Raw genomic sequence first — 144179 nt, 5'->3', positions numbered from 1 at the left:
TAGGAGTATACCCATCTGGTACAACAGATTTACAACAGCACATTTTATCACATGACTGTGGTTGTTTTGGGGTATACGCAAGTAGCAGAATTCCCACAACAAATGACCAGATAAGTCAGCTATACTAGCCTATGATAGGTCAAAGAGCGCCCTCATGGACACCGGCTCTTCCATAGCAACAAATCATATTCCACAGCCACAAAGTTCAAATTGGCTACAAAAATGTGCTTTTTGGTCTTAATTTGAGGTTAGGTGTAAGTCGAATCAAATCAAATTGTATTTGTCACATGCTTTGTAAACAACAGGTGTAGACTAACAGTGAAATGCTTACTCGTTACCTGGATCATCAAGGATCTCTCTGTACATCTTTCTATTGCTCCTGACTCCTAGTCCTTGCCACTGAAAAATATCCCCACAGCATGATGCTGCCACCACCATGCTTAACCGTAGAGATGGTGCCAGGTTTCCTCCAGACGTGACGCTTGGCATTCAGGCCAAATAGTTCAATCTTGGTTTCATCAGACCAGAGAATCTTGTTTCAACACAATCCTGTCTCGGGGGGAGCTCTACAGACAATTCCTTCGACCTCATGGCTTGGTTTTTGCTTTGACATGCACTGTCAACTGTGGGACCTTATATAGACAGGTGTGTGTGCCTTTCCAAATAATGTTCAATCAATTTAATTTACCACAGGTGGACTTCAATCATGTTGTAGAAACATCTCAAGGATGATCAATGGAAACAGAATGCACCAGAGCTCAATTTCGAGTCTCATAGCAAAGGGTCTGAATACTTATGTAATTAAGGTATCTGTTTTTATTTTTAATAAATTAGCAAAAATGTCTAAAAACCTCTTTTTGCTTTGTCATTATGGGGAATTGTGTGTAGATTCATAAGGAATAAAAATGTATCTAATCCATTCTAGAATACACTGTAAAGTAACAAAATGTGGAAAAGGTCAAGGGGCCTGAATTCTTTCCGAATGCACTGTATTACTATGCGTTCTCAAGTCTAGCTTTCCGACGCTCGCAAGCCGTTACTACCAGGATAGTTTATTTTACAAACATTCTGACAAACATTGTGCTTTGCCACATAATATGGATCTTGAAAGGGAATGTTATGCATTTTAAACTTTTTTTTTCAGTGGATGTAGGCGTTTTTGGCATGTCACCGGGTGTTATTCATCAACTTCCACAAGAAACAAAAGTCATAAAATAATCAAATATTTACAATCTCTTCATTATTTTATAGTCCGAGTAAAATTCTCTCTCATCAACTTTTTTGTGTGATTATTGTATTTATTATTTTATGTTATGTTATTTTATGTCCCTAGCTCATTCTTGGCCACTCAAACTCACAGAGCTATGGCTAATGTAGGCTCCAAATTTCCACCCTGTTAGGATTATGCTCAGGTTGGAAAATGCGCCCAGAAATGTTCTGTGCCTGAGCTTGTGCCTGATGTTGATCAGTATGTTTTTCAGAGTCAAACATGTCCCTTTTCCGATATAATACTTTAAAAAACAGATAGCAAAAGTTGTGATATCCAAAAGGCACTGCATCGTATGAGTGACCTGGCTATGGAAGCTACTGACGACAGGGGAAAATCAAATCAAAATTACGCAAATGTTCCAAATAGCCGTCTGTGAGTTCGGTAGGTTTCATATGAAATACAGCCTGTTTTCACAGTAGCCTAAAGAGAAAAATAGAACAGATTTAAAACTCGGAAAAGCATTCTTCCAACTGCGCATTAATTTACAACAAGTCAGTAAACCAATCGATCTCAAAAGCCGCAGTGAGTGACAGTTCTTTTATATCTTAACGTGACAGCGCTATCTTTTTACTACCATGCGCCCCACAAGGCAGTTGTAGTCCAAGACCAAACGTTGTATATTCCTTTCAGGATGTGATGTCCTCTCAAGAACTGCATTTACCATAATGGAGCCAACTGTTTTCAAGCTGTCCCCGGATGTGTGTTTGTGTTGTAGTAGCAGGCTTTAGTAGTACACTTTATTTCAATCACATCTCTCTGACAAATAGGCAGCATTGAAGAGATTGGGAGAAAATTGCATAGCCACTTTAGGTAAGCTTTAAAAAAAAAATATATGACAATGTATGTGCATTAATTGATCAATGTTGTTAATTTCTTACATGAAAGCAAAAGTATGACTTGCTGACTTGACAAATGCTTAATCATTTAGGCTCCAAATCAAATTGGTTTACTAAGCTTTAATTTCAAGCTACCATGGCAACATTTAGATAGGCCTATTGATAATACAAGCATAATATTAACTAAATGATAATCTTTTCAAATGTATGAGGTTATGTTCATTTTAAGGGGACGGTTCAGCCCAAGTTGGAGCATTTATCAATGAATCTAGGCTGTTATAGCCTATGCCATGTCATAATACGTTATAACTTTATCTTTTAGATCAATTATTTTTGTAAAAGTTTGTTTATTAATCCCGTAGGCTGTCTGAGGTGTAATCTACTTTTAAATGAAGCAAACATGTCAATTACCCAGTAATTACAGTGACAGGTTCAAATGCGTAGACAAAACAATAATGTACCATAACAATGTTGCATAATCTTTGGGTGATCACAGCAACATCATGACAACAACAAAAATCCTGTAGGCCTATATTCCATACTTCACTATCATCGTTGCTTGGCTGCTGGCTCAGATCTCTCACACTCTCTGTCCTGCTTGTTTTAGTATTTTCAGAAACGATTCTGGCATGGACAGTGAACGCTCATTTCACAACACTTGGAAATCTAATATTTGCTCCTGTCCATCAACTACACTCGAAGAGGTTTTGCCATTCATCAGAATGTTACCAAGAATAGCTTTAGGCCTTTGACCTCAATCCATGACATTGCAAAATATTATGCCACTGCCTGTAGGCTTCCAATTGGAGATAAAACACACCAGCTGATGTACATCTACCATCTCTACTTTTTATTGTATTTAAGATCAGCTTTAAACCATAAACTGGATTGATGGCTTTTAACCAGTGCAATGAAAGGGTCAATATGTAGGTAAGTAGGCTAAAGGCTATGGTATGCCTACATTCAAAGATTTCCAATCTGAATAGTAGCTTTCAACTAATATTGTAATTTAGGCATACTACAAGCATGTTACTTTTAAAGAATATAAAACTATGGAATAGTGTAAACCAAATACCCTTTAAAGCAGATCCCACAGTAGAAGTAAAATGGCAACATGGCTGTTTTTACTTCATCCATAGCTTGTTTTATGGCCTTAATCTCAAGCATACTCGTGGTGTTGTTTGTTATGAACATTGGGACATATGCGTGTCTGTTACAGTGAACACATCACATTCCTAAACTTGTACAGCTATCATTTTTCATCAGCTGTTCTCCACTGGACTGGAACACATTTCACATTTCCACGTCGTGTTTTCGTCTCTACAGAGCTCCTAATTGCCATGGAAAATCAGTCCAAGGTGGAATTTCGGAATGTGGGACAGATGTATTTTCCCCAAAGTAGAGTGGAGTGCCACTACAGCCTTACCTCTCATCATCACTGGACCAACAAGGACTGGATAGGCCTCTTCAAGGTGTAGTAACATTCACAACCTACCTTTCTTCCTGCAAATAGTACATTTCACTCCTCTTATAGGGATCACAAGATTTTCCTGTTTGACATTTTTTTTAAATAGCCAGAGTGATCACTATAAAGGTATTTTAACAGTATTAGTAGGATTTTGGAAAGATTACATTCCACATTTGTTTTTATCACTAAGCGTTTGTGCATTGTACTGTTTTGATGTTTCAAACAAACAAACACTTCCAAAAAATCACAAGGGTAGCCTATTATTGATATTAACAATATAGACAACTACTCATGTCTCACTCAGGCTGGCTGGTCATCAGTGAAAGAGTACACCACCTTTGCATGGGCACTCACTCCTGAGGGGTACACCGAAGGAAATAATGCCAACTGCTGTGTACATTTCCAAGGTAAGAATGCATCCATCATGTCAGATTAGCACAGGAATGAGAAGTACCTTTTAAGGCTGGGTTTACCAGCAAATTAGCATATTTTTGTTGTTGTCAACTAATCAAACCCCTTGATGTAGCATACAATTGACTTAAAATTGGCAAATATTATACTCAACACATTTGATCAGTTTTTGGGGAAGAAAATATGATAAACCAAACTGGAGAAGTGAAAAAAAAAACGGTACCCCCACTCCATATCTCCTCCCTCTCCACAGCCTCTTACCTGCCCCGCCCCAGTGCGGTGGAGTACCAGTTTGTCTATGTGGATCAGAGAGGCGAGGTGTGTGCCCGCAGTCGCCAGTTCACCTTCTGCATTTCCAGGCCTCTGGATGAGCTGGAGACATTGACAGAGGAGCGGGACGAGGATGAGGAGGGCGGAGAGGGGGACGGGGACGACCTGCTCCTGGTGGTGCCCAGAGCTCAACTCCTGCAGGTGGGGATGTATGGATGGACAATAGCTCAGTTTCACTTAACTTCTTTATAAATGTGTCATACTCATGTTATAATTTGTCCAACATGAGAACAGTTTGTGGGTATAATTAATGCAGACGAGCGCAGTCTATGTTAATCGTTTGGTTCCTTGAGGATACTCCGTACAAGTTGAGGGTTTAACAATTCCTGTTTTGATCATTTCCCTTTGAAAATAGTAGTTGCATGCGGGAGCGTGGCGCAGCAGTAGTGCTGAAATCTGTCAAGCACAAAGCCGATGTCGGCATGGGTTCGAATCCCACTTCAACTACCATGTTCCACCTGTTCTCACCTATCAATTCTGTGTCCCACTCCTACATTTCTACCTGTCTAAAAATAACCCAACATGTGAGGAGATTGGAGCTCACGGTCCCTTTTTAAAAAAAGAGAAAAAATGAAAATTGTTGCACTGCTTTCAAGCCTTCTTTCATGGACCCCTTGTTCTTCTCCCTTTCTCTCTCTCTCTCTCTTTCTCTTTCTCTTTCTCTTTCTCTGTTACGATCAGACTCGGCTGGATGAATGCCTTAGAGAACAGGCCGATTCAAAACAGGCCCGGGAGGAGGCAGAGAGGGAGAAGGAGAGAGAGGAAGAAAGGAGCAAAAGGGCGAAGGATGAGTGGGAGCGAGAGAGGGAGGGGATGAATGAGGAGATCTCTGAATTGAGGAACAACCTGAGACGGAGCTGCGACAGGATGGAGAAGGTGGAGGGGAAACAGAAGGTATAACAGTATATGTACACTGGCTAAATGGATGATAGATCAGCAGACAGTAACTGGTACAGTAGACACAGAGCTTAGAGTAAAATATTTCCTTATTCTCCAGAATTCTACATGTTGTAAATAAATGGATCTGGATTGTGTACAACTGCTTAAAAGCTTAAATATATCTTGTTTATATAGCCATAAACCCTTTCATCGCTATTCTTCTCTCCCCCCAACACTGGAAGGATATGCAGTCCTCTCAAGAAACCTTGTCTACTCTATTGGATGAGAAAGCTGAGTGCCTGCAGCGAATCAGAGGGCTGGAAGATGACATAATGGTTCTAATTCCGAGAGGGAAGGAGACAGAAGCTGAACTTGAAAGGTAACTAAGTATTTGTGAAAGAGAAGACTTTGACTCTGTCTTTCTTACTTTCTCTCGCTTTGAGACATTTTGTTTTGACCCACAGGATGAAGGAGAGAGTGAAAAAGATGTCCACTCAATTGAGGGATGAAGAACAGGAGAGAAATAATCTGCAGGTAACAATAGTGTGTAGTTTCCCTCTCGTGCAGTAATACAGCTAGTTCAAATCCCTACATAGCCTACTCAGCCCTGACGTTGGTACTTGTGGAATTGGGCCAGGACAGCAGATCTCTGGAGCCAGGCCAGATCTAACGACAGGTGTCAGCTCCTAGTACCCAGTGACCTGAACATTGGGTGTCAGCTCCTAGTACCCAGTGACCTGAACATTGGGTGTCAGCTCCTAGTACCCAGTGACCTGAACATTGGGTGTCAGCTCCTAGTACCCAGTGACCTGAACATTGGGTGTCAGCTGCTAGTACCCAGTGACCTGAACATTGGGTGTCAGCTCCTAGTACCCAGTGATCTGAACATTGGGTGTCAGCTCTAGTACCCAGTGACCTCAGCAATGGAAAGTAGATGATTAGCCATTTAACTTAACACAAGTTTATAGAAATCCACATAAAAACATACAAACATCTCCCCTTATCCCCCAGGTGGAGAACGGGGCTGTGCTGGCTGAGCTGAGGGCGATGCAAAAGCGTTTGGAGGCCAGCGAACGCGGGGCAGAAGGTCTGAGGCAGGAGCTGCGTGAGATGGGGGCTCAGCAGGGCCACAGCCACGCTGAGCTGCACCAAGCCAGGCTGCAGGCCGCCCAGCTCACCCTGCAGCAGTCTGAGGCTGACCTGGCCCTGAGAGAGGGACGCGCCCACTGGGCCCAGGAGAGAGAGGCCTTCCAACAAGCATCAGAGGTTAATGCAGTGGTTACTGGATAGGGTAGCACTACAATTCACAGCACAACCTCCAATACAAACATATACAGCACAAAGCAGAGGTGGGGGTAACCCCGTAATACAGAATTGGTGCAGCAGAACAGAGGGATAATGCAAGATCAAAAGCTGAGTAATTTGCTGATTCCTATTAGCCCAGTCCAGATTGACTGGCACCTGTTTTTTTTTACTCAAGGTTAATGCATAGCACTAAGATGAATTCAAACAGCCCCTTTCTGAGCCCTACTTCTGGATCCAGCTAAGTTTCCTACTCCATTGAGGATTATGGCGTAATAAGGCTCCAACTCGTCTCTGTTTCACAGATCCTGAGCATATGAGGCAACAGTGCTTAGCCTATGTGGATCAGACAACCACCTATTTCAGTTAGCATACAGCCAATCATTTCTGTATTTATGAATCTTGTGTATGTGTATCCTATTTTTTATCTATTGATCTGTCTTTCCTTGCTGTAGCTTGATAAAGAGAAGGTGCAGAAGTTAAGCCGTGAGATGCAGCGGAAGGAACAGTGGCTCCAAGAGGAGAGGATGGAGAGGCAGAAACTAGAAGTGGAGCTTGGAAAAGAGAAGGATTGCAACAGGGTAAATATAGTCAATTGTACTGCAATAGGTAGGCTGTATTTCATCATACACAAACACATAGACCATATACAACTATTGGTACACGAAAACATACATGTCTAAATATAACTGCCATCACCATCGTGTCACTAATCTGTGCCCTCATCGGACATTCAGATCAGATCGGATTTCGGGAAACTGTTTGCTGAACCCCAATAAAAAAACATCCGTGACTACTTTCACACAAACACAAACAGACAGACACAAATAGATATGCCAGCAGCCTGGCATCAACACCCATTCATCACACACTGCTCCCCACAGTGAGTCACACAAGGCTGTAAATCACACTTACCCCACCGGCCATCGCTTAACACACCAGTGCCCCCTGCAGGTGCTGCTGAGCGATGCCCGCAGGGAGGTGCAGGAACTGAAGGCCAGAATGAGAATGAACCAGAAGGAGAGAGAGCAGCAGAAGATGGAGAGACAGGCAAGGATCAGGCTATTTGCTGTTTATATCGGGTGTCTCTTCTTTATGTCTATATATTTAACTGCTGTTATGTGTGGCATCACTGATCAAAATAAGGTTGAAAAATACTTTTTAGTGATGGGTTTGGTTGAGTTAACCATGTTGTGGATGTTTCCATATCTGTGCTTGTCAAGCCCTGTAATGGTTGCTGTGTACACATTCAAATACACACAGGACCTGCTGGACTACATGCATCAGCTGGAGCAGAGACTGGAGGTGGCTACAGACAATAAGTGGAATGAAGTGGCTCTCTACTACTCAACCAGTGAGTGATACTAATACCATAGAGGCTAATGTACAGACCCAATGCCAGGCAAACACAGTGCCCATTCTAGTCATATACAGTATAGTACAGACGTCTTCCCATTCTTGGATGCTCATGACATCATATTTAAAAGACACCATGTCTTCCTTTGCAGCTGGTGGCGCTGACACTCCATCTCAGGATGAGACACCCTCTTCTGAGGATGAGATGCCTGCATCTCCCCTACCCTACCGGACACCCAGACTACACTACTGGAGCGACGCCCAGGAACGCTCCTCTCACCGTAGTGTGAAGTGTCTCCAGACTGAGACGGTAGGCCACCATATCACAGCCAATGTCAAACTAAATACCACCAAAACACAGAGAATACGTCATGGAAACAGCTAAATATAAGACTATAGCACATCCGAAACACAGAACAAGCATTTTAATATCAACAAAACATACTGACATCAAATCAGTTAAAATCACCATATCAATATCCCTGAAATCCTCACTGGAGTTGTTTTATTGTGTGTGTGTTTGTGTATGTGTGTGTGTTCTATCAATCTGGACTAAGGATGAGGAAGAGCAGAACAAGACCAGTAAGGGTGAAGACACACCACTGATTCTGCCAGACCTCACCAACCCCATGCTAAGGTGACTCTTCTGGCCTTCGTCCCAAACACTCCTCCATTTCCAACCAAACCAATATCTATGCTGACTGTACATACACAGTGCTGACTGCTGTTAAAACGACCCTGTTCCTTTCCTTTTCTTGTGTTATAATATTTAAAGCACTGCAGCAGTGCCAATGAATTAAAGAATAGCGGGAATAAGAGCATCTGTAAAAGGATAATGATTTTCCTCCCCAAAACTAATGTGAGTGTTATAGAGGTAATGCATCAGCTGGAGTAGACCAGTGGGAGTAGAGACACACAGGAAGGGCGGGAGGGGGAAATAAAGGGGCGGCAGGGTAGCCTAGTGGTTAGAGTGTTGCACTAGTAACCGAAAGGTTGCAAGTTCATATCCCTGAGCTGGGAAGGTACAAATCTGTCATTCTGCCCCTAAACAGGCAGTTAACCCACTGTTCCTAGGCCGTCATTGAAAATAAGAATTTGTTCTTAACTGACTTGCCTAGTTAAATAAAGGAAAAATAAATAAATAAAGACCAGTGCTGCCTGGAAGCAGTGTGGGGATGATCTGTCACTCAGTATTCACCACATCATCACTACTTTTTTGTCTCTCTGTCTCTCTCTCTCTCTCTAACCATTATAACTATTATGCCCTTTCCCTCTCTCTTTCATGCAAGCATCCATCCACAGAGCATCATCTAACTATTTCTCTCTTCTCTTCATCTTCCTCTTTCATAGTGAGTTTGCTGACTGCTCCCCCTTGTGGTAACAGCAATGAGGACAGAGGACAAGTTGCTTGATAGTTTACAATGTAGGCCCTATATTATTGTTGGCTACAGTCAGCCATGCAGACAAACTGTGCTGTAGAGATACAATATGTATACGATTATGAATCTGGCTTGGGATGTTGTGTGTGATGAGTGTGTTTTTTTAAAGACTGTATTGGTTGTGAGGTGAGTTACTCTACAAAAAATATTCTAACTAAAAAAACAATTTGGCACTTTTTCTCTTAGATTTCTTTGTTTGTTTACATTATATTAGTGGTTTGGTTGAGATTCAATGTTGGAAATTAAAAGATGTTTTGCATGAAAGGTGACTATTGTGCCATGTTCATATGAGCACAGTCTCAACTGATGTTTGCATAGAAATGGAACAATGGTTTATTAGGCCATAAAACTTAGCAGATGCTAGCTGTATACCTACATTTGAAATGAGAGGTTTCTTATTGAAAGCAATGTGTCTATTTGAAAATGTTACTATTTTTATCTAGGTATGCATTTTCTCTAGGTGCTATAACTAGTCCGATTTGTGAGTAGGCTTTAAAAATGTTTGTAGATTTGTAAAAGTGTTCACAGGAGTTATAGAATGAACAAGTTGTGTCTATTGGTTATGTGGTTTTCTTTTATTTAATGATTCATCCATTTAACTGTGAAGTTTAGTTTCTGAGTGCTTCACACGGTGTAGAGTCGTTTCTGTAATAAAACACTACCTGTTTATTGATTGATGCTTGTCTCCTGTGATTTTTATGAGGTACTGTTAAGACAAACCATTCATACACTTTATCACAGAATGGCTGGATGGAGCGGAGGATCCATCTGACTGTCTGCTCCTCTGCCTCTGATCCTCTTTGCCAATTTCTACTCTTCGTCTATTACTATTCTCCAAAACTCTGGAGGAAAAGAGCTCTGGAGGAAAAGAGCTCTGGAGGAAAATAGCTAATTATAAAATCAATGGTCTAATATAGCCTGCTCTGAGTCTGAAACACTGGAGAAATGAAGTCGCTCTGTGCCAAAACCCAAACAGTAGAGCTACCACCTCTTTGAGAATCATACCACCTCTCAACTATAGCATGGCATATCACACCACCTCTCAACTATAGCATGGCATATCACACCACCTCTCAACTATAGCATGGCATATCACACCACCTCTCAACTATAGCATGGCATATCACACCACCTCTCAACTATAGCATGGCATATCACACCACCTCTCAACTATAGCATGGCATATCACACCACCTCTCAACTATAGCATGGCATATCACACCATCTCTCAACTATAGCATGGCGTATCACACCACCTCTCAACTATAGCATGGCATATCACACCACTTCTCAACTATAGCATGGCATATCACACCATCTCTCAACTATAGCATGGCATATCACACCACTTCTCAACTATAGCATGGCATATCACACCACCTCTCAACTATAGCATGGCATATCACACCACCTCTCAACTATAGCATATCACACCACCTCTCAACTATAGCATGGCGTATCACACCACCTCTCAACTATAGCATGGCATATCACACCACCTCTCAACTATAGCATGGCATATCACACCACTTCTCAACTATAGCATGGCGTATCACACCACCTCTCAACTATAGCATGGCGTATCACACCACCTCTCAACTATAGCATGGCATATCACACCATCTCTCAACTATAGCATGCCGTATCACACCACCTCTCAACTATAGCATGGCATATCACACCACTTCTCAACTATAGCATGGCGTATCACACCACCTCTCAACTATAGCATGGCATATCACACCACTTCTCAACTATAGCATGGCGTATCACACCATCTCTCAACTATAGCATGGCATATCACACCACTTCTCAACTATAGCATGGCATATCACACCACCTCTCAACTATAGCATGGCATATCACACCACTTCTCAACTATAGCATGGCATATCACACCACCTCTCAACTATAGCATGGCATATCACACCACCTCTCAACTATAGCATATCACACCACCTCTCAACTATAGCATGGCGTATCACACCACCTCTCAACTATAGCATGGCATATCACACCACCTCTCAACTATAGCATGGCATATCACACCACCTCTCAACTATAGCATGGCATATCACACCACCTCTCAACTATAGCATGGCATATCACACCACCTCTCAACTATAGCATGGCGTATCACACCACCTCTCAACTATAGCATGGCATATCACACCACCTCTCAACTATAGCATGGCATATCACACCACCTCTCAACTATAGCATGGCATATCACACCACCTCTCAACTATAGCATGGCATATCACACCACCTCTCAACTATAGCATGGCATATCACACCACCTCTCAACTATAGCATGGCATATCACACCACCTCTCAACTATAGCATGGCATATCACACCACCTCTCAACTATAGCATGGCGTATCACACCACCTCTCAACTATAGCATGGCATATCACACCATCTCTCAACTATAGCATGGCGTATCACACCACCTCTCAACTATAGCATGGCATATCACACCACCTCTCAACTATAGCATGGCATATCACACCACCTCTCAACTATAGCATGGCGTATCACACCACCTCTCAACTATAGCATGGCGTATCACACCACCTCTCAACTATAGCATGGCATATCACACCAGCACTCTACAACAAGTCCATCCTTCCTTTCCTAATCTGTTCCTTTTCATTCACTCTCACTCTCGGTTTCTATTATGTTTGTCTATCTTAAGGTCCATCTGGGGGTCATGAAGATCCCTGGCTGCTATCTACTATAACGAGTCTACAAGGCTTTCCTGAGTGTCTCTTGATGATGTATGTTCCAAAATGCCTTCACTCCCTGATGTATCTGACAATACTGTTGTCATATTAATTTGCACCCAAGGGTAAGATGGGGAATTCCCCCCCCCCACACCCCTTTCTCTGCACAGTTTTATCTCCGATCAGTCATACTCCAGGCAGCCAAAGACAGATCAAATCTAAATAAAGACAGAAACGCATAAAAAGGGGGAATAAAATATACTGCTCAGCTGCCTTAAATCCTCCACCCCATCCTGCGTTCCCATGGAAACGTGCCTCAGCGCAGTGGAATATACGAGGTCGTTTAAAGCTTCCTTGTAAAACAGTGGATAAGGTATGGAACCTGTTTTAATCCTTGCACCACTTTATTGATCTCTGTTTAATGAAAGTTAATTATAGAAGTCGTTTAATTAGCAGTACTATCCCAATTTACTGCATTCTTCTCTCTCCCTATCACAAAACATTAACATGCTGACAAAACACATCCATCATTGAAGGGAGAAGTGTGTGCCTGCGCACGTGTAATGCATGCAAAGATTGTGCCAACTTTCAAGAGTAGAGTGAGCATCTTCGCAAAAACAAAGTAGTGCCTATCCCCCAATCTAACCAAATCAGCAGGTATTCAGTTCCTCTACACTAGAAAGCTAAATGAAGCATGGATGCACTGCCAATAGCTATTAGGCGAGATAAGGTCATACTGTGGTAAGGCCCAGGGTGTAAGGACAGACGCTGGGAGACGAGAAGCAAGTACAGGGAGTGAATATTTAATAAATAACCGACATGAAACATAACAAGGACAGCGTCTGGACAGGGGAAACAAAACTACATTAATGCTGACACAGGGATGAAACTGAGGAATAGACAGATATAGGGGAGGCAATAAATAAGTGATGGATTCCAGGTGAGTCCAATGAAGTGCTGATGCGTGTAACGATGGTGACAGGTGTGTGTAATGATGGCCCGCCGAGCGCCAGTGAGGAAGAGCAGGAGCAGGCATGACACAGGGTTGGTTATGTTATATAGGCCTAGGACTGCCACTGCAGATATGGTTATGGAGACATTAGGTGACATTACAAACTAAAATAGGTTAAGGTCTTAATCTAGAGGTCAAGAGAGAGAGCAAAAAAGAGAGCAACAACTTCACTTCCTGTCAACATAATTTAGTTGACTCCATTGCAGCAGCAATCTGCAAATGCACATTACTTTCTATGAGTCTGAGTCTGTCTGAATCCATAGTTACTTGAAGAATATTTATTTCAAAGTCATGTAATTCCTCATTGTCCCTGTTTGACTAATTGCACATGGGTGGAAGTGACTGGGCAAGATTAGCTATGAGCTGTCGAAGGTTTTCTAGTAGGTCAATTGTTTTTTTTCTTTCTCAGTATCATAGAGTTAATTTTGCAGTAAAACAAAGGTAGGCTATAGGTAGGCTTTTTCACAATGTAACTTAGATGCTAGCTAGGCTACTTACTAGCTCTCGAGAACCCAAAGGGGTATACCCACCCCATGAGTTCTCAACTGAAGGTATGGACTACAGCTGGATCAATGAACAATATTCAAATGATGTGGGTTTGGAAATGTTTGGAACTTAACTTTCATAAAAGCGATAAATAATCTTTCAAATACAAAATATACACATACTGTAAGCAGTTTAGCAAAGTTGCACCTAGTTGTTTTCACACACTGCCTGGGCTATGACACATCCTCTCACCTTGCACATTGGACCATTCCATTCCACATTTCTGGCTGGATTGCATGTGTTTCTGAAAATACAGCCAGGTGCAATTTTCTTAAACTGCGTACAGTAAGTGTATATTTTGTATTTAACTTCTTATTTTTGCTTATATGAAAGTTAAGTTCCAAATGTTTCCAAAACTGTAGAGAGTGTGAGGTGTACAGTATTAGCATTTAGACAGAGCATTTGGACAGCCTTGGGGCATTTCCAGCACAAGGACTAAAGTAATAGACCTACCTACTGGTAAACTGAAATTAACTGAAATAAACTGTTCAAACATTGAAATTAATTGAATTAATAACTGTAAAAGTCAAACATATCAAGAAATAGGGCAAACAGATCAAATTGTTACGACAACACAACTTCAAGCCTGCTTCAAGCCTCCTCACGAGACAGAAAGTGCACAAACCGTTAAGGTTGAGATTGGATTGATGCTAGTGAGTGGTAGTTGTGAAAGGCGGTCAAGATGGCGGAAGTGGATGCCAGGGTTGAATCGAGCAGAACATTGAGCGAAGCTGCTGAGGATGAACACTAGTGTTAAAGAGGAAATTATCTAAAATTGGAGTGAAAGAAAGGTCTTTGTGTATGTCGGATAAGGATTTGTTTGTTGTTGGGATGCTTTTGTTGATTTAGGATGCATATCCAGGAGACCCGTTTGCGGTGTCGAAGATGGTGAAGCATGCGCTGGTGGAATCTATCAAAGTGACCAGAAGTGGTCTTATTCTGATTAATTGTGCTTCTGAAGAACAGAGGAAGACTGCAGTGGGCCTCAAAAGAATCCATACAACAGAAGTATCATGCTTTGAACTTCAGAGTAGAGCGCCCGTTAAAGGAGTCATCACAGGGGTAACGATGGATGTTGACATTGAATACCTGAAGAGAATTCCAGGAGTGGTTGGTGCCCGGTGAAAAGGAGGAAAGTCTGTTGGTTATGTTGGTTCTGTAAGATTCACAGTAAGAGCTTTCACTCCCAAACCATTGCAGTGTAAACATTTTAAAGGATTTGGCAATGTTTTAGTGTGTGCAGGCGGACGGAGTATACTGAAAAACGATGTGTAGAAGGACAACGGTGTTGCAATTGAGTTGGGATCCCGAGTTCCTGGAGTGCCCTGTAAGGGTGAAGGAGCTGGAAGTCGCAAAAGTTAGAGTGGTCAATCGGAGGCAATTAAAAGAGCTAGTGAAGATATGGTAGTGGACATTACTGTAGCTGCGACTGAAACGTTTTTGTGACTTCAAGAGTTTACATCGGAAGACTTGCAAGGGGTGCTGGCGCCGGAAAACAGCCCGCCCTCCCAAGCTCCCCTTGAGCCAGCGGCTCAAAATAATGGCTGGAACGGAGCGAATGGAATGGCATCAAACACATGGAAACTGTGTTTGGTGTATTTGATACCAGTCCACCTATTCCACTCCAGCCATTACCACGAGCCCATCCTCCCCAATTAAGGTACCACCAACCTCCTGTGTCTTGAGCCTGTGTAGGGATCACATTGGTTCCATCTTTTTGGAATCCTGTTTCCATCCTGCACAGTAGGTGTTGGCATGCTGACTAAATTGTGCAAATGCTTGCATACCATAGAAGAAGAAGAAGACACACGTGTGCGTGAAGACACATTCTGGTCTTCAGGAGAAGAAGAAAAAAAGGTTGGGGACGGATCTTTTCTGCACTATTGTACAACTGAATGAATTCAACTGAAACAACAGATTTTAACCTCGTCAGCTCAGGGATTCAATCCAGCAACTTTTGGGGTACTGGCCCAGCTCTCTAACCACTAGGATACCATTACCAGTGGAAGCTTTGTAGCTAGATCAAACAAAGCCACTTTTCTGAGCTAATATTTAAATAAAATGTTTTAGGGTCCATACACAGATTGGCTACACAGTTACACATCCTTAGCATACAGGTATTTTTTATCCTCCACTACACAATAAGCAAGACAATAGTCAGCTACTACTATGTTACTTGCATTGGTAAATACCCTTACAAAAAAAGATTGCAGTGAGAGTGCAGTATACCTGTTGTTAGAGTGCAGTAAAACTGCAGAATATTACAAATACTGCATTCAAAATAACCGTTTTTTTACTGCAGTAATTTTGCAGTGTAACTGCAGTTAATCTGCAATTACTGAGTTCAAAATACCACAGTCTACTGCAGTTACGTCAGTAACTTTTTTTGTGTGGGTATCTTCTACCTCTTAAGTTAACGTTACATTACTACAATAAAGACCAATGACAAGTGTTTGACTTACAGTTGAAGTTGGAAGTTTACATAGATCTTAGCCAAATACATTTCAACTCAGTTTTTCCACAATTCCTGACATTTAATCATACAAAAAATTCCCTGTCTTAGGTCAGTTAGAATCACCACTTTATTTTAAGAATGTGAAATGTCAGAATAATAGTAGAGAGAATGATTTTTTCAGCTTTTATTTCTTTCATCACATTCCCAGTGGGTCAGAAGTTGACATACACTCAATTAATTAAATTGGTTAACTTGGGGCAAACGTTTCAGGTAGCCTTCCACAAGCTTCCCACAATAAGTTTTGGCCCATTCCTCCTGACAGAGCTGGTGTAACTGAGTCAGGTTTGTGGGCCTCCTTGCTCACACAGGCATTTTCAGTTCTGCCCATAAATTTTCTATAGGATTGAGGTCAGGGCTTTGTGATGGCCACTCCAATACCTTGACTTTGTTGTCCTTAAGCCATTTTGACACAACTTTGGAAGTATGCTTGGGGTCATTGTCCATTTGGAAGACCCATTTGCGACCAAGCTTTAACTTCCTGACTGATGTCTTGAGATGTTGCTTCAATATATCCACATAATTTTCCTGCCTCGTGATGCCATCTATTTTGTGAAGTGCACCAGTCCCTCCTGCAGCAAAGCACCCCCACAACATGATGCTGCCATCTTCGTGCTTCACGGTTGGTATGGTGTTCTTCGGCATGCAAGCCTCCCCCTTTTTCCTCCAAACATGACGATGTTGATTATGGACAAACAGGTCTATTTTTGTTTCATCAGACCAGAGGACATTTCTCCAAAGAGTATGATCTTTGTCCCCATGTGCATTTGCAAACCATAGTCTGGCATTTTAATTGGCGGTTTTGGAGCAGTGGCTTCTTCCTTGCTGAGTGGCCTTTCAGGTTATGTCGATATAGTACTCGTTTTATTGTGGATATAGATACTTTTGTACCTGTTTGCTCCAGCATTTTCACAAAGTCATTTGCTGTTGTTCTGGGATTGATTTGCACTTTTCACACCAAAGTACATTCATCTCTAGGAGAAAGAACACGTCTCCTTCCTGAGCAGTATGACATCTGCGTGGTCCCATGGTGTTTATACTTGCATACTATTGTTTGTACAGATGAACGTGGTAACTTCAGGCGTTTGGAAATTGCTCCCAAGGATGTATCAGACTTGTGGAGGTTTACAATTGTTTTCTGAGGTTTTGGCTGATTTCTTTTGATTTTCCCATGATGTCAAGCAAAGAGGCACTGAGTTTGAGTTTGAAGGTAGGCTTTGAAATACATCCACAGGTACACCTCATTGTCTCAGAATTATTTCAATTAGCCTATCAGAAGCTTCTAAAGCCATGACATAATTTTCTGGAATTTTCCAAGCTGTTGAAAACTTCTTATGGGCAGGTGGGATGGTAGTGTCCCACCTGGCAAACATCCAGTGAAATTGCAGAGCGCCAAATTCAAAATACAGAAATACTCATAATAAACATTAATAAAATATACAAGTGTTATTTAAACATCGGCTTAAAGATGAACTTCTTGTTAATCCAGCCGCTGTGTCAGATTTTAAAAAGGCTTTACGGTGAAAACATACCATGCAATTATCTGAGGACAGTGCCCCGCTTACAGAAGCGTACAAACATTTTCCAGCCAAGTAGAGGAGTCACAAAAGTCAGAAATAGCGATAAAATTAATTACTTACCTTTGATGATCTTCATATGGTTGCACTAACAAGACTCCCTGTTACACAATAATTGTTTGTTTTGTTCGATAAAGTCCCTCTTTATGTCCCAAAACTCAGTTTTGTTGGCACGTTTTGTTCAGTAATCCACTGGCTCCAGGGCGGTCAAAACATGCAGATGAATACATAGAAAATAGTACCTGTAAAGTTCATCAAAACATGTCAATCTGTGTTTATAATTAATCCTCAGCTTGTCTATTGTCTAAATAAATAAATAATATTTCAATCGGACAATAGCCTTTTCAAAAGAAAGGAAAAACAATGAACGGCGCGCTAACAGTCAGGCGCTCAATCCAGCTCTGCATACTTCCCCTGTCCACTGACCAAAAGGTATTTTTACTCATCGTTTTTCAAAATACAAGCCTGAAAGCATGTCTAAAGACTGTTGACATCTAGTGGAAGCCATAGGAGCTGCAATCAGGGCACTAACCCATAAAATAGTCAATAGGCATTCAATGGAAAACAAATTGCATCAAAAAAATCCCAGATCCTGGATGGAATTTCCTCAGGTTTTCGCCTGCCATATCAATTCTGTTATACTCACAGACATTATTTTAACAGTTTTAGAAACAGAGTGTTTTCTATCCAATACTACCATGCATATGCATATCCTAGCTTCTGGGCCTGAGTAACAGGCAGTTTACTTTGGGCACGTTTGTCATCCAAACTTCAAAATACTGCCCCCTACCCAAGACAGGTTAAGACATCCAGGGATTGCCATTGATTAGGCCTACATTAATAGATGTGTTTGTCTATTGTTGTGACTTAGATGAAGATCAGATCAAATGTTATGACCAATTTATGCAGAAGTCCAGGTAATTACAAAGGGTTCATATATATAAAGTTGGATTTGATTTGATTTAAATAAGGCTGAAACTGTCCTGGGAAAAACGGGATGGTCACCCTAACACACACAGTCAACTTACTAAGGTAGGCTACAAGGTGTATTACCATCAACTTCAAATAGGACTACCATTAGCCAGTGATGTAGTATTAACAAAAATAGATGGGTAAACTGATTGCTGATTGCAGTGAAAAAACTAACACTCCCTATACTTTCAGTGCATAGCAAAAATGTGTTTAGCATCCACTAGGCCTTAAGGCCTACACAACTGCTGGTCGCCTACCCTCTCATCCAAAGCTATTTTAAACACATACTCACATGCAGAATAGGTATCCTATATTCAATATAATACACAAGTTGAATCAAAACATGTTTCACAACCTAGTTCATGAGTTGTCCATAATTGATTAGTTCATGTTTTATCTTGACTGAACGTGTGACATAAAACACTACCTTTCCTTACGTTAATTACATTTATGACAGGGTTATTTGTCATTATTAAGCATTTAACAATTGAATTAGAACATTGAACATTTCAATGTTTTGGTGTGAAAACAGTTCCAATGGGCACACAGCCTATGCCATTGCAAAATCGAACCGAAAGAGTCAATTATAGGCATACTGTCATTGACATATACTTGTTGGATGGATTGGATGCGCATTGGTGTCTAGATGTAGGTGTCACGCTGGTATGAAGAATTTGGAGACAGGCGCAGGAATTCATAAAAGGGTTTTTAATACACCCCCAAAAAACATGCATACAAAACACTGGGATGTACCCAAACAAAAGAGCGAGGGTAAACCTTGTAGAATGACACGGGATGAGACCCGTAATACACAATGCACAAAACACTCCAACGGACATGGGAACAGAGGGCACATATATAACATCATAATCAAGGCGAAATGGGAACCAGGTGTGTGTAATCAGACAAGACTGTCCGGGGTTGATGATAATGAATCAAGTTCAGTGAAGCCTAGAAGGCCAGTGATGTCCACCTCCGGAACTGGTGAACAGAATTAGCAACATTACTGTGGAGATCCGTGACAGTAGGCTAGTTGTCTAGTATTATTGTTGACCATCATCAGCTGGTCCAGGAAAGAAAACAAATATTGATGGAAAATAATAAAGCTAAATAAATGGTCTGGTACTTTTGGCCACGGATGGCACGGAGAACACCAGTACCTGTGCGCACCTGGAAAACAAAGCAATGAGCCTCTAAACATCTGACTGACAAAAGCAAACAATGATAAATCAATGGATAAATCTAATGTATTGGAATAAAAGCATAGGCTATTTTTATCAAGACGCATAGCAAACAAATGGCGCAAATGAGGAAGTAGGCCTACAAAGCGTAAAGGAGTTCCGCAGAGGCCTTAATTCAGATAAATAAATGGTTTAAACATGACAGAGGTGGGGGTGTTCATTTCATTAGAATATTTTCATATTTACCACTTTAAAACATATATACCACTGCATTTTAAACAAATAGTAGAATGGTTCAATTATCATTATTTAGAGACTCCCCCCAAAGTTGGACTTTTGTTGAATTTATGGCAGCTAACGTCTCTTTCAGGGGAGATGAGCTTGCTCCCCGTAATTCGCACCATGGGCGCAACCAACAGACCGGGTGGCGAACTTGACTATGACTTATGGGCAGTGGGTTCCAAACAGAAATGACCAAAACATTTATACAAAAATGTTTTTTGGGGGAAATTATACCACCACCCAAAAGGCTACTTTGGAGACTGGAAGGGCAAAGGGTCCTCTGCACAGGTAGAGCCAGGGCCGATGGCAGAACAAATCAGTTGGACGGCTGATAGGAAGGGCAAAGGGTCCTCTGCACAGGTAGAGCCAGGGCCGATGGCAGAACAAATCAGTTGGACGGCTGATAGGAAGGGCAAAGGGTCCTCTGCACAGGTAGAGCCAGGGCCGATGGCAGAACAAATCAATTGGACGGCTGATAGGAAGGGCAAAGGGTCCTCTGCACAGGTAGAGCCAGGGCCGATGGCAGAACAAATCAGTTGGACGGCTGATAGGAAGGGCAAAGGGTCCTCTGCACAGGTAGAGCCAGGGCCGGTGGCAGAACAAATCAGTTGGACGGCTGATAGGAAGGGCAAAGGGTCCTCTGCACAGGTAGAGCCAGGGCCGATGGCAGAACAAATCAGTTGGACGGCTGATAGGAAGGGCAAAGGGTCCTCTGCACAGGTAGAGCCAGGGCCGATGGCAGAACAAATCAGTTGGACGGCTGATAGGAAGGGCAAAGGGTCCTCTGCACAGGTAGAGCCAGGGCCGATGGCAGAACAAATCAGTTGGACGGCTGATAGGTCGGCACGTGGACCTCCCATGTGTGCACACGCTTGCGTGTTTAATTTTTTAAAATAGATGTTATAGTAAAGTCCATAGGCCGGCTAATGAGTTTCAAGTTTGGGGAAGCTTGCAATTTATCCTACCATTTTTACCGATCTGCATGCCAGACGGTTATGATTCTTTTTATAAGCGCATTGTCGTGGAACAGTTACATTTCAATGATACCGTTTTCGGTTCTCAAAATCATTTTCACACTGTCATTCATAACATGTTTAATTAAAATGATACAAATCTAAAAGTTCAAATTAAACTAATGTGGGAGCACCAGCCTCTCTCTGCCAAATAGACACCTAAACCAGGTTTCCATCAAACCTTTTTATGCAAGTAAAGGACTTTTCGGATAAAAAAATGTAATGACAGGTCTGATGAAATAGAACATATGCATGGTGGGATCATTTTGTGTCAGTAAAATGAATTATGCAAGAAATGTTTTTATGCGTAAATATTAATATAATAACCATCATATCACACAATGAATGATATGTTGTGTGGTCCTCCCACTACAACTCGTCAGGAAAACAAGCAATTTATCAGGCAACAGATTAAATAAATTATGATGAACTTCACAGGGTGGTGAAAGTGCAAGGTGATGAGCTTGGTGCTCCTTTCCAATAAATATTCAGTCTTATTCTGGTGACATGATCATCGATCCTTGGCTACCGTTTGACAAATAAAAATAATCTCATCATGTGGACTATACCTGCACAGTGGCACTGTTGGCTAGAGCGCACGTGCAAATACCAGAGTAGACACACGCTATATAATGCCATTTTTTTGTTGTTAGAAATCAGTGGAGTTGAAAATGTCATGGAAACCCATTTAACTTGTACTTTTTTATTCGGTACATGGGAATTCAACTTCGATTTCTACTCATCTGACCAGGGCTCTTTCTGCAATTCTGACCCAAATTTTGAGGTATGCAAGAGGAAACGCCGGCGTTACAGAGGCAGGAAAAGGGAGGCCTGGTGAGATTAAGGTGAAGGGAAAACCGGCTACCTCTTCCCTTACTTCTTTTGATAATAAGATGGATGACCTCCGATCATAGATTTTGTACCTTCAGGACTCTCATAACTTCAATATTCTCGGCCTTTCTGAAACATGGTTTTTTGACAAGATACCCCCCATGGCTATCCAACTCAATGGATTCTCCATTCATCGAGCAGACAGGATTGTAGAGTCAGGGAAATCGAGAGGGGAGGGGTTTGCCTCTTCCTCAACAACAAATGGTGTGCTGAATCGGGTGCAGTGGTAGTCTCAACCCATTGTTCACCCGTCTTGGAATACCTGATGGTCAAATAAGGAACCTTCTACCTCCCAAGGGAGCTGTCAGCTGTTATCATGACTGTTGTATACATTCCACCTCAGGACAAGAAATATAACAAGCTGGCACTTAAACTGTACGAGGCTATAAACAAGCAGGAAAATGTACATGCAGAGGCTGCCTTTCTTCTCGCTGGCTATTTTAATTCTGCGCCATTAAGACACGCGATTCCCAACTTCCATCAATACGTCTCCTTCACCACTGGGGGTGAAAAGGTCCTAGACCACTGTTACTTTAACTACAAACAAGCATACAAGGCCCTCCCTCGTCCGCCATTCGGCAAATCAGATCATGACTTCATACACCTGCTTCCTGTTTACAAGCAGAAGCTCAAACAGGAAGTACCTGTGACTCTGTTTTGTTGAGAAATGGTCATCAGAATCAGAGATTATGCTACAGGACTGCTTTGCTAGTGCTGATTGGAATATGTTCCCGAGACTCCGCTTGATAACATTGACAAGCTCCGTCATCGGCTTCATAAGGAAATGCATCGGGGACGTTGTCCTTACAGTGAAGGTTCGCTGAGTCCCCAATCAAAAGCCCAGGATTAACACAGAGGTTGTTGCTAAACTAAAGGACAGTGCTACCACACACAGGGCTATCCCAGACAACCCTGAAGCTATGGCTGAGGACAGGAACAAGTACAAGAAATCCCACTGAAATCCCACTGAAAGTCGTCAAATAAGCAAAAGGACAATATAGGAATAAGGTGGAATCATACTACACAGGCTCTGACGCCCACTGTATGTGGGAAGAGCTACAGTCCATTACGGGTTAAAAAAGGAAGACCCAACCGTGGTCTGCCCATCTTGTTGTTGACGAGTTCTTCTTCCAGAAGAACTCAATGCATTTTATGCATGCTTTGACAATAACAAAACCGAACCGTGTGCCAGGGGCCACACTGACCCAGAGGACTGTGGGATTTCCCTATCTGAGGATGACGTGAGTAAGGTCTTTAATCAGGTCAGCAATAGCAAGGACGGTATTCCTTTGCACGTTCTCAGAGCATGAGCAGATCAGCTGGCAGGCAAATTCACAGTAATTTTCAACCTTTCCTTGTCCCGGTCTGTAATCCCCACGTCTTAAAATGACTACATTCCTGTTGCGAAGAACACTAAGGCATCATACAAAATTAATACCGCCCTGTAGCACTCACATCTGTAATCATGAAGTGCTTTGAAAATGCTGGTTATGGCACACATCAACTCCATCATCCCAGACACTCTTGACCCACTCCAATGTGCATACTTCCCCAACAGATCCATAGATGACGCAATCTCAATTACATGCCACACTGCCCTCACCCACCTAGATAAGAGAAATACCTATGTGAGAATGCTGTTAATTGACTATAGCTCAGCGTTCAACACCATTGCCCCCTCCAAGCTCATCACAAAGCTTAGGACCCTGGGACTGAACATATCCCTTTGAAACTGGAACCTGGACTTCCTGATGGGCCGACCCCAGATGGGCCATGCTAACCCTCAACATGGGGACTCCATAGATGTGTAGGCTTAGTCCTCTTCTGAACTCCTCTTTACCCGTTGCACGGTCACCATCATCAAGTTTGCTGATGACACGACGGTGGTAGGTCAGATCACCTGTGACAATGAGACAGCCTACAGGGAGGAGTTCAGTGACCTGGCAGTGTGATGCTGGGACAACAACCTCTCCCTCAACATCAGTAAGACCAAGGAGCTGATTGTGGACTACAGGAAACAAGGGGGTGGGGTTGGGGGGGGGGGGGGGGCTCCACTCACATGCATGGGCCCTCAAATCCTCAAAAGGTTCTACAGCTGCACCATTGAGAGCATCTTGACTGGCTTAATCACTGCTTGGTATGGCAACAGCACCTCCCTTGCATGGCGCTACAGAGGGTGGTGCGGACAGCCTAGTACATCACTGGGGCCGAGCTCCCTGCCATTCAGGACCTCTATATCAGGCGGAGTTAACCCTTGTATTTTACAAAAGAATGTTGCACTGTCTCTATGCACACTAACACACTCACGTACACTAACACTCCAACACACACACATAACATGCACATACATTTATACTTACTCCATACATGCACGCACACACTTACAATTAATCATCATTTATGCTGCTGCTACTCTGTTTATTATATATCCTGATGCCTAGTTACCTTACCTATATACATATCTACCTCTATCACTCCAGTATCCCTACACATTGTAAATATGGTATTGGAACTGACACTATATATAGTTTCTTACTTTCTTGTGATCTTTTTATTTCTTATTTTTATTTTCTTGTTTGTTTTTGTTCTACATTGTTATTTTTAGTGCTACATTGATATTGGTTACTGCATTGTTGGGTTTGGAGCTTAAAAGAAAGCTATTTCACTGTACTTGTGCACGTGACATCAAAACTTTAAACTTCTTTACTTTCAATAACATTCATCTCTCTATTCCGCCTGTCTGCATCCCTTTCTATCTGTCTTGACTTGTGCTATCGCTAGTGAAGTCCAACATTGTATCAAATCATCAACTGGGTCCAGCATGAAGCTGTTGCTAGCGAACTTGCAACATTGTATCAACTAATCTAGAGTTTTTTATGACATTTCCACTGGATATATGGGATCATCAGATCATGATATTTTGCTCTTTCACACCAAGGCTTGGTGATTATTGACGCTAGAAGAGTGTTGGAAAGATTTTTCAAATACTGTGAGGAACTACTATCACTCTCAATGGATGTTAAAAAAAACTGACTTTGTTGATTTACTGTGTGAGATGAAGATTACTGAGAAGCTCATCTTATTATTGGTGGATGTGGTGAGTTAAGATAGAAATCAGACATCCCCAGATGGGCACTGTCCTACATTTGCGTGCAGCAGGACAGGTAGGCCTACTTCTATGCATGCTCAGGCGCACACACCCCCTCAACGTTATCAGGACAGAGAAGCCAGACACATGCCCATTGTTCGCATGGAGTACGCCAAACAAAAGACAATGAAAAAATGTAACAAACTTGTAAATGATGGTTATGAAATAAACCAAAACTTGTTTCTCACAAGTGTAGCAGGTTGTGAACTCTGCAATGTTTCCACTTCGAGAATGTAATTAATACATACATTAACAGAAATTAATTTATCCAAATATCGGCAATTAATGGTACATTTACTAGGCCTACTGGTGACATATGCAATGGAAAATTGAACAAAATGAACAATCAAAGGGCAAATCAAAGAGTTGGCGGGAGACATCTGAGTGCATTCTGGAGAGTGACGTACCATGTCATCGCCAGACACCCCTCCCCTTCTTCTTGTCTCAACATTTTAAATGATACTCAAGACACATTATCTTCACACATATTGTATATACTTTTCACTGACAGACGCAATTCAATAATCAGGTAGGCCTATTGCCTTCTCAAATAGACACAGGCCTACACACTAGCAATTTTAAAGAATCTAATGATCCCCTGTGGCTAAGTCATGCTCTCTGGTAAAGTATTTTTAATGATTTTATTTAGACAGGAGTAGTTATATAATTTGTGCAAAATATAAATGTACTTTAGGGGAAGCCATCATCTGAACAGTGCAGTGGAGTGTATTCATGGGTGCCAAAAATGACCTGTGTTTCATAATTTTCCTTCAGTTCACAAGAGGCTGAATGTATTTCACCAGAGAAAACATCCAAGTGAGCAAAACAGTGCACCTCTGTCTCTGTATGTGTAGCCCATCTACAGTATCTGATGCTGTCTGGTCAATAAGAGTATGACATTGTTACCGCCAGTAGCATTGAATGCAAGGGAAGCCAGCGAGCATTTGGCCTGTCTTGATTAAAACTATAAAATAATAGCCAATCAGTGTTGAACTAAACTGATTGAGCTCAACTGTGAATGGTCCTGGCGCGCTAAGGGAAGCCAGTTTGATTTGGTTTCACACAAATCACATCACATCGAAAGCCAAACGTAATTGACAGAAAAAAAAGTTCTTGTTGCATCTCGTTGTGTCATTGTCCTGACCTCCGACGGCTAGCTATCAGCCCTTTCCCAAATTAGACATGGATGGATATAGGGTTTGGTACTTGTGGTTTTACTTATTTCTCCATTCTGGCGAATGATTATAACGTAAATTCTGATTCAACCATAAATTCATACATTGTGCCTCTGGCCTGAGAGGATGGAATTTCAATATGTAGCTACATGTAGTAGGCTAATGTTAACTAGCTGGCTAATCATTGCCCATGAAAGGAAAGCATGAAAGGAAAGCATTTTAGCCAGGTAGCCTAGGACAACAAAAACTAAAAGTGTGTCCATGACAGAGTAATTGACCGTTTCGGCAACATGAAAGAGAGGAGCATTGCATTGGTGTTCCTCTACAAATATGTTTTTTTCTACTTGCACTCACCACACACTCACTCACTCACTCACCACACACACACACACACACACACACACACACACACACACACACACACACACACACACACACACACACACACACACACACACACACACACACACACACACACACACACACACACACACACACACACACACACACACACACACACACACTGTAAGGACACTGGAGAAGAGAAGCAGGTACTGGGAGTCAACATTTAATTAGGAACAGACATGGAACAAGCCCACGAGTAACACAGACAGACGACAATCAATGCAGCAGCGGGGAACAGAGATGGGGAACAGAGATGGGGAACAGAGATGGGGAACAGAGATGGGGAACTGAGATGGGGAACAGAGATGGGGAACTGAGATGGGGAACAGAGATGGGGAACAGAGATGGGGAACAGAGATGGGGAACAGAGATGGGGAACTGAGATGGGGAACTGAGATGGGGAACAGAGATGGGGAACAGAGATGGGGAACTGAGATGGGGAACAGAGATGGGGAACAGAGATGGGGAACAGAGATGGGGAACTGAGATGGGGAACAGAGATGGGGAACAGAGATGGGGAACAGAGATGGGGAACAGAGATGGGGAACTGAGATGGGGAACAGAGATGGGGAACAGAGATGGGGAACAGAGATGGGGAACAGAGATGGGGAACTGAGATGGGGAACAGAGATGGGGAACAGAGATGGGGAACAGAGATGGGGAACTGAGATGGGGAACAGAGATGGGGAACTGACAAATATTGGGGAAGTAATAAACAGATGATTGAGTCCATGTGAGTCCAATAATACACTGATGCACGTGACGAGGAAAAGCAGGTGTGCATACTGATGGTGGCAGGAGTGCGTAATGCTGGGGAGCCTGGAGCCTTCGAGCTCCAGGGAGAGTGGGGGAGCGGAAGCAGACGTGACACACACAGGGAAATCAGAACCATGGACAGCCACATCATATTTACCTTACTTTGATTGGACTAAATTGTTTTTGGTATCTTTTAGTTGTCAGTGTATTAGACTAAGCATAGGTGATTTCCCCTCCCCCTCCCCCCCCTCCTCCCTCTCTGCAGATGACTTCGTCAACCATTTTGAAAAGAAGGTCGACGACATCCGATCCTCGTTTGCTAAGTCAAACGACACCGCTGGTTCTGCTCACACTGCCCTACCCTGTGCTCTGACCTCTTTCTCCCCTCTCTCTCCAGATGAAATCTCGCGTCTTGTGACGGCCGGCCGCCCAACAACCTGCCCGCTTGACCCTATCCCCTCCTCTCTTCTCCAGACCATTTCCGGAGACCTTCTCCCTTACCTCACCTCGCTCATCAACTCATCCCTGACCGCTGGCTACGTCCCTTCCGTCTTCAAGAGAGCGAGAGTTGCACCCCTTCTGAAAAAACCTACACTCGATCCCTCCGATGTCAACAACTACAGACCAGTATCCCTTCTTTCTTTTCTCTCCAAAACTCTTGAACGTGCCGTCCTTGGCCAGCTCTCCCGCTATCTCTCTCAGAATGACCTTCTTGATCCAAATCAGTCAGGTTTCAAGACTAGTCATTCAACTGAGACTGCTCTTCTCTGTATCACGGAGGCGCTCCGCACTGCTAAAGCTAACTCTCTCTCCTCTGCTCTCATCCTTCTAGACCTATCGGCTGCCTTCGATACTGTGAACCATCAGATCCTCCTCTCCACCCTCTCCGAGTTGGGCATCTCCGGCGCGGCCCACGCTTGGATTGCGTCCTACCTGACAGGTCGCTCCTACCAGGTGGCGTGGCGAGAATCCGTCTCCTCACCACGTGCTCTCACCACTGGTGTCCCCCAGGGCTCTGTTCTAGGCCCTTTCCTATTCTCGCTATACACCAAGTCACTTGGCTCTGTCATAACCTCACATGGTCTCTCCTATCATTGCTATGCAGACGACACACAATTAATCTTCTCCTTTCCCCCTTCTGATGACCAGGTGGCGAATCGCATCTCTGCATGTCTGGCAGACATATCAGTGTGGATGACGGATCACCACCTCAAGCTGAACCTCGGCAAGACGGAGCTGCTCTTCCTCCCGGGGAAGGACTGCCCGTTCCATGATCTCGCCATCACGGTTGACAACTCCACTGTGTCCTCCTCCCAGAGCGCTAAGAACCTTGGCGTGATCTTGGACAACACCCTGTCGTTCTCAACTAACATCAAGGCGGTGGCCCGTTCCTGTAGGTTCATGCTCTACAACATCCGCAGAGTACGACCCTGCCTCACACAGGAAGCGGCGCAGGTCCTAATCCAGGCACTTGTCATCTCCCGTCTGGATTACTGCAACTCGCTGTTGGCTGGGCTCGCTGCCTGTGCCATTAAACCCCTACAACTCATCCAGAACGCCGCAGCCCGTCTGGTGTTCAACCTTCCCAAGTTCTCTCACGTCACCCCGCTCCTCCGCTCTCTCCACTGGCTTCCAGTTGAAGCTCGCATCCGCTACAAGACCATGGTGCTTGCCTACGGAGCTGTGAGGGGAACGGCACCTCAGTACCTCCAGGCTCTGATCAGGCCCTACACCCAAACAAGGGCACTGCGTTCATCCACCTCTGGCCTGCTCGCCTCCCTACCACTGAGGAAGTACAGTTCCCGCTCAGCCCAGTCAAAACTGTTCGCTGCTCTGGCCCCCCAATGGTGGAACAAACTCCCTCACGACGCCAGGACAGCGGAGTCAATCACCACCTTCCGGAGACACCTGTAACCCCACCTCTTTAAGGAATACCTAGGATAGGATAAAGTAATCCTTCTCACCCCCTTAAAAGATTTAGATGCACTATTGTAAAGTGGCTGCTCCACTGGATGTCATAAGGTGAATGCACCAATTTGTAAGTCGCTCTGGATAAGAGCGTCTGCTAAATGACTTAAATGTAAATGTAAATGATGTTTAAATGTTGTAGTTGAAATGGTTCTAGAATAGTGGAGGCAGATCCTGTTTTCTTTGTGATTTGCGGTAATGCTCTGTGGTTCTAAATCAATAGAGTTTTAGTAGTCTGATTAAGATAAATGTGTATTTATTTAACTAGGCAAGTCATTGTAAATAAGAATTTGTTCTCCCCTAACCCAGACGACGCTGGGCCAATTGTGTGGAACTACGGAACTCCTGATAACAGCTGGTTGTGATACAGCCCAGGATCGAACCAGGGTCTGTAGTGACACCTCTAGCACTGAGATTCAGGGTCTTAGACTGCTGCGCTACTCAGAGCTTGCTAGCCTAACTTCCTTTATTGGGCAATGATGAGCCAGCTAGTTAACATTAGCCCATGCTGTAGGTCATGTAACAGTTTGTTACATGCAACATCTTTTTGTGGACTTCCCCGGACAGAGGTTGCTCTCCGATTTTGTGATGAAACCAATGTGTGGTTGAATTTATTCTGCCACAGTGTCTTCTTATTGTCTCAGCCCAGGCCTATATATATATTCATGGTGGCAAGGCATATTAACTAACAGGTTATAGAGCAAACAACGATTATCGCAACACATATTGTAGGATGTAATATGGCTTCCTTTTTCTGGCTTCCCTTCGCTAGTGATTTTACCCACTCACCGCTAATGGAACAGTGCACCCACCAACTTTGCTTTCCAATTCGCAAGAGGCTGAGATCTGTATATAATGACGATGGGAGAGCAGGCGACAAGCTTAGGTCTGCATATTATGGCCATAGAAATGCATTGGGCTTATACTGGTCAGATTCTGGCGAGTTTGAGCCCTCTCACTTCTCCTCTTCCTCTCTGCTGAAACTATCTCAAAGGAGAATCATCCAAGCAAGCGAAACAGGGTTCTACCTGGAACCAAAAAGGGTTCTCTTATGGGGACAGTCAAAGAACCCTTTAGGGCACTGGGTTCAAGCCCATGTAATAACAAATAAATGTGGCACATCCAACTCTGGTGTCTGCTGTCTACAGTATATTTCCATTATAGGACACATTTGGTACTTTTCACTTTCATCTATTTTCTATTTGACCTTTAAAGTAGTTTATTGGCCAGGCGAAACCGCAATCCATGGTTCAGATTTGTTTAAATAGCCACCGATAAATTCAGCTTATTTAGCCACTGATAAATACAAAAACATGGGTAATTGCATGGCCAATTCAACTCAATTACATATCCGAATAACCTTTTCATACTACAGTATCTCTCTGGCCTGTACAGTACGGTGCTGGCTCAGATATTTTCTTTCAACATTTTCCTTTCCAGCAAGGTTCCAGCAACTGTGGTGGATATGTAACCAGGCCAGAAGGAACATGCTAATGTTGCCCCATTCATTCCCAATAGAGTAGGAGTGGATTCAATTTACTATGGTAGAACTACATCACCCCCCAGTGTGTTTTGACCAGGTATGCATCTGTATTGATGCTAAAGACATGATCATACAGTACACATGTAACACAAATGAACACACACATATAAAAGATAAGTTTCTTTATAAAATCAAAATATTAACAACAGCATCCGAACGTACAAGAAATGACAACTGCCTTAATGACAAAAAAATGTTTTTTAAGGGACAACAAAGACAGGCGAAACAAAGCGTTGTTTTGAGAAACTTTGATAAGGGACAGCCAATATGGAACAACAGAAAAACAAACTATCAGTATATTTTATCTCACAAGAGCATACAAACACAAACTGGGGATTTCATGTTTTTACACAAACAGAAATACAAATCACAGACAGATTTTGAAATCCCTGAATTTAGAGTACAAAAAAATCATAATGTTTTTACAAATTCAATTGAAAAATTAAAGTTATATTATAGTTATGAACACCAACAAATAAGAAAAAAACGAAAATTAAGACAAGTATAGTACATTCTCAAAAGCAATTATTTTACTCATAAAATACCCAACAATCCTCAAGCATTAAAAAGATAGAGCTTATCGATAATACTACAAGATGTAAAATGGAACAAATATACAATAGCACACACATTTCAAATAATTGGCCTAATTGAAATTCTTCCTGAATGATAACACTGGTGTAATTGTTTTTCTTTGGTCAATCTATTTTCGGTTATCATTGCCAGCAAACAATCACTACTGCATATCAGCTGTCTTGAAAGCATTTTGTCCAAAATATATGCCCTATATTCTTCATATATATTGATCGTGCTTGCTAAATGCACAAACACCATGGTTCTTTGCTACATCCGTTTAGCTTCAAACAAAACATTGACTATATAACAAGGAAACAATGAACAAATACTTAAATCAGTACATGTCGGATAAAAATGGGCAAACAGGCCTGATAGAAACAGCACATTTGTCGGTAAACTGTCCAAATGTTGACAAAACAAAATATGCTAGACAAGGTGGAAGCGCGGTGGAAACGCCTTCATGACCAAATATTGATATATTAACTTTCATATCGAAGTCAACTTTGATTCATGCGATGATATTATGTGTTCATCCCACTACGACTCGGTAAAGCATGCAGTAAATAAATGATTGTGAACTTCACAGGGTGGTGAAAGTGCACGCTGATGAGTTTGATGCTCCTTTCCAATAAATATCGAGGGTCTTATTCTGGTGACATGATGATCGTCATGATGATTTGACAAATAAAAAGAATACCGCTTGTATCATGTAGGTAGCCTATACCCGCACTTTATCATGTGGGTAGCCTATACCCGCACTTTATCATGTGGGTAGCCTATACCCGCACTTTATCATGTAGGTAGCCTATACCCACACTTTATCATGTAGGTAGCCTATACCCACACTTTATCATGTAGGTAGCCTATACCCACACTTTATCATGTAGGTAGCCTATACCCGCACTTTATCATGTAGGTAGCCTATACCCGCACTTTATCATGTGGGTAGCCTATACCCGCACTTTATCATGTGGGTAGCCTATACCCGCACTTTATCATGTAGGTAGCCTATACCCACACTTTATCATGTGGGTAGCCTATACCCGCACTTTATCATGTAGGTAGCCTATACCCACACTTTATCATGTAGGTAGCCTATACCCGCACTTTATCATGTGGGTAGCCTATACCCGCACTTTATCATGTGGGTAGCCTATACCCGCACTTTATCATGTAGGTAGCCTATACCCACACTTTATCATGTGGGTAGCCTATACCCGCACTTTATCATGTAGGTAGCCTATACCCACACTTTATCATGTAGGTAGCCTATACCCGCACTTTATCATGTAGGTAGCCTATACCCGCACTTTATCATGTAGGTAGCCTATACCCGCACTTTATCATGTAGGTAGCCTATACCCGCACTTTATCATGTGGGTAGCCTATACCCGCACTTTATCATGTAGGTAGCCTATACCCGCACTTTATCATGTGGGTAGCCTATACCCGCACTTTATCATGTCAGGTAGCCTATACCCGCACTTTATCATGTAGGTAGCCTATACCCGCACTTTATCATGTAGGTCATGCACTTTATCAGGTAGCCTATACCCGCACTTTATCATGTGGGTAGCCTATACCCGCACTTTATCATGTAGGTAGCCTATACCCGCACTTTATCATGTGGGTAGCCTATACCCGCACTTTATCATGTAGGTAGCCTATACCCGCACTTTATCGTGTAGGTAGCCTATACCCGCACTTTATCATGTAGGTAGCCTATACCCGCACTTTATCATGTAGGTAGCCTATACCCGCACTTTATCGTGTAGGTAGCCTATACCCGCACTTTATCATGTAGGTAGCCTATACCCGCACTTTATCGTGTAGGTAGCCTATACCCGCACTTTATCATGTAGGTAGCCTATACCCGCACTTTATCATGTAGGTAGCCTATACCCGCACTTTATCATGTGGGTAGCCTATACCCACACTTTATCATGTAGGTAGCCTATACCCGCACTTTATCATGTGGGTAGCCTATACCCGCACTTTATCATGTAGGTAGCCTATACCCGCACTTTATCATGTGGGTAGCCTATACCCGCACTTTATCATGTAGGTAGCCTATACCCGCACTTTATCATGTGGGTAGCCTATACCCGCACTTTATCATGTAGGTAGCCTATACCCGCACTTTATCATGTAGGTAGCCTATACCCGCACTTTATCATGTAGGTAGCCTATACCCGCACTTTATCATGTAGGTAGCCTACACCCGCACTTTATCATGTAGGTAGCCTACACCCGCACTTTATCATGTAGGTAGCCTATACCCGCACTTTATCATGTAGGTAGCCTATACCCGCACTTTATCATGTAGGTAGCCTATACCCGCACTTTATCATGTAGGTAGCCTACACCCGCACTTTATCATGTAGGTAGCCTACACCCGCACTTTATCATGTAGGTAGCCTATACCCGCACTTTATCATGTAGGTAGCCTATACCGCACTTTATCATGTAGGTAGCCTATACCCGCACTTTATCATGTAGGTAGCCTACACCCGCACTTTATCATGTAGGTAGCCTATACCCGCACTTTATCATGTAGGTAGCCTATACCCGCACTTTATCATGTAGGTAGCCTATACCCGCACTTTATCATGTGGGTAGCCTATACCCGCACTTTATCATGTAGGAAGCCTATACCCGCACTTTATCATGTAGGTAGCCTACACCCGCACTTTATCATGTGGGTAGCCTATACCCACACTTTATCATGTAGGTAGCCTATACCCGCACTTTATCATGTAGGTAGCCTATACCCGCACTTTATCATGTAGGTAGCCTATACCCGCACTTTATCATGTAGGTAGCCTATACCCGCACTTCATCATGTAGGTAGCCTACACCCGCACTTTATCATGTAGGTAGCCTATACCCGCACTTTATCATGTAGGTAGCCTATACCCGCACTTTATCATGTGGGTAGCCTATACCCGCACTTTATCATGTAGGTAGCCTATACCCGCACTTTATCATGTAGGTAGCCTATACCCGCACTTTATCATGTAGGTAGCCTATACCCGCACTTTATCATGTAGGTAGCCTATACCCGCACTTTATCATGTAGGTAGCCTACACCCGCACTTTATCATGTAGGTAGCCTATACCCGCACTTTATCATGTAGGTAGCCTACACCCGCACTTTATCATGTAGGTAGCCTACACCCGCACTTTATCATGTAGGTAGCCTATACCCGCACTTTATCTGCGAGCTGTTGGCATTTCGCTACTCCTGCAATAACATCTGCTAAACAAGTATATGTGACAAATGTGACAAATAAAATTTGATTTGATAGGGCGCACGTGATGTATTGTTACGAAGCCATCAGTAGAGTTGAAAATGCGATGGAAACCCATTTACCATGTATTTCTGATTCGGTACATGGAAATGTATCTGCGCAAGTTATTTTTATGTGCGCACAGACTGTTATTTGCAAGTCAATTTGATGGAAACACATCTCTGGTTGGAAAATGTGCATATAGTTTTTATGCGGATTTTAGAATATTGACATGGAAATCTGTTGCCAATTGGATGGAAACTTAGCTAATGACAGGGTCCTCTGTAGCATTCTGAGGCCACACACGCACACACACCAACATAAATAGCCTACAAACACTAAATCTGTATTTTGTTTTAAAGCTATCAGATTTCTCACTAGAGTGGCTATGTGAACTGTGCTGCAGTGAGGGTTGAGGTTTATGCATCAGGGTGTGACTATATAGGCAAATTCTCCCCCTACTCCAAGAAGTCCTGGCTGAGTACTGAGTAGGTCTGTGCAGTGGCTGCTGACATGAAGGTGTAAATCACTCTTTCAGAATAACTAATGGTCTCAATGCACACTGGGGATTAACTCCAAATCCATTCCTTATCCTGGAAGTCTTACTCAGCCTGAGGTCCATGTTAATGCTTTACAACCACAGACTTTTACAAGTCCACACACTACTGTGCCTGTTGGCCATAGCTAAGAGACAACGGCACGGTGCCGACAGTGTGGAATCTGAATACACTGTAGATGTGGAGTTTGAGACATTATGAGCATAAATACCCTGCTCCTTTATTAAAGTCAGATTGTGCACAGTCATCATTGGGGCAAGAAGATATGTTTATAGAGGAACTGGGAGGAATATCTCACTTGTGGACTTTTTGATAATTAAATGCAGTCATTCTAAAAGAACTAACTTATCTAAATTTCAAATTAATCTGTAAAGCATAAAAGTAAAAAAACATAATTAAGAAAAATGACTGGAGTAATGAAATCAACCATACGGTTCTGTGAATGTTATTGGACAGAACTAGGGACTAAAAGTCCTAGAACCCAGTTCATGTATGTAGACAGTTTCCAAAATAGTATCTCATCTGTTCTATGGTAGAACAAGCATAAAACACTAAATTGTTACACAAGTAGCAAGAAATACACACAGAGAGACACATGTGGGTGCACACACACACCGACACACAAATACATCTACATACCGCAGACACATTCATTTCCTGATTCATGGCTTTGCATATAATTCCAATATTGCTTATTCATCTACGAGATCATCACTGTATGAGGGTGAGACTTCATTGACATCAATGATATGTGTAACTATGGCCTATACATGAGTTTTTGAATTGAATGAATGGACCTAAGACTGAACTGGTCCTGTGTTAGTGATCTAGTCCATGTATTCTGACTCATAACACTAGTAATTATGGCTTACTTTCAATGTGCTGTACTGTTATCAACACACTACCTCAGCCATGGCTTGGGGCTGGGAGCATAGCTGTGGGAAGATGATTGGAGGTGGAGGAGTGGTGATGATTTTTCAGGGGGTGCTACAGCACCCTCAGCATACCTACTTCCCGCATCTATGGCTGGGAGCAGACGGCTAGTTGCAGAATCACAGATACAGTTGAAGTCGGAAGTTAGGTTGGAGTCATTAAAACTAGTTTTTCAACCACTCCACAAATGTCTTGTTAACAAACTATAGTTCTGGCAAGTCGGTTAGGACATCTACTTTGTGCATGACACAAGTCATTTTTCCAACAATTGTTTACAGACAGATAATTCACTGTCACAATTCCAGTGGGTCAGAAGTTTACATACACTAAGTTGACTGTGCCTTAAACAGCATGAAAAATGTATGAAAATTATGTCATGGCTTCAGAAGCTTCTGATGGGCTAATTGACATGATTTCAGTCAATTGGAGGTGTACCTGTGGATATATTTCAAGGCCTACCTTCAAACTCAGTGCCTCTTTGTTTGACATCATCGGAAAATCAAAAGAAATATACCTCAGAAAAAAATTGTAGACCTCCATAAATCTGGTTTATCCTTGGGAACAATTTCCAAACGCCTGAAGGTACCACATTCATCTGTATAAACAATAGTACACAAGTATAAACACCATGGGACCACGCAGCCGTCATACTGCTCAGGAAGGAGACGCGTTCTGTCTCCTAGAGATGAACTTACTTTGGTGCGAAAAGTGCAAATGAATCCCAGAACAACAGCAAAGGACCTTATGAAGATGCTGGAGGAAACAGGTACAAAAGTATCTATATCCACAGTAAAACGAGTACTATATCGACATAACCTGAAAGGCCGCTCAGCAAGGAAGAAGCCACTGCTCCAAAACCGCAATAAAAAAGCGAGACTACGGTTTGCAAATGCACATGGGGACAAAGATCATACTCTTTGGAGAAATGTCCTCTGGTCTGATGAAACAAAAATGGAACTGTTTGGCCATAATGACCATCGTCATGTTTGGAGGACAAAGGGGGAGTCTTGCAAGCCAAAGAACACCATCCCAACCACGGAGGTGGCAGCATCATGTTGTGGGGGTGCTTTGCTGCAGGAGGGACGGGTGCACTTCACAAAATAGATGGCTACACGAGGAAGGAAAATTATGTGGATATATTGAAGCAACATCTCAAGACATCAGTCAGGAAGTTAAAGCTTGGTCGCAAATGGGTCTTCCAAATGGACAATGACCCCAAGCATCCTTCCAAAGTTGTGGCAAAATGGCTTGAGGACAACAAAGTCAAGGTATTGGAGTGGCCATCACAAAGCCCTGATGTCAATACTATAGAACATTTATGGGCAGAACTGAAAAAGCATGTGCGAGCAAGGAGTCCCACAAACCTGACTCAGTTACACCAGCTCTGTCAGGAGGAATGGGCCAAATTCACCCAACTTATTGTGGGAAACTTATGGAAGGCTACCCGAAACGTTTGACCCAAGTTAAACAATTTAATACTAATTGAGTGTATGTAAACTTCTGACCCACTTGGAATGTGATGAAAGAAATAAAAGTTGATATAAATCATACTCTCTACTATTATTCTGACATTTCACATTCTTAAAATAAAGTGATGATCCTAACTGACCTAAGAAAGGGAATTGTTACTTGGACTAAATGTCAGGAATTGTGAAAAACTGAGTTTAAATGTATTTGGCTAAGGTGTATGTAAACTTCCGACCTCAACTGTATGTACTGGATTCTGCGCACCCAGATATCTGATCCCCCTGGTAGACTGCATGGCATTCCACTGAGAACAAAGGGAAACTACATTAGTTCTCTCTCACATTCAGATCCCTGTAGAATGGCTTGTTGATGAGGAAAACGGGGAGAGTGGCGAACCGTCGGTGCTACCCCACAGTTCCTTGTTGTGATTGTCTTGAACATTCCCGCTGGTGAGTTTTTGTCCATCTCTAGAATCACCCCGAGTCAAAGCATTGGCATTAAATTGTATAAAATTGACCCTGCACACCTTTATAGACGTTAAAGGAGTGTGTTTGTGTGTTTAGTATATGTGTAGCTCACAACAATAGCTTGCAACGTGCCAGTCCATTGGTCAAATCCTTGTTTTTGTTTCTCATCGAGCAGAGATCTACAATAAGCTCTGTCCCAATGAGTGAAGTCACAAGCACAGACGATGTAAAGATCAGAAGAGAGTTGCCCGTTTGTAAATTGAGTTTTCAACTTACAAACTGAGAATCTATCGCTAGTTTGATATTGATATTGTCAAACATGGACATGACTGAAGCATAAACGAGACAACAATAAAAGATAAAAATGCATAGTAACACTCTTGAATATATGTTCAAATATGAATGTTATTTGGGGGAAAATCATACAATAGAAAAACATTAATGAAAAAAAAATGTAAAAAAACAATTCTCAAAAGGCATTTGTGGTGAATGGTTTTCACAATAAGAGTTTGGTTGTTGCAGTTGTCGTTTCGTCAATGCTCTTGCACTCCGAGTAAGCCCTTAAGGAAAGTGGGGGAGTGCATTTCATATGGTCCACCAATCAAAGCTGCTGCCATTCAGATTAGGATCTCCTTTGTTTCTCTTTGTGTGGAGACAGCATTGTAAAGTAGCATATGGTCAGTCTTATGGTTGGCACAGTGATCTCTCGTGGCACTTGTCCCAACTCTGAGATTTAGTGCTTGTTTTTCTCTCTCTTCTCTTCCAGACTACATGTTCCACCTGTTTTTATTTTATTTATTTAACCTTTATTTAACTTGGCAAGTCAGTTAAGAACAAATTCTTATTTACAATGGCGGCCTAGGAACAGTGGGTTAACTGCCTTGTTCAGGGGCAGAACGACAGATTTTTACCTTGTGAGCTCAGGGATTCGATCTAGCAACCTTTCGGTTACTGGCCGAACACTCTAACCACTAGGCTACCTGCCGCCCCAAGAAACTGTTCCTGTAGACAGTTCCTGAAACTTTTCCTGTAGACAGTTCCTGAAACTGATCCTGTAGACAGGGCCAGTTTCACCCTGGAGTGACAGAGTAGGTTCACAACATAGAGCCTTTACTTTACTGTCTATCTAGAGCAAAGGGGAAATTCATATATATATGTGTGTGTGTGTGTGTGTGTGTGTGTGTGTGTGTGTGTGTAGTTTAACAGGTGTAACAGCAGAGGTCTTGGAGTAAACAGGTGTAACAGCTAGGTCTTGGAGTAGACTCTTGTTATAGGTTGGGCTGCTCATGTGGGGAGATGACTTGGTGGGCTAGTAAGGATATGACAGGGAGTGTTGGTCTGTCTGAGGGTGGTGGAATAGGAGGTGAACAGAATGGGTCAGAGTGCATCACTATGTCACTCTCACTGGGATCTCCCAGTTGCCCCTTTCTGGGACACCGCTTCTGCCGCTGCAGCCTCCCCCCAGGGCTCCCCATCACTGTCCGCCCCCCTCTCCCTCTCCTCGTCCCCCCACTCGTCCTCCTCATCCTCATCTTCCTCCTCGAGGCTCTTCTCCTCCCTCTCTTTCTTGATGGCTTGGATGGCAGGGGGGGCGGAGGCGCTGTCCCCAGAGTCGCTGCTGTCCTCAAAAGCCTCGGGGTTCTCCAGCATCTCCCTGATCAGAGGAGGCATGGGGCCTGGGATCTCCATCTTCAGAGTGATGGCTCTCTCAGCACCTAGAGTACACAGAGAGACCCACGCATAAACATAAGTTTACATTCACATTGACACTTTAGCCATTTAGCCATCCAGAGTGACATACAATCAGTTATTCATTGTTAATTAATTGGGGTGCTATGTCTCTATCAATACTGATTGAATGCAGGAGTCTGAGGCTCTACTATATATGAATCTTGATCTATGTGTCAGTATTGTGTTAGTATAGCCTGTGTTATGAATAAAGATCTAAGCTGTGCTATATATCTGTACTGTGTACTACATCCTTATCTGTACTGACCCTTGGTGCTGATGCCCCTGAGGTCGGTGACCTTCATCAGCATGCGGGGGAACATGTGGGGCTTGTTGGGGCGTCTGCGGCGGGCGTAGATTTTCAGGGCCTCCAGGAGGGGTTCCTGTAGCTTGTCCACCTTCTGGGGCTCCTCCAGGTCCATACGATCTGAGGGAGAGAGCCAATCACACTGGGTCAGGAAGGGGGAGAGCCAATGATAGGTATAAAAAGAGTCAGCAGCCAATGACATAGGGTCAGGGAGAAGAAAAAAAAGGAACGCAAATAGAAGAGGCAAGAGTCTGCTAAGTGTATTGTACCTAGGATATTGAGCCAGGGCTCTAAATTCAGAATATTAATTGGTAGCACTAGTGCTCCCAACTTATACAAGTTAGGAGCACAACATTAAATGTATGAGCACCAATTGAGATATAGCCTATACTGGGCCTATATGTACTGTATTCTAGCTGCTTCTGATACTGTTCCCTAGAAACTAATAGTAAACCCTGTAAATAAATGTGTATTATAAAATACTAAAATGTTGATACAATTACCTGTCATTGAAATTACAAAGTCGTTTGTCGAATGTTAGGTTTCTAAAAGAGTAATTGTACTACTGAGATTACATCGAAAATTGTAGATGAAAGAGATTAGTCACTCATTCATTGCTATCATCATTGATCTCCTGAAGAAGCTATCCCTGTAACTTTCTTTCTGTGTCATCAACTGTTCAGATATGGCCTACTAGTTACCAGGTTATTAGCTAGCCAGCTAGGTAACAGGGCTGACAAAGTGTAAGCAAATGAATGTAAAATGCGAAGAAACAAGACGTTTTCGCTGTAGTAATGGTACAACCATGATGCTAATGAATATGTGTTCGCTTTTTTCTCTAGGGCACTCGGAAACAACGGTAGAGCGAAATCATTACAACAATTATCTAGGCGCATTGGTTCTCCCAAATAAAAATTCAAGGTCTCACAGCAAAATGTTTAGGAGCATATGCCACCAAAATGGTCACATATTATTATTGAGACATGTGCGTGCACACACAAACAGTAGTACCTCCACAGATCAAGCAGATGGCGCTGAGGAGGCCGGTTTCTGTGTCGTCCATCTCCAGAGGCAGCAGCTGGCCAGCAAAGGCAAACACCAGCTCTGTGAGAGGGCCAAAGCCTGCGTTGTGCATCTGGGTCCGGTTCAGGGTCAGCCCGTCGGAGAAGGTCATTGTGTCCTGCTCCGGAGTGTAGCGAGTGCAGATCCTCAGCATCTGAGAAGAGAGGATGGAGAGGTTAGGGGAATAAATGACAACAAAGATGATGAAAAGGGAGGGTGAGGAAGAGGGGGTGTGTAAATTGTAGGGAGTGGCAAAGGATTGAGGATAGTGACATGTTGATCGTGTGTTAAGGGAAAGAGGAGTATGGATAGAGCATTGTGAGGGAAAGAGAGAAGTAGATAGGTTGTAGTGTGGGAGAGAAGAGTGAAAATGTAGGGAGAGAGCAGTAAGGGAGAGAGGAGTACAGACAGAGTGGAGGTGGAGGGAGAGAGCAGTGAGGGAGAGAAGAGTACATACAGAGTGGAGGTGGAGGGAGAGAGCAGTGAGGGAGAGAGGAGTACAGACAGAGTGGAGGTGGAGGGAGAGAGCAGTAAGGGAGAGAGGAGTACAGACAGAGTGGAGGTGGAGGGAGAGAGCAGTGAGGGAGAGAGGAGTACAGACAGAGTGGAGGTGGAGGGAGAGAGCAGTGAGGGAGAGAGGAGTACAGACAGAGTGGAGGTGGAGGGAGAGAGCAGTGAGGGAGAGAGGAGTACAGACAGAGTGGAGGTGGAGGGAGAGAGGAGTACAGACAGAGTGGATGTGGAGGTTGAGAGCAGTGAGGGAGAGAGGAGTACAGACAGAGTGGAGGTGGAGGGAGAGAGCAGTGAGGGAGAGAGGAGTACAGACAGAGTGGAGGTGGAGGGAGAGAGCAGTGAGGGAGAGAGGAGTACAGACAGAGTGGAGGTGGAGGGAGAGAGCAGTGAGGGAGAGAGGAGTACAGACAGAGTGGAGGTGGAGGTTGAGAGCAGTGAGGGAGAGAGGAGTACAGACAGAGTGGAGGGAGAGAGCAGTGAGGGAGAGAGGAGTACAGACAGAGTGGAGGGAGAGAGCAGTGAGGGAGAGAGGAGTACAGACAGAGTGGAGGGAGAGAGCAGTGAGGGAGAGAGGAGTACAGACAGAGTGGAGGTGGAGGGAGAGAGCAGTAAGGGAGAGAGGAGTACAGACAGAGTGGAGGTGGAGGTTGCGAGCAGTGAGGGAGAGAGGAGTACAGACAGAGTGGAGGTGGAGGGAGAGAGGAGTACAGACAGAGTGGAGGTGGAGGGAGAGAGCAGTGAGGGAGAGAGGAGTACAGACAGAGTGGAGGTGGAGGGAGAGAGCAGTGAGGGAGAGAGGAGTACAGACAGAGTGGAGGTGGAGGTTGAGAGCAGTGAGGGAGAGAGGAGTACAGACAGGGTGGAGGGAGAGAGCAGTGAGGGAGAGAGGAGTACAGACAGAGTGGAGGTGGAGGGAGAGAGCAGTGAGGGAGAGAGGAGTACAGACAGAGTGGAGGTGGAGGGAGAGAGCAGTGAGGGAGAGAGGAGTACATACAGAGTGGAGGTGGAGGGAGAGAGCAGTGAGGGAGAGAGGAGTACAGACAGAGTGGAGGTGGAGGGAGAGAGCAGTGAAGGAGAGAGGAGTACAGACAGAGTGGAGGTGGAGGTTGAGAGCAGTGAGGGAGAGAGGAGTACAGACAGAGTGGAGGTGGAGGTTGAGAGCAGTGAGGAGAGAGGAGTACAGACAGAGTGGAGGTGGAGGGAGAGAGCAGTGAGGAGAGAGGAGTACAGACAGAGTGGAGGTGGAGGGAGAGAGCAGTGAGGGAGAGAGGAGTACAGACAGAGTGGAGGTGGAGGGAGAGAGCAGTGAGGAGTACAGACAGAGTGGAGGTGGAGGTTGAGAGCAGTGAGGGAGAGAGGAGTACAGACAGAGTGGAGGTGGAGGGAGAGAGCAGTGAGGGAGAGAGGAGTACAGACAGAGTGGAGGTGGAGGGAGAGAGCAGTGAGGGAGAGAGGAGTACAGACAGAGTGGAGGTGGAGGGAGAGAGCAGTGAGGGAGAGAGGAGTACAGACAGAGTGGAGGTGGAGGGAGAGAGCAGTGAGGGAGAGAGGAGTACAGACAGAGTGGAGGTGGAGGGAGAGAGCAGTGAGGGAGAGAGGAGTACAGACAGAGTGGAGGTGGAGGAGAGAGCAGTGAGGGAGAGAGGAGTACAGACAGAGTGGAGGTGGAGGGAGAGAGCAGTGAGGGAGAGAGGAGTACAGACAGAGTGGAGGTGGAGGGAGAGAGCAGTAAGGGAGAGAGGAGTACAGACAGAGTGGAGGTGGAGGTTGCGAGCAGTGAGGGAGAGAGGAGTACAGACAGAGTGGAGGTGGAGGGAGAGAGCAGTGAGGGAGAGAGGAGTACAGACAGAGTGGAGGTGGAGGGAGAGAGCAGTGAGGGAGAGAGGAGTACATACAGAGTGGAGGTGGAGGGAGAGAGCAGTGAGGGAGAGAGGAGTACAGACAGAGTGGAGGTGGAGGGAGAGAGCAGTGAGGGAGAGAGGAGTACAGACAGAGTGGAGGTGGAGGGAGAGAGCAGTGAGGGAGAGAGGAGTACAGACAGAGTGGAGGTGGAGGGAGAGAGCAGTGAGGGAGAGAGGAGTACAGACAGAGTGGAGGTGGAGGGAGAGAGCAGTGAGGGAGAGAGGAGTACAGACAGAGTGGAGGTGGAGGTTGAGAGCAGTGAGGGAGAGAGGAGTACAGACAGAGTGGAGGTGGAGGAGAGAGCAGTGAGGGGAGAGAGGAGTACAGACAGAGTGGAGGTGGAGGGAGACAGAGTGGAGTGGAGGGAGAGAGGAGTACAGACAGAGTGGAGGTGGAGGAGGGCAGAGAGGAGTACAGACAGAGTGGAGGAGGAGGTTGAGAGCAGTGAGGGGAGAGAGGAGTACAGACAGAGTGGAGGTGGAGGGAGAGAGCAGTGAGGGAGAGAGGAGTACAGACAGAGTGGAGGTGGAGGGAGAGCAGTGAGGGAGAGTACAGCAGTGGAGGTGGAGGGAGAGTGAGGGAGGAGTACAGACAGAGTGGAGGTGGAGGGAGAGAGCAGTGAGGAGAGAGGAGTACAGACAGAGTGGAGGTGGAGGGAGAGAGCAGTGAGGGAGAGAGGAGTACAGACAGAGTGGAGGTGGAGGGTGGAGAGAGAGCAGTGAGGGAGAGAGGAGTACAGACAGAGTGGAGGTGGAGGGAGAGAGCAGTGAGGGAGAGAGGAGTACAGACAGAGTGGAGGTGGAGGGAGAGAGCAGTGAGGGAGAGAGGAGTACAGACAGAGTGGAGGTGGAGGAGAGAGCAGTGAGGGGAGAGAGGAGTACAGACAGAGTGGAGGTGGAGGGAGAGAGCAGTGAGGGAGAGAGGAGTACAGACAGAGTGGAGGTGGAGGGAGAGAGCAGTGAGGGAGAGAGGAGTACAGACAGAGTGGAGGTGGAGGGAGAGAGCAGTGAGGGAGAGAGGAGTACAGACAGAGTGGAGGTGGAGGGAGAGAGCAGTGAGGGAGAGAGGAGTACAGACAGAGTGGAGGTGGAGGGAGAGAGCAGTGAGGGAGAGAGGAGTACAGACAGAGTGGAGGTGGAGGGAGAGAGCAGTGAGGGAGAGAGGAGTACAGACAGAGTGGAGGTGGAGGGAGAGAGCAGTGAGGGAGAGAGGAGTACAGACAGAGTGGAGGTGGAGGGAGAGAGCAGTGAGGGAGAGAGGAGTACAGACAGAGTGGAGGTGGAGGAGAGAGCAGTGAGGGAGAGAGGAGTACAGACAGAGTGGAGGTGGAGGAGAGAGCAGTGAGGGAGAGAGGAGTACAGACAGAGTGGAGGTGGAGGGAGAGAGCAGTGAGGGAGAGAGGAGTACAGACAGAGTGGAGGTGGAGGGAGAGAGCAGTGAGGGAGAGAGGAGTACAGACAGAGTGGAGGTGGAGGGAGAGAGCAGTGAGGGAGAGGAGTACAGACAGAGTGGAGGTGGAGGGAGAGAGCAGTGAGGGGAGAGAGGAGTACAGACAGAGTGGAGGTGGAGGGAGAGAGCAGTGAGGGAGAGAGGAGTGGAGGTGGAGACAGAGTGGAGGTGGAGGTGGAGAGAGCAGTGAGGGAGAGAGGAGTACAGACAGAGTGGAGGTGGAGGGAGAGAGCAGTGAGGGAGAGAGGAGTACAGACAGAGTGGAGGTGGAGGGAGAGAGCAGTGAGGGAGAGAGGAGTACAGACAGAGTGGAGGTGGAGGGAGAGAGCAGTGAGGGAGAGAGGAGTACAGACAGAGTGGAGGTGGAGGAGAGCAGGAGGAGAGCAGTGGAGGGGAGAGTGAGGAGAGAGTACAGACAGAGTGGAGGTGGAGGGAGAGAGCAGTGAGGGAGAGAGGAGTACAGACAGAGTGGAGGTGGAGGGAGAGAGCAGTGAGGGAGAGAGGAGTACAGACAGAGTGGAGGTGGAGGGGAGAGCAGTGAGGGAGAGAGGAGTACAGACAGAGTGGAGGTGGAGGGAGAGAGCAGTGAGGAGAGGAGTACAGACAGAGTGGAGGTGGAGGGAGAGAGCAGTGAGGGAGAGAGGAGTACAGACAGAGTGGAGGTGGAGGGAGAGAGCAGTGAGGGAGAGAGGAGTACAGACAGAGTGGAGGTGGAGGGAGAGAGCAGTGAGGGAGAGAGGAGTACAGACAGAGTGGAGGTGGAGGGAGAGAGCAGTGAGGGAGAGAGGAGTACAGACAGAGTGGAGGTGGAGGGAGGAGAGCAGTGAGGGAGAGAGGAGTACAGACAGAGTGGAGGTGGAGGGAGAGAGCAGTGAGGGAGAGAGGAGTACAGACAGAGTGGAGGTGGAGGGAGAGAGCAGTGAGGGAGAGAGGAGTACAGACAGAGTGGAGGTGGAGGAGAGAGCAGTAAGGGAGAGAGGAGTACAGACAGTGGAGGTGGAGGGAGGTGGAGAGAGATACAGCAGTGGAGGAGAGAGGAGTACAGACAGAGTGGAGGTGGAGGGAGAGAGCAGTGAGGGAGAGAGGAGTACAGACAGAGTGGAGGTGGAGGGAGAGAGCAGTGAGGGAGAGAGGAGTACAGACAGAGTGGAGGTGGAGGGAGAGAGCAGTGAGGGAGAGAGGAGTACAGACAGAGTGGAGGTGGAGGGAGAGAGCAGTGAGGGAGAGAGGAGTACAGACAGAGTGGAGGTGGAGGGAGAGAGCAGTGAGGAGAGAGGAGTACAGACAGAGTGGAGGTGGAGGGAGAGAGCAGTGAGGGAGAGAGGAGTACAGACAGAGTGGAGGTGGAGGAGAGAGCAGTGAGGGGAGAGGAGTACAGACAGAGTGGAGGTGGAGGTTGAGAGCAGTGAGGGAGAGAGGAGTACAGACAGAGTGGAGGTGGAGGAGAGAGCAGTGAGGGAGAGAGGGAGAGACAGACAGAGTGGAGGTGGAGGGAGAGAGCAGTGAGGAGAGAGGAGTACAGACAGAGTGGATGTGGAGGTTGAGAGCAGTGAGGGAGAGAGGAGTACAGACAGAGTGGAGGTGGAGGAGAGAGCAGTGAGGGAGAGAGGAGTACAGACAGAGTGGAGGTGGAGGGAGAGAGCAGTGAGGGAGAGAGGAGTACAGACAGAGTGGAGGTGGAGGGAGAGAGCAGTGAGGGAGAGAGGAGTACAGACAGAGTGGAGGTGGAGGAGAGAGCAGTGAGGGAGAGAGGAGTACAGACAGAGTGGAGGTGGAGGGAGAGAGCAGTGAGGGAGAGAGGAGTACAGACAGAGTGGAGGTGGAGGGAGAGAGCAGTGAGGGAGAGAGGAGTACAGACAGAGTGGAGGTGGAGGGAGAGAGCAGTGAGGGAGAGAGTGGAGGTGGAGGACAGAGAGTGAGGGAGTGGAGTACAGACAGAGTGGAGGTGGAGGGAGAGAGCAGACAGGGAGTGGACAGTGAGGTGGAGGGAGAGAGCAGTGAGGGAGAGAGGAGTACAGACAGAGTGGAGGTGGTGAGAGGTGAGGGAGAGAGGAGTACAGACAGAGGAGTGGAGGGAGAGAGCAGTGAGGAGAGACAGTACAGTGGAGGTGGAGGGAGAGAGCAGTGAGGGAGAGAGGAGTACAGACAGAGTGGAGGTGGAGGGAGAGAGCAGTGAGGGGAGAGGAGTACAGACAGAGTGGAGGTGGAGGGAGAGAGCAGTGAGGGAGAGAGGAGTACAGACAGAGTGGAGGTGGAGGGAGAGAGCAGTGAGGGAGAGAGGAGTACAGACAGAGTGGAGGTGGAGGGAGAGAGCAGTGAGGGAGAGAGGAGTACAGACAGAGTGGAGGTGGAGGGAGAGAGCAGTGAGGGAGAGAGGAGTACAGACAGAGTGGAGGTGGAGGGAGAGAGCAGTGAGGGAGAGAGGAGTACAGACAGAGTGGAGGTGGAGGAGAGAGAGGGAGAGAGGAGTACAGACAGAGTGGAGGTGGAGGTTGAGAGCAGTGAGGAGAGAGGAGTACAGACAGAGTGGAGGTGGAGGGAGAGAGCAGTGAGGGAGAGAGGAGTACAGACAGAGTGGAGGTGGAGGGAGAGAGCAGTGAGGGAGAGAGGAGTACAGACAGAGTGGAGGTGGAGGGAGAGAGCAGTGAGGGAGAGAGGAGTACAGACAGAGTGGAGGTGGAGGGAGAGAGCAGTGAGGGAGAGAGGAGTACAGACAGAGTGGAGGTGGAGGAGAGAGCAGTGAGGAGAGAGGAGTACAGACAGAGTGGAGGTGGAGGGAGAGAGCAGTGAGGGAGAGAGGAGTACAGACAGAGTGGAGGTGGAGGGGAGAGAGCAGTGAGGGAGAGAGGAGTACAGACAGAGTGGAGGTGGAGGGAGAGAGCAGTGAGGGAGAGAGGAGTACAGACAGAGTGGAGGTGGAGGGAGAGAGCAGTGAGGGAGAGAGGAGTACAGACAGAGTGGAGGTGGAGGGAGAGAGCAGTGAGGGAGAGAGGAGTACAGACAGAGTGGAGGTGGAGGGAGAGAGCAGTGAGGGAGAGAGGAGTACAGACAGAGTGGAGGTGGAGGGAGAGAGCAGTGAGGGAGAGAGGAGTACAGACAGAGTGGAGGTGGAGGAGAGAGCAGTGAGGGAGAGAGGAGTACAGACAGAGTGGAGGTGGAGGAGAGAGCAGTGAGGGAGAGAGGAGTACAGACAGAGTGGAGGTGGAGGGAGAGAGCAGTGAGGGAGAGAGGAGTACAGACAGAGTGGAGGTGGGGAGAGAGCAGGAGGGGAGAGGAGTACAGACAGAGTGGAGGTGGAGGGAGAGAGCAGTGAGGGAGAGACAGTACAGTGGAGGTGGAGGGAGAGAGCAGTGAGGGAGAGAGGAGTACAGACAGAGTGGAGGTGGAGGGAGAGAGCAGTGAGGAGAGAGGAGTACAGACAGAGTGGAGGTGGAGGGGAGAGCAGTGAGGGAGAGAGGAGTACAGACAGAGTGGAGGTGGAGGTTGAGAGCAGTGAGGGAGAGAGGAGTACAGACAGAGTGGAGGTGGAGGGAGAGAGCAGTGAGGGAGAGAGGAGTACAGACAGAGTGGAGGTGGAGGGAGAGAGCAGTGAGGGAGAGAGGAGTACAGACAGAGTGGAGGTGGAGGGAGAGAGCAGAGGGAGAGTACAGACAGGGTGGAGTGAGAGCAGTGAGGGGAGAGAGGAGTACAGACAGAGTGGAGGTGGAGGGAGAGAGCAGTGAGGAGAGAGGAGTACAGACAGAGTGGAGGTGGAGGGAGAGAGCAGTGAGGGAGAGAGGAGTACAGACAGAGTGGAGGAGTGGAGAGAGGCAGTGAGGGAGAGAGGAGTACAGTCAGAGTGGAGGTGGAGGGAGAGAGCAGTGAGGGAGAGAGGAGTACAGACAGAGTGGAGGTGGAGGTTGAGAGCAGTGAGGGAGAGAGGAGTACAGACAGAGTGGAGGTGGAGGGAGAGAGCAGTGAGGGAGAGAGGAGTACAGACAGAGTGGAGGTGGAGGGGCAGTGAGGGAGAGAGGAGTACAGACAGAGTGGAGGTGGAGGGGAGAGCAGTGAGGGAGAGAGGAGTACAGACAGAGTGGAGGTGGAGGGAGAGAGCAGTGAGGGAGAGAGGAGTACAGACAGAGTGGAGGTGGAGGGAGAGAGCAGTGAGGGAGAGAGGAGTACAGACAGAGTGGAGGTGGAGGGAGAGAGCAGTGAGGGAGAGAGGAGTACAGACAGAGTGGAGGTGGAGGGAGAGAGCAGTGAGGAGAGAGGAGTACAGACAGAGTGGAGGTGGAGGGAGAGAGCAGTGAGGGAGAGAGGAGTACAGACAGAGTGGAGGTGGAGGGAGAGAGCAGTGAGGGAGAGAGGAGTACAGACAGAGTGGAGGTGGAGGGAGAGAGCAGTGAGGGAGAGAGGAGTACAGACAGAGTGGAGGTGGAGGGAGAGAGCAGTGAGGGAGAGAGGAGTACAGACAGAGTGGAGGTGGAGGAGAGAGCAGTGAGGGAGAGAGGAGTACAGACAGAGTGGAGGTGGAGGGAGAGAGCAGTGAGGGAGAGAGGAGTACAGACAGAGTGGAGGTGGAGGAGAGAGCAGTGAGGGAGAGAGGAGTACAGACAGAGTGGAGGTGGAGGTTGAGAGCAGTGAGGAGAGAGGAGTACAGACAGAGTGGAGGTGGAGGGAGAGAGCAGTGAGGGAGAGAGGAGTACAGACAGAGTGGAGGTGGAGGGAGAGAGCAGTGAGGGAGAGAGAGAGTACAGACAGAGTGGAGGTGGAGGGAGAGAGCAGTGAGGGAGAGAGGAGTACAGACAGAGTGGAGGTGGAGGGAGAGAGCAGTGAGGGAGAGAGGAGTACAGACAGAGTGGAGGTGGAGGGAGAGAGCAGTGAGGGAGAGAGGAGTACAGACAGAGTGGAGGTGGAGGGAGAGAGCAGTGAGGGAGAGAGGAGTACAGACAGAGTGGAGGTGGAGGGAGAGAGCAGTAAGGGGAGAGGAGTACAGACAGAGTGGAGGGAGGTTGAGAGCAGTGAGGAGAGAGGAGTACAGACAGAGTGGAGGTGGAGGGAGAGAGCAGTGAGGGAGAGAGGAGTACAGACAGAGTGGAGGTGGAGGGAGAGAGCAGTGAGGGAGAGAGAGACATACAGAGTGGAGGTGGAGGGAGAGAGCAGTGAGGGAGAGAGGAGTACAGACAGAGTGGAGGTGGAGGGAGAGAGCAGTGAGGGAGAGAGGAGTACAGACAGAGTGGAGGTGGAGGGAGAGAGCAGTGAGGGAGAGAGGAGTACAGACAGAGTGGAGGTGGAGGAGAGAGCAGTGAGGGGAGAGAGGAGTACAGACAGAGTGGAGGTGGAGGTTGAGAGCAGTGAGGGAGAGAGGAGTACAGACAGAGTGGAGGTGGAGGGAGAGAGCAGAGGAGTACAGACAGAGTGGAGGTGGAGGGAGAGAGCAGTGAGGGAGAGAGGAGTACAGACAGAGTGGAGGTGGAGGGAGAGAGACAGTGGAGGGAGAGAGAGGAGTACAGACAGAGTGGAGGTGGAGAGAGCAGTGGGAGAGAGGAGTACAGACAGAGTGGAGGTGGAGGGAGAGAGCAGTGAGGGAGAGAGGAGTACAGACAGAGTGGAGGTGGAGGTTGAGAGCAGTGAGGGAGAGAGAGTACAGACAGAGTGGAGGTGGAGGGAGAGAGCAGTGAGGGAGAGAGGAGTACAGACAGAGTGGAGGTGGAGGGAGAGAGCAGTGAGGGAGAGAGAGTACAGACAGAGTGGAGGTGGAGGGTGAGAGCAGTGAGGGAGAGAGGAGTACAGACAGGTGGAGGGGAGAGCAGAGGGAGAGAGGAGTACAGACAGAGTGGAGGTGGAGGGAGAGAGCAGTGAGGGAGAGAGGAGTACAGACAGAGTGGAGGTGGAGGGAGAGAGCAGTGAGGGAGAGAGGAGTACATACAGAGTGGAGGTGGAGGGAGAGAGCAGTGAGGGAGAGAGGAGTACAGACAGAGTGGAGGTGGAGGGAGAGAGCAGTGAGGGAGAGAGGAGTACAGACAGAGTGGAGGTGGAGGTTGAGAGCAGTGAGGGAGAGAGGAGTACAGACAGAGTGGAGGTGGAGGTTGAGAGCAGTGAGGGAGAGAGGAGTACAGACAGAGTGGAGGTGGAGGGAGAGAGCAGTGAGGGAGAGAGGAGTACAGACAGAGTGGAGGTGGAGGAGAGAGCAGTGAGGGAGAGAGGAGTACATACAGAGTGGAGGTGGAGGGAGAGAGCAGTGAGGGAGAGAGGAGTACAGACAGAGTGGAGGTGGAGGGAGAGAGCAGTGAGGGAGAGAGGAGTACAGACAGAGTGGAGGTGGAGGTTGAGAGCAGTGAGGGAGAGAGGAGTACAGACAGAGTGGAGGTGGAGGGAGAGAGCAGTGAGGGAGAGAGGAGTACAGACAGAGTGGAGGTGGAGGGAGAGAGCAGTGAGGGAGAGAGGAGTACAGACAGAGTGGAGGTGAGGGAGGAGAGAGCAGTACAGAGTGGAGGGAGGGAGAGAGGAGTACAGACAGAGTGGAGGTGGAGGGAGAGCAGTGAGGGAGAGAGGAGTACAGACAGAGTGGAGGTGGAGGGAGAGAGCAGTGAGGGAGAGAGGAGTACAGACAGAGTGGAGGTGGAGGGAGAGAGCAGTGAGGGAGAGAGGAGTACAGACAGAGTGGAGGTGGAGGGAGAGAGAGCAGTGAGGGAGAGAGGAGTACAGACAGAGTGGAGGTGGAGGGAGAGAGCAGTGAGGGAGAGAGGAGTACAGACAGAGTGGAGGTGGAGGGGAGAGCAGTGAGGGAGAGAGGAGTACAGACAGAGTGGAGGTGGAGGGAGAGAGCAGTGAGGGAGAGAGGAGTACAGACAGAGTGGAGGTGGAGGGAGAGAGCAGTGAGGGAGAGAGGAGTACAGACAGAGTGGAGGTGGAGGAGAGAGCAGTGAGGGAGAGAGGAGTACAGACAGAGTGGAGGTGGAGGGAGAGAGCAGTGAGGGAGAGAGGAGTACAGACAGAGTGGAGGTGGAGGGAGAGAGCAGTGAGGGAGAGAGGAGTACAGACAGAGTGGAGGTGGAGGGAGAGAGCAGTGAGGGAGAGAGGAGTACAGACAGAGTGGAGGTGGAGGAGAGAGCAGTGAGGGAGAGAGGAGTACAGACAGAGTGGAGGTGGAGGGAGAGAGCAGTGAGGGAGAGAGGAGTACAGACAGAGTGGAGGTGGAGGGAGAGAGCAGTGAGGGAGAGAGGAGTACAGACAGAGTGGAGGTGGAGGGAGAGAGCAGTGAGGGAGAGAGGAGTACAGACAGAGTGGAGGTGGAGGGAGAGAGCAGTGAGGGAGAGAGGAGTACAGACAGAGTGGAGGTGGGGAGAGAGCAGTGAGGGAGAGAGGAGTACAGACAGAGTGGAGGTGGAGGAGAGAGCAGTGAGGAGAGAGGAGTACAGACAGAGTGGAGGTGGAGGAGAGAGCAGTGAGGGAGAGAGGAGTACAGACAGAGTGGAGGTGGAGGTTGAGAGAGCAGTGAGGGAGAGAGGAGTACAGACAGAGTGGAGGTGGAGGAGAGAGCAGTGAGGGAGAGAGGAGTACAGACAGAGTGGAGGTGGAGGGAGAGAGCAGAGGGAGAGAGGAGTACAGACAGAGTGGAGGTGGGAGAGCAGTGAGGGAGAGAGGAGTACAGACAGAGTGGAGGTGGAGGGAGAGAGCAGTGAGGGAGAGAGGAGTACAGACAGAGTGGAGGTGGAGGGAGAGAGCAGTGAGGGAGAGAGGAGTACAGACAGAGTGGAGGTGGAGGGAGAGAGCAGTGAGGGAGAGAGGAGTACAGACAGAGTGGAGGTGGAGGGAGAGAGCAGTGAGGAGAGAGGAGTACAGACAGAGTGGAGGTGGAGGGAGAGAGCAGTGAGGGAGAGAGGAGTACAGACAGAGTGGAGGTGGAGGGAGAGAGCAGTGAGGGGAGAGAGGAGTACAGACAGAGGGAGGTGGAGGAGAGAGCAGACAGAGTGGAGGTGGAGGGAGAGAGCAGTGAGGGAGAGAGGAGTACAGACAGAGTGGAGGTGGAGGAGAGAGCAGTGAGGAGAGAGGAGTACAGACAGAGTGGAGGTGGAGGGAGAGAGCAGTGAGGGGAGAGAGGAGTACAGACAGAGTGGAGGTGGAGGGAGAGAGCAGTGAGGGAGAGAGGAGTACAGACAGAGTGGAGGTGGAGGGAGGAGAGAGCAGTGAGGGAGAGAGGAGTACAGACAGAGTGGAGGTGGAGGGAGAGAGCAGTGAGGGAGAGAGGAGTACAGACAGAGTGGAGGTGGAGGAGAGAGCAGTGAGGGAGAGAGGAGTACAGACAGAGTGGAGGTGGAGGGAGAGAGCAGTGAGGGAGAGAGGAGTACAGACAGAGTGGAGGTGGAGGGAGAGAGCAGTGAGGGAGAGAGGAGTACAGACAGAGTGGAGGTGGAGGGAGAGCAGTGAGGGAGAGAGGAGTACAGACAGAGTACAGACAGAGGAGGAGGTGGAGGGAGAGAGCAGTGAGGGAGAGAGGAGTACAGACAGAGTGGAGGTGGAGGGAGAGAGCAGTGAGGGAGAGAGGAGTACAGACAGAGTGGAGGTGGAGGGAGAGAGCAGTGAGGGAGAGAGGAGTACAGACAGAGTGGAGGTGGAGGGAGAGAGCAGTGAGGGAGAGAGGAGTACAGACAGAGTGGAGGTGGAGGGAGAGAGCAGTGAGGGAGAGAGGAGTACAGACAGAGTGGAGGTGGAGGGAGAGAGCAGTGAGGGAGAGAGAGTACAGACAGAGTGGAGGTGGAGGTTGAGTACAGACAGAGTGGAGTGGAGGGAGAGGGAGAGAGGAGTACAGACAGAGTGGAGGTGGAGGGAGAGAGCAGTGAGGGAGAGAGGAGTACAGACAGAGTGGAGGTGGAGGGAGAGAGCAGTGAGGGAGAGAGGAGTACAGACAGAGTGGAGGTGGAGGGAGAGAGCAGTGAGGGAGAGAGGAGTACAGACAGAGTGGAGGTGGAGGAGAGAGCAGTGAGGGAGAGAGAGGAGTACAGACAGAGTGGAGGTGGAGGGAGAGAGCAGTGAGGGAGAGAGGAGTACAGACAGAGTGGAGGTGGAGGGAGAGAGCAGTGAGGGAGAGAGGAGTACAGACAGAGTGGAGGTGGAGGGAGAGAGCAGTGGAGGGAGAGAGGAGTACAGACAGAGTGGAGGTGGAGGGAGAGAGCAGTGAGGGAGAGAGAGAGTACAGACAGAGTGGAGGTGGAGGGAGAGAGCAGTGAGGGAGAGAGGAGTACAGACAGAGTGGAGGTGGAGGGAGAGAGCAGTGAGGGAGAGAGGAGTACAGACAGAGTGGAGGTGGAGGGAGAGAGCAGTGAGGGAGAGAGGAGTACAGACAGAGTGGAGGTGGAGGGAGAGAGGAGTACAGACAGAGTGGAGGTGGAGGGAGAGAGGAGTACAGACAGAGTGGAGGTGGAGGGGAGAGGAGAGCAGTGAGGGAGAGAGGAGTACAGACAGAGTGGAGGTGGAGGTTGAGAGCAGTGAGGGAGAGAGGAGTACAGACAGAGTGGAGGTGGAGGAGAGAGCAGTGAGGGAGAGAGGAGTACAGACAGAGTGGAGGGGGAGGGAGAGAGCAGTGAGGGAGAGAGGAGTACAGACAGAGTGGAGGTGGAGGGAGAGAGCAGTGAGGGAGAGAGGAGTACAGACAGAGTGGAGGTGGAGGGAGAGAGCAGTGAGGGAGAGAGGAGTACAGACAGAGTGGAGGTGGAGGGAGAGAGCAGTGAGGGAGAGAGGAGTACAGACAGAGTGGAGGTGGAGGGAGAGAGCAGTGAGGGAGAGAGGAGTACAGACAGAGTGGAGGTGGAGGGAGAGAGCAGTGAGGGAGAGAGGAGTACAGACAGAGTGGAGGTGGAGGGAGAGAGCAGTGAGGGAGAGAGGAGTACAGACAGAGTGGAGGTGGAGGGAGAGAGCAGTGAGGGAGAGAGGAGTACAGACAGAGTGGAGGTGGCAGTGGGAGAGAGGAGTACAGACAGAGTGGAGGTGGAGGAGAGAGCAGTGAGGGACAGAGTGGAGGTGGAGGGAGAGAGCAGTGAGGGAGAGAGGAGTACAGACAGAGTGGAGGTGGAGGAGAGAGCAGTGAGGGGAGAGGAGTACAGACAGAGTGGAGGTGGAGGGAGAGAGCAGAGGGAGAGAGGAGTACAGACAGAGTGGAGGTGGAGGGAGAGAGCAGTGAGGGAGAGAGGAGTACAGACAGAGTGGAGGTGGAGGGAGAGAGCAGTGAGGGAGAGAGGAGTACAGACAGAGTGGAGGTGGAGAGTGGAGGAGAGAGGAGTACAGACAGAGGGAGGTGGAGGGAGAGGGAGAGAGAGGAGTACAGACAGAGTGGAGGTGGAGGTTGAGAGCAGTGAGGAGAGAGGAGTACAGACAGAGTGGAGGTGGAGGGAGAGAGCAGTGAGGGAGAGAGGAGTACAGACAGAGTGGAGGTGGAGGGAGAGAGCAGTGAGGGAGAGAGGAGTACAGACAGAGTGGAGGTGGAGGAGAGAGCAGTGAGGGAGAGAGGAGTACAGACAGAGTGGAGGTGGAGGAGAGAGCAGTGAGGGAGAGAGGAGTACAGACAGAGTGGAGGTGGAGGGAGAGAGCAGTGAGGGAGAGAGGAGTACAGACAGAGTGGAGGTGGAGGGAGAGAGCAGTGAGGGAGAGAGGAGTACAGACAGAGTGGAGGTGGAGGGAGAGAGCAGTGAGGGAGAGAGGAGTACAGACAGAGTGGAGGTGGAGGGAGAGAGCAGTGAGGGAGAGAGGAGTACAGACAGAGTGGAGGTGGAGGGAGAGAGCAGTGAGGGAGAGAGGAGTACAGACAGAGTGGAGGTGGAGGGAGAGAGCAGTGAGGGAGAGAGGAGTACAGACAGAGTGGAGGTGGAGGGAGAGAGCAGTGAGGGAGAGAGGAGTACAGACAGAGTGGAGGTGGAGGGAGAGAGCAGTGAGGGAGAGAGGAGTACAGACAGAGTGGAGGTGGAGGGAGAGAGCAGTGAGGGAGAGAGGAGTACAGACAGAGTGGAGGTGGAGGAGAGAGCAGTGAGGGAGAGAGGAGTACAGACAGAGTGGAGGTGGAGGGAGAGAGCAGTGAGGGAGAGAGGAGTACAGACAGAGTGGAGGTGGAGGGAGAGAGCAGTGAGGGAGAGAGGAGTACAGACAGAGTGGAGGTGGAGGAGGAGTACAGACAGTGAGGGAGAGAGGAGTACAGACAGAGTGGAGGTGGAGGGAGAGAGCAGTGAGTGAGGGAGAGAGGAGTACAGACAGAGTGGAGGTGGAGGGAGAGAGCAGTGAGGGGAGAGAGGAGTACAGACAGAGTGGAGGTGGAGGGAGAGAGCAGTGAGGGAGAGAGGAGTACAGACAGAGTGGAGGTGGAGGGAGAGAGCAGTGAGGGAGAGAGGAGTACAGACAGAGTGGAGGTGGAGGGAGAGAGAGCAGTGAGGGAGAGGAGGAGTGAGGGAGAGAGGACAGACAGAGTGGAGGTGGAGGGAGAGAGCAGTGAGGGAGGTGGAGGAGAGGAGTACAGACAGAGTGGAGGTGGAGGGAGAGAGCAGTGAGGGAGAGAGGAGTACAGACAGAGTGGAGGTGGAGGGAGAGAGCAGTGAGGAGAGAGGAGTACAGACAGAGTGGAGGTGGAGGGAGAGAGCAGTGAGGGAGAGAGGAGTACAGACAGAGTGGAGGTGGAGGGAGAGAGCAGTGAGGGAGAGAGGAGTACAGACAGAGTGGAGGTGGAGGGAGAGAGCAGTGAGGAGAGAGGAGTACAGACAGAGTGGAGGTGGAGGGAGAGAGCAGTGAGGAGAGAGGAGTACAGACAGAGTGGAGGTGGAGGAGAGAGCAGTGAGGGAGAGAGGAGTACAGACAGAGTGGAGGTGGAGGGAGAGAGCAGTGAGGAGAGAGGAGTACAGACAGAGTGGAGGTGGAGGGAGAGAGCAGTGAGGAGAGAGGAGTACAGACAGAGTGGAGGTGGAGGAGAGAGCAGTGAGGGAGAGAGGAGTACAGACAGAGTGGAGGTGGAGGAGAGAGCAGTGAGAGAGAGAGTACAGACAGAGTGGAGGTGAGTGAGGGAGAGAGGAGTACAGACAGAGTGGAGGTGGAGGGAGAGAGCAGTGAGGGAGAGAGGAGTACAGACAGAGTGGAGGTGGAGGGAGAGAGCAGTGAGGAGAGAGAGAGACAGAGTACAGACAGAGTGGAGGTGGAGGGAGAGAGCAGTGAGGGAGAGAGGAGGAGTACAGACAGAGTGGAGGTGGAGGGAGAGAGCAGTGAGGGAGAGAGGAGTACAGACAGAGTGGAGGTGGAGGGAGAGAGCAGTGAGGGAGAGAGGAGTACAGACAGAGTGGAGGTGGAGGGAGAGAGCAGTGAGGGAGAGAGGAGTACAGACAGAGTGGAGGTGGAGGGAGAGAGCAGTGAGGGAGAGAGGAGTACAGACAGAGTGGAGGTGGAGGGAGAGAGCAGTGAGGGAGAGAGGAGTACAGACAGAGTGGAGGTGGAGGGAGAGAGCAGTGAGGGAGAGAGGAGTACAGACAGAGTGGAGGTGGAGGGAGAGAGCAGTGAGGGAGAGAGGAGTACAGACAGAGTGGAGGTGGAGGAGAGAGCAGTGAGGGAGAGAGGAGTACAGACAGAGTGGAGGTGGAGGAGAGAGACAGTGGGGAGAGAGGAGTACAGACAGAGTGGAGGTGGAGGTTGAGAGCAGTGAGGGAGAGAGGAGTACAGACAGAGTGGAGGTGGAGGGAGAGAGCAGTGAGGGAGAGAGGAGACACAGACAGAGTGGAGGTGGAGGGAGAGAGGAGTACAGACAGAGTGGAGGTGGAGAGAGGAGTACAGACAGAGTACAGACAGAGTGGAGGTGGAGGGAGAGAGCAGTGAGGGAGAGAGGAGTACAGACAGAGTGGAGGTGGAGGGAGAGAGCAGTGAGGAGAGAGGAGTACAGACAGAGTGGAGGTGGAGGGAGAGAGCAGTGAGGGAGAGAGGAGTACAGACAGAGTGGAGGTGGAGGTTGAGAGCAGTGAGGGAGAGAGGAGTACAGACAGAGTGGAGGTGGAGGGAGAGAGCAGTGAGGGAGAGAGGAGTACAGACAGAGTGGAGGTGGAGGGAGAGAGCAGTGAGGGAGAGAGGAGTACAGACAGAGTGGAGGTGGAGGGAGAGAGCAGTGAGGGAGAGAGGAGTACAGACAGAGTGGAGGTGGAGGAGAGAGCAGTGAGGGAGAGAGGAGTACAGACAGAGTGGAGGTGGAGGGAGAGAGCAGTGAGGGAGGTGGAGAGGCAGTACAGACAGAGTGGAGGTGGAGGGAGAGAGCAGTGAGGGAGAGAGGAGTACAGACAGAGTGGAGGTGGAGGGAGAGAGCAGTGAGGGAGAGAGGAGTACAGACAGAGTGGAGGTGGAGGGAGGAGAGAGCAGAGTGGAGGTGAGGGAGGGAGAGAGGAGTACAGACAGAGTGGAGGTGGAGAGCAGTGAGGGAGGAGGAGTACAGACAGAGTGGAGGTGGAGCAGTAGCAGGGAGAGAGGAGTACAGACAGAGTGGAGGTGGAGGTTGAGAGCAGTGAGGGAGAGAGGAGTACAGACAGAGTGGAGGTGGAGGGAGAGAGCAGTGAGGGAGAGAGGAGTACAGACAGAGTGGAGGTGGAGGGAGAGAGCAGTGAGGGAGAGAGGAGTACAGACAGAGTAGAGGTGGAGGGAGAGAGCAGTAAGGGAGAGAGGAGTACAGACAGAGTGGAGGTGGAGGGAGAGAGCAGTGAGGGAGAGAGGAGTACAGACAGAGTGGAGGTGGAGGGAGAGAGCAGTAAGGGAGAGTACAGACAGAGTGGAGGTGGAGGGAGAGAGCAGTGAGGGAGAGAGGAGTACAGACAGAGTGGAGGTGGAGGGAGAGAGCAGTGAGGGAGAGAGGAGTACAGACAGAGTGGAGGTGGAGGGAGAGAGCAGTGAGGGAGAGAGGAGTACAGACAGAGTGGAGGTGGAGGGAGAGAGCAGTGAGGGAGAGAGGAGTACAGACAGAGTGGAGGTGGAGGTTGAGAGCAGTGAGGGAGAGAGGAGTACAGACAGAGTGGAGGTGGAGGGAGAGAGCAGTGAGGGAGAGAGGAGTACAGACAGAGTGGAGGTGGAGGGAGAGAGCAGTGAGGGAGAGAGGAGTACAGACAGAGTGGAGGTGGAGGTTGAGAGCAGTGAGGGAGAGAGGAGTACAGACAGAGTGGAGGTGGAGGGAGAGAGCAGTGAGGGAGAGAGGAGTACAGACAGAGTGGAGGTGGAGGGAGAGAGCAGTGAGGGAGAGAGGAGTACAGACAGAGTGGAGGTGGAGGGAGAGAGCAGTAAGGGAGAGAGGAGTACAGACAGAGTGGAGGTGGAGGTTGAGAGCAGTGAGGGAGAGAGGAGTACAGACAGAGTGGAGGTGGAGGGAGAGAGCAGTGAGGGAGAGAGGAGTACAGACAGAGTGGAGGTGGAGGGAGAGAGCAGTGAGGGAGAGAGGAGTACAGACAGAGTGGAGGTGGAGGGAGAGAGCAGTGAGGGAGAGAGGAGTACAGACAGAGTGGAGGTGGAGGGAGAGAGCAGTGAGGGAGAGAGGAGTACAGACAGAGTGGAGGTGGAGGGAGAGAGGTGTTCAGGTACCAGTATATCCAGACAGGCTGATTTGAGGAGAGTGATCTGGTCAGCGATGGTGAGGGTGGTGAAGCCTGGCAGGCGCTTGGCAAACTCCACTATCTTGATGATGCACTTGGTGGAGAGTTCACTGAACTTATCCCACAGCCCCAGATCCAACTGTACACGGTGGTCTGCACTGGAGTTCTGGAATAGGAGAGAGGGGGCTAAGGTGTGTGTGTGTGTGTGTGTGTGTGTGTGTGTGTGTGTGTGTGTGTGTGTGTGTGTGTGTGTGTGTGTGTGTGTGTGTGTGTGTTTGACTCACTGTAGTGTATTTGCCCAGCTGGACAAGTGAGGGAAAGGTATCTTTGTGGGCCTTGCTGACTTTGTTGACTAGCTCCTCCAGTTCTCCACTGAGCTCATAGCTCTCCAGCAACACCACCTCCTCCTTCACATCCTTCTTCTTCTTGTTCCTGTCATTACGCACCGCTGCATGACAGAGAAGAAGAAGGAGCAACGATAAGTGGTGGTGCTTATAATATCCATTTATAGGGGTGATTTCAGTGTAAACCCTAGCTATCCCACACGTACAGACAAAAACTGTAGTGAGATCCCTTTACAAATTCTTTGCCACCCAATCACTCACAACCTCTCTGTATTCAAGCAGTCTCTGATCTCCTCACACCTTTACATTTGAGCACAACTTACCCAGCAGGCAAACTGGACAAAACGGGTTGTAACGGCATCCCTCTGATGCACTGTTACTCACCTTCTTTGGACATGCCAACCTCAAAGCACTTTTGCAGCCGGCAGTACTGACAGCGATTACGGGTCACCTTGTTGATCTGACAGTTCTTGTCTCGGTGGCAGGTATACACCATGTTCTTCTGAATACTGCGCCGGAAGAATCCCTGAGAGAGTGAAGAGAGAGAGAGACCGAGGGAGAGAGACAGAGAAATACCAACAGACCAAGAGAGAGTAAAAGAGAGAGAAATAAGGCATTAAAACATCCTTAATGGTCACAAGACCATATCTCTGGAGCATAGATGGAATATGTCTCACTACATGGCCACAGGAGGTTATTTCAGCCCATGCCCTGAGATAAAGATTAGACCAGAGGACCTCCATCCTTACCAGTCACCCAATCCTTGATGCTGAAAAGCATCCCCGTAGCATGTTGCTGCCGCCACCATGCTTGATGGTAGTGATGGTGTTAGACGGGTGATGAGCCTTGTTTTCTCCAGACATAACATTTTGCATTCAGGCCAAAGAGTTCCATTTTGGTCTCAGACCACAGAATCTTTTGCTTCATGCTCTCAGAGTCTTTCACTTGCCTATTTGCCAGGCGTGCTGTTGTGTGCTTTTTTCTCAGGAATGGCTTCCGTCTGGCCCCTCTCCCATAAGCCTAGATTGGTGAAGTGCTTTAGAGAAATGTCCTTCTGGCAGGTTCTCCCATCTCAGCCAATGAACTCTGTCGTTCTGTCAGAGTGCTCATTGGGTTATTGGTCACCTCCCTGACCAAGGTTCTTACATTTACATTACATTTAAGTCATTTAGCAGACGCTCTTATCCAGAGCGTATTCTTCTTACCCGGTTATTCAGTTTGGTCAAACGGCCAACTCTAGGCAGAGTCTGGGTAGTTCCATATTTAAAAAAATGTCCAATGATGGAGACCACTGTTCTCTTTGAAACTTTCAACACTTTAGAAATAGTTGTATACCCTTCCCCAGATATATGCCTCATCATAATTATCGCTGCGATCCAGTTCCTTGGACTTCATGGTATAGTTTCTACTCTGACATGCACATCTTCTTCCTTAAAGTTTTATGACAGACTACAACTGTTTGTGTATTGCTACCACCTACTGTGCGGGGTCTTCTTCTTTGATATTATTGCCGCCCGCAAACAAATACTGTAGCTGCATGCCGCCACCTACTGTTTTGGCTGTATATCAGCCCAAATAATTAACAAAATAAACAATACAAAACTCAATGTACTCCAGATTCAACTGCCAACGCACATCCCTACAGGCTCTGGGGTCTGAGAAGGAAGGGCATCTTCAGACAGTATTCTTTGCAATGTTTTGGCAGAGAAGTCCTGGAAACCCCAAAAACCTTTCAGCCACATATACTATTATGTTCAGTTTCTTCTTTTGTTTGTTTGTGCAGTACAATAAACCACATCTCTGATAAACACCATGAACCCTACCTTCTTCACAATCAGCATATCAGTTTCCCTCAACTGTTGAACAACACTCTGAATCTCCACAGTCTGCGGAGCCATATCTTCAGCTCCCCCCGCTCATTCAACTATTTCATGTGCCTTCGTGTAGGAGACCTGCTGTATAGACCTGACCCTTACCACTTCATACTCCTTTACCCTAACCGGGCTCTCCGGGGAATTGGGAACATGGTTGCATCACAATTACAACATCGTAGAGCCTCAGATTCTTCCACAACATTCCTTTGGCACACACTTGATACAAAACAACGGCTTGGACACAGAAGCTCTCACTGCACATATCCCAACTTCGCATGAAGGGAGATACTCTTCGTCAAACATCAATAATACCGACAGGCTTTCTTCTTTTCCCCATTCACTACACACTACACCATTCAGCCGGCGTGCTCCAACTACTCCTGTATGCCACTCGTGAAGTCGACACCTTTTAACGGTGCTCTGCTACAAAAATCTAAACTCTCCACTTCATAACTCGGTAGTTTGTTGATCCTTAATGCCTTTTCCTTCTGCTCTTGTGACACACAAGAAATCAAAACAAAAACACTTCTGGTCCCTCTGACCGATTCCACCTTGATACTTCAAACGGATCTCCCAAAAATCAATTGTTAGTGAACCTTACTCCAACCAAAAACCTATACTCATTAACAACTTTCACCCTTTTTATTCAATTTTCCTTTATCACTGTCTTCCACTCTTCAGCCAAACTGCAAGGATTCACTCTCTCCACCAATGTCACTCCCACTGAGCCAGAATCATTCTTCACATCCTTGGAACGAGGCCCGAACTCGGCAGTCCTCACCGTGGGTACTTCTTCCACAGTCCCGTCAGGTTCCATCTCCGAGCTACTATCGCATGTATCCCTCTTTTTACACGTCACCAATCTTCCTCAACTCAACTCATTCTTGGCTGTCGTCACTACACATGCCACTGCAATTGATTCACCCTCACTCTTGTCACGTTCAATTTCCTTTTCTAGCTCTTCCAGAAGTTCTGTGCAATCCTCCAATTCATATTCACTCAGGACATATTTCACTTTTCTTCTGTTTCCCTTGTCTGCCATCTTCTCCTTCAGCAAGTCTTCCAGAAGGTTTGTACAATCCCCCACTCCATATTTATTCATAATACGTCCCAGGTTCTTCCTTTTGCCCTTGTCCACCATCTTCTTGAACCCATGCCCCTGGCAACCTCAGCTAGCGCTTCCTCATCTCGCCAATGCCACTCCTGTTCATCTGCGTTCCTGACATGCACTGTCAACTGTGGGACCTTATATAGCCAGGTGTGTTTCTTTCTAAATCATGTCCAAACATTTGAATTGACCACAGGTGGACTCCAATCAAGTTGTAGCGACGTTTCAAGGGTGATCAAAGGAAATTGGATGCACCTGAGCTCAATTTGGAGTGTCATAGGAAAGGGATGTGAATACTTATCTAAATGAGACATTTATATATTTCATTTTCAATACATTTGCAAAAATGTCAAAAAATGGTTTTAACCATAGGGTAGTTGTGTAGATGGGTCAGAGAGAGAGAAAATTAATTCAGACTGTAACACAACAAAATATGGCGGGGTATGAATACTATGAATACTTTGTGAAGGCATTTATGACTGGGTATATTGTGTCTCTCTGTTTTGATGTGTCTCACCTTGCAACCCTCACAGGAGCTGACCCCGTAGTGGTAGCCAGAGGACTTGTCCTGGCACACGAAACAGGGCTTGTAAATGCGGGGAGGAGGGGGTGGAGAGGGTGAACTGGGCACCATCTCCTCAGAGCTGGTGCTCTGGGTCTCCACTGCTGCTCAGAGAGAGAGAGAGAAGAGAGAGCAAGAGCGAGAGCGAGAGCGAGAGAGAGAGAGAGAGAGAGAGAGAGAGAGAGCGAGAGAGCGAGAGAGAGAGAGAGAGAGAGAGAGCGAGAAGAGAGAGAGAGAGAGAGAGAGAAAAGGGGGGCAAAGAAGTCATAGACATTATCTTACTGCACATTTCAGTACTGAAGCTAATAGGTACACTTCATGTCAGAGGATGAACATGAACATATTTCTTTCTTCCTGATGGGGGGAGAGGGAAAGAGACACAATTAGCTGATGGACAGATGGCTACACTGATAAAATCGTTATCGGCAGATGAGATTTGATTGGTGTCTCCACTACTGGGTGGAGGGGGTGGAGCCCCACCCCAGACTGTCTGACTGACTGTCAGCTAAATGGTGTGTGTGGCTGTCTTTTTTATTTGAATGCCAGCTCAACCCGAAATACTTATATACCTATAGCCACATTTGAACAAACAGACTGAAGGTAATCTCGTGATGGCACCGCGTTCTTAGGAAACTATGCAGTATTTTTGTTTTTTTATGCATTAATTCTTACACTGTTACCCCAAGAAATCTTAAGTCTTATTACATAGAGCTGGGAAGAACCATTGGATATAAGAGCAATGTCAACCAACATTACGACCAGGAATACGACTTTCCCAAAGCGGATCCTCTGTTTGGACCACCACCCAGGACAATGGATCGGATCCCAGCCGGCGACCCAAAACAACGGCGCCGCAGACTCAGACGGAGTTGTCTTCTGGTCAGGCTCTGTAGACGGGCACATTGCGCACCGCTCTTGAGCATACTACTCGCCAATGTCCAGTCTCTTGACAACAAGGTAGACGGAATTCAAGCAAGGGTTGCCTTCTAGAGAGACATCAGAGATTGTAACATTCTCTGTTTCGGAAACATGGCTCACTCCGGATATGTTATCAGAGTCGGTACAGCCACCCGGGTTCTTCACGCATGGCGCCAACAGAAAAAAACCATCTCTCAGGTAAGAAGAAGGGCGGGGGTGTATGCCTTATGATTAACGAGTCATGGTGTGATCATAACAGCATACAGGAACTCAAGTCCTTTTGTTCACCTGACTTTGAATTCCTTACAATCAAATGCTGACCGCATTATCTACCAAGAGAATTCTCTTCGACTATAATCACAGCCGTGTATATCCCCCCCAAGCAGACACCTTGACGGCCCTGAAAGAACTTCATTGGACTCTACGTAAACTGGAAACCACATATCCTGATGCTGCATTTATTGTAGCAAGGCTAATCTGAAAACAAGGCTTCCTAAATTTGATCAGCATATCAAATGCGCGACCCGGGCTGGCGAAATTCTTGATCATTGCTACTCTAACTTCGCATACAAAGCCCTCCCTCGCCCTCCTTTCAGCAAATCTGACCATGACTCCATTTTGCTCCCAGCCTATAGACAGAAACTAAAACAGGAAATGCCCGTGCTCAGGTCTGTTCAACGTTGGTCCGACGAATCTGATTCCACGCTTCAAGATTGCCTCGGTCATGTGAACTGGGATATGTTCCGGATAGCATCCGACAACAACATTGATGTTACGCTGATTCGGTGAGTGAGTTTATTAGCAAGTGCATCGGTGGAGTTGTACCCACGGTGACTATTAAAACCTTCCCCAACCAGAAACCGTGGATTGATGGCAGCATTCGCGCCAAACTGAAAGCGCTGCTTTTAATCATGGCAAGGCGACCGGAAACATGACCAAATACAAACAGTGTAGCTATTCCCTCTGTAAGGCAATCAAACAAGCTAAGCGTCAGTATAGAGACAAAGTAGAGTCGCAATTGAACGGCTCAGACACGAGACATATGTGGCAGGGTCTACAGCCAATCATGGAGTACAAACAGAAAACCAGCCCCGTCGTGGACACCGACGTCTTGCTCCCAGACAAACTAAACAACTTATTTGCTCTCTTTGAGGACAATACAGTGCCACTGACACGGCCGGACACCAAAACCTGCGGGCTCTCCTTCACCGCAGCCAACGTGAGTAAAACATTTAAATGTGTTAACCCTCGCAAGGCTGCAGGCCCAGACGGCATCCCCAGCCTCAGAGCATGCGCAGACCATGAATCCCTATCCCAGTCGGCTGTTCCCACATGCTTCAAGAGGGCCACCATTGTTTCTGTACCCAAGAAAGCTAAGGTAACTGAGCTAAATGACTATCGCCCCATAGCACTCACTTCCGTCATCACGAAGTGCTTTGAGAGACTAGTCAAGGATCATATCACCTCCACCCTACCTGACACACTAGACCCACTCCAATTTGCTTACCATCCCAATAGGTCCACAGACGACGCAATCGCAATCACACTGCACACTGCCCTAACCCATCTTGACAAGAGGAATACCTATGTAAAAATGCTGTTCATCAATTACAGCTCAGCATTTAACACCATAGTACCCTCCAAACTCGTCATTCAGCTCGAGACCCTGGGTCTCGACCCCGCCCTGTGCAACTGGGTCCTGGACATTCTGACGGGCCGCCCCCAGGTGATGAGGGTGGCAAACAACATCTCCACCCCGCTGATCCGCAACACTGGGGCCCCACAAGGGTGCGTTTTCAGCCCTCTCCTGTACTCCCTGTTCACTCATGACTGCGTGGCCATGCACGCCTCCAACTCAATCATCAAGTTTGCAGACAACACTACAGTGGTAGGCTTGATTACCAACAATGATGAGACGGCCTACAGGGAAGAGGTGAGGGCCCTCAGAGTGTGGTGTCAGGAAAATAACCTCACACTCAACATCAGCAAAACAAAGGAGATGATCGTGGACTTCAGGAAACAGCAGAGGGCGCACCCCCCTATCCACATCGACGGAACAGTAGTGGAGAAGGTGGAAAGTTTTATGTTCCTCGGCGTACACATCACGGACAAACTGAAATGGTCCACCCACACAGAGAGCATGGTGGAGAAGGCGCAACAGCGCCTCTTCAACCTCAGGAGGCTAAATAAATTTGGCTTGTCACCAAAAACACTCACAAACTTTTACAGATGCACAATCGAGAGCATCTCCGCCTGGTACGGCAACTGCTCCGCCCACAACCATAAGGCTCTCCAGAGTGTAGTGAGGTCTACAAAACGCATCACCGGGGGCAAACTACCTGCCCTCCAGGACACCTACACCACCTGATGTCACAGGAAGGACAAAAAGATCATCAAGGACAACAACCACCGAGCCACTGCCTGTTCACCCCACTATCATCCAGAAGGAGAGGTCAGTACAGGTGCATCAAAGCTGGGACTGAGCTTCTATCTCAAGGCCATCAGACTGTTAAACAGCCATCACTAACATTGAGTGGCTGCTGCCAACATACTGACTCAAATCTCTAGCCTCTTTAATAATAAAAAATTGGATGTAATAAATGTATCAGTAGTCACTTTAAACAATGCCACTTTATATAATGTTTACATACCCTACATTACTCATCTCATATGTATATACTGTACTCTATACCATCTACTGCATCCTGCCTATGCCGTTCGGCCATCGCTCATCCATATATTTATATGTACATATTCTTATTAATTCCTTTACACTTGTGTGTATAAGGTAGTTGTTGTGGAATTGTTAGATTACTTGTTAGATATTACTGTACGGTCGGAACTAGAAGCACAAGCATTTCGCTACACTTGCATTAACATCTGCTAACCATGTGTATGTGACCAATAAAATGTGATTTAATTTGAATTGTTTATGAGACTCTGCTGTCTCCCTCTGTCCCTCCCTTCTGTGTTGCAGGGGGAAAATGCACCACAATATAATATCATTTGCTTTGCGAAAGGCAAAGTCATTCAACTGCTACCAGCAAAATAAACAACGTAAAATACACACACACAGACAAACATTTTTATACACAAAGACAACATGACACCGATGGACCCCAGATGAGCGAAACCTTTGTCCATGTCTGGAAAAAATGTGTTTTTTCACCTTTTTCATCAGACTATTTCAAGTCTTTGCACAATCTAGCTACTAAATATAACTTCAAATGCACTGGGTTTTTTCCTGACTTCACAGACAAAACACATCAGCATACATTTGCATAGATATACACACACACATACATTTATAAATGGTCAAAAAGCTCATATATCCATACATTTATCCACATTCACTGACCAAGCCCCCAAACCAATCCTCTCTAACATGCCTTTCAACTTTCACCTTCAGTCACCCCAACTTCACCTCCCCATGCCCATCCCCGAAACCCCCTGTTTTCTCTTGTTTCTTGGCCCTAAATTCCTCAGCGCAGGCTGGCCAGGGTTTAATAGAGGCCCAGGCTCATAAGCTGACCTATAAAGACTGTGTCTGGGCTGGGAAGGAGGCCCCCGACCAGGCCGACAACCTCTTTATTGGGATCCAGTCACCTTGGATAGCCATTCACACCAACAGCTGAACTCTTGCATCCCTGCCCCTTATTATTATTTTTTTTTTAATACAAAAATGGAGCTGCCACCTTGAATGGATAGAACAGCGCTGTCCCAAATGGGGTCCTCTACACCCCCCTAACCCTCCCCCTCGACCCCCTTCCAGCCCCCTCTCTCACACTGGGGCCTGCGTTTAACAAGTGGCAAGACTTCAAAAAGAGGAGAAAAGGGAATGATCTAATAAAAGAAGAGGAGACAAATGAAGAGAGAAAAAGAGAGGGTGAAATATATGGGAGTTAAGAGGACAGAGGGCTCCCAGTAGGTAGAGAGGTGGAATAAAACTCTGACCCTTTAGCTTTGACCTTGCTTGTAAGACCACCACTACCACTACCATTAGTTCTAACTACCAACAGCCTAAAAGTATACTACCACCACTACCATTAGTTCTAACTACCAACAGCCTAACAGTATACTACCACCACTACCATTAGTTCTAACTACCAACAGCCTAAAAGTATACTACCACCACTACCATTAGTTCTAACTACCAACAGCCTAACAGTATACTACCACCACTACCATTAGTTCCAACTACCAACAGCCTAACAGTATACTACCACCACTACCATTAGTTCCAACTACCAGTAGCCTAACAGTCTACTACCACCACAACCAATACCATTAATACTAGCTACCAACAGCCTAACAGTATACTACCACCACTACCATTAGCACCAGCTACCAGTAGCCTAACAGTATACTACCACCGCTACCATTAGTTCTAACTACCAACAGCCTAACAGTATACTACCACCACTACCATTAGTTCTAACTACCAACAGCCTAACAGTATACTACCACCACTACCATTAGCACCAGCTACCAGTAGCCTAACAGTCTACTACCACCACAACCAATACCATTAATACTAGCTACCAACAGCCTAACAGTATACTACCACCACTACCATTAGCACCAGCTACCAGTAGCCTATCAGTATACTACCACCACTACCATTAGCACCAGCTACCAGTAGCCTAACAGTATACTACCACCACTACCATTAGTTCTAACTACCAACAGCCTAACAGTATACTACCACCACTACCATTAGCACCAGCTACCAGTAGCCTAACAGTCTACTACCACCACGACTAATACCATTAATACTAGCTACCAACAGCCTAACAGTATACTACCACCACTACCATTAGCACCAGCTACCAGTAGCCTAACAGTATACTACCACCACTACCATTAGCACCAGCTACCAGTAGCCTAACAGTATACTACCACCACTACCATTAGCACCAGCTACCAGTAGCCTAACAGTATACTACCACCACTACCATTAGCACCAGCTACCAACAGCCTAACAGTATACTACCACCACTACCATTATCACCAGCTACCAGTAGCCTAACAGTATACTACCACCACTACCATTAGCACCAGCTACCAGTAGCCTAACAGTCTACTACCACCATGACCAATACAATTAGTACTAGCTACCAATATCCTTTATCATGACTCACAGTTCCATTCCATTACACATAAGAGTCATTGGATGGAACTGTCTTCTTTGGGGGGAGTTTTGTAAGAACCATGACACTCGGTCTGAACATTAACACGCATTGCTTGAGGTACGGTTTTGGAAGCATAAGGACCTTATCTTTCATATCGGCAAGAAATAATAATAATTTTAAAAATGTTCAATTTAAACACACCTTTATGGGGTTAGGGTTCCATCATGGCCATATTAACATGTTATAGATGGAGGATTACCTGTTCTAATTAGCCATATGCTTCCCCAAACACCTCTGTAAATGGAAGACATGTTGTCACTGAAAAATACTGTTGGCTGCAGCTGTGTTAAAACCAGTCAAAACAGTGTTCAGTAAGTGTGTATTTTGCATTCATGAAATTATTTTGATGTGATGTGAAAGTAGAGGGATTTATGTTTTTAGAACCGTATCACAACTGAGAATCGATTCATGTTTAGATGGAGTATTTGGCTGTTTTGGCTTCTAGAGCCAATGCCCCCTTTAAACAGAACCTGTAAGGTCATTGGACTAAGGAGTAAAGTTTGGCTCCTTTAGTCCAATACCAATTTTTTTATTGTCACATACACTGCAGTGAAATATGTTGTTTCACAGGGTCAGACATAGCATTTAGACGCCACCGGAGCAAATTACGGTGCTTTGCTGAAGCACGTCAACCAACTTTTCACCTTGTCGGCTCAGATATTTGAAAGAGCAACCTTTCGGTTACTGGCCCAACAGTCTAACCACTAGGCTACCTGCCACCCAATACCATTAGTACTAGTTTTTCAAGCCGATTTAAGTCAAAACTGTAACTAGGCCACTCAGGGACATTCAATGTCTTCTAGGTAAGCAACTCCAGTGTATATTTGGCCTTTTAGGTTATTGTCCTGCTGAAAGGTGAATTTGTCTCCCAGTGTCTGCTGGAAAGCTGACTTAAAGAGATTTTCTTCTAGGATTTTGCCTCTGCTTATCTCTATTCTGTTTCTTTTTATCCCCAAAAAAGACCTAGTCCTTGCCGATGACAAGCATACCCATAACATGATGCAACCACCACCATGCTTAAAAATATGAAGAGTGGTACTCAGTGATGTGTTATGTTGGATTTGCCCCAAACATAATATTTTGTATTCAGGACATAAATGTAATTTCTTTTTTTGCAGTTTTACTTTAGTGCTTTATTGCAAACCAGATGCATGTTTTGAAATATCCTTCTCATCACACTGTCAGCTAGGTTCGTATGCTAATTAATTACTTAAAAATGTGATTTTCTGTATTTTTGTTTTAGATTCCGTCTCTCACAGTTGAAGTGTACCTATGATAAAAATTACAGACCTCTACATGCTTTGTAAGTAGGAAAACCTGCAAAATCGGCAGTTTATCAAATACTTGTTCTCCCCACTGTATGTGCTTTCTTGAGCAGGGGGACCTTTCGGGCGCTGCAGGATTTCAGTCCTTCACGGTGTAGTGTGTTATTGTTTTCTTGGTGATTATGGTCCCAGCTGCCTTGAGATCATTGACAAGATCCTCCCGTGTAGTTCTGGGCTGATTCCTCACCGTTCTCATGATCATTGCAACTCCACAAGGTGAGATCTTGCATGGAGCCCCAGGCCCGAGGGAGATTGACAGTTCTTTTGTGTTTCTTCCACTAGCGAATAATCGCACCAACTGTTGTCACCTTCTCACCAAGCTGCTTGGCGATGGTCTTGTAGCTCATTCCAGCCTTGTGTAGGTTACAATCTTGTCCTGACATCCTTGGAGAGGTCTTTGGTGGAGAGTTTGGAATCTGATTGATTGACTGCTTCTGTGGACAGGTGTCTTTTTTATAGGTAACAAACTGAGATTAGGAGCACTCCCTTTAAGAGTGTGCTCCTAATCTCAGCTCGTTACCTGTATAAAAGACACCTGGGAGGCAGAAATCTTTCTGATTGAGAGGGGGTCAAATACTTATTTCCCTCATTAAAATGCAAATCAATTTATAACATTTTTGACATGCGTTTTTCTGGATTTTTTTGTTGTTATTCTGTCTCTCACTGTTCAAATAAACCTACCATTAAAATTATAGACGGATAATTTCTTTGTCAATGGGCAACGTACAAAATCAGCAGTGGATCAAATACTTTTTTCCTTCACTGTATGTAACTGTTTTAAAGTCCCTGAGCGGAAGGACGCATGTATCTTTTTAGTGACTGGTTGTATTGATACACTATCCAATGTGTAATTAATAACTTCACCATACCTTACAGAGGTAGTCATTCAAAAATCATGTTAAACACTACTATTGCACCCAGAGTGAGTCCATGCAACTTATTATGTGACTTGTTAAGCACATTTTTACTCCTGAACTTCTTTAGGCTTGCCATAACAAAGGGGTTGAATACCTATTGACTCAAGACATTTCAGTTTTGAATTTTTAATTAATTTGTCAAAATTTAAAAAAAGATAATTCCACTTTGAAGTTATTGTGTGTAGGCCAGTGACACAAAATATCAATTGAAAACATTTTTATTCAGGCTGTAACACAAATCAATGTATAAGTCAAGGGGTGTGAATACTTTTTGAAGGCACTGTATGTACATATTATGTACATTGAAATGCAGAGAAAGAGAGAAGATCCTAGATCCACCTGACTGGAAGAGAGAGCCTCAGCCTGAAAAAACGCTGCTCTCTCCTTTTCCATTCCCCCCGATGTCCGTGACCCTACGGAAATGTAATTAGCATATAAAAAAAAAATCCTAATAAAATTACGTCTGTTAAAGTTAAACATATCTGCTTTTTTTGCATTGGGTGGGTCTTAATCCACCGCATCCACCAATGTCGCACTTCTGCATCTGCGGTAAAAGGTGGTGAACTAGAGCGGTGTTTGTCAGACTACAAGACATCCCGAAACTCGGTCTTCTCACAAAATCGTCTGTAGTGTCCGAATGGGTTGGTTGCTACAACAGCCAAATTGTGAAGGAGCTTTAGTTAAGACCGTATGCTAACTTTTCATCCATATGTCATATACATTGCCCTATTGGGACTGTGAAGCATTTTTTCTTATTTTGGCTCTATACTCAAATTGTTTTATTTGAACTCAAACAATGACTATAAGGTTAAAACCTCTACGGGAGCGGTGTCCCTCCCGCGGGACAGTTGAGGTAACGTAGGCTAATTTTGATTAGCATGAGGTTGTAAGTAACAAGAACATTTCCCAGGACATAGACATATCTGATATGGGCAGAAAGGTTAAATTCTTGTTAATCTAACTGCACTGTCCAATTTACAGTAGCTATTACAGTGAAATAATACCATGCTGTTGTTGGAGGAGAGTGCACACTTATGAATTTGAAAATGTATTAATAAACCAGTTAGGCACATTTGGGCAGTCTTGATACAACACTTAGAACAGAAATACAATGGTTCATTGAATCAGTCTAAAATGTTGCACATACACTGCTGCTATCTAGTGGCCAAAATCTAAATGGTGCCTAGATTCCTAAGTCATATATTGGCCTTTCTCTTGCATTTCAAAGATGATAAAGTGTTATATTCTCCTACATTAATTTCACATTTCCACAAACTTCAAAGTGTTTCCTTTCAAATGGTATCAAGAATATGCATATCCTTGCTTCAGGCCCTGAGCTACAGGCAGTTAGATTTGGGTATGTCATTTTAGGCGAAAATTGAAAAAGGGTCCGATCCTGTGCAGACTATCAACTTATATTTGAGGGTTTTCTCACCCATATCGGGTGAACTGTTTACAAATTACAGCACCTTTTGTACATAGTCCACCCATTTTAGGACATCAAAAGTATTAGGATGAATTCACTTATGTGCATTAAAGTAGTAAAAAGTTCATTATTTTTTCCCATATTCATAGCACGCAAATGCATCCAAATTTGTTGGATACATTTGCTGTTTGTTTTGGTTGTGTTTCAGATTATTTTGTGCACAATAGAAACGAATGGTAAATAATGTATTGTGTCATTTTTGAGTCACTTTTATTGTAAATAAGAATAGAATATGTTTCTAGACACTTCTACATTCATGTGGATTCTACATTAATGTGGACCATGATTACGGATAATCCGAAATAAATCTTTAATAATGATGATTGAGACAGCTAACACAGACAAATATCATACCCCCAAGACATGCTAAACAATAAAAGGGGAGGTTAGCATTTCTGGGGAGGGGGTATGATATTTGTGAGTCTGTAACGGTTTACCTGATATGGATGAAAATACCTTCAAATTAAAGCTGACAGTTTGCACTAAATACAAACTTTTGCATTAAAATAAATCACTGTCCCAATAATTATGGTGGTTACTGCATGTCATATGGATCTTACAGGTGAGAAATATCCAGCATACGCACAGTCTTGTTTCACTAAACTTGCGGTGAGGGGACACATTGATTCCTATTCAAAGTCCTATTTTCCTTAACCCCTAACCCTTACCTTTGCCCTAACCTTAACCCCAACCCTAACTCCTAACCTTAACCCTTAACCTTTAAACCCTAATCCTAATTGTAACCCTAATATAATTCTAACACTAACCCCCCTAGAAATAGCCTTCTGGTCCCCAAAAGTAAAATTAAACATGTTCACACACACACACACACACACACACACACACACACACACACACACACACACACACACACAGTGTGTTAAATGTATGCCATGATAAAGGGATCCTTTCATTTTCTGTCTTCAGCGTGGTTGTGTGGGCGACAGTGTGACGCATCGCCTGAGGGGCAGCTCAGACGTCTCAGGGTTGGGCTTCAGCCAGAATAGGGCGCTGACAGACCCTCTCAAAGGGATGTTACTATGGAGTATCTACACAAGTCTATATATCTTAAAGTGGCCTTGTGATTTTGTTTACGTTTGCCTTCCCTTGTATTTTTCTCTAATAGTCCTTAAAAGAGGCACATTTTGGATCATCAACAAAATAGTTTTAGGGGCAATAGTTTTTCCTAACCCAGTGATCTGACCAGGAAAAAACTAATGTCCTAGTTATACCATGGCAATACGCAATAGTAGTTTTCCCTGGTCAGGTCTGATGACGTTATGTAGTTCTCGAATTAAACAATAAGGCCTAAGGGGGTGTGGTATATGGCCAATATACCATGGCTAAGGGCTGTTCTTAGGCAATTATCAGTACAAACTGGTTGGTTCGAGCCCTGAATGCTGATTGGCTGACAGCTGGTGTAAATCAGACCGTATACCATGGGGATGACAAAACATGTATTTATACTGCTCTAATTACGTTGGTAACCAGTTTATAATAGCAATAAGGTACCTCGGGGATTTGTGGTATACAGAAATCTCTAGATAATGCCATTGTGTATTTAAGCAATAATGCTTGAGGGAGTGTGGCATATGGTTAATATACCATGGCTAAGGCCTGCATCCAGGCACTCCGCATTGCGTCGTGCATAAGAACAGCCCTTAGCCGTAGTATATTGGCCATATACCACACTCCCTCAGGCATTATTGCTTAAATACACAATGGCATATTCTAGAGATTTCTGTTGTGGCAACATTATGGAATCTCAGTACATGACTGTAGGCGCTCAGTTTTAAATTGGCCATGCTCCAATCTATGGTGCTATCAGGTCTCTAAAGACTCATTTGGTTTGCAAATTCACATTTTACATAACTTCTCGCCTCACAAAATGTTCAGGAATGTGCTGTGGAATGTGTGTGTGTTTGTGAATGTGTGTGAGTGTGGGTTGGCTTCAACATAGGAACATGTTGAAATGTGTGTAATGGTTTTCAGTGTTACTTTCAGTGTGAAACAGAGGAACAACAACAACACACACACACACACACACACACACACACACACACACACACACACACACACCACCTAAGCCTGATCTGAAGGAGAAAATGGAGACTACATTAACAGTCATCCCATTCAGTACATACCAATAAACAGGAAAAAAAATCCCATGTGTGTCTTCAAACCCATATCCTCTACCATTACCACTCACTCTTTGAACTGAGCATGCTGTGGGCAGTATGAATGTCTGAAATTATTTAATGGGTGGTTGTAGGTCTATTTGTACAGATAACCTATAGGAAAAAGATAGGCCTGAACCCCAGGAGAGGATATGCTGATTGTGTATATGTGTGTGCGGGGAGATTACATTTCTGTCAAATGTGGAACAGTGGCACTTCCTTTCATCAGCCATTATTAAGTTTAATACCTGCAACCCCCCCCCCCCCCTCCCCTCCTTCCTCACCTCCTTTCCCCTGCCTGGCCTGTCCCATATCCCCCACTCCCTACCTCTCTCCCTCCTCCTGCCTTCCTGCCCTGTTGGGAGGAAGAGTGCTTCCTGTCATTGGGAGCCTCTTTGAAAGGAAAGGCTGTGATAAAACCAGGCTACTGTCAAGGAGATGGCTCCATAAAAACAGAAACACCAAACACAGAGGAAAGAGGGGGTCACACACAAACACACAAGTGCACACCAATGCATGCACACACACAATCCGGGAGGAATTATCACACCCTTACTAGAATGACACAGCGATGTGGGCTCCCGAGTGGCACAGCGGTCTAAGGCACTGCATCTCAGTGCACTACAGTCCCTGGATTGAATTCAGGGTGTATTACATCTGGCCCTGATTGGGAGTTCCATATGGCGTTGCACAATTGGCCCAGCGTCGTCTGGATTTGGCCGGTGTCAGCAGTCATTGTAAATAAGAATTTGTTCTTAACTGACTTTCCTAGTTAAATAAATAAAATAGAGCACACACACACACTGACAGATAACGTGGAGTTTAATGCAGCAAGTTCACCTACCAAGGATGAGTTTGTGCAATCATCCCACTCAGAAAGCCCTAATTAATGTCTTACTATTGTATATGTTAACTCTATAAATACAACTGTGCAGAATCTGATGCAGTGTTTTTAATGTAATATTTACTCCCATATGTTTTTCTCCTAACAGAGACAGGAAGGCAGGGCTTCTCTGTGTGGGTGGTGGGGGGGTAATAGCAATTACCTGTGGTTAATATCCTCTTGGCTTCATAGTTACATGATGGCGGTTTTCGATAGGCTACCTCTTGTCCAGCACATGCAATGTGGAAGATTGATGTGTGAGGGATTGCCCCTCTCATTCAGCGGTCTGCAAACAAGGCTGCCTTTCTTCTTTACAACACCTCATCAAGCGACCTTTTTATTTCGCTTTTTTTTTTGATGAAACAGAGTCAACGTATCCCCTCATCTCCACTACTCTCGAACTAGCCCTAGTATCAGCACAGCACTTTCCTGTCAGATGACCAACACCATTCTTCAAACAGCCACGCTTTCCTAAACCCACCTTGACAACCAACAACACTAAGACACACACACACACACACACATACACTACCGAATTCCCAAATGTTCCCATTGTTTCCTAACATCCAACCATTGAAGTCAATGTGTTGTGGCCATGGATGGGAAAGACTTAAGACACAACAAGGAGTGGAATTAAAGAGTTTGAGACAAGATGGAACAAGATGGAACAAGACTAGGTGGAACAGACTATTCACTTCAATGGGTGACGCAGTGCTGCCTGGCTTCTGCCTCATGCTAACTGGTTCTCAATAACTTTCCCAAGATAATGCCATTACTTTGAAGATTGTTTGAGCTATATGAAATTGGCAAACAATTTGTCATTACTTTCAAAGTGGTTCAGTCATCGCAATTACTAAATCACTCATCTGACTGAGCGAGGTTCGAGTATCCAAATAACCTAGCTACGAAACCCACAAGTCATTTCAGCTCACTTGCATCCATGACAACTACTTTGTGTTTGCATTTTAAGAGTGAAATGCTCAATCAGTATATCAACGTATCAGTCTCTCAAAATCAATACATTTTGTGTGGTCGGCTGGTATAGCACATCAGAATAAAATCCAGCTAGTAACTCGAGTGCAATTCAAACATACACTACTACACTACTACTAGGCTTCACTACTACTACTACACATAGACATAATCAAGTTCGTGGAGAGTGACGGGGTGTAACATGGAGTCCTTCTCCACTGGCCCTGGCCCAGTGGCACTATGTGAAGGCCAGCCTAAAGGCGTCCCAGGACAATGTGTAGGACCCATAGGAGTGGACGCATCATGGGACGGACAGCCCATAGTATTTACTGTGTTCCCTTGCCCACTGAAGTCAGGCTATAAAATGCCATTAACGAATTCCATCACCGGCCTGTGAAATCTGTGCAGGCACACAGAGGGATGGCCGTCTAAGCGCTGGGACAGACACACGAAGCACACACACGCAAACACACACGCACACACACACGCACACGCACACACGCACACACACACACTGGGTGTATTCTCTCTCATTCTCCCTCTCAACCCACTCAGCTACCATCTACCTCACAAATAGTATTTCCCTCTGTCTCCCTATCCTTGTCTTAGACAGATTCAATCAAACTGGCCCTAGTATGTTTGTGTATTTTTTTACTTTACAAACTGCTGCCTTTGTGCATACAGGAAATGTATTATGAAAACTAAAACATACACCTGTGAGGAGTGTAAAAGTATTTGGCATTTTTTATTTGACCATGAAAAGTGTGTTTATGCTTTACTAAATATTGCAATGTAGGTTTGATTCTCCCTGTCCATTGAAATATGCTCACCTTGCAGTTCATCTTCAACCATATTGTTTCATCCTGAAGCCATAGCACTTTAGTCAAACTACGTTGAACAAAAACATCAATGCAACTTGTAAAGTGTTGGTCCCATGTTTCATAAGCTGAAATAAAAGATCCCCAAAATTGTTCGTACACACAAAAAGCTTATTTCTTTCAAATGTTGTGAAAAAATGTGTTTACATCTCTCTTAGTGAGAATTTTTCCTTTATCAAAATAATCCATCCACCTGACAGGTGTGGCATATCAAGAAGTTGATTAAACAGCGTGATCATTACACAGGTGCACCTTGTGCTGGGGGGACAATAAAAGGCCACAAAAATGTGCTGTTTTGTCACACAACACAACGCCACAGATGTCTAAAGTTTTTAGGGAGCATGCAGTTGGCATGCTGACTGCAGGAATGTCCACCAGAGCTGTTATCCGAGAATTCAATGTTCATTTCTCTACCATAAACCGCCTCCAACGTCGTTTTAGAGAATTTGGCAGTACGTCCAGCCAGCCTCACAACCACATACCACGTGTATATCGTTGTGTGGGTGAGCGGTTTGCTTTTGTCAACGTTGTGAACAGAGTGCCCCATGGTGGCAGTGGGGTTATGGTATAGACAAGCATAAGCTACAGACAACAACACATTTTATCGATGGCAATTTGAGATGCACAGAGATACCGTGACAAGATCCTGTGGCCCATAGTCACGCTGCATGATATAAATGGTGGCATTTTTTAAAGGTATCTGAGACCAACAGACGCATATTTGTATTCCTAGTCATGTGAAATTCATAGATTAGGGTCTGAATTGATTTATATTGACTGATTTTCTAAAATAAACTGTAACTCAATAACATCTCTGAAATTGTTGCATGTTCCATGTTGTAACCCTATTTCACCTGACCTTCCTAACATACAGTAGCTATGATGTGGCTACATGACCATCAAGGCGGTTTTGTATAAGACATCAAGGGGAGAGAGCGGAGAATCAGAGAGAGTCAGGGGTATACTCCTAGAGAAGACATGCTGGTGTATTCTCTGCTGAAAGGATGAAACCCCCCGAGTACAGAAGAAGTGATGGAATTATATGGGGTAAATGTTCATCCCTGATCAAACCCCCTTCACTTCTCTTTCATCCCTCTCTTCTCACTGGCCCGTCACCGCAGGCAGTTTCATCTCTTAATTGAGCCTTTTGTAATTATAATTGAATAATTAAAGGCCTTCATTAAAGGCGAACACATTATGTTTAACAATTCTGACAAGACAAAGACCCGACTGTATGCATGATTCAGTGAGATGAACACACACACAGCAGCAAACTCATAAGCACTCAAAATAATGCTATGTAACAGTGTTGCTTCAGTGTAAGTTTTGTATCCGCCCCTCTCCTCGCCCCAACCTGGGCCGAATCAGGGACCCTCTGAACACATTAACAACTGCCTCCCACAAAGCACCGTAACCCATCGCTGCACAAAAACTGTGGCCCTTGCAGAGCAAGGGAAACAAATTGCTTAAAGGTCTCAGAGCGATCGATGTCACCTATTTAAACGCTACTAGCGTGCACCACTACCTAGCAAGCCACCGCCTCTTTCTCCGCAGCACCCAGTGATACTGGTCAACAGCATCAATGTAACAACATTACTTCCGTCCCTCTCCTCACCCCAACCTGGGCTTGAACAAGGGACCCTCTGAACACATCGACAACAGTCACCCTCGAATCATCGTTACCTATCACTCCACAAAAGTCACGGCCCTTGCAGAGCAAGGGAAACAACTATTTCAAGGACTCAGAGAGAGTGACGTGACTTACTAGCACGCACCGCTAGCAATCCATTTCACACCAGTTACACTTGTTTGGTGTTGCTTTCCTCATTGTACAGTACAGTGCCTACTTTATACTCAGTAGTGTTTAAAATTATCCCTTTCTCTTTATTTTTTAGGAAGCCCACTATTGTGCAACGAGGGACACACAAGCACGCGCGCACGCACGCACGCACGCACGCACGCACGCACACACACACACACACACACACACACACACACACACACACACACACACACACACAGGTCCTGACTTTGGCCTGTCTGTGCTCTCTCCATAACCTCTGACATTTAAACAAAGGGAGGCAGAGAGGTCTTGAACTCTCACATTAAAACAACAAAAAACAGGAAAGATAGCCACACACAGACACAGACACACATACACACAGATGCACACAACCCCCCCCACACACACACACCCCAGGGCCCCCTGAATGCCTATCCCAGATTATGAGAATTTAGAGAAGTAACATGATCAAGTTCCACACTGTGACAGAGACTCTATTCCAATCTACCCCCTGGATGGATCCTCCACACACAGGTTGGCTGTGTTGATACTAGTGCTGATACTTTGTGCTCTCCTGTAGGCCAAACATTCTATTCTGCTGGTGTCATATGAGAAAGACCTACAGCCTTCCGAATATTTACGTTATCAAATTGGTGTTTGGCAAGGTGAGGATGAGTCATAGCTAGCTCATCCATCTGAAAGAGAAACAATGAGGGCTAACCGGTGTGAATATAGTGGGGGAATTACACCTCTTCGCCAGTTATTGGGAACAGAGGATTGAAACAGAACACCGGTCTAAAGAAGAACACTCAATGCTCTAGCTCTCTCTCTCTTCTCTCTCCACCGCCAGGGCCATCCACACACAACTCCACACCTATCAAAGGACATTTTTGTAGTCTATATCCTGTGTTTTCATTCTCACTCTTTCTCAAACTCCCTAACAACTGATAGTATTTTGTGAAGAGAACCAACTGCTGTAGACTACAATAAGAGACAATTAGTTTATAAACAGAACTTAATTCGTTCAAGGTGTTCGTGGAAAAATAGATCTTGTTCTCTTCAACTGAAAAGTGTTGTGATGGCCACTATGCACATTTGCACAAACATACATGTAATTACTCTGTAATAAGGACACTATAGGACCTAACGTGTTACCAAAGGAATGCCCATAGTTTCGATGTTGAAATATAGGCTAATTGTATAGTAAGTAGTAAGTAAGTAGTATATTGTTGTTCTGTCCCTTCAGATGTTGGCAATTGTATTAAGCAAGTTGAGACCGGCTGTGGCCTTGTTCACCTTGACAGATAATCCGTCTTCATTTAAGGGAAACACTGTGGGGCTGACAGCGCCTGAAACGCCAGTGTCTTCACGATTAAAGAAGATATATAGGTCTTTCACCTGGAAGACCTGAAACTAACCAGCACACAGTGTAGCCTACTGCCATGAATTTGAACTCACCTTTATTAAACCAAAACAAAAGGTGCTAAGGGGTAGAGCCTTGCATAAAAGTCTGTAGGCCAACTGGATAAAATTGATAAATATAACACCTTTAATCATTTTCCCTGTCTTTTCACGCAGCCTGGTCTCATAGACTAAATGTAACATAGTAAATGTAAATCCGGGGCACTCAAATGAGTAAATAGTGGGGTACGCCATACAGGTAAAACATGAGCCTATCATAATAATTAAAACATCAAGAAAAGTGTAGGCTATTACACCACTTTTTTTTATCATTACTGCATATCAGAGGCATAGCCGTGGGAAGTAGGGGTCAGAGGGTGATGCAGCACCCCCTGAAAAATCTGTAACATATTATACAAATTGCAATTCGGATTTAAAAAAAGAATTGCAACATATTATATGGAATAGATGATTGATATCCACAAATGAATACATACCATATGAAATGTAACATATCATACTAATTGGAGTGTCCCCGATTTACATTTGCTACAGTATATTACGTCTAGGTTGGAACGTATTATTTTAGCTCAATGACAAGGCCCCCTCATCTTTCATATTCAAATGAGCATGCCAGAAACTACATGTGTCCAGAGACAGAGTATTATCATATGAAATACAGTGGTGAGGGTAAATAGGCTACATAACAATAACAACTCCAGTTCATTTCTCACACCCATTCTCTTTCACTCCATCTCACTCAAACAGGCATTAAACAGGCTCCCGAGTGGCACAGCGGTCTAATGCACTGCATCTCAGTGCTAGAGGCGTCACTACAGCCTGGTTCGAATTCAGGCTGTATCACAACCGGCTGTGATTGGGAGTTCCATAGGGCGGCGCACTATTGTTCTGGGTTTGGCTGGTGTAGACTGTCATTGTAAATAAGAATTTGTTCTTAACTGACTTGCTTAGTTAAATGAAAACATTTAAACAATGCTGTGTGTTAGCTAAGGGCAAAGCCTCCAGAAAGAGAGAGGGCCCTGTTGTACTCCAAGGCCTGGGCAAAGCCTCCAGAAAGAGAGAGGGCCCTGTTGTACTCCAAGGCCTGGGCAAGCCTCCAGAAAGAGAGAGGGCCCTGTTGTACTCCAAGGCCTGGGCAAAGCCTCCAGAAAGAGAGAGGGCCCTGTTGTACTCCAAGGCCTGGGCAAAGCCTCCAGAAAGAGAGAGGGCCCTGTTGTACTCCAAGGCCTGGGCAAAGCCTCCAGAAAGAGAGAGGGCCCTGTTGTACTCCAAGGCCTGGGTAAAGCCTCCAGAAAGAGAGTGTGCCCTGTTGTACTCCAAGGCCTGGGTAAAGCCTCCAGAAAGAGAGGGCCCTGTTGTACACCAAGGCCTGGGTAAAGCCCCCAGAAAGAGAGGGCCCTGTTTGTACTCCAAGGCCTGGGCAAAGCCTCCAGAAAGAGAGGGCCCTGTTGTACTCCAAGGCCTGGGTAAAGCCTCCAGAAAGAGAGAGGGCCCTGTTGTACTCCAAGGCCTGGGTAAAGCCCCCAGAAAGAGAGGGCCCTGTTGTACTCCAAGGCCTGGGTGGTAAAGCCTCCAGAAAGAGAGAGGGCCCTGTTGTACTCCAAGGCCTGGGCAAAGCCTCCAGAAAGAGAGAGGGCCCTGTTGTACTCCAAGGCCTGGGTAAAGCCTCCAGAAAGAGAGTGTGCCCAAGGCCTCAGTTGTTGCTGGGTCAAGCCGTACTGTCCTACTTATTCATGCATTTATTCATTTTTCATTAACAGTTTTGCCCTCAAATGAACCTTTAAGTTAGATAATTATGTTTTTATGTTGTTATTCGCATTGCATCAGATCCCTTTAAAGGATCAATTTTCATCTTGACTTTGGTTGTTAGTTTCCTAACACCTCACAAGGTCAAGGGGCCCATATTGTGAGAGAGAGCTAAATCCTTCATCTGAAGTCATTCAGAAAGAAAACAAACATGATGATGAATAAATACACAGTCACACACACACACACGCTAAGTACATAAACAAACAAACTGGAGGGTGAGAATGGGCACAGAGAATCCAATGGAATCTGGCTCTTCCTGTGGAGAGAGCTCTATGATAACAACACCAGCACTCTGATAAGGACACACATACAAACACACATACTCTCTCTCTCTCTCTCTCTCTCTCTCACACACACACACACACACACACACACACACACACACACACACACACACACACACACACACACACACACACACACACACACACACACACACACACACACACACACTGAGATAGTCGCTCTTCCGGATGATTACAATAACACCACCAGTCTAATGAGGAGTGTAAAAATCCTGGCTCTGCACAAACACACACAAACACAACATGAGTCAAGAGAGGAGACAGAGCAAACACGTCACTTACACTGAACACTGGCCATTCCAGCCCAGGCAAAGGGGTCCAGACCAGGGAAGAAGGGGGTGGCCTTGCCCAACATGCAAGCCCCCTGAGTGGATACGTCAAAGAGCGGCCGGGGGGCAAGAGCCTCCATACAGTCAAACATGCTCCTCGCTCTATCTCCACACACACTATAGTTTGACAAGCAACCACAACAGTCTTTCTTGGCTGTGGTTGTTCAGCTGAGCTCAGCTAGCAGTGACGTCTCAAAGGAATTTCCACACAGAACAAAACAAGAGCAGCTCAGAGAAGGACTGGCTCTCCAGGCTTGTGGTTGTTGTCGGTTCCACTCTGATAAAGTCCTCGACTGCCCTCTCTCTCTCTCTCTCTCTCTCTCTCTCTCTCTCTCTCTCTCTCCCCCTCTCTCTCTCTCCCCCCCCCCTCTCTCTTTTGCTCCCTACCACTCCCTCTCTCTCTCTCTCTCTCTCTCTCTCACTCTGTGTGTGTGTATGTTGGTCTTAGAGTTGAACAGCTTTCTTTCTTTGGTTCTGGTCTTCACTTGAGCTTTTCTCTCGAGCTCCAGACTGCTTCCCTCTCTCTCACACTCAGTCGTCAGTCTCTCGAGCCCTCTCTCCCCTCTGAGTGTCTCTCCTTCGCGGCTGTAACTGATCCAAACACCCCTTTCTCCTCAGCTCTCTGAGCCTCTCACACACAGCCAGTGACACTGTGGAGTGAACCAACTGCCTGTTCTCTCAGCAGAGACAGGGGAGAAAGAGAAGGGAGGAGGGGGGAGGGACCTAGAGAGCCGGGGGCGGCCTCTCAGAGTCAGGTTGGTCACAAACTTTCTCTTGCTCCTATTTTCACTGTCAGCTTTCCCGCCCTCTTTTCTCTTCTCTTCATATTTCATATTTGACAAATGAAAACAAACACTATGCCTCCTTTTGGGGCGGCAGGGTAGCCTAGTGGTTAGAGCGTTGGACTAGTAAAATAAAGGTAAAAAAAAAAAATATATATATTTCTCTTTCTCTCAGCCCCCCTCCTTTCACTCCTTTCTCAAATGAAAATCATCCCCCCTCCTCAATCAATCCATCAATCAAATGTATTTATAAAGCCCTTTTTACATCAGCAGATGTCACAAAGTGCTTTACAGAAACCCAACCTAATACCCCAAACAGCAAGAAACACAGATGTAGAAGCACGGTGGCTAGGAAAACTCCCTAGAAAGGCAGGAACCTAGGAAGAAACCTAGAGAGGAACCAGGTTCTGAGGGGTGTCCAGTCCTCTTCTGGCTGTGCCGGGTGGAGATTATAAGAATACGTGGCCATTTAAGGCCAGATTGTTCTTCAAGATGTTCAAACGTTCATAGATGACCAGCAGGGTCAAATAATCACAGTGGTTGTAGAGGGTGCAACACATCAGTACCTCAGGAGTAAATGTCAACAGCTTTTTCAAAAAATGTTGAGAGGAATGTGAGATTCGATATAAGCCGATATTTTTTTACATTTTCCAGGTCAAGGTTTGGCTTTTTCAAGATATGCTTTATTACTGCCACTTTTAGTGAGTTTGGTACACATCCGGTGGATAGAGAGCTGTTTATTATGTTCAACAAAGGAGGGCCAAGCACAGGAAGTAGCTCTTTTAGTAGTTTAGTTGGAATAGGGTCCAGTATGCAGCTTGATGGTTTAGATGCCATGACTATTTTCATGAATGTGTCAAGAGATTTAAAAAAAATGTGAGTGTCTCCATTGATCCAAGGTCCTGGCAGTGTTGTGCAGACTCAGGACAACTGAGCTTTGGAGAAATAAGCAGATTAAAAGCGGAGTCCGTCATTTGCTTTCTAATGATCATGATCTTTTCATTGAATAAGTTAATGAATTTATCACAGCTGAGGTGAAGGTTATTCTCTTTTATTGAATACTGCTTTTTAGTTAGCTTTGCCACATTACATTTTTTTAAATGTTGGATTGTTCTTATTCTCCTCAATTAGGTTGGAAAAATAGGATGACCGAGCAGCGGTGAGGGCTCTTCGATATTGCACAGTAATGTCTTTCCAAGCTAGTAGGGAAGACTTCCAGTTTGGAGGAGCACCATTTACGTTCCAATTTTCTGGAAGCTTCCTTCAGGGGTCGGGTATTTCTGTATACTAGGGAGCAAATTTCTTGTGACAAATGTTTTTTGTTTTTAGGGGTGCGACTGCATCTAGGGTATTATGCAAGGTTAAATTACATTTGTTGCGATTGCAAACGTAATAAAATGGTGGTCCGATAGTCCAGGATTATGAGGAAAAACATTTTAATCCACAATATTTATTCCATGGGACAAAACTAGATCCAGAGTATGACTGTGGCAATGAGCAGGTCCGGAGACATGTTGGACAAAACCCACTGAGTCGATGATGGCTCCGAAAGCCTTTTGGAGTTGGTCTGTGGACTTTTCCATGTGAATTAAAAAAATATATATATATTTTTTAAAATATTTTTATTATCTGCCATGACTACAAGTTCTGATAGGAACTCAGGGAACTCAGTGAGGAATGCTGTATAAGGCCCAGGAGGCCTGTAAGCAGGAGCTATAAAAAATGATTGAGTTGGCTACATAGATTTCATGACTTCTTTTTTGTAAATTGAAATTTGCTGTCATAAATGTTAGCAACACCTCCGCCTTTGCGGGATGCGCGGGGGGATATGGTCACTAGTGTAACCAGGAGGAGAGGCCTCATTTAACACCGTAATTCATCATGCTTGAGCCATGTTTCAGTCAGGCCAATCACATCAAGATTATGATCAGTGATTAGTTCATTGACTATGACTGCCTTGGAAGTGAGGGATCTAACATTTTAAGTAACCCTGTTTTGAGATGTGAGATATCACAATCTCTTTTAATAATGACAGGAATGGAGGAGGTCTTTATTCCAGTGAGATTGCTAAGGCGAACACCACCATGTTTTGTTTTGCCCAACCTAGATCGAGGCAGAGACACGGTGGCAGACTCCACTAAGCTGCCTGGCCTGCACCCTACCTCATTGTGGAGCTAGAGGAGTTAGAGCCCTGTCTATGTTCATAGGTAAGATGAGAGCACCACTCCAGCTAGGATGGAGTCCATCACTCCTCAACAGGCCAGGCTTGGTCCTGTTTGTGGGTGAGTCCCAGAAAGAGGGCCAATTATCTACAAATTCTATCTTTTGGGAGGGGCAGAAAACAGTTTCCAACCAGCGATTGAGTTGTGAGACTGCTGTAGAGCTCATCACTCCCCCTAATTGGGAGGGGGCCAGAGACAATTACTCGATGCCGACACATTCTAGCTGATTTACACATGGAAGCTATGTTGCACTTGGTGACCTCTGACTGTTTCATCCTAACATCGCTAGTGCCGACGTGGATAACAATATCCCTAAACTATCTACACTCTGCAGTTTTAGCCTTAGCCAGCACCATCTTCAGATTAGCCTTTATGTCGGTAGCCCTGCCCGCTGGTAAACAGTGTATGATCGCTGAATGATTCTTTTTAAGTCTAATATTGCGGGTAATGGAGTCGCCAATGACTAGGGTTTTCAATTTGTCCGAGCTAATTGTGGGAGGCTTCGGGGGCTCAGACCTGAGAAGGCTCGACCTCTGACTCCGACTCGTTGCTTAATAGGGAGAACCGGTTTCTGTCGGCTGAATGAGCGACACAGGTAGAACATGCCAACAGCTATTCTTTCCAGAAGCCTAGAGAAAATAGTCAGATTGCAGGGACTGTATGGGGGAGTTTATATTACCATCTGTACTTACTGGTGGCACAGACTCTGGTTCATCCTTTCCTACACTTAAATTGCCCTTGACTAACGATTGCATCTGAAGCTGGGCTTGCAACACGGCTATCCTCCCCATAAGGCGATAGTTCTGCTGTATATTATGAGTACAGCGACTGCAATTACAGTAGTTGGCATAGTGTTAATGTTACTACTTTTCTTTTTTCGGCTGGTGAAGGTCCTGTAGAACAATGTCTAGATAAAGGGGTGAAAAAGTTGAATGAAAAAAGTTGAGCGAGGACAAAAACTAAAATGTTCGTAAATGTATTAAAGGTAAAAACTGAAAAGTTTGGCAGATAGCCAAGTAGTAACAAACAGCACAACAGCACAGAGACTAGTCCGGAAGTTGAGACCCACACAGACTTGAGGCTCCCTGTTCCCAAACATCACTTCATAGTGTTCCAAAGGGATGGCACATGCACTGAGTCAAAACACAATGTTAAGAGAAGAGTGCCATCTTATTGTAAATTAATGCTGAGACTGAGTGTACCACACTTAGCTTGCATTAAGTGACAGATGGATCATTTCTGATGGTCACTGCATGTAGGGTGAAGGCACCACAGAGACTTCAGATGACATTGCCGTGGGGAGGAAACCACACACACACACAGTTCAACCTGATGACCCAGAGAGGGGGTTTAATGAATTACACAGTATTGTGCAACTTTCCCAAGTAAGTGGATTATGCAACAACTGCCCATGATGACCATAGCCTGACTGTCATTTTAAGGTGGCAATCTGATATTTACTCCTAATTTCTATATCATAGGGGCGGCAGGGTAGCCTAGTGGTTAGAGTGTTGGACTAGTGAACGAAAGGTTGCAAGTTCATATCCCCGAGCTGACAAGGTACAAGTCTGTCTTTCTGCCCCTGAACAGGCAGTTATAACCCACTGTTCCTAGGCCATCATTGAAACTAAGAATTTGTTCTTAACTGACTTGCCTAGTTAAAATAAAATCATGCTTTTCCTTTGTTCTCTGGTTGACTATCATAAATGTTCCCATCTCATCTCATCTCTCCCCTCTATTTCACACACACATAGTAGTCATTAACAGACACTCTTATCCAGAGTGACTTACAGGAGCAATTAGGGTTAAGTGCCTTGCTCAAGGGCACATTAACAGATTTTTCATCGTCAGCTCTTGGATTTGAACCAGTGATTGTTCAGTTACTAGACCAACACTCTTAACCGCTAGGCTGCACACACACAGTCTCGTTCTCCCTTACCTCTCTCTTTGTTTTCGCCTCACTCTCTCATTCTACCCTCCTTAATTATGTCCTGCTTTTATTGGAATGAGTCTCAGGTCTCGTTATTGCTGCCCATACTAGTACACACTGTGTCGTTCACTTTTCCTCTCTGATTACCAACTTCAAACACAACAAAGGGTTTGACCAAACACATCAAAAAGCACAGCAGCAACGTAGACTAAACTGCTACTGACAAGGTTTCAGCCATTGACCCAAGTAGTGGCTGACCTGTGATGTGTTAAAGAGAGGGAAAGTCATTTTAACTGATACAGAAGTTATTTCATAACATGAGAGGAGCATGTTCCATAAATCAACACAAGCATGTTGTCAGCTGTGTGTACAGTACGTTCACCTGTCACCTATAATTCTCCCTCCCTGCCTCTCTCCTGCTCTACCTCCCCCTCTTCCCCTCTCTCTCCCCTCCTCTTCTCTCTCTGTCTTTCTCTCTCTCTCCTGTGGGTTTGTGTTTTCACCTCTCGGACTCTCTCTTTCCACTTCATCTGGCTTGTGTTGTTTTATAATTACATTTATTCAAATCAATTCAGTTCAGCGAACCGCCCAGCCCTGGGGTTATTGGCTACTTCAGCCCCATTAAAACCACACTTTCCCCCGCAAGCCAACTTAACTCTGGTGCTGTGACTTTGGATACTTCATACGCTCTCTATATGGTCAACTCCACCCCCATCCCTTCTCCCTTCCCTTCCCTCGTTCAAGAGAGATGAACTCTTGAAGAAACCCCCAGTGGGGAACTAACTCCCCCCTCCAGACTTATCCTGCCGTTCTCCTCCCTCCCTCCCTGGTTTCTGTTGTTTCCCTGGCTCACTTTTCGTCCGATCTCTTTGTTTTTACATTTCTTTTTTCATTATCCGATTAGATTTAGCCTTAGTGTATTATCACAGGTTTACTGTCAATATCCTCACCACTCGGTTTATGTACTGTTGCATTTTTCTCTCTATTATTCTTACTCCCTTACTCCTCTCTTTTTCTCTACAGTCCCTCATTTATCTCACTATGGAACAATAGTAAAACTTCCAAGGAAAAAGTCCTTATTTACGTGATGCTACGGCCTCTTTTTGCCTTTTTAGCTTTGCTTGGTTCATGTAAGCTTTCCCCTCTATGTCCCCCTCAAAACCTTTCTCTCTCCCAGTCGCAACATTTTTACCTGTCTTTCAACACGCAGGACACACACACACACACGCACGCGCGCACACACACACACACACACACACACACACACACACACACACACACACACACACACACACACACACACACACACACACAAGGGAGCGTAGCTGCAGAATCTCAGCCTGGTCTGTTCTCTCCACACCTTGAGACAATTACAGCCCCCCCTACCCCCTCAATAATCCCTCCCCTACAGCCCCCAAGCCCAGGACCGAGGAAAAAGAGACAAAAACTAAAGAGGGAATGCAGACAGGAAAAGGGTGGCCCATTCCCGCTCGGTTTCTTTCGTTCTGTTTCTTTCGCTCTTTTTCTCTCTCTCCAACAATTTTTTTAACACACACACACACACACACACACACACACACACACACACACACACACACACACACACACACACACACACACACACACACACACACACACACACACACACACACATATTCACATTCCAGCTCTTCACAGTATCTGGTTTCTCAGCTATTCATCCTGTTGTCATTTCTGACACAAACACACACAGGCCAGAACAATGGTCTTTCTCAGTCTCTCATAACACCAGCACTAACAGCCTGGGCACAAGTCACAATGTGTTCATCAATAAGGCTGCAGTCACAATTATGGTCACAATTACGGGACTATAGAACTATTGTCTGCATTTTGTGTGGCATTTGCTTGTGTTGGAATGCATAGCCTTCAGTTCCTTTGAGAGCAGGCTGGCAGTGGTGTGTGTGTGTGTTTGGACATGCTGAAACTGAACGCATGTGATGACAAAGACACATAACACCACACAAGCCCTCCCCTACACACACACACATACACGCACACACACCCAAGTCGAGGCCCGACACTGAAACATTGCTGAGGACAATGTGTGACTAGCTCAAAATGGGTGTATATTGTGTTGTGAGAATAGAACAGGCCTAAAGCAGTTGCTCATCAGTTCAAGCCTGTGTATCAGACTGTGGATCGTTCTAAAGTTAAAAAACTTATAGTAATCTTGACATTGGAGCAAGAAATAACAGTCAGAGGATGATGGACAAAGCCAGGAAGAGCTTTGGATCAGGAAGAGATCAGCAAAAGCGTGCATTAGTGCAAATTAGATAGCTTATTCCCCACCCTCTTCTTCAGACTGCAAGCACTCACTGAACTCCATTGGACCACCTCGCTCTCAAGACCAGACCAATTTTCATTGGTTGAGGTTTGTGTCAATCTCTTGTCAAGGGATCCTTTATCTGCATCTGTCATCATGCAGATTTGCCCACGCTCCCCGTGCGGCCCCTCTGTACATTTGTTTTGATTTTGTGCCTGACTCAAGTTTCTCTTCTAAACAACTACATTTAAAAACGAATACAAATAACAATCAGTGTTTTCTTCAGAGAGAATGGACTCATTCTCTGATTTCGGTGTATTCCCTCCTGTTATTTTGAAGTAGCCTGTGTTCTGTAGTTGCCTCTTGCCATGGCGCCAAGAGTAAGTTTAGGCAGAAAGATCTGTAAATATTGTACTTTTGTTTGAACTTTTTTTTTGGCACCAATGTTTTGTTGTTGTTGATAAAACACTTTTATTAAGGGTTTAGTGACCTGCTGGTGGTTTCATAGTAACAGCGTCACCAGCCGAATTCTAATCGAGCTGGCACCAGTTGTGAAACTGGACTGTGTTGGCCTTGGATTCCCTTGTCCAAGCTTTAATTTGAGAATTCCATTCTAGCCAACCTTAATTTGGCCCTAATTTTAAGTGCTAGTGGAAGCGGGGCTTAAAAGCTCCAGAAAAGACCACCACACCTCGACAGTCTCGAACAGTCCCCTACAAGGCGAGCCTCTACCATTCCCTCACACTGCAGTCCACATCCTTCCAGGAACCGGGATAGGTGGAACAAAAAGCTGGTGATGTGAAGGCATCATTCAAATACCATTAGCTGGTTCCTGGAGCAAATCTAACTAACTAGCTTGTTAGCTAGCCAAGCCAAATAAACTGACTTGCCATCATTATGCCTGCAACTCCATGGTTTGCCACCAGATATTTCAGATCAACCCTTATTAATTTACCAAACCCCCCCAAAAAAAGTTTCTTGAAAAATTTAATTAAAAACAAATATGTACAATGTTTACAGAGCTCTCTGCCTATGCAAACTCATGGCGTCATGGCAACCATGGAACCATGTTTCACTTGGCTACCAGTTCCTGATCATTGGAGGAGTCGTCTGAAGCGTGAGAGAAATGATAGAGGAAAGAGGAATACAGCAGTACTGAGTCAGAGGGCTTGTAGTGAGGACGACTGGCTACTATTCTGAACTCTGCTACACAGGGTGGAAGAGGAGAAGTCCATAGGCTGTAAGACTCCGGCTGGATCCCAGACTTTCCCTCTACAAGATCATCAGTAGACTCCATCACCATCATCTACCCTCCTCCAGTGTTGTAGACTACCACTCAGCCTCAAGACCACATATTGACGATTTGACACAATTACTACCATGGTCTTGAATTGGACTCACATTTTTCTGGTCTCGGTCTCGACTTGGTCTTGGACCCCTCGCCTCTCTCCCAGTCTTGGTCTTGACTTGGACTCAATTTGCTCTGGTCTTTGTCTTCAATCGGTCTCACTTTAGGTGGTCTCGAACGCAACATTTTTCAACCAGAATTTAATCAACTGACTTAGATTATGCAATCATCTTTCTCCATAGACACAGTCCATCCTTCTCTTGAGCACTATCACACACACACACACACACACACACACACACACACACACACACACACACACACACACACACACACACACACACACACACACACACACACACACACACACACACACACACACACACACACACACACTCACACACACACAGGCACACACACACACACACACACACACAAACAGGCCTCTGCTGGTTGAAGGCTGGGACCAGACCCAAAATTCCAAATCCGATTTTATATTTAAAAAACAAATTAGACACAATATGTTGTTTGTCCTGGGTCCCTTTCAGTACTAAAGTAACCTTTACTTTTGGGCCATCCTAGTGGTTTCTTTCCATCAAAATGTGGCATTCATTTGAAACGTTTCGTCTCATCGCTGACCGCTTCCGACCAGACCGCCTATAAGAGGCAAAATTCCTCCAAGATCAGCAAGCTTATATGACAGCAGAACTTGTGTGTGCGTCTGTGTGTGTGTCTGTATATATGTGTGTGTGTCGGTGTATGTGTATGTATGTGTATGTGTATTTGTGTGTTGGTATTTATGTAATTGTACCCTTCCACATCCACAAGTGGGAGCAGAGAGTGCTGTAGGTCTATGTGATATTTGGTCAAACAACCATGTTATTGATAATAATTGCTCTTCTCTGTGAGAAACATAGCGTTTTGCGATTTTAGGCTCATAAAAGTGATAATTTCTTAACCTTTACACAAACAACATATTTCAGATAACATATGTTTTCACTCTTGAATGCCATATTATTGAAGGGCTTAGTAATGCAATATAGTTTTATTGACTTCTCTTGAGGATGCATCAAATCTGCATTTAGCTCAATTTCTCCACACTGTCGACAGGACAGTAGTGGAGAGCGTAGTAAGTTTTAAGTTCCTCTGCGTACACATCACGGACAAACTGAATTGATCCACCCACACAGACAGCGTGGTGAAGAAGGCGCAGCAGCGCCTCTTCAACCTCAGGAGGCTGAAGAAATTCGGCTTGTCACCAAAAGCACTCACAAACTTTTACAGATACACAATCGAGAGCATCCTGTCGGGCTGTATCACCGCCTGGTACGGCAACTGCTCCGCCCACAACCGTAAGGCTCTCCAGAGGGTAGTGAGGTCTGCACAATGCATCACCGGGGGCAAACTACCTGCCCTACAGGACACCTACACCACCCGATGTCACAGGAAGGCCATAAAGATCACCAAGGACAACAACCACCCGAGCCACTGCCTGTTCACCCCGCTATCATCCAGAAGGCGAGGTCAGTACAGGTGCATCAAAGCTGGGACCGAGAGACTGAAAAACAGCTTCTATCTCAAGGCCATCAGACTGTTAAACAGCCACTACTAACATTGAGTGGCTGCTGCCAACACACTGACTCAACTCCAGCCACTTTAACAATGGAAAAATGTATGTAAAAAATGTATCACTAGTCACTTTAAACAATGCCACTTAATATAATGTTTACATACCCTACATTACTCATCTCATATGTATATACTGTACTCAATATAATCTACTGCATCTTGTCTATGCCGTTCTGTACCATCACTCATTCATATATTTTCATGTACATATTCTTCATCCCTTTACACTTGTGTGTATAAGGTAGTTGTTGTGAAATTGTTAGGTTAGATTACTCGTTGGTTATTACTGCATTGTCGGAACTAGAAGCACATAATTTCGCTACACTCGCATTAACATCTGCTAACCATGTGTATGTGACAAATAAAATTTGATTTGATTTTGACATTTGAAGTACAGTATAGTACACCTACAGGTGCACTGCATATGAGCTGTTTGGAAAGGACTATGCTGGTTGTAAAACTTAACAGGCTTTTCATTTGTGAACTAAATGATTCTGTCAGATTGTCAGGCCAGATAAAGTTGTGGGTTCGGATTCAAGTCTGTTTATGTTTAAGTCACATACCATTGATCCATATTCAAGACAAAGAGATACTGTGCAAAAACTGGTTGAATCAATGTTGTTTCCATGTCATTTAAACACCAAAATTCTATAATGACGTGGAAAACGGATTGGATTTGCAAAAAGTCATCAATGTAAGGTCATTTCAGATTTTTTTTCACCCAACGTTTAACCTAAATCCATTGACATGGTGTTGATTTCACGTTGAATTCACATTAGTTGACAACAACCAAATGATAATCAAAACTAGACATTGAACTGACGTCCGTGCCCAGTGGGATTTCTTAGACAAAAAGCGAGACAAGATGGGAAAACATTCTGTAGTTGAACAAAGTTTCAAAGGAAAGACAACATATATAAGTTAGACTAGTCCAAAATGTTCAAGGTAATGACAATTTAGAAAAAAAAATCTGGCTCAGCAAAAATAAGTCTATTCATAGCTTCCAAGTGGACACTAAACTAAAATATGCATATTTTCTGAGGATACATAGCACAAATACCAAATGTCTTAATGCCGTATTCTGACTGAATGCTAAACCAACACCCAAATATTTGGCTGTTTAGGCCAGTGGTTCTCAAACCTCTCCTCCGGAACCCCCAGAAGATTAACAATTTTGTTGGAGACCTGAACTAGTTCACCTGATTCATGTAGTCAATGACTTGTTGATTAGTTGACATGTTGAATCAGGTGAGGTACCTCTAGAATAGATCAAATACATGGTACTTCTGATGTTCCCCGAGGAGAGGTTTGAGAACCACTGGTTTAGGCAGCCAGGGCTAACTTGACCCCACTGTCAAACCAAAATATCCAGCCAACCATGTTTGAGTCCTGTCAGGGACAATTGTAGCATTCTAGCAAACTTTTCCCTAAACCCTTATTCCAAATTCAACCTAATTCACCTCACCTGCTACGTAAATTCACCTAACCTTCGTCATTTTAGTTCCCCTAACATTTGTCATTAATTCCCCCAACTGCAAACGTAAATTCTCCCTGTAATTCTCCTTTGTTGTTACAGCGCAACAACCATGATTGGTTAAGTAATTCAATGGTATGGGGGTTTTAAGGTTAGTTTTGTCAACAATAACTATGAGGAAAATTATTTGTCAACAACCTATTTTTCCTGACTAAAACTATGACAATATCGAGATGAGAGAATTTATTTTACAAATTCATTGTTGACCTCTGCCTACCCTGACCCTGAGCATGCCTGCCATCGGGTACCGTTGCCCTTCCTCTGGTTTACTGACCCCTGCCTGCCTTAACCTGTCTATTGCCTGCCCCGTTGGAATATTAACCTCTCTTGGGTAGGGGGCAGTATTTTAACATCCGGATGAAAAGCATGCCCAAAATAAACTGCCTGTTACTCAGGCCCAGAAGCTAGGATATGCATATAATTGCTAGATTTGGATAGAAAACACTCTAAAGTTTCTAAAACTGTTAAACTGTCTGTGAGTATAACAGAACTGATTTGGCAGGTGAAACCCTGAGGACAAACTATCCAGGGGAAAAACAATTGAGGTCATAGGATTTTCCAATAGTTTTCTATGGGATACCCTTATTATTAGGAACCTGGTTGCAGTTCCTATGGCTTCCAGTAGATGTCAATAGTCTTTAGAAATTGTTCAATGTTTTTATTTTGAGAAATTAAGAAGTAGTCCCATTCATTGTAAGGGAATACCCCCCTGAAATGAACAAAAATGAATGGGATCTTATTGGCACCGTACGAAACATATACACAATATACAATACCAGTCAAATGGACGTCATTTCATTCAAAACTGATTGCAAATGCCATATGGCAAATGCCAAGTGTCACACAGCAAAAAAATCAATAGATGGCGAGCGCGGTCCACCGTAAATTTTCATATTGCAAATGTAATACCAGTCAAGACCCAAGGGTCAAATTTTGAAAATGTAAAAATTATTTCAAAATCTTATCACCCCCTTAAAAAAGTACTTTCTTGGACGTTTTTTTCGAAATTCTTTAGATTTTTTTTGTTGTCAATTACACATGTATATGAACTGTATGAACATACTTTTGTCATATTTTATTCTCATAATTTTTTCAATTGTCCATAAGGCATATGTTTTGCAATATGATTTCATAGGAAGTCAAAAGTCCAAGTCAAAATTCAGTAAACCATTGCCAAATGCCATAACAAATGTCCAAATGCAATATGAAAGTATCGAAAGTGCCAAATCAGGATGTTGTGTCCATTTGCCATATATGATCATAGGAAGTCGGTTTCCAAACCCAAAAGTCAGTGAACCATGTCCAAATGGCATTTATACTGCCCAAATGATATATAGCACTATGTTAAGCCATGAATCAATTTAGATGGTCTATTTGTCATGTATGATAAGGGAGAAGTGGGACTCTGTTGTTTTTTTTTATTAAAAAATGTCCAAAATGACCAGGGTTGCCCCCTATTGGATGGGCAACGGGTGTGCGGTGCTCCATACCCAACTGTAGAACCCTTGCACCCCCCTAAAGGCATTAAAACAACTTTTTAAAATATGCTCCTGGTAACCCATTCCAATCACCAGGCGCACGGTTGTCCATTTGCAATATGTTTCAATGGGCATTTACCATCACGAATTTGACTTGCTCAAAAATACTGCAGAAATGCAAAATTGACTGGCCCGATGAACTCGGGATGGCTGGGCAGCGATTCTGGTTCCTCCATTGCTCGTTGGTGTTGATTTCAGAATGTCAATTTGGTGATGGTCTATCACTGTTTAAACATATTGCAAATGGACAAAAGTCAGCCAGCAAGTCACCGTCCATCAGTCAATTAAATATCATTCTGACACCCAACTGATACAAACTGACACCACACCCACTTTTTCCAACTCGTTTAGAAGCCAACTATCACATATTTCAGAGCAGGCCCAAAATTCACAGTGCCTTCTGTGTAAACCATAATAAAAACATAAAACACGTAGTTACGTTCTAGCTGCGGGTCCATTTCTGACGTTATGTGTAGGCCTATCTGAGGCGACCCCGAATTCCGAGTTTTGGCTCAATAGGTCATTTGGAGCCCGAACAGTGACCTTAATTGGTGCTGAAAATCCATATTTTCCTGGCATTGCTACGGGATCCTTGAATGAGCTATCGGACAGAAACGTTAGGGTCCATCTCTATGGGCCAAGGCGGTTTCAATGCACCTAGTCTTGAGACTCTGGGATATTTCTAAATGTCGTCATTTTCATGATGTCAAAATGAATGGAAGTTATTGCAAATGTACGAGGCTGTTTCTCAGTCTGAGAACCTTCTAGAGCCACATAACTCACCGTGAACTATCGACTTAAGCTCTAGAACAGGTTTCTAAAGTTTCAGAGCTGCTCTAGGTCTGACGGTTCGTTGATAGTTTGAACAAAGATAACTATTGCAGGCTCTGTGTTTCTGTAAGCCCCCCACTGTCACTCCATCCTTGCTGTGTGTGTGTGTGTGTGTGTGTGTGTGTGTGTGTGTGTGTGTGTGTGTGTGTGTGTGTGTGTGTGTGTGTGTGTGTGTGTGTGTGTATGTGTGTGTGTGTGTGTGTGTGTGGGAGCTTTTCTTCGAAATCTGATGGGAGAAATGACTGATTTACAGTTCATGAGGGTTGCCTAATCACACATTTGAAGTTTTGGAAAGATCTGACTTTTTTATCCCTTCGAAACAGCTCCTATGACCTCAATTTAAGGCACTTCCGGTTGATACAGGAAGCTAAGAGTAAACACATATCCTCATTGGGGTAGGCATTTACAGAATCCTGAGTTTAAAGTTTTTACGTTAAGAACTGACTGATTTACACAGGGTTGAATGCAGTGTTAATCACAAACTGCAGATTGGGTTTATCAAAACACCTTTAGGGTGGAATTAACCACTTCCGGTTGCTCCAGGAAGCTTAGAATCAACACAGGTAGACCTCACAGTGGCCTGAAGGATAGTCATCGAAGACATGTTCATAAGGCATTCATAACCAACATAAGATCCAGGTTCAATTTAGGGGAGCAGGCAATGTATTCATATGGGGAGAGAAGTCATTGTAAAATGTTAGATGTAAACACCCTGTTTTCACTGTTAAGGGTTAATGCCACACAGTCAAGGTTAGGCTTGCACAGATCGGGAGGACCTCAGGAATGTTCCTCAGGTTGAAATGTGCTTCTAACCCTAACGGTTCCCCTGCTGTCACTCAAAAGCACCTGAAATTTAGGGCCAGGCTTCATTATGGGCCTACTTTTTTTCACGGTCGCTGTGCTCAGACCGAGCGAGCTACGGACAAGCAGGTCATTTCATTGAACTCGGCACAGCCTAGAGATTATGGTAATGCCATAGCAGGCTCTGTGTGTCTTTAAGCCCCGCACTGTGTCACTCCATCCTTGCTGTGTGTGTGTGTGTGTGTGTGTGTGTGTGTGTGTGTGTGTGTGTGTGTGTGTGTGTGTGTGTGTGTGTGTGTGTGTGTGTGTGTGTGTGTGTGTGTGTGAGAGAGCTTTTCTTTGACATTTGTTGGGGGAAATGAATGAATTACAGTTCATGAGGGTTGTCTAATCACACACAAGTTTTGAAAAGATCTGACCTTTTTAACCCTTCAAAACAGCCTCTTTGACCCCAATGCACTTCCGGTTGACACAGGAAGCTGAAAGTGAACACATATCCTCCTTGGGGTAGGCTCTAACAAAGTATTTTGAGGTTAAAGTCTTTACGTTAAGAACTGACTGATTTACAGAGGGTTGAAGGAGTGTTTGTGATTTCAGAAAATCCCCAAAAATCCCAGAAATCTCACAGAGCTCCAAAACCCGCCTTAACGGATTCATCTGAACATGCCGCAACTGGATATGTAACCTTTTTGGGAAAAAAACAACATTTCTTTGAACATAAATTGTACATTTGACGTTTTCTCTTAAATTACGATAGATAAATGTCTCGTTCTTCTTTTCCTGACACCGCAGGTTCATGTACTTTGACGTGAAGCAGGTCAAATTAGCGCTCTATTTTTGTTTTTGACCTTTAATCCCAGAAAAATGGCCAAACCTCTTGAAACTAGGGGGCACTGTTTTCATTTTTGGAAAAATAACGTTCCCAAAGTAAACAGGCTATTTTTTCAGGACAAGATGCTAGAATATGCATATAATTGACAGATTAGGATAGAAAATACTCTAAAGTTTCCAAACCTGTAAAAATATTGCCTGTGAGTATAACAGAACTGATATTGCAGGCGAAAGCCTGAGAAAAATCCAATCCGGAAGTGCCCCAGGTTTTGAAAGCGCTGCGTTCCAATGAGTCCCTATTCCGCTGTGAATGTGCCATCAACGAGCTTACACTTTCTACGTATTCCCCAAGGTGTCTACAACATTGTGACGTAGTCTTACGCATTTCTGTTGAAGAATAGCCGTAGGCGGCCACATTGCGTAAGTGGTTACATGGTGGCTCCGAGAGAGATTCTCACGTAAAATACAGAGCCATTACTCCAATCGGTCCTAGTTAAAAACTAATTGTCCCGGATATATTATCGAATAGATATTAGAAAAACACCTTGAGGATTGATTCTAAACAACATTTGCCATGTTTCTGTCGATATTATGGAGCTAATTTGGAATACTGCAATTTCCGGTCGATTTCTCAGCCAAAAGTGAAGAACAAACGGAGCTATTTCGCCTACAAAAATAAGATTTTGGGAAAAAATTAACTTGGCTATCTACCTGGGAGTCTCGTGAGTGAAAAAATCCGAAGTTCATCAAATGTAAATGATTTAATTTGATTGCTTTTCTGATTTGTGACAAGGTTTCCTGCTGCTAGCAAGGCATAATGCTATGCTAGGCTATCGATAAACTTACACAAAAGCTTGTCTAGCTTTGGCTGTAAAACATATTTTGAAAATCTGAGATGACAGGGTGATTAACAAAAGGCTAAGCTGTGTCTCAATATATTTTATTTGTGATTTTCATGAATAGGAATATTTTCTAGGGATATTTATGTCCGTTGCGTTATGCTAATTAGTGTCAGGCGATGATTACGCTCCCGGATCCGGGATGGGGAGTCACAAGAAGTGATCTTAATATCATACTAAATGGAGTGTCACAGATTTTCATACAGAATAATAAAAATTGCCCTGAGACCACATTAAAATATCTGACTACAGTCTTTGTATTTTTCTAGGGCTGTAAGTTCAAAAACTATTTTACCAACATAACCCTTACTGAAAAAAATAAGCAGCCAGGACTTCCTCTTGACTATAGAGCTGTGACACCAGCCCAGGGCTCTGGAGCAGTGGAGTGTGACCAAAGCTAGGTTTATTGTCTCTTATGGTGACTGAGTGGACTGTATTTTTCTCTCCCTCTCGCTCTCTATCATTCCCTCCTCCTCTATTTCACTCTTTCTCCATTTCTCTGTACCTCTCTCGCTCTCTCTCTGTCTCCCTATCTCTTCTCTGCCTATCCCCCCCGCTCTCAATTTTCAACTCTCTTTCTCTCTGTGAGGGGTAGAGCCAAGATGTTATCAGGTATTAAATTGTGCTAATAGACTCCCTACCGTTTGGACTGAAGACTCCAGATAATGGCAGAGATCAACAGATAACAGCCACTGTGACCAGATTAGTTGATCATCTCCCTGGTAGCTCACACAAAAGCACACACAAACGTACACACAAAAGCACATACACTATATGCTGAGAGCTATCTCTCTGAATGACACTGTGCTCAACAGGTATTTCTTAACATGATACCAGCATAGCAGATATGGGAGACTGCACCAACTTGTCTGTCTATACGTGTGTGTGTGTGTGTGTGTGTGTGTGTGTGTGTGTGTGCGTACCCCTGTCATTCAGTGTCTGTGTGTGTGTGCATCTGTTACTGTTCTCATCTATCAGTGTGTGCATCTGTCAGTGGGTGCTTGCATGCATGTGTGTGTGTGCACGTCTATTAGTGTCTGTGTGTGTGAGTGTGCGTTCTCCAGACAGGATGTGTTATCAGATTCCACCCCGGCCCTGGCTCAGCCAGAGGGATTAGTGGGGAGTCTTCTCTACTGCGCTCTACCTCTTCCTCAAATCCCTAGAGGATTAACTGAGTATAGGGAGGGAGGGAGGGAGGGAGGGAGGGAGGGAGGGAGGGAGGGGTGATTGACATGCAAAAGCCTGGCAAGGAGAACAGACAAGATTGGACATGGAGGACAGAGAGAGCAGAGTGGGAACCAGGATTTTTTGTTTTACAGTTTTATCACCACTACACTGAAGTGGAGGGTTGGCTACTGTATTACTGCTGTCACATAGGATTGATGATATTTAGCCTGTAAAAAAAAGGGCAATATTTAGATGACCCCCTTACAAACAGGCCCATTTTTTGCCACATTCTTACCTGCATACACTGCATACGGCATGCTGGGGACAGTTGTAGTTGTGGTTTGCAAATGTGGGTGGGTGTCAATTTTAATAAATCTATTGAGAATTTACATCATAAATAAAGGCAGGTCCTAAGAAACAATATAACACAATTTTAACCACTCCACAAATGTCTTGTTAACAAACTATAGTTTTGGCAAGTCGAATAAGACATCTACTGTGTGCATGACACAATACATTTTTCCAACAATTGTTTACAGACAGATTATTTCACTTACAATTCACTGTATCACAATCCCAGTGGGTCAGAAGTTTACACACACTAAGTTGACTGTGCCTTTAAACAGCTTGGAAAATTCCAGAAAATGATGTCATGGCTTTAGAAGCTTCTGATAGGCTAATTGACATAATTTGAGTCAATTGGAGTACCTGTGGATGTATTTCAAGGCCTACCTTCAAACTCAGTGCCTCTTTGCTTGACATCATGGGACAATCAAAATAAATCAGCCAAGACCTCAGAAAAACGCCTGAAGGTACCACGTTCATCTGTACAAACAATAGTACGCAAGTATAAAAACCACGGGACCACGCAGCCATCATACTGCTCAGGAAGGAGATGCGTTCTGTCTGTTCTGAGATTAATGTACTTTGGTGCGAAAAGTGCAAATCAATCCCAGAACAACAGCAAAGGAACTTGTGACGATGCTGGAGGAAACAGGTTCAAAAGTATCTATATCCACAGTAAAACGAGTCCTATATTGACATAACCTGAAATGCCGCTCAGCAAGGAAGAAGCCACTGCTCCAAAACCGCCATAAAAAAGCCAGACTACGGTTTGCAACTGCACATGGGGACAAAGATCATACTTTTTGGATAAATGTCCTCTGGTCTGATGAAACAAAAATAGAACTGTTTGGCCATAATGACCATCATTATGTTTGGAGGGAAAAGGGGGACGTTTGCAAGCCGAAGAACACCATCCCAATCGTGAAGCACTGGGGTAGCTGCATGATGTTGTGGGGGTGCTTTGCTGCAGGAGGGACTGGTGCACTTCACAAAATAGATGGCATCATGAGGGAGGAAAATTATGTGGATATATTGAAGCAACATCCCAAGACATCAGTCAGGAAGTTAAAACTTGGTCGCAAATGGGTCTTCCAAATGGACAATGACCCCAAGCATACTTCCAGAATTGTGGCAAAATGGCTTAAGGACAACACAGTCAATGTATTGGAGTGGCCATCACAAAGCCCTGACCTCAATCACATAGAAGATTTGTGGGCAGAACTGAAAAAGCGTATGCGAGCAAGGAGGCCTACAAACCTGACTCTGTTACACCAGCTCTGTCAGGAGGAATGGGCCAAAATGCACCCAACTTATTGTGGGAAGCTTGTGGAAGGCTACCCGAAATGTTTAACCCAAGTTAAACAATTTAAAGGCAATGCTACCAAATACTAATTGAGTGTATGTAACCTGCTAAATCCAATTTAAATTATTAAATTATACTGATATTTCACATTCTTAAAATAAAGTTGTGAAAAACAGAGTTAAATGTATTTGGCTAAGGTGTATGTAAACTTCCGACTTCAACTGTATATTTTATAGTAAGAATATAATGGAATTTAACAGAATAAATCACAACACATTTTTCACACACACATATTGTGTCACCGGGAATGTGTGGAACCGCTGTCATGTAAAATCTGATACTTAGAGCCCAAGCCCATGCTTTTTTAAAATTAACGTTTAATCTATGTTTAGGGAGCAGGTGTAGGCTCTTACCTTCATCATGATACAGATAGAAAATAATAGCAATCCTGTTTTCAAAAGTATGTGATTCTCATTCATATTTCACAACCTCCGCTGGCTTTTGGAGTTGCCTTTAGGCTACATTATTGTGTGCTAAATGTTTCTGATCAGTGATTGATGAGCAAATTAATACAGTATATGCGCTATATCAACTCCACTTATTTGCCCAGCCAGAAACCAAGTAACCAAATAGCCTATACAGACAGAGATTCTGTGAAACAAAATCACAAAAAAATATTGCAGTTCAGTAACCAAAGTTGACTGTGGTATTTTGGATGCAGTAATTGCAAAATAACTGCAGTGTACTGCACTGTAACTGCAGTTACACTGAAAACTTACTGCATTGAAACAAACTGTGTTATTCTGTACGCAGTATTTCAATCCAATGTATTTCTAAAGCCCTTCTTACATCAGCTGGTGTCACAAAGTGCTGTACAGAAACCCAGCCTAAAACCCCAAACAGCAAGCAATGCATGTGTAGAAGCATGGTTAGAGTTCAGCATACTGTGGTTATACTGCACTCTAACTACAGTTATATTAGTCTATTACAGTTATACTGCACTCTGACTGCAATCTTTTTTCATAACCTCAACTTAGCTAATGTTTTCCCAGCCTAATTGTAGCCTAACCAATATCCAAATGATGATATTTATTGATTCATCAAGACGAGTCCCCACGCCTGTCTCAAAGCAGCGCGATGGCGCTGTCCCAATCAAAACGGTGCTGTCCCAATCAAAACGGTGCTGTCCCAATCAAAACGGTGCTGTCTCAATCAAAACAGTGCTGTCTCAATCAAAACGGTGCTGTCCCAATCAAAACGGTGCTGTCTCAATCAAAACGGTGCTGTCCCAATCAAAACGGTGCTTTCCCAATCAAAACGGTGCTGTCCCAATCAAAACGGTGCTGTCCCAATCAAAACGGTGCTGTCCCAATCAAAACGGTGCTGTCCCAATCAAAATGGTGACAAGCCGCCTCAACATTATGGCTGCGTTTCATATTAAGCAGTAATCAGCACTTTACTGAAATTATTATTTTATTTATTAGAAATTTAGCAGGATTAAATCTCTTAAATTCTAATTTTCAAGTATCCAAATAAAGACAAACAAACAACACTTAGTAAATAGAATAATATAGCAGCTACTGTCTAATAATAATAACAATGAAATAATAATAATAACAAAAACACCAGAAAAAAGGTGTAATTGTGGACTTGGGTAGAACGTTGTTTTTGATATTTATGTTTTAAGATTTTCCCAAATATTAACCCTTACCTTAACCATTCAGAGTTAATACCTTACCTTAAGAATTCAGCGTAAATGCGTAAACTTAACCTTGAAACTATACATAGAAGTAACCAAACACATATGGAACAACTTAGAAATTTGACGTTTGAGAAACATGGATGAACTTCTAATTCTGATAGGAGGTTGGGAGAGCTTGTTGCTACCCTTAGAATTTGTAATTGCTGCTGTTGTCGAAAGGAGCAGTGTGAGTCTTGTCAAGTTAGATGTTCCTTAATACAGTATATAAGCTACAGGGAAATTTAAGTTGATACATTAAAAAAATAATTTGGTACCAATGCAGTTGTCTTCTGTTTGGGAGTGACAGCCAATTTACTGTTTCAGACATTATTCAATTGTGTGTCTTCTAATGGCATCCAAGAATGAATGTGAAAGATTGTTATAAATTACATATACTTCATAAGGAAGGTCTTTGTTGTGTTTTGATAGATTATGTCACTGTAGTCTAGGATAGGATCCCAGCAGTTGGGTTATTAAGGTCTTTACAATGGATACAGTAAAAAAATCTTACATCATCTGCATAGTAATCAAAGCTTATAGTTAATTGTTTTTCTAATATAATCAATATGCTTTCCAAAAGATAATACAGAATGTACCTTCAAACCCAGATATTTCAAACAATCAACACTTTCAAACACCTGCATGAATTTTGAAATAGTCAGCTGTGAAGTTTTTTCTTTGCCGTGTACCACACATTTACATTACATTTAAGTCATTTAGCAGACGTTCTTATCCAGAGCGACTTACAAATTGGAGACTGCCTAGTATATAGGTCCTGGATGGCAGGAAGCTTGGCCCCAGTGATGTACTGTCTGTACGCATTACCCTCTGTTGCCATACCAGGCGATGATGCAACCTGTTAGAATGCTCTCAATGGTGCAGCTTTTTGAGAATCTGAGGACCCATGTCAAATAATTTCAGTCTCCTGAGGGGGAAAAGGAATTGTCGTGCCCTTTTCACAACTTCCTTGGTGTGTTTGGACCATGATAGTTTGTTGGTGATATGGACACCAAGGAACTTGAAACTCTCGACCCGCTCCACTACAGCCCCCTCGATGTGAATGGGGCGTGTTCGGTCCTCCTTCTTGTAGTGCACGATAATCTCCTTTGTCTTGCTTACGTCGAGGGAGAGGTTGTTCTTGTCAATGCAAGTTAATCAATTAGTAATTGCACAATGGCTGTTATTTTGTTGTGAAATATGTTGCCAGATATTTACTGAGATTTTAATGTAAGAATAGGCCATCAGGACTACTGTGGAGCATTTTGCTATTGTGTTGCAGTATGAATGGCTGTGGCTGATATGGGGGCCATCTACTGTCAACAACACTGGCCCCCATTCCTGCAGACAGCAACCTGGTAAGACGTTTTAGCCAAAGGACTGGTAATATCATTCATTTATGTATCAAATTATATCTACAATGGAAACATATTTTTTTTTTATAGGCCTGATATCAATCGTAAGTATGGAGAGGAGTGACAAAACCTTCTTGCAATGGGATGGGCAGAGATGGGCTTGCCTTCCAAGGAATCAAATCATGGAATTCAAGTGTTGTGCATAGGACCTGTTTTTTATACTGTATTAAAATAATCTGCAGGAGTAATAGTCTGTGTCTGTGTGCATGCGTGCGTGTGCGTGCATCATGTGCGAGCATGTGTGTGGTCCTTGATGTATACGTGTGTGGATGGTGCATGAATCATGAGTGTGTGTGTGTGTGTGACAAAAAACGTGACTAACTTTTGTTCTCCATAATATTCTTTAAAGCATTTCAGGAAATCTTCATTGTCTTTGACTCTTGAGTCAAACCAGATGGTTATGTGCAGCAATGATCATCTACAGTATATTCTATCGATTTATTGTTCATCTGTAAGGGGGGTGCGTGCTGGTGGCAGGGAAGTCAGGCGCAGGAGATCAAACTTGGTATAAACGGAGCAGTTTAATAAGTGCTCAAACACTCAGAAAACCAAAATATACTAAATAATACAAGTGGGTACAAAACCCGTCGCACACCAGAACATATCTTGCACATAGCTTACAAACAAACAATCACCGACAAGGACATGATGGGGAACAGAGGGTTAAATACACAACATGTAATTGATGGGATTGGAACCAGGTGTGATACAAGACAGGACAAAACCAAAGGAAAATGAAAAGAGGATCAGCGATGGCTAGAAAGTCGGTGACTTCGACCGCCGAACGCCGCCCGAACAAGGAGAGGGACTAACTTCGGCGGAAGTCGTGACATCATCAATCATTTGTTTGTTGAAATTTTATCACCTTATGTTTCGTCAGTAATCAGTTTGTTGTAATTTTATCACCTTAGCTTAAATCAATAAATAGTTCACAGTTATTATATCACCTTAGGGTTAATAAATAATCCATTAGTGAAATCGTGGAGGGGACTGAAAAACGTCTAGCTGGAGCTCGCCTGAGAAATTGGCTTCTGAGCCCTCACCTGCTATGTACTTAATGCTGATTCTGACTTGGGTTCTGACCCTCTGCAAGGCAGATGCTTCTTCTTTCAGGGTTTTTATTTCCTTTCCCTTTTCACCATCACAAATTAGGCACACACACTTTGGTTCTTTACAATGGATATTGATAGGAATGACTTCCGCTCTGTGGTTATTCCGATGCACGCACAACATTCCAGAGTATTCCTAATAATGTCCACTATAATAAGTCCTCAGAAAAACATGCTTTTTCTCTTTCCGGAAAGCGATAACACTCTGACCTGAGTGGGCGGGTGCAGTGTCCAGATCCACATTTCCAAGCACTCTGATTGGTTGGGAATGGCAGGGCAATGATGGGTGAGTGTCAACTAAAGCCCTGTTGTCACTTAAAATTGGGGATAGATTTGAGCTCGCTCTAAAGAAATTCTCAAATAGTATGATATATGACTTTGTTGGATTTAATACCAAATTATTTGGTAGAAACAATTTTTGTAAAGTGTTAAAATTATCTTGGATAGTTGCTTATATCAGAAAAGAAGGTGGGCCAATACTGAGCCTTGAGGTACACCTCTACTGAGTTCCAGGTTGTGATTTTTAATTTTTTTAACTAGGCAAGTCAGTTAAGAACAAATTCTTATTTTCAATGACAGCCTAGGAACAACTACCTTGTTCAGGGGCAGAACAACAGATTTTTACCTTGTCAGCTCACAGATTTGATCTTGCAACCTTTTGGTTACTAGTCCAACGCTCTAACCACTAGGCTACCTGCCACCCTTCTGTTAGTGAAACCAATGTTTTTAAGATTTCCTAGTAAGATAAAAGGATCCACTAAATCAAATGCTTTGATAAATCAATAAAATGATTACTAGGTTGTTTGGTGGAAATAAAGGTTTTGGCTTTGATACCGAAACCTTCGGATATAAAGAAAAGATGGAAAAAAGTTGGCGGGATGACAAAGTTGGCGGTATGACAAAGTTGGCGGGAAAACATCTTGGTAATGAAATGGATATATCATTTTGGATGTATGTTTATGCTCAATGGCCTGATCATTGTAAGCATTAATGTAGTACGATTCAATAGTTATATTGTATAGTTAGGTAGTTTTTCCTGACCCTCCAACCTCACCAAGAAATACTGGGTACAATTATGAAATGTAATTAACTTAACTCAATAGTTTCAAGTTCTACTAGTTGGTATTGAAGTACTGTCAACAATGATGCGTGGTCAACTAACTCAAATGTTAATCAGGACAGAATACCCAAACTTTTAAGCTTTAAACTCAGCTTTAAACTCAGCTTTAAACAGTTCAAGGCATTTGGTTTTCTCAAACCATTTGAGTTAAAGGGACCATTGCCATTTACTCTAAAACGTAGTCCTTAACTTTGTCCAGTAAAACGTTGTAGTAGTGTTACATTTTTCTTTGTTCTCTCCAGCAGCATCCATCTGTCATTGATCTGAGTTCCTCTCCAAGCCTCAATCCTGCAGTATTGATGCCTATGTGTTTCATGTGGTTAGAGTCAGAGCCAGGGCACTTATAACAGAGCAGGCAGTGACATATTTCTACTGCTCATACTCACACAGCTCTATGTCTCTAAATGTCTGCTGGACAAAACAGGGGCAAGGAAATGACTGTATATTGGGACTGCTGGATGTGTGTGTGTCAGACTCTCTCTCATGTTTTAATTTGATTCACCTCTGTGTGCAGTGCCATGTTATAAAGGGGCCGTTGTTCTGCCTTCTGGTACTCCAGACCAGAGAGGCCAGGCTGGCCCCGGGCCTGTACCCTGCCAACCCACCGCCCGCCCGCACCCCGCCACCCGCCTGCTTTACCACATGGAACCCTGCTTTCCTGGAAGGGCCACTTTTCTACACTTATAGTTACACTCCCTCTCTTTCTCTCTGGCTTTACTGTTTTTCTCTCTCTACTTGTCCTTCTCTTTCTTTAGGGTAATGATCACAGAGTAATGCCATATGCTGAACCCCAACAAAGAATTCTCTGTCTATGTCCGTTTTTGTATCTTTCTTTTGGCATCCCTCTTCTATATTTCTTTCACAAAGAAAAGTGAAGGGAGGGGAATTAGCTTTTTACACTTTTTAATGCCTATGGTACACTCCTAAAACCATCCCAACCCAAGATTAAGAGTTGTAACTGAGTAACATATCACAAATGGATGTATTTTTGAGTATGTTAATGTGGTGTGTATACATTATGTCTTGAAGATGGAGAGATTAAAAGTAGAATTGAAAATGAAACATGAGTAACAGTACTTACACAATGCAGCCATTTCTTTCGGAAGGTCTGCCCCAAAACGTCCAAAGAGGCTGCTATTGGCCAGAAGGTCGAAAGGTGAGTGGCTCCTCATGGAGTTGAAGGCGAAGGGGTAAACGGCAGGTGAAAAGCCAGTCATGTGACTCACCTGCCGTTCCCTGTTGGTTGCCATGGCCTTGAGAGGATAATTTAGGTCCAGGATAGTTCCGGTCCCTTGTCACTTTTAGGCAGTCTTACTGGAGCTGGTCCTGGGGGCCTGGAGAGGAAAGGGATAAGGAGGGGTGATGAGATGAGGTGGGACCCACAGACGAGACACCAAGCCTGTGCAACGCTGCCTCAGGTCCAGGCTCTCTGGAGGGAGAGATGAGAATAGGAGGTTAGTTCCAATGCCTGTCTGTTAATCGCACACAGTTTTAAGTAGTCTACACAGCCACCTACAGACATAGGATCTTAATTTGATCACTCTTTTTTGCTGGGAATTTTCCTGCACTGCAGGAAACTCAAACTTGTAGTTTATTTGAGCTATTAAAAGACTTCTAAAGTTTTTTATTTCCACTTTGCAATTTAAGACTTGATTTGCCCCCCAATTTTTTTTATCAACCCCTTCAAAAAATTCCCATGAATTATAATCCACATAATAATTTACATTTCCTGTTGCTGCAGGATTATTTTCTTGCAGTAGCAAACTGGCTCAATTTAAGATTTTAAGGGGCAACAGGTAGCCGAGCGGTTAAGAGCGTTGGTCCAGTAACCGAAAGGGCCAGTAGCCTAAATTGAATCCCCAAGTTGACTAGGTGAAAGCTCTGTCGATGTGCCCTTGAGCAAAGCACCTAACCCTAATTGCTCCTGTAAATCACTCTGGAAAGGAGTGTCTGCTAAATTACAAACATTTTAAATGTACAAATACCGGTCAAAAGTTTTAGAACACAAACTCATTTAAGGGTTTTTCTTTATTTGTATTCTCTACATTGTAGAATAATAGTGAAGAAATCAAAACTATGAAATAACACATATGGAATAATTTAGTAACCAAAAAAGTGTTAAACAAATCAAAATATATTTGATATTAGAGATTCTTCAAATAGCCACCCTTTGCCTTGATGACAGCTTTAAACACTCTTGGCATTTGCTCAACCAGCTTCATGAGGTAGTCACCTGGAATGCATTTAAATTAACATGTGTGCATTGTTAAAAGTTAATTGGTGGAATTTCTTTCCATTTCCATTTGAGCCAATCAGTTGTGTTGTGACAAGCATAGGTGGGTATACAGAAGATAGCCCTATTTAATAAAAGACCAAGTCCATATTATCTCAATAACAGCTCAAATAAGCAAAGAGAAACGACAGTCCATCATTACTTTAAGACATGAAGGTCAGTCAATCCAGAAAATTTCAAGAACTTTAAAAGTTTCTTCAAGTGCAGTCACAAAAACCATCAAGCGCTATGATGAAACTGGCTCTCAAGAGGACCGCCACAGGAATGGAAGACCCAGAGTTACCTCTGCTGCAGAGAATAAGTTCATTAGAGTTACCAGCCTCAGAAATTGCAGAACAAATAAATGCTTCACAGAGTTCAAGTAACAGACACATCTCAACATCAACTGTTCAGAGGAGACTGTGTGAATAAGGCCTTCATGGTCGAATTGCTGCAAATAAACCACTACTAAATGACACCAATAATAAGAAGCGACTTGCTTGGGCCAAGAAACATGAGCAATGGACATTAGACCGGTGGAAATCTGTCCTTTGGTCTGCAGTCCAAATTTGAGATTTTTGGTTCCAACCGTCGTGTCTTTGTGAGACGTGGTGTGGGTGAATGGATGATCTCCGCATGTGTATTTCCCACCGCAAGTCATGGAGGAGGAGGTGTGATGTGTGGGGGTGCTTTGCTGGTGACACTGTCTGTGATTTATTCAGAATTCAGGGCACATTTAACCAGCATGGCTTCCACAGCATTCTGCATACGCTATCCCATCTGGTTTGGGCTTAGTGGGACTATAATTTGTTTTTCAACAGGACAATGACCAAACACACCTCTAGGCTGTGTAATGGCTATTTGACCAAGAAGAAGAGTGATGGAGTGCTGCATCAGATGACCTGGCCTCCACAATCCCACAATCCCCTGACCTCAATTGAGATGGTTTTGGATGAGTCAGACCGCAGAGTGAAGGAAAAGCAGCCAACAAGTGCTCAGCATATGTGGGAACTCCTTCAAGACTGTTGGAAAAGCATTCCAAGTGAAGCTGGTTGAGAGAATGCCAAGAGTGTGCAAAGCTGTCATCAAGGCAAAGGGTGGCTACTTTAAAGAATCTCAAATCTCAAATATATTTTTAACACATTTTTGGTTACTACATGATTCCATGTGTTATTTCCTAGTTTTGATGTCTTCACTATTATTCAACAAAGTATAAAATAGTAAAAATAAAGAAAAACCCTTGAATGAGTAGGTGTATTAAAACTTTGACCGGTAGTACAGTTTGTATACTGCATGGAGTGTCACAATCGAAATGCATCAATGCAAATATGATCAAATGAAAAGTCTGTTACAAACATAGAGGGATGGCATCGTTCATGGAGAAACTAACTGACACAAAATATGTTTTGAAAGTTAAAGGAGAAGAAAAAGAGAAGGAATGAAGGAAAAAGGGGAAAGAATATAAATTGGTGAGGTTATGATGAAGACAGTGGTGGCCAGAGAATGAGTACAAAAGAGGCAGTTCCAGGGAAAATAAGAACAAACTAGGTCTGAGAGGATGAGACAGAGAAGAGAGAAGTCTAATTTCTGTATTTTTTTGAAAGTGCAAAATAATGCAATGCCATAAATCAGCCCACTTCACCATGAAGAGTCTCTGTGTTCTCTCTGCCAGAGTCTCTATGGCCCCTCTGCCCAGGGAACTGTGCTCAACACATGGGCACACTTAACGCATTACAACATGCATGCTTTCCCCCCTCTTCTAAGGCCAATCTTCATGAGACTCCAAGGCACGTGATTCTGTAAAGTCTGGATATTTCCATGTTGAGGTCATGTGGTCAGGAAAAAAATGTTGGTTTTGATTGACAAAGATGCAGGGCCTTAAACATGTGCTGTCTTGCCTCTTCTAAATAATTTCATCAATCTATCATTCCCTCTCCCGACCTCTCTCCCTCTCCCTATCTCTCTCTCTGCCCCCCCTCTGTTTCTTTCTCTCTCTCTCTCTCTCTCTCTCTCTCTCTCTCTCTCTCTCTCTCTCTCTCTCTCTCTCTCTCTCTCTCTCTCTCTCTCTCTCTCTCTCTCTCTCGCTCGTTCTGTCCCACCCCCCACAGAGTGATGTGATAAGTGGGGTCACATTCTCTCTGGTGGAGCTGTGGTAAACACACAGGAGCCAAAGAACGCAATGTTTTTTGGGGCCTGATACAACTTATGAATCAGAGGTAGGGGAGATGGAGGGAGAGAGAAAGAGGGAGAGAACGATAGAGGAGGAGCTGGAGAGGGAGAGGGAGAGGGAGAGAGGGGGGGGTGAGAAGGAGAGGGAGAAAGAGGGATGAGAGAGAAAGAGAGGGAAGGCTGAGGAACTTACAGTACCCTCTCAAACCAGGGGAAAAAATGTCCATGTATTAACGTGTACAGTGGAAAACACACACTCACGTACACTCGCTCTGCAGTGACCTGTTCCACACACTGGGGGGCACCACAGGGGCAGTAGCATGGCATACCGTGCAAGCAAGCGCACACACTCATACACAAAAAGACCATAACACAACAAACACAGAAAACACACACATGACCACAAACACATACTCCTAATCCTTCTCTTCTTCCCTCCCCCTCTCTGTCTGTCTTTCTCTCAGCCTCTCTCCCTCGTTCACAGAGCTAGTTAATTACAGCCTACTGCAGCGGGCTGCCTCAGACCACCGCTAATTTAAAGTTCCATTCCAGTAAACTGTTCCACATGTGGGGCCAGGCTGGCTGGCCAACCCAGCCACGTTACAGGAAGGATACACACACATGCACACACACAGACACACACAGTCACACACAGACATACAGCTTTATATTCGTGAAATTACTGGACTTTTTGCAGAGTAAATATGTTTGACCATTAGAAATACTATTTTCCCTAAAACCTACCCCTACCCCTAACCTTAACCTTAACCTTAACCTTAACCTTAGCCTTAACCTTAACTGTAACCGTAACCTTAACCTCAAAACCCTAAACCTAACCCTTAAGTTTAAAATTGCATTTGAACAAATTCAGGACATGAAAAAAGTCCTGATTTTACAAAAAAGTTATTGTTTTCCTGATAAGGTAAAAAAGAAAAAAAAAGCACGCAGACACGCGCACACACGCACGCACGCACGCACGCACGCACGCACGCACGCACGCACGCACGCACACACACACACACACACACACACACACACACACACACACACACACACACACACACACACTAGTTCATATATCATATCATACCAATGCCTAGTATATAATACGTAGAGCCCTGAGTTTTACTTAGTCAGCTCACAACCACCTACACCATGCAGGTATTCTTACCCTTCAACCCAATACATTCAATCCACTAAATCTAACCAGTGGATAACTCTACACCCCCTATCCATACCCGGACCCATCTATCATTACCACAGCTGTCAAAGATACCTTCTCTCTCTTCCATCTCTTCTTCCTGTTTCTATGCCCCCCTTCTCCAACCACCTCTTCCTCCATCTCTAAACCTCCCTCTCTCAACCATTACCAATCAGTCCACGCACTACACCCCCCTCCCTTTCCACATCGCTCATCTGCCAGGGTTTTAATCTGGTTCTCATTGTTCTCTTTGTTCCATCAGGTCTGCCATTAGGCCTAGCTCTGACCCGGCAGTTTACGGGATGTTATGGTTTTCTTCTTTTGTTTGCTTTTGTCTTGTTGTGTTCTGTTCTGAATAACCAACCCCGTAACTCATTATTCAGCAATCACACACATGCATGCACACGCAAACGAAAGCATGAACTCTGTTTTTCAAGCCATAATTCTTCTTATTGAAATGTTGGATGTTCAGGGGTTTCGATTCTCTGTAAGAGCCAATGTGGTCTCTGTCCTACAAATGTTTTTACTGAGAGGGAAAAAGGCGTTTAGACTCCAGAGACAAGAATCTCTTATATGTCAGAAGTATGATAGGATGGTATGAACGTGAATAGACTGATGTCCAAATGAAGGTAAGTGGTTCAAAGACCACATCCCTTGAGACACACATACATACTCCTGCACACACACACATACATGGATCCTAAGCATCCTTATGGGGAAGTGTTTGGTGGGAACCAGGGTCAGTCTGAGGCTTCAGTATGGAGGAGAGATAAAGTTCATACGGGACGTGTCGAACCACTTCCCATAGACTTAGTCACACAATTCACACAATAAGAACCACGTTTCTCTCTAGTACAACGAAAGAAAGAGAAAAAGAAGGAAAGAAAGAAAAGCAGGGAAGCAAAAAAAGTGAAAAGTGAAAGAAGATGGAAAAGAGAAGGAAAGAGAAAATGAAAGCATTTGTTTCAGGCATCTGGAGCCTTTCCTCCATTCGTAGGAGGTGAGTAGTGTTTCATAAATTACTCCCACATTGAGAGCTGGATCAATAAGAAAAAGAGAGGACTGTGATGAAGAAAGAGGGAGGGAGGACAGATGGGGTAGTGGAATAGCAGACATCAAAATAAAGAATCAGTTTTATTTCCTCCAATAAACCCACAACATAATGCGACTCCAAGCCAGGACATTTTTATTTTGCTCTAATGAGTCACGCCATCCTGGGCATCCTTTCTCTCCTTCTTCATCTCTCTCTCTCTCTCTCTCTCTCTCTCTCTCTCTCTCTCTTTTCATCCATCTCTGTCCCTGCCTCCAGGGGATACACAGTGTACCTGTGCGTCTCAATGCTGCCTTTATGAGGCAGGGCTAGGTTGGGTCAGACTGGGCTGTCTGGCCCTGCTGTCTGTGTGTGGAGGGGGTTAAGTTAAGGTGGGCTGTCTCAGTGATCTCATCCCCCACCATCTCCCCAAGTCCCGACCTGATTCAACCTGCCACTGCCTGAGCCACCCCTCTTCTCTCACACACACACACACACACACACACACACACACACACACACACACACACACACACACACACACACACACACACACACACACACACACACACACACACACACACACACACACACACACACACACACGCCAGAGGGGCACCTCTTTCCTAATGGTGAGGAATTTAAAGCAGATATGGTGTGTGTGTGTGTGTGTGTTGCGGGGCATTCCATTCCTTCATCTCTTTTCCACCAAGGCCTTTAACTGAGGGGCACACCTCAACACACACAAAACAAACACAAACGTCTTGCCTCTTCTCACTGGCTTTCCCGTGAAAATGTTTATTTTTTTTACATTATTTGACTAAGGGTCTATAACTGTAAAACGCATTCATATAATGTTACTTTAATGATTGAATGACTGTAATGGTTTGTTATAGCCTCGACCTGCCACTGTATATATAACCATTGACCATTGGATGTGTTTAAAATCAAACTTCTAATTTTCTTTACAAATAAAGCAATCAATATAAGCCCGTTTAAAAAGTGGACCAGAAATAAAAGCATCCTGAAGTGTTTCCAACTGCATCCGCCTCTCTGGGGCTAAGTACTACTGTACTGTGGAAACAGTGTTTCCAACTGCATCCGCCTCTCTGGGGCTAAGTACTACTGTACTGTGGAAACAGTGTTTCCAACTGCATCCGCCTCTCTGGGGCTAAGTACTACTGTACTGTGGAAACAGTGTTTCCAACTGCATCCGCCTCTCTGGGGCTAAGTACTACTGTACTGTGGAAACAGTGTTTCCAACTGCATCCGCCTCTCTGGGGCTAAGTACTACTGTACTGTGGAAACAGTGTTTTCCAACTGCATCCGCCTCTCTGGGGCTAAGTACTACTGTACTGTGGAAACAGTGTTTCCAACTGCATCCGCCTCTCTGGGGCTAAGTACTACTGTACTGTGGAAACAGTGTTTTCCAACCGAGCTAAACCCACACAACAGCTTGTTTCTGAGGCGAAGCGTACACTTCACTGGGTGATTTTTAAGTATCCAGCTTTCATGTGGTCAATGCAACATGCTGAGTAATATGGAGGGGTGGTTTAATATGCCTCTAATTACTGACTTAAACATGCACACACGCGCCCGCACCCGCGCACACACACACACACACATACACACACACACCAGGCCATTACTGAGGTGGGATGTGGAGAGCTTTAATCAAACTAATAAAAACTGAGCTGTGTGACCCCATGGCTAGACGACTTTAGTATCACTTTGATAAGTACACTCTTTATTACTTATTAAATCATTTCTCTGCCTGCCAGACATTTCACCTACTGGCTTCAGGTTTTCACCTCTGTTCCATGTGTACAGTTAAACAAAGTTTCATTCACTTTCATTCAGAGAGAAACTCATGCAGCTCAACTATTCAACATTTTGTCCATAAATGTTCTATAGAACAACACGGTTACGATCTAATACATTTTCCCAACTGGTATTAGAACTGATTTGAATTTAATTTGTCCAAACTGCCAGGTAATACAGATTACCAGCGGTGGGTTTAGGTAACATGGGCAGCCGCCCAGGGTGGCATCTTGCTCGCACAAAGAAATTCCTAATGGTGACATTTGCGCGATCGGTTTTCTATCGCTCATTGACACGTCACGTCAATGATATCATGTCACCGTGTGGGACTGTGGGTCAATTAACTTTGTCGGAGTGGGTGCCCTGATTCTAGTTTGTGAGCTAGGCAGGCTACTGCCGGGGAAGGTCTCCCACTCAGAAGTACGAGATGGGGCTGGGGTAGGTTGACCTCAGGTCTCCCCACTGGAAGCCTGAGGAAGGGGGAGCTGAAGGGGGGGTTGGCCCAGTGAGCCGTTCAAGGTAGAAACGCCACTGCAAAAGACAAAAACGTATATAACTGTGTGTGTGTGTGTGTGTGTGTGTGTGTGCGCGTGTCTGTGTGTGTGTGTGTGTGTGTGTGTTTTCTCTCTATGCAGAACAGAAGTGTTGTCTTTTGTAGCTGAGTTAGCACAGGGTCAAATGGTCCACTTGACTCAGACAGCCTGAAGCAGCAGAGTCTGGCTGGAGCTGGAGCTGGATGAACCAAAACACCTGCTTTTACAACTACTACCACTCTTTGTAATGTATGTGACACCTGGACTCCACCAGAAATATAAATGACCATGTATTATGAGTGAGAATGGGTGGAAAAACATGACTTCAACAGGGATAATTGGCTAGTAAAATATGAAACATACATTAAGGTGTTCTTGCAAGTATTTAACACAAACCAACCAGGAGGTGGTAGGTTCACAACTCACACTCCAAAATACACACTCTGGGAAGTTTCACACACACACACACACACACACACACACACACACACACACACACACACACACACACACACACAGACACACAGACACACACACAGACACAGACACAGACACAGACACAGACACCGACACACAGGGTAAATCACCCATGAACAATACACAATTCAATTATAGATTCTCTCTTTCCCAGACAAATAAAAGGCCATAATATAGGAGTTATGATATGCATATATTTGTAATCATAAGGAATCAGAATATAGCTGGTTCTCTAAAACACATGCTACTCTCGGTATCGTAACACCAACATTGTGGTCAAGGTTTGTGAACAATAACTTTAATTTATGAAAGCTATTATGTCGTGAGATTAGCTGTAACAAAAAAATTGCATAACTATGCATAGAAATGTCCTTTATTACCGAGATTTGGATACCATTTACGACCAAGATTGTAAGTAAAAAATGACTCCCTTTTAACGACTTAACTTATTTGAGGAAAACTAGACTTTTGTAGTAACAAATGAAATGTTTCACTTCATGTGAACGTTTTTTTTAAAACATTTTGTTGTGGAAAGTTTTCCCTCATAATCCGTCATCATGGTCGTTTAGTTTCTATCTATTTAACCATTCTGTATGAATGCTCAGCACAGCTCCTCTCTCCTCTAGCCACAGTCATTTTACTGCATCTCTCACTGTCAAACGGACAGATGGTAAAGGAGCAACATGGGGTTTTGTTTAAGTAGCAGTAACTGCTTTGCCTATGGAAATTGGAATGTGGTTTAAAAAACAGGCCTATAAAGTTTTTCTATACTCTCTTCTATACCTTCCACTGCAAACACTGATTTAGCCAACGTCATATCAAAATAACATAGTAAATTGTAGATTTTGTAATACCACTGTTACTCTTACAATAACTGTCACAACCTTTACAATCTCTTACAAACCATTTCATAAATAATGGTAATTACAGATACATCAACATATTGTTACTCTCCTAATGGTAACTACAGATACATCAACATATTGTTACTCTCCTAATGGTAACTACAGATACATCAACATATTGTTACTCTCCTAATGGTAACTACAGATACATCAACATATTGTTACTCTCCTAATGGTAACTACAGATATATCAACATATTGTTACTCTCCTAATGGTAACTACAGATACATCAACAATATTCTTACCCTCCTAATGGTAACTACAGATACATCAACATATTGTTACTCTCCTAATGGTAACTACAGATACATAAACATATTGTTACTCTCCTAATGGTAACTACAGACACATCAACAATATTCTTACTCTCCTAATGGTACCTACATATACATCAACATATTGTTACTCTCCTAATGGTAACTACAGATACATCAACATATTGTTACTCTCCTAATGGTAACTACAGATACATAAACATATTGTTACTCTCCTAATGGTAACTACAGATACATCAACAATATTCTTACTCTCCTAATGGTAACTACATATACATCAACATATTGTTACTCTCCTAATGGTAACTACAGATACATAAACATATTGTTACTCTCCTAATGGTAACTACAGATACATCAACAATATTCTTACTCTCCTAATGGTAACTACAGATACATCAACATATTCTTACTCTCCTAATGGTAACTACAGATACATCAACATATTGTTACTCTCCTAATGGTAACTACAGATACATCAACATATTGTTACTCTCCTAATGGTAACTACAGATACATCAACATATTGTTACTCTCCTAATGGTAACTACAGATACATCAACATATTGTTACTCTCCTAATGGTAACTACAGATACATCAACATATTGTTACTCTCCTAATGGTAACTACAGATACATCAACATATTGTTACTCTCCTATTGGTAACTATAGATACATCAACATATTGTTACTCTCCTAATGGTAACTACAGATACATCAACATATTGTTACTCTCCTAATGGTAACTACAGATATATCAACATATTGTTACTCTCCTAATGGTAACTACAGATACATCAACAATATTCTTACCCTCCTAATGGTAACTACAGATACATCAACATATTGTTACTCTCCTAATGGTAACTACAGATACATAAACATATTGTTACTCTCCTAATGGTAACTACAGATACATCAACAATATTCTTACCCTCCTAATGGTAACTACAGATACATCAACATATTGTTACTCTCCTAATGGTAACTACAGATACATAAACATATTGTTACTCTCCTAATGGTAACTACAGATACATCAACAATATTCTTACTCTCCTAATGGTAACTACATATACATCAACATATTGTTACTCTCCTAATGGTAACTACAGATACATAAACATATTGTTACTCTCCTAATGGTAACTACAGATACATCAACAATATTCTTACTCTCCTAATGGTAACTACAGATACATCAACATATTGTTACTCTCCTAATGGTAACTACAGATACATCAACATATTGTTACTCTCCTAATGGTAACTACAGATACATCAACATATTGTTACTCTCCTAATGGTAACTACAGATACATCAACATATTGTTACTCTCCTAATGGTAACTACAGATACATCAACATATTGGTACTCTCCTAATGGTAACTACAGATACATAAACATATTGTTACTCTCCTAATGGTAACTACAGATACATCAACATATTGTTACTCTACTAATGGTAACTACAGATAGATCAACATATTGGTACTCTCTTAATGGTAACTACAGATACATCAACATATTGTTACTCTCCTAATAGTAACTACAGATACATCAACATTAGTATTACTCTCCTAATGGTAACTACAGATACATCAAGATATTGTTACTCTCCTAATGGTAACTACAGATACATCAAGATATTGTTACTCTCCTAATGGTAACTACAGATACATCAACATATTGTTACTCTCCTAATGGTAACTACAGATACATCAACATATTGTTACTCTCCTAATAGTAACTACAGATACATCAACATATTGTTACTCTCCTAATGGTAACTACAGATACATCAACATATTGTTACTCTCCTAATGGTAACTACAGATACATCAACATATTGTTACTCTCCTAATGGTAACTACAGATACATCAACATATTGTTACTCTCCTAAAGGTAACTACAGATACATCAACCTATTGTTACCCTCCTAATGGTAACTACAGATACATCAACAATATTCTTACCCTCCTAATGGTAACTACAGATACATCAACATATTGTTAATCTACTAATGGTAACTACAGATACATCAACATATTGTTACTCTCCTAATGGTAACTACAGATACATCAACATATTGTTACTCTCCTAATGGTAACTACAGATACATCAACATATTGTTACTCTCCTAATGGTAACTACAGATACATCAACATATTGTTACCCTCCTAATGGTAACTACAGATACATCAACATATTCTTACTCTCCTAATGGTAACTACAGATACATCAACAATATTCTTACCCTCCTAATGGTAACTACAGATACATCAACATATTGTTACTCTCCTAATGGTAACTACAGATACATCAACATATTGTTACTCTACTAATGGTAACTACAGATACATCAACATATTGTTACTCTCCTAATGGTAACTACAGATACATCAACATATTGTTACTCTCCTAATGGTAACTACAGATACATCAACATATTGTTACCCTCCTAATGGTAACTACAGATACATCAACAATATTCTTACTCTCCTAATGGTAACTACAGATACATCAACAATATTCTTACTCCCCTAATGGTAACTACAGATACTTCAACATATTGTTACCCTCCTAATGGTAACTACAGATACATCAACATATTCTTACTCTCCTAATGGTAACTACAGATACATCAACAATATTCTTACTCTCCTAATGGTAACTACAGATACATCAACAATATTCTTACTCTCCTAATGGTAACTACAGATACATCAACAATATTGTTACTCTCCTAATGGTAACTACAGATACATCAACATATTGTTACTCTCCTAATGGTAACTACAGATACATCAACATATTGTTACTCTCCTAATGGTAACTACAGATACATCAACATATTGTTTCCCTCCTAATGGTAACTACAGATACATCAACATATTGTTACTCTCCTAATGGTAACTACAGATACATCAACATATTGGTACTCTCCTAATGGTAACTACAGATACATCAACATATTGTTACTCTCCTAGTGGTAACTACAGATACATCAACATATTGTTACTCTCCTAATGGTAACTACAGATACATCAACATATTGTTACTCTCCTAATGGTAACTACAGATACATCAACATATTGTTACCCTCCTAATGGTAACTACAGATACATCAACATATTCTTACTCTCCTAATGGTAACTACAGATACATCAACAATATTCTTACTTTCCTAATGGTAACTACAGATACATCAACATATTGGTACTCTCCTAATGGTAACTACAGATACATCAACATATTGTTACTCTCCTAATGGTAACTACAGATACATCAACATATTGTTACTCTCCTAATGGTAACTACAGATACATCAACATATTGTTACTCTCCTAATGGTAACTACAGATACATCAACAATATTCTTACTCTCCTAATGGTAACTACAGATACATCAACAATATTCTTACCCTCCTAATGGTAACTACAGATACATCAACATATTGTTACTCTCCTAATGGTAACTACAGATACATCAACATATTGTTACTCTCCTAATGGTAACTACAGATACATCAACATATTGTTACTCTCCTAATGGTAACTACAGATACATCAACATATTATTACTCTCCTAATGGTAACTACAGATACATCAACATATTGTTACCCTCCTAATGGTAACTACAGATACATCAACATATTGTTACTCTCCTAATGGTAACTACAGATACATCAGCAATATTCTTACTCTCCTAATGGTAACTACAGATACATCAACAATATTCTTACTCTCCTAATGGTAACTACAGATACATCAACATATTGTTACTCTCCTAATGGTAACTACAGATACATCAACATATTCTTACCCTCCTAATGGTAACTACAGATACATCAACATATTGTTACTCTACTAATGGTAACTACAGATACATCAACATATTGTTACTCTCCTAATGGTAACTACAGATACATCAACATATTGTTACTCTCCTAATGGTAACTACAGATACATCAACATATTGTTACCCTCCTAATGGTAACTACAGATACATCAACAATATTCTTACTCTCCTAATGGTAACTACAGATACATCAACAATATTCTTACTCCCCTAATGGTAACTACAGATACATCAACATATTGTTACCCTCCTAATGGTAACTACAGATACATCAACATATTCTTACTCTCCTAATGGTAACTACAGATACATCAACAATATTCTTACTCTCCTAATGGTAACTACAGATACATCAACAATATTCTTACTCTCCTAATGGTAACTACAGATACATCAACAATATTGTTACTCTCCTAATGGTAACTACAGATACATCAACATATTGTTACTCTCCTAATGGTAACTACAGATACATCAACATATTGTTACTCTCCTAATGGTAACTACAGATACATCAACATATTGTTTCCCTCCTAATGGTAACTACAGATACATCAACATATTGTTACTCTCCTAATGGTAACTACAGATACATCAACATATTGGTACTCTCCTAATGGTAACTACAGATACATCAACATATTGTTACTCTCCTAGTGGTAACTACAGATACATCAACATATTGTTACTCTCCTAATGGTAACTACAGATACATCAACATATTGTTACTCTCCTAATGGTAACTACAGATACATCAACATATTGTTACCCTCCTAATGGTAACTACAGATACATCAACATATTCTTACTCTCCTAATGGTAACTACAGATACATCAACAATATTCTTACTTTCCTAATGGTAACTACAGATACATCAACATATTGGTACTCTCCTAATGGTAACTACAGATACATCAACATATTGTTACTCTCCTAATGGTAACTACAGATACATCAACATATTGTTACTCTCCTAATGGTAACTACAGATACATCAACATATTGTTACTCTCCTAATGGTAACTACAGATACATCAACAATATTCTTACTCTCCTAATGGTAACTACAGATACATCAACAATATTCTTACCCTCCTAATGGTAACTACAGATACATCAACATATTGTTACTCTCCTAATGGTAACTACAGATACATCAACATATTGTTACTCTCCTAATGGTAACTACAGATACATCAACATATTGTTACTCTCCTAATGGTAACTACAGATACATCAACATATTATTACTCTCCTAATGGTAACTACAGATACATCAACATATTGTTACCCTCCTAATGGTAACTACAGATACATCAACATATTGTTACTCTCCTAATGGTAACTACAGATACATCAGCAATATTCTTACTCTCCTAATGGTAACTACAGATACATCAACAATATTCTTACTCTCCTAATGGTAACTACAGATACATCAACATATTGTTACTCTCCTAATGGTAACTACAGATACATCAACATATTCTTACCCTCCTAATGGTAACTACAGATACATCAACATATTGTTACTCTCCTAATGGTAACTACAGATACATCAATATATTGTTACTCTACTAATGGTAACTACAGATACATCAACAATATTCTTACTCTCCTAATGGTAACTACAGATACATCAACATATTGTTACTCTCCTAATGGTAACTACAGATACATCAACATATTGTTACTCTCCTAATGGTAACTACAGATACATCAACATATTGTTACTCTCCTAATGGTAACTACAGATACATCAACATATTGTTACTCTCCTAATGGTAACTACAGATACATCAACATATTCTTACCCTCCTAATGGTAACTACAGATACATCAACATATTCTTACCCTCCTAATGGTAACTACAGATACATCAACATATTCTTACTCTCCTAATGGTAACTACAGATACATCAACAATATTCTTACCCTCCTAATGGTAACTACAGATACATCAACAATATTCTTACCCTCCTAATGGTAACTACAGATACATCAACATTATTTTTACTCTCCTAATGGTAACTACAGATACATCAACATTATTCTCACTCTCCTAATGGTAACTACAGATACATCAACACTATTCTTACTCTCCTAATGGTAACTACAGATACATCAGCAATATTCTTACTTTCCTAATGGTAACTACAGATACATCAACATATTGGTACTCTCCTAATGGTAACTACAGATACATCAACATATTGTTACTCTCCTAATGGTAACTACAGATACATCAACATATTGTTACTCTCCTAATGGTAACTACAGATACATCAACATATTGTTACCCTCCTAATGGTAACTACAGATACATCAACATATTGTTACCCTCCTAATGGTAACTACAGATACATCAACAATATTCTTACCCTCCTAATGGTAATCATAATAGTGACTGCAGCACTAATGATGGTAATGATGATAATAAAGATGTTTAAATCAAACGCACAATGGTGCCGTTATGTGGAGTCCACCCCCTCTGGTTGACTCTGGGGTTGCCAGGTCGCGACTTAGGTCACCCCATGTCACTCCGGGCTAGGGATAGGGGTCAGGGGTCATGCCTAATTGAGGCATTTGGTAAGCACCTTTTAGCTCTGCTCAAGTGGGTTTGTGTCTGTCTACACTAGGGCTTGGCGTTACCACCTCTCTTCACCCTCTCTCTACCGCTCTCTCTCTTCTCACTCTCGAGGTTGAGGGTTGCGTTCCACAACAGAGGGAGGACTAGAGGTGACTTGCTGTGTTTAAAGGACTAGTTGATGTTGATCTGAAGGCAGGCCTGAGACTGTGATTAAAGTAACACACAGACAGAAGACAGCTTCACTGATGCACCAGGTGACCAGATGATACAATCTGACCTGATGACAATGACCACCATTCAACAGACTCAAACACAGTGTTAAAGAACCAAACGGTACATTCTGAGACATACATTTTGAAGTAAATAGCAATGTTTCCACAAATTGAAGCAGAAACAAAGCATTTTTTAACAGGAAGAAGAACAGACATACTTGTTGTAGAACTGTCATTTGGAAAGAGTTAAATATAGTAGTAGCTGCCCTCAAGAGAGTTGTTCTCAAACAATGCAGGATCTACAGCGGATGGTGAAGATGCAAGGCCCTCCAGCGGATGGTGAAGATGCAAGGCCCTCCAGCGGATGGTGAAGATGCAAGGCCCTCCAGCGGATGGTGAAGATGCAAGGCCCTCCAGCGGATGGTGAAGATGCAAGGCCCTCCAGCGGATGGTGAAGATGCAAGGCCCTCCAGCGGATAGTGAAGATGCAAGGCCCTCCAGCGGATGGTGAAGATGCAAGGCCCTCCAGCGGATGGTGAAGATGCCCCAGTACATCCCTGGGACCGTGCTTCCACCCATCCAGGACATCTACTCGAAACAGTGCATGAGAAAGGCCTGCAGCATCATCAAGGACCCCACACACCCCAGCCAAGAGCTGTTCACTCCCTTACCGCCGTGCAGACGGTATCGGAGCTTAAAGTCTGATAACAACAAGCTCACAGACTTTTCTATCTACAAGCCATCAGACTGCTCAACACTTAAACTGGACTGACCACCTGTTCTGACTCTAGTACACATGCACTCACTTACGCACACACCCACACAGACATATACACATCCAGACACACACACACACACATACATTCATGCTACACATACATCACAACTGCTGCTACCAGACTCTTATTATGATTGCCAAATGCTGCAAAATTGTAACACTGGCCCCCCAATTCCCTCTTCCCCAAAACACGTGTAAATATTGGACTATAAATTGTGCCTTTCTGTATTATGCTTATGCTAACATGTTTATTCTGTTCTACTGAGCCATTTACTTTTCCATTGAAATGTCCATTGATATTTATAGGAAAAACACAGAGGTTGACACGAGGAAAAGAGAAGGAGAGACATTTTAATTTTAGAGCAAGTAAAGCTGAACTCTTACTGTTGCCTATTGTTCACTCAACAAAGAAATAAATATTTTATTTAGGTTCAGACGTGTGTGTTTTTTTTTTGGGGGGGGGGGGCAGTTTGAAAGGGGATGGTATGGACAGACAGGTATGGACAGACAGGTATGGACAGAGAGAGAGAGAGAGAGAGAGAGAGAGAGAGACAGAGAGAGAGAGAGGGAGAGAGAGAGACAGAGAGACAGAGAGAGAGAGAGACAGAGAGAGAGAGAGAGAGAGAGAGAGAGTGGTGTTGAAAATGCTTTGTGTTGACAGATAAGTGGTTACAGTGAAACAGAAAGAAAGAAATAGAGAGAGAAGACCCACAGCCTTCTCCGCCTGAGGGCCTGTCATTCTTGAAAAGTGAAGGGAACAAAGACGCAAAGATTGCAATGCAGTTAAAGGAGTTAGGCAGTAATAACCATCACACAAACACTGCAGATGCATCATTTGTGTGTGTGTGAAAAATGTAACATTTGTTAAACGTGTGAGAAAATATTACGTAGACTGTAGTGGGTGTATGCTGGGAATATATCTAAAGCGTGTGGCCAGACAAGACCAGAAACGTCAGTCTGTCAGGTCAGGTGAGTTTGGTTATAAAACACAGCGCTGACAGACAAGCTTTCACACACTCGCACACAAACACACACATGCACGCATACACAAGAGAGGGGAATGAGTTTAAACTACAAAATACACATTTATAAATAAACAAATGCTATCAAAACAAGTTTTTACAACAGCATAAAATTGTACAAAGAAATTTGGCTATACGACTGTTTCCATTTCCAGACCCCCAGAACAGTTACACATAAGAATGAAATACCTACAGTATATCTAACCAACTAAACTAATCCCCATATGTGAATCAGGGAATGTAGATAACAAAATGAAGAGCAGATGGTAGTCATTGGCGTATGGAATTTAGATCTCTAAGACACTGATCTAGAGTCAGTTTATCATTTTCCACCCTGATGGTTAAGGTTAGGGATTAGAGAGGATAAGCTGATCTTAGACCTGTGCTAATGGCTGACCTGGGAGTTCGGTGGGACTGAGAGTATTGTTGCTGAGGGCCATTAGTTGACACTCTCCAGGCATCTTGGGTCTGGGAACATTAGTGTTTGGATCTTTGACTTCAAACTCATACCTCCAGCCATACAACACGCACCAACCACACACATTAACAAGCACCAACCAACCACACACACACACACACACACACACACACACACACACACACACACACACACACACACACACACACACACACACACACACACACACAGTGAACTACACTCTTACACTCAATGTTGCTATTCACAGCGACTCACACAAAACATTATACACCTGATTGGCACTTCTCATAAATACCAGGATCACTAACACACAAAGACATGAGTACTCTGACACATCACATATACAGTGATGAATAACTGTAGTAAAACTCCACTGACTTCACTCACACAGAGAAAGATATCCAGTCTGAGTAAGTGACACATAGAGTTCTGGTGGTAGAGATTAAGAGAAAGACATCCAGTCTGACTAAGTGACACAGAGAGTTGTGGAGGTAGAGAATAAGAGAAGGGGACTCTCCATGTAGTAAATATAGACACACTCTGACCATGGCGTCTGCCAAGCCACTATATACACACTGCTTTTACTAGAGCTGGCCCTCACTCTGGTGGGACATACAGAATGGTGTGTTGTGTTGTGTTCATCTCTTAGGGAAGTGTGTGTGCTCCCTCCACAAAATACAGCTGACAGATCTTTTTATAGATAATTAAACGTGGGCTTATGAGTGAAGTTTAGTAATTCATTCAGCAATCCTCCTCCTCATCACTCCATGCCAAGACAGTTACTGGTTGTGCTCACTAATATTCCATCAGACATTAGGAAAATACATCTGGAATAGATTTGTCGGGAGTCCGCTACATTGGCAAGGGGCAGGATAGGCATAGCATAGAGCAATATGCTATAGATCAGCACACCGAGGTCAGCACACTATTATTGATCAGCATTACATCACAGCAAGAAGGAAGACAACAGCTTAACTATAGCTTGGTCCATAGACAATGATAGCAAAAGTTTTCATTTGAACAAATGAAGTAAACAGGGCAAGAAACAGTTTACAAGGTTGCAATGTTTATACCGTTCATAACTTAATACTGTACATGTCAAATACAATTGATGCGTACATGTTGCTTTTGCGAAAAATTGTGTACATGCTGTATGAGTAAGTCACAAATGTGTGTACGCAGGTGCACACAAACTCATACACACGTTCAGACATGTAAGCTGGTGCCCACACACTCATACACACACGTTCAGACATGTAAGCTGGTGCACACACACTCATACACACACGTTCAGACATGTAAGCTGGTGCCCACACACTCATACACACACGTTCAGACATGTAAGCTGGTGCACACAAACTCATACACACGTTCAGACATGTAAGCTGGTGCACACACACTCATACACACACGTTCAGACATGTAAGCTGGTGCACACACACTCATACACACACGTTCAGACATGTAAGCTGGTGCCCACACACTCATACACACACGTTCAGACATGTAAGCTGGTGCACACACTCATACACACACGTTCAGACATGTAAGCTGGTGCACACACACTCATACACACACGTTCAGACATGTAAGCTTGTGCACACACACTCATACACACACGTTCAGACATGTAAGCTGGTGCACACACACTCATACACACACGTTCAGACATGTAAGCTGGTGCACACACACTCATACACACACGTTCAGACATGTAAGCTGGTGCACACACACTCATACACACACGTTCAGACATGTAAGCTGGTGCACACACACTCATACACACACGTTCAGACATGTAAGCTGGTGCCCACACACTCATACACACACGTTCAGACATGTAAGCTGGTGCACACACACTCATACACACACGTTCAAACATGTCAGCTGGTCAACACACACTCATACACACACGTTCAGACATGTAAGCTGGTGCCCACACACTCATACACACACCTTCAGACATGTAAGCTGGTGCACACACACTCATACACACACGTTCAGACATGTAAGCTGGTGCACACACACTCATACACACACGTTCAGACATGTAAGCTGGTGCCCACACACTCATACACACACGTTCAGACATGTAAGCTGGTGCACACACACTCATACACACACGTTCAGACATGTCAGCTGGTGCACACACACTCATACACACACGTTCAGACATGTAAGCTGGTGCACACACACTCATACACACACGTTCAGACATGTCAGCTGGTGCACACACACTCATACACACACGTTCAGACATGTAAGCTGGTGCACACACACTCATACACACACGTTCAGACATGTCAGCTGGTGCACACACACTCATACACACACGTTCAGACATGTAAGCTGGTACACACACTCATACACACACGTTCAGACATGTCAGCTGGTGCACACACACTCATACACACACGTTCAGACATGTAAGCTGGTGCACACACATACACAGAAGTGCCATGCCCATAAGGGGCACAGGGGCACGAGCCCATGCAGATTTGTCCTCTTTCTTTTTCCCTTTTCCCCCTTTTTTCCCCACTCTTGTTTGTGATTTGTCAGATTGCTGAATGAATTACTAAACTTCACTCATAAGTCCACGTTTAATTATGTATAAAAAGATCTGTCAGCTGTATTTTGTGGAGGGAGCACACTGACCCCCCCACTCCCCCCCCCCCCCCATTCCCCTTAGTAAGTGGTTCCTTCCAAGGTGCACTAAGGAGCAAAGATATGCTAGGTGGGATGCTAGATACTCTAGTGCATGCAGAAGGTATCGTCAGTGGAGGAGGAGAGAGAGTGTCCAGTAACACACACAGCGTTTGATTTGATTTTAGCTGCCGGTGCTGGGCAGGACTCGCAGGAAGTATGTTTGTAAATTCATTTGATCAAGCTATATTGATTCCTTTTTTATTTATAAAAAAAACAAAACATTTTGTTCTTTCTCTGTAATAGCAACTTTATGAAGTTGGCTTTAGCTAGCCAGCTAGATACTATCGGTTCCCAATCTCCCCACCTCATCATAGCTTACCAAGCCATTTCAGGCTATCAAGTTAGAGTAGCTAGCTTGTCAAACTATCTTAGCTGGCATGCCTGCCGGCAAGGTTACTAGACTTTTAAAAAGCAAGCAATTACTAATGCACTGAATAAGACTTGCATTCCTTTGAATATTTTACTCAGATTTGAGCAGAGATACAGAGAAGCATATTTAGTTTCTTACATTTTGTATTTACCACCAGTACAGGCAGCTCAAGAGGTATGCTTAGATATACAGAAAAATGTAATGTAAATGTAATCTGGTACCTTATGATTTGTTATGATATTTATGTATTAATTATGATGTCATGATAAGTGCATGTACTGATGATGTGTGTTATGATCCCATGTTTAGTGTTGTAATGTGGATGTAATATCCCAGGCATGTTAGTGCAGTATATTGAGATGTGTGATTTACATCAGTCAGAATGACACTCTCATGTAAATGATAATTGAACAGTTAAAGAGGTATACATAACCTATGTAGAAAAACACATATTTATTTTATATAGAATTAGGAACAATGACTCTTGAAACTACCACCACCTCCTCCTTTCCCATGTACTTCATGCCCCCTCTAAAATAAGGGTGCATAACACCTCTGAACACACACACACACACACACACACACACACACACACACACACACACACACACACACACACACACGCACACACACACACACACACGCAAAGCAGTGGGCAAAGCAGAGGCCCTAATGTCTGAGTACAGAGTTTGTATGGTGGCTGGCTTTGTCTACTCCTACAGTAGCTACCACATAACAGGTCTGTGCTTCTGTGCTGTGTGTGACCATAACATGGGGGTGGAAATATAATCACATGTAAAGACACATATTACAAAGTAATTGAGATGGAATTACACAGACATATATGTGCACATGTATAATGACAAAGGGAGGAAATATACTGACATATAAGTACACATACTATGAAGACATGGAGGTGCATTACACTGACAAACAGTATATGTCCCCATAATATAAAAGTTAGTGCAGGCCGATGTGAGAATATATTGTGTCATGCAACGAATAGAAAACACAGCGTTCATGTCAGCATGTCACATTGGGAATTTGAGCATGTTTGAAAATGAAAAGATAGAAGATGTCATACAATCGGCAACACACACAAGAACGCAAAGAACATACAGAAACCTGAACATATCACACGCACTGGCACTCAGGCATACAATACTGCACATGCACTCACACACATAATAATGGTCGAGCACAAGAGCACAAGAAAGAGGCGATCTTCTTTCATTCCTCTCCTTTTTTATGTCTTTCTCACTCACTCGATTTCCTTCCTCTCTCTCTTTAAATCTCTGTTCTCAATTAAGCTGTCCTCTGGAAACTCACTCTCCCCTCGTAGCGTCCCAATCCTCCCCAAACACTCTGTTTCAATTGTCTCCCCGTCCCTCACACACACACACACACACACACACACACACACACACACACACACACACACACACACACACACACACACACACACACACACACACTCTCTCTCTCTTGTCTTAGTCCTGCTCTGACATGTTCTCTTTGTCTTTCATTCTCTCGCAAATCCACAGAAAGACACAGAAAGAAAGAAAAAACTGGAAAAAGAGGGATGTTTTCGTCTCTAACGCTCAAACAGAAACGCAAACTCACCGGATCTGGATTGTGTCTGGAGCACAGACAGACGGATGAAGGAAGAGAGTGAAAGGAGAGGTGAACAGAGGAGAAGTGTAGTGGAGTTCAGTTGGTCAGTCAGAAGTCCCTCTCAGAGCGAAGAATAAGCACGGCCTGTTGCATTCCGCCTTCCTCTCGCTTTTTTCTTTTCTCGCTCTCTCCCCCTCTCTCACTCTCTTGCTCAGTCACTCACACACTCTCTCTCTCTTCTTGCTCTCTCTCTCTCCCCCACTGAAATCATTATGCACTTTGATTCACAAACCCTGCCTCTGTCACGTGATCCAACACTTCAAATATACAGCACATTTTTTACAAGCCACATAATGCCTGAAGGGATGGAAAATAGGGTCCAGAAAGCTTAGGTTTCAACTTCTCAGCCCCCCTCTCTTTCCTTCTCCCTCTCTCTCCCTCTTTCTTTGTCTCTCACTCTCTCCCTTCACTCTCCATCCTACACGTTTGGATTGTCAGTTACTTAACTATTCTTGGATAATTCCTTTCCTTGACTGTTCCCATACCTCCCTTTATGCATCTTCATTTAAAAAACAAACAATTGTCCACCCAACTTTGTACAAGTGTATGCACCCGTGTGCGTGCACCTGAATGTATGTGAAGGTGTGTGTCAGAAATGCCAATTCGTTCATTTTTCTTCTCAGTCCCATCATGCTGTCGTGTTCTATGTTCCTAATTTCAATTTTAATTTAAAGTCACACACACACCAGACCAGCTCCAGGAAATTGTATGACTAACGAAGCCATCCGTCAAATGTGACAATTCACAATATGAGTGAGCAGCCTGTGGGCAAAGCAGAGGCCCTATTGTCTGAGTACAGAGTGTGTATGGTGGCTGGCTGGCTGGCACTCACACACACACCTCAAACATATGCTCTGAAACAGTCATTACCTAGCAGACATACACAAACACACACGCAGCAGAAGGCTGTGCAGCTTTGGGGATATCCATATCAATCCTTGGTTTGCTTCATGTTTACCATGCCTGAACTGTGGGACTGGGGCCAATGATCTGGGAGCCCAAGAGAGGCTTGAGTCATGGAACACCGAACACACTATTGTGACTAAATCTTCCCAATCACACAGAAATATACTCACTCTGACTCAATAGCCCAGGTGATTTACATAGTGACACCAATAACACCAATCCAATATTAAACCCTTAAAAAATGTATGTTATTATTTAACAAGAATAACAAATACACTACCGTTCAAAAGTTTGGGGTCACTTAGAAATGTCCTTGTTTTTGAAAGAAAAGCACATTTTTTGTCCAGTAAAATAACATCAAATTGATCAGAAATGCAGTGTAGACATTGTTAATGTTGTAAATGACTGTTGTTGCTGGATATGGCTGATTTTGAATAGAATATCTACAGTACATAGGCATACAGAGACCCATTATCAGCAACCATCACTCCTGAGATCCAATGGCACGTTGTGTAATGTACTTGTCCTCTTGCTCAGTTGTGCACCAGGGCCTCCCACTCCACTTTCTATTCTGGTTAGACAGTTTGTGCTGTTCTGTGAAGGGAGTAGTACACAGCTTTGTATGAGATCTTCAGTTTCTTGGCAATTTCTTACATGGAATAGCCTTCATTTCTCAGAACAAAAATAGACTGACGAGTTTCAGAAGAAAATGATTGGTTTCTAGCCATTTTGAGCCTGTAATCGAACCCACAAATGCTGATGCTCCAGAACATCAACTAGTATAAACAGGACAGTTTTATTGCTTCTTTAATCAGAACAACAGTTTTCAGCTGTGCTAACATAATTGCAAAATGGTTTTCTAATGATCAATTAGCCTTTTAAAATGATAAACTAGGATTAGCTACCACAACGTGCCATTGGAACACAGGAGTGATGGTTGCTGATAATGGGCCTCTGCACGCCTATGTAGATATTTCATTCAAAATAAGCAGTTTCCAGCTACAATAGTCATTTACAACATTAACAATGTCTACACTGTATTTCTGATCAATTTGATGTTATTTTAATTGACAAAAAATGAGCTTTCCTTCAAAAACAAGGACATTTCTAAGTGACCCCAAATTTTTGAACGGTAGTATATATAAGTCTGGCTACTTGAATCTAAAAATTAAATAGTGAAGTATTTGTCCTAAATGTCCTAAAAGTCTATTTGCTAAGTAATAACCAACAGCTTTTATTTGTAATAACTCCACTATTTTCTTAAAAAGCATCAGTTGGACAAACTCTTAACTCGCACACAGTAAACCAATAAGAAATGTGACTAAACTAAATTTGATAATAAACACTAATCTTATGTCGCTAATAACTTAACCCTATTACTGTAAAGCTAAGCTGATACAAGCAGTGAAACTACTGCGTTTGGAGATTTGAAGGATTGTGGTAGTAATGTAATCATATGTCTGTTGGAATGAACGTGAAATAGACAACCCAACAGAATGAACGTGAAATAGACAACCCAACAGAATGAACGTGAAATAGACAACCCAACAGAATGAACATGAAATAGACAACCCAACAGAATGAACGTGAAATAGACAACCCAACAGAATGAACGTGAAATAGACAACCCAACAGAATGAACATGAAATAGATAACCCAAAAGAATGAACGTGAAATAGACAACCCAACAGAATGAACATGAAATAGATAACCCAACAGAATGAACGTGAAATAGACAACCCAACAGAATGAACATGAAATAGACAACCCAACAGAATGAACATGAAATAGATAACCCAACAGAATGAACGTGAAATAGACAACCCAACAGAATGAACATGAAATAGATAACCCAACAGAATGAACATGAAATAGACAACCCAACAGAATGAACGTGAAATAGATAACCCAACAGAATGAACATGAAATAGATAACCCAACAGAATGAACATGAAATAGACAACCCAACAGAATGAACGTGAAATAGATAACCCAACAGAATGAACATGAAATAGACAACCCAACAGAATGAACATGAAATAGATAACCCAACGGAATGAACATGAAATAGATAACCCAACAGAATAAACATGAAATAGATAACCCAACAGAATGAACATGAAATAGACAACCCAACAGAATGAACAAGAAATAGACAACCCAACAGAATGAACAAGAAATAGACAACCCAACAGAATGAACAAGAAATAGACAACCCAACAGAATGAACATGAAATAGACAACCCAACAGAATGAACAAGAAATAGACAACCCAACAGAATGAACATGAAATAGATAACCCAACAGAATGAACATGAAATAGACAACCCAACAGAATGAACAAGAAATAGACAACCCAACAGAATGAACATGAAATAGACAACCCAACAGAATGAACATGAAATAGATAACCCAACAGAATGAACGTGAAATAGACAACCCAACAGGAGAAAACATTTCATATTACATTCATTGTCTCTTTGCCATCTTAGAGTGAATGATTCTTCTTTTTCCCCTTTTCTGTCTTTTTCATTCATTTTAGGAGAAATTTCCAGGTTTTCAAAAGAAAAAACAATCTTATGCAATGTGTCCTTTGCACTAACATGCAGTGTAAATGGCCAAGCTATTTGTACAGAAAATAGTTTTCTCCACTAACTGTGTTCTCTAACTTGTTCCTGTCAAAGGTTTTCAGACTCAGAGGAACTGAAACCATGGGTTAATTACACCCTCCAATTCCCTAACCCCCTAACCTCCCAAACCCCCTTTACCCTTACCTCAGCCCCTTACCCTGCTATCCCCTTTCAGCCTCAATCCCACACACATATGTACACACACACATGCACGCATGCACGCACACACACACACACACACACACACGCACTAGAGACTACACGTGAACACTCATCTGGCAACACCAAAAACATACACAAACGTACTGTGTGTAACACACTGATTTGTAAAGGACAATGGGTTCATTCTACACTGGTTTCCATACTTTTAACTCCATTTCTGTAGAAGCCTGCTCTGTTCCTCCTCCAGGATTTTCATAGGCAAATCAGCAATGTGGTTTTCTGGTAAGGAAGCGTTTGATGGAGGTACAATTAAATCAGTCATTACATCGAGCCCTGCCCCAGAGGACCCAATTATGTCTGTCTGTCTGTCTGTCTGTCTGTCTGTCTGTCTGTCTGTCTGTCTGTCTGTCTGTCTGTCTGTCTGTCTGTCTGTCTGTCTGTCTGTCTGTCTGTCTGTCTGTCTGTCTGTCTGTCTGTCTGTCTGTCTGTCTGTCTGTCTGTCTGTCTGTCTGTCTGTCTGTCTGCCTGCCTGCCTGCCTGCCTGCCTGCCTGCCTGCCTGCCTGCCTGCCTCTCCTCTCTCTCTCTCTCTCTCTCTCTCTCTCTCTCTCTCTCTCTCTCTCTCTCTGCCTGCCTATCTGTCTGTCTGTCTGCCTGGAAATCAGAAAAACAGTCTGAAATAGTCTGAACAGACAAACTAACTCCAGCAGACTGACCAGCGTATTAAATGAAAACCTAAACTAACTGTAGCAGACCGTTACAGAAGACTATTAACTGACCAGGACCCGGTTTTCCCATAGAAATGGAACTTACAATTAAGAGTGTTTTAACGATGCTTTCCAAACACCACACAGAGAGAATGGTGGTGAAGTGCATCGTTGGAGCATGTGTCCATACTGACATGATCGAAAGAAAGGAAGTGCTGCTCTCAGATCAGCTTTCTCCATTCATATCTTACCTTAACATTAAAATGATTTCACAATACTGATGACAGATCAGCTCCAAGAGAGATATTACCACCTACGGCTGCAAATTTTGAGGTGGCTTGTTCTTATGCTTACCCAATAAATATGGCTAAATCACAGATTTGGCACATAATTATGCACATGTTAGACTACACATCATTAAATATATTGAGACAAATTACAGACAGTAGCCTACAAGTAGCAAAATAGAACTCAATTGATTGAACATGAAATGTATTTCAATATGATTGAAATAGGCCTATAGCCTACTGTTTATATTTTAATGGTCATCTCGGTTTTCATTTGAAGCATATTTTTATAGGTCACTTGTTTGTATCAATTGCAAAGACATTGGCAACTTTATATTTTTTGTCAACCTTGTTCAGAAGTTATCGATGGTCTTAGAGAGACGGATAAACCACTCGATTCTATGTTTAGAGGAGATCTTGTACATATGTGTATAAAGTGAGGCAGGAGGGCAAAAAGCATCTTACGACGCACATACAGTGCCTTGCAAAGTTATTCATACCTCTTGGATTTCATCACATTTTATTATGTTACAAAGTGGGATTATAATGGATGTATTTATAATGTTTTGTCAACAACCTGCACAAAAAACTCAGTGGAAGAACATTTGTAACTTTTTTAATGATTAATCTAAATGAAATAATTAAAATATAATTGTTGCATAAGTATTCAGCTCCCTGAGTCAATGCATGTTAGAAACACCTTTGGCAGCGATTACAGCTGTGAGTCTTCTTGGGTCTCTAAAAGCTTTACACACCTGGATTGTGCAATATTAGCCCATTATTCTTTTTATAATTCTTCAAGCTCTGCCAATATGTTAGGGATCATGGCTAAACAGCCATTTTTAAGTTCTGCCATAGATTTTTAAGCAGATCTAATTCAAAACTATAACTTGGCCACTCAGGAACATTCACTGTCTTCTTGGTAAGCAACTCCAGTGTAGATTTGGCCTTGTGTTTTAGGTTATTGTCCTGCTGAAAGGTGAATTCCTCTCAGTGTCTGGTGTAAAGCAGACTGATACAGGTTTTCCTCTAGGATTTTCACTGTGCTTAGCTGCATCCTGTTTCTTTTTCCCTGAAAAACTCCCCAGTATGTGCCAATGTCAAGCATACCCATACCATGATGTAGCCACCACCATGCTTGGACATAAGGAGGCAGTTACCTAGTGATGTGTTGTGTTGGATTTGCTCCAAACATAAGGTTTTACATTTAGGCCAAAAAGTGCATTCCTTTTGCATGTTTTTTGTTGTTGTTGCAGTTTTACTTTAGTGCCTTGTTGCATACAAGATGCATGTTTTGGAATATTTGTATTCTGTATATTTTATTCTTCTTTTCATTCTGTCATGTAAGTCATTATTGTTGTTGAGTCAGTTTTCTTCCATCACAACCATTGATCTCTATAACTGGCCTCATTGTAACATCCCTGAGCAGTTTCATTCCTGTCCTGCAGCACAGTTCAGATGGACGACTGCATATTTGATGTGTCTGGGTGGTTTAATACATAATCCACAGCATAATTATTAACTTGACCATTCTTAAAGAGATATTGAATGTCTCATTTGTTATTGCTACCCATCTAGGAAAGAAAGTTAACTTGGGCTAAGGCTAGACTAACTAAATCTAAGGCTGATTGGCAGTCTGTCAGACATTTGAGAAATAGATGTCTATCTCTCGTTAGAAAAGCAAAATCAACATATTTCTCGAATTGTGTATCGGAGAGTGGTGGTAATCCAGCTAACTTCTGGAAAGTGGTCAAAACATTGAAACAAAACTCCACCTCCTCATTGACCCAGCAGGTTCCTACAGCCTCTGGTCCCATCCATACTAGACAACATTTGTGGTGCTTAATTACCATTTTCCTTCAGCTGGCCACCTGTCTGAAAGGATAGACTCTGAAAATTAATCTCATTCTACTAGAGAGAGTCCTCCAGTCACCTCAGAGCAGATTGTAGAGAATTATGCACTAATAAACTCACATGCTTTATTTTCACTTCAACCATTTGATGTCTATGATGTACTAAGTGCTTTGCTAAAGATTGATGTAAAAAAAAATCCATGTGGGCTGTCACTTAATCCGTTCCTACTGCAGCTCTCTGGCCCACTTATTGCAGAACCATTTACCTATATCTTTAATTTGACAATTGTTTCCGGTGTTATCCCTAAGATCTGGAAAGAGGCACATGTTCTCACACTACATAAAGGAGGAGATCCTTCTGACTTACAGTAGATAACTACCCTCCAATCTCCAAATTATCTTGCCTTTCCAAAGTTTTAGAATCCCTGGCCAACTGTCAGCTCAGAACTTTTATAACTTCTCACTCTATTCTTAATGTGCACCAATCCGGTTTTAGACCTGGACATAGCACTGTTTCAGCTGTGTTATATTGTTTAGATCATAAAAATCATTGTTCTTCCTATTTCTAGACTTTTCCAAGGCCTTTGACACTGTTGACCTTCACACTCTCACTCAAAGGTTGACTGAAATAAGCCTGGATCGGGTTTCTTGCAAGTGGTTTGAGAATTATCTGTCAGACAGGACACAATGTGTGATTTCGGATTGTGTTAAGTCTATTTTTCTGGATATTCCGAAAGGTGTACCACAGGGGCCGTTATTGGGACTTATTTTCTTTACTATTTATATAAATAATATTGGTCTTTCTGTTCAAACCTGTAATATGCATCTATATGCAGATGATACTGGTACTGTACGTATGCCATTGCCTCAACTGTAGACCAGGCATTGTTAGAGCTGCAATCTGACTTTATTGCCGTACAAAATGCCCTAGTTCGTTTAAAACTTACAGTTGAAGTCGGAAGTTTACAAACACTTAGGTTGGAGTCATTAAAACAAGTTTTTTAACCACTCCACAAATTTCTTGTAAACAAACTATAGTTTTGGGAAGTCAGTTAAGACGTCAACTGTGTGCATGACACAAGTAATTTTTCCAACAATTGTTTACAGACAGATTATTTCACTTATATTTCACTGTATCACAATTCCAGTGGGTCAGAAGTTTACATACACTGAGTTGAATATGCCTTCAAACAGCTTGGAATATTCCAGAAAATGATGTCATGGCTTTAGAAGTTTCTGACAGGCAAATTTTTAATTTCAGTCAATTGGAGGTGTACCTGTAGATGTATTTCAAGGCTTACCTTTAAACTCAGTGCCTCTTTGCTTGACATTGTGAAAATCAAAAGTAATCAGCAAAGACCTCAGAACAAAATTGTAGACCTCCACAAGTCTGGTTCATCCTTGGGAGCAATTTACAAATGCCTGAAGGTACCACATTCATCTGTACAAACAATAGTACGCAAGTATAAACATCAAAGGACCACACAGCCGTCATACCGCTCAGGAAGGAGACGTGTTCTGTCTCCTAGAGATGAACGTACTTTGGTGCGAAAAGTGCAAATCAATCCCAGAACAACAGCAAAGGAACTTGTGACGATGCTGGAGGAAACAGGTACAAATTATCTATATCCATAGTAAAACGAGTCCTATATTGACATAACCTGAAATGCCGCTCAGCAAGGAAGAAGCCACTGCTCCAAAACCGCCATAAAAAAGCCAGACTACGGTTTGCAACTGCACATGGGGACAAAGATCATACTTTTTGGATAAATGTCCTCTGGTCTGATGAAACACAAATAGAACTGATTGGCCATAATGACCATCACTATGCTTGGAGGAAAAAGGGGGAGGCTTGCAAGCCGAAGAACACCATCCCAACCGTGAAGCACTGGGGTAGCAGCATGATGTTGTGGGGGTGCTTTGCTGCAGGTGGGACTGATGCACTTCACAAAATAGATGGCATCATGAGGAAGAGAAATTATGTGGATATATTGAAGCAACATCTCAAGACATCAGTCATGAAGTTAAAGCTTGGTCGCAAATGGGTCTTCCAAAGCAAACTTCCAAAGATGTGGCAAAATGGCTTAAGGACAACATAGTCAAGGTATTGGAGTGGCCATCACAAAACCCTGACCTCAATCCTATAGAATATTTGTGGGCAGAACTGAGAAAGTGTGTGCGAGCAAGGAGGCCTACAAACCTGATTCAGTTACACCAGCTCTGTCAGGAGGAATAGACCATAATTCACCCAACTTATTGTGGGAAGCTTGTGGAAAGCTACCCAAAACGTTTGATCCAAGTTAAACAATTTAAAGGCAATGCTACCAAATACTAATTGAGTGTATGTCAACTTTTGACCCACTGGGAATGTGATGAAAGAAATAAAAGCTGAAATAAATCATTATCTCTATATTCTCTGAATATATAAAGAACCTCTTTATGAGGCTTCCTAAACGTTACCTGGTCTTTGTAGTTGAATCTGTGCTTGAAATTCAATACTTGACTGAGGGACCTTACAGATGTTGTATGTATGGGGGACAGACACACAGAGTGAGTCCATCTAATTTATTCTGTAATTTGTTAAGCCACATTTTACTCCTAAACTAATTTAGGCTTGCCTGAACAAAGGGGCTGAAAACTTATGCAATGACTGTATTTTAGTTATCACATTTAAAAATATATATTTTGAGTAGATTGTTGACCATGAATAACAATTAAATACATTTTTATCGCACTTTGTAACACAATAAAATGTGCAGGAATCCAAAGGTTATGAATACTTTTGCAAGGCACTGTAGCTGTTCTACAAGTGGTCTGAGGCAGGCATTAGAGCATTTTCAAGTGTAACATTAATAACAATGGTTTTGGGAAACAAATTGTAGATTTAATGATGCTCCTAAAAAGGTTCTAACAATTAACTTAGCTTAGATGCTTTTGGGTGACACTAACTTTCAGCAAGCAGACTGTTACAGACAGCTGGTTACTGGCCAGCATATCAAATCAAAACTGAAACTAACTCTAGCAGACTGTTACATATGGCTGGTAACTGACCAGCATATCAAATAAAGACTGAAACTAATTGTATCAGACTCTTTAATACTGCTGTTAACAGCCCAGCTAGCACATAACGTTCTGAGAACCATATGTTTTTTTGTGCTTGGTGGGAGCGTGGTTGTCCTATGGTTATTTTGCATACAACCTTCCCAAAACCTTCTGGGAATGGTGCAGGATACCCAGCTAGCACAAAATGTATACAAGGTGGGAATTTCAGTACTTCAGCATAACGTTTTCTACAGGTTTCCTTGTGGTTCTATTTAAAGTAATGTTGTCAAATTGTTCAGAGAAAAATCGATTCAAATTCAAATTCAAATAAAATTGTAGTTGTCACATATGCTGAATACAACAATTTCACCTTACAGTGAAATGCTTACTTACAAGCCCTTAACCAACGATGCAGTTTAAAGAAAACATTTGTGTTAGGAAAGTATTTACTAAATAAACTGAAGTAAACAATAAATAAATAAAAATACAAATGAAAAAAATAAGAAAATAGAAAAATAACAAATATTTAAAGAGTAACAATAAAATAACAGTAACTAGGCTATATACAGGGGGTAAAGGTACAGAGTCAATGTGCGGGGGCACAGGTTAGTCAAGGTAATGAGGCAATATGTACATGTAGGTAGAGGAAAAGTGACGATGCATAGATAATAAACAGAGATTAGCAGCAGCAGCTCAAAAAATGGGGGGGTCAATGCAAATAGTCCGGGTAGCCATTTGGTTAGCTGTTCAGGACTCTTATGGCTTGGAGGTAGAAGCTGTTAAGAAGCATTTTTGACTTAGACTTGAAGCTCCGGTACCGCTTGCCGTGCAGTAGCAAAGAGAACAGTCTATGTGTCACGTTCGACTGAATGAATGGACCAAGGCGTAGCGTACTTAGAGTTCCACATGTTTAATAAATACGAAACTCACCAAAAACAAAACGTGACGTTCTGGGCTGCTCACAGGCATCTACACAAAAACAAGATCCCACAAACAACAAGTGGGAAAAGGCTGCCTAAATATGATCCCCAATCAGAGACAACGATAGACAGCTGCCTCTGATTGGGAACCATACAAGGCCAACAAAGAAATAGAAAACATAGATTGCCCACCCTAGTCACACCCTGACCTAACCAAATAGAGAATTAAAAGGATCTCTAAGGACACGGCGTGACACTATGACTAGAGTGTCTGGAGTCTTTGACAATGACACCACCTGGTATAGAGGTCCTGGATGGCAGGAAGCTTGGCCGTATGCACTACCTCTGTAGTGCCTTGCGGTCGGAGGCCCAGAAGTTGCCATACCATC

At 43.9% G+C, this 144179-nt stretch overlaps 2 protein-coding genes across 4 annotated transcripts; one reads left to right on the top strand and one right to left on the bottom strand.

Annotated features, from left to right (window-relative positions):
• Window positions 1-1975: 1975 nt before the first annotated feature.
• On the top strand, window positions 1976-9969 carry LOC115140671 (calcium-binding and coiled-coil domain-containing protein 1-like). 2 transcript variants are annotated; one of them, XM_029679005.1, is made up of 14 exons: window positions 1976-2080; window positions 3433-3578; window positions 3879-3981; window positions 4239-4456; window positions 4997-5209; window positions 5437-5573; window positions 5659-5728; window positions 6206-6460; window positions 6952-7077; window positions 7451-7546; window positions 7760-7850; window positions 8005-8162; window positions 8410-8489; window positions 9203-9969. In XM_029679005.1, the coding sequence occupies exons 2-14, from the start codon at window positions 3447-3449 to the stop codon at window positions 9231-9233; spliced, it is 1710 nt and encodes a 569-aa protein (XP_029534865.1). In that variant the 5' UTR covers window positions 1976-2080; window positions 3433-3446; the 3' UTR covers window positions 9234-9969. The 2 variants fall into 2 exon arrangements, with proteins under 2 accessions (XP_029534865.1, XP_029534870.1); XM_029679010.2 differs by lacking the exon at window positions 1976-2080 and adding an exon at window positions 2801-3036.
• Window positions 9970-39607: 29638 nt separating this feature from the next.
• Window positions 39608-133459, bottom strand: LOC115140653 (retinoic acid receptor gamma-A-like). Of its 2 annotated transcripts, XM_065001890.1 has the most exons (9): window positions 133235-133459; window positions 110025-110277; window positions 63659-63807; window positions 60544-60685; window positions 60100-60263; window positions 59805-59981; window positions 41337-41541; window positions 40287-40445; window positions 39608-40005 (listed from the first exon to the last, which is right to left on the bottom strand). In XM_065001890.1, the coding sequence occupies exons 2-9, from the start codon at window positions 110191-110193 to the stop codon at window positions 39692-39694; spliced, it is 1479 nt and encodes a 492-aa protein (XP_064857962.1). In that variant the 5' UTR covers window positions 110194-110277; window positions 133235-133459; the 3' UTR covers window positions 39608-39691. The 2 variants fall into 2 exon arrangements, with proteins under 2 accessions (XP_064857962.1, XP_029534858.1); XM_029678998.2 differs by lacking the exons at window positions 110025-110277; window positions 133235-133459 and adding an exon at window positions 84053-84767.
• Window positions 133460-144179: the final 10720 nt, after the last annotated feature.

The sequence above is a fragment of the Oncorhynchus nerka genome, linkage group LG2, assembly GCF_034236695.1.
Source record: "Oncorhynchus nerka isolate Pitt River linkage group LG2, Oner_Uvic_2.0, whole genome shotgun sequence".
Classification (NCBI taxonomy): Eukaryota; Metazoa; Chordata; class Actinopteri; order Salmoniformes; family Salmonidae; genus Oncorhynchus; species Oncorhynchus nerka.
The sequence above is the reverse complement of the archived record's forward strand: the minus strand, read 5'-3'. Positions and strand labels throughout refer to the sequence as shown.

Coding starts and splice junctions, on each gene's coding strand:
- LOC115140671 (XM_029679005.1), top strand. CDS start 3,447: ATGGAAAATCAGTCCAAGGTGGAATTTCGGAATGTGGGACAGATGTAT. Junction 7,078..7,450: donor AAGAGAAGGATTGCAACAGG/GTAAATATAGTC, acceptor TGCCCCCTGCAG/GTGCTGCTGAGCGATGCCCG. Junction 7,851..8,004: donor GGCTCTCTACTACTCAACCA/GTGAGTGATACT, acceptor CTTCCTTTGCAG/CTGGTGGCGCTGACACTCCA.
- LOC115140653 (XM_065001890.1), bottom strand. CDS start 110,193: ATGGCAACCAACAGGGAACGGCAGGTGAGTCACATGACTGGCTTTTCA. Junction 41,542..59,804: donor CAGCCTGTCTGGATATACTG/GTACCTGAACAC, acceptor CTCTCTTCTCAG/ATGCTGAGGATCTGCACTCG. Junction 40,446..41,336: donor CATCTGCTTGATCTGTGGAG/GTACTACTGTTT, acceptor TCTCTCCCTCAG/ATCGTATGGACCTGGAGGAG.